At 45.5% G+C, this 109,958-nt stretch overlaps 2 protein-coding genes and 1 long non-coding RNA gene across 4 annotated transcripts; 2 read left to right on the top strand and 1 right to left on the bottom strand.

Annotated features, from left to right (window-relative positions):
- Positions 1-26,561: 26,561 nt before the first annotated feature.
- On the top strand, positions 26,562-61,467 carry PDZD11 (PDZ domain containing 11). Of its 2 annotated transcripts, XM_040405379.1 has the most exons (7): positions 26,566-26,728; positions 26,811-26,905; positions 39,727-39,810; positions 51,666-51,722; positions 54,306-54,404; positions 56,322-56,382; positions 61,098-61,467. In XM_040405379.1, the coding sequence occupies exons 2-7, from the start codon at positions 26,813-26,815 to the stop codon at positions 61,130-61,132; spliced, it is 429 nt and encodes a 142-aa protein (XP_040261313.1). In that variant the 5' UTR covers positions 26,566-26,728; positions 26,811-26,812; the 3' UTR covers positions 61,133-61,467. The 2 variants fall into 2 exon arrangements, with proteins under 2 accessions (XP_040261314.1, XP_040261313.1); XM_040405380.1 differs by lacking the exon at positions 51,666-51,722 and having other exon boundaries at positions 26,562-26,728.
- On the top strand, positions 27,017-28,489 carry LOC120977427. Its single transcript, XR_005773893.1, has 4 exons — positions 27,017-27,045; positions 27,308-27,621; positions 27,704-27,872; positions 27,998-28,489. It is a non-coding gene; the product is annotated as an uncharacterized LOC120977427 (long non-coding RNA).
- Positions 61,468-63,432: 1,965 nt separating the features above from the next.
- LOC120977524 (START domain-containing protein 10-like) lies at positions 63,433-83,448 on the bottom strand. Its single transcript, XM_040405515.1, has 6 exons — positions 83,028-83,448; positions 78,589-78,736; positions 78,145-78,248; positions 77,803-77,920; positions 64,662-64,714; positions 63,433-64,058 (listed from the first exon to the last, which is right to left on the bottom strand). The coding sequence occupies exons 1-6, from the start codon at positions 83,187-83,189 to the stop codon at positions 63,822-63,824; spliced, it is 822 nt and encodes a 273-aa protein (XP_040261449.1). The 5' UTR covers positions 83,190-83,448; the 3' UTR covers positions 63,433-63,821.
- Positions 83,449-109,958: the final 26,510 nt, after the last annotated feature.

Below are 109,958 nucleotides of genomic sequence, written 5' to 3'. Positions count from 1 at the left end.
ATAGTGGACTCACAAATTCTCTGTAGATCCCTTCAGTATCTCGTTCACTGGAAGGGTTACGGTCCACAGGAGAGAATATGGGTTCCAGCGGCCGACGTTAATGCTAGTCACCTTGTGAAAGCCTTTCACAGGGCTCATCCGGATAAGGTCGGTCCTAGGTGTCCGGAGGTCACCCGTAGAGGGGGAAGGGTACTGTCACGATCCCTCCCATGACAGAGGTTAGAAGATCTGAGAGACTGGCTGCATGTGATGTTATCTGACAATCTCTCTGTTTTCACTTGTTGCAGTGTTGTTGTTGGTAATGACCACAGGTGCAGCTTGTGGTCATTACTGCTCCTCTATTTAGTCTGGACTCACACTTCATACCATGCAGTTGATATTCTCTGCCTGGAGTTGGAAGAGCTGGTGTGTGGTCCTCATCTGATTTCCTGCTCATCCATTTTCTATTGAAGATAAGTGTACTTCTCTTTGTATTGTGTTGTTCCCATTTGCTTGTTGTTTACTAGGCCTCAGGGAGACGCTGGTTCGTTCATCTGTGAAGGAACCAGTAGTCTCAGACCCTGTCACTACTCCTAGGGATATTCAGGGTGACTAGGGCCTAGGTTTCCGGTGTATGAATTTTCCCACCTTCAGGGTCTATTCATACTGACAGGAATCAGGGCTAGGTTTAGGGTTTTCATAGGTAGTGTGGGGTTTTGCTCTGGTAGATATGGTAAGTGGACGCAGTACAGAGGCAAAATACAAGTTCTTAAGTAAAACTTCAGTGTTTATTCATTCTTGCGGCAGTAGCACAAAACAACATGTCACTTTGCAGTCTTTCATGTTAATTCACACACAAATGGAAAGTTCAATTTGCACAGAACAACATGTCCGGCACAAAACCTCATATCCCAACACAGAGACTCAGCTGCTGAGCCCAGCTGTCTATATAAGGACAGCCAGGTGATACCAAAACTCGGTCTGGCACTTAAACTCCGGTCCGGTATTTGACCTCACCTGGATGGAAACCAACCCAGCCGCACATGTTGGGAGGAAAATACCTGCCTTCCCAGACAAAACCCCTCGCTGTGTCACAGTGGTTATCGTTTCCCTTTGCCTTGCCTTGAGGCCTAGTTCCTGGTCATTTTCCTTCTGTTGTCATTCTGGTGTTCCTCCACTCCCCTTACACTGTGACAAGTGGTCATAATGGGAGATTTTAACCTCCCAAACATTGATTGGGGTCATAGTTTTGCCTCAACTGCAAAGGGGAGGAAATTTCTTGCTGCAGGACAACTTTATGGGCCAGTTTGTAGAAGCTCCCACTAGAGACAATGCTCTGTTGGATCTGGTAATTTCTAATGATGCAGAACTTGTTGGAAATGTTACTGTTCGAGAAACACTAGGTAAGAGTGACCACAATATAATTATATTCCCCCTAAATTATAAGAAGCAAACTCTGTCAGGCAGAGCAAAGACATATAATTTTAGGGCATAGACTGGCAGCAGCTACTGTCACATAATAATACTGAGGATAAAGGGGAGAGCTTTAAATCCACATTGAGTAATTGCACTAAAAAATGTATTCCTTTAGGTAACAAGCATAAATGGCTAAAATTAAACCCCCCCATCAGGGCTCCAGGTGGCGACCGAAATGGTCGCCAATGCGACTTAGAATTTCAAAATGGCGACATTTGCGTCTAGACCCTCCACTGCTCTGCATGTTTCACACATGAGTTGAACTGACATGGGACGCGCTGCTGTCAGTATTATAAAGCATAAACATTGGGGCGCAGTGCGCCCCCCCCCAACCCCAGTATTATAAAGTATAATCATTGGTGGCACAGTGCGCCCCCAACCCCCCCTAGTATTATAACTATTATAATCATTGGTGGCAGTGGTCACAGGATCCCCTCTCCCCTCCTCCTCATTGGTGGCAGTGGCCACAGGGTCCCCTCCTCCTCATTGGTGGCAGTGGCAGCTTCTGATCGGAGCCCCAGCAGTGTAATCCTGGGGCTCCGATTGGTTACCATGGCAGCCAGGACGCTACTGAAGCCCTGGCTGCCATGGTAAGCTCCCTGCTGCTGTATGCACAACGCACAGGGCAGCAGGGAGAGTGTGAGGTCCTATTCACCCTAATAGAGATCTATCAGGGTGAATAGGAAAAGGGATGAAAGGATCCCAGGTTAGTAGTAAAAAAAAACAAAAAAAACACCAAAATACTAAAAGTTTAAATCGCCCCCTTTCCCAATTTTACATATAAAATATATAAACAATAATAAAAAAAACATATGACATATCGCCACGCCCTAAAAAGTGCGAACTATTAAAATATTTAAAAATATCTCCTATGCGGTGAACGCCGTAACAGAAAAAAAAATAAAACGTGCAATTTGCCATTTTTTGGTTACCTTGTCCCGACAAAAATTAGGATTGAACTGTTCTATTATGGTCCAGACCTTCTATAAAATGCGGAATGCACGCGGCTTTTTTGGTGTTTTATTTTTTTCCCGTGGTATAGAGTATCGCAATACTTTTTTATGGTATCGAAATCGAATCAAAATTTTGGTATCGTGACAACCCTAGGTAAGACACGTCTTTTTTTATTTTTTATTATTATAACGTAATTATATGTATTTTAAATTTGGCGACTAAAAATTTCATTTGGCTCCTAAATTTTTCAGGTTAGGAGCCAATGGCAATAAATGACAAAAAAGGGCATTTTAAAAATACTAATCTGTGGGGTCAGATGTAGTCTTTGAAGTTTACAAAGGTCTTAATAAAATCTGTAAAAAGGAGGTAAAATCTGCGCAAAAAAAAATTTGAACAGCAGGTGGCAAAAGTTCAAGTTCCATGCATCGTTGAGGAAATCCCTCGCCTGCGCCGTTCACTTCTGTATTCGGCACAGGCACAATGAGTGAAGGCCGCGCTCCTGGTGCCGCCTTCCTCACTGTGACGTAGTCGACGCAGACGCAGTGAGGAAGCCGGTACCAGGAGCGCGGCCTTCACTCACTGCGCCTGCGCCGAATACAGAAGTGAACAGCGCAGGCACGGGATTTCCTCAACGATGCATGGAACTTGGACATCAATTAAGAGGAGCGGGGCGGCCTGAACGGTGGACCTGGGCGGGATAAAGGGTGAGTAGACCGAGCCTCTAGGTGCTGAATCTACGCCCACATAGCACCTAGAGGCTCATTAGCATATTGTAAAAGTGTGTATTTTAGCAGAACGGCTGCAGGGACAAATGTAAAAAACACACTGATATGTAGTGCTGACATTAGCGCATCGCTAATGTCAGTCAGCTACATAACAGTAATTCCCTAGCGAAGGGGTCCACAATATCAGCAAACCGAAACACCCCCCCGCTGAAACCATGGCCTCGTTGTGGACGTTATAAGACTAGCAGGGAGCGTGGGGTGATATAAGAAGGAGGTCATGGCGGAGTGAATGGACTCCAGAGGGAATCTGCTACTGCACTGCTGCCAGATGCGTCTGGTACAAGCCATGGGCCCTAGGAGATCCTTGGCTGGCAGAGTCCCAACCGGTCCAGACCATAGCATGGAGTTAGGATGTACAGGAGCCAGCAAAAGTCTTTCTATCTGCATCCAGACAGAATATGGGTGCAAGGAAGCACAGGCTGTGACAGAACGCAGCTGGGCCGCCCAGTAATATTTGGACAGATCCGGGACCCCTAGACCGCCCTGGTGCCTACTAGATAGGAGGACCGACCGTGGGATTCTGTGCCGCCTTCCCGCCCATATGAATCTAAGGAGGTGAGATTGAGTGGATCTCAGATCCTTAAGGGGGACTTTAATCGGTAAGGTCTCAAAAAGGTACAACAGCTTGGGCAAGATCGTCATTTTAGTCGCAGCAATACGCCCCATGAGAGAGAGTGGGAGAGGATGCCACCTCTCTAGAAGACCCCTAATCTCAGCATATATACGTGGGAAATTAGCTTTGTAAAGCTCTCCATATCGGGGAGTGAGGTCAACACCCAAATATCGCAGTGAGTCCGTCTTCCAATGGAAAGGAAAGTTAACCCTGAGAGAGCCCAGGGCCGTCTGAGAAATATTAAGAGGGAGGGCCTCAGTTTTATGGGTGTTGACCTTATACCCCGAGAGGCGACCAAACTCCCGTAGGATGGAGTGGAGGTTAGGTAGGTAAATGTGAAGCCTGGTAAGGGTAAGGAGGATATTGTCAGCATATAGCGATAGCTTAAACTCCCTGTCCTTGACCATAACACCTCTGATGTCCGGGCAGGCCCTGATCTTGGCCGACAGGGGTTCGATACACATGGCAAAGAGTAGGGGAGATAGGGGGCAACCCTGTCTCGTTCCATTAGCAATGCTTATGGGTCGAGATTGAGCATGAGGTAATCTGATCGTCGCTGTGGGGGAGGAGTATAGACTATGAATGGCTCTAACAAAGGGACCAGAAAGGCCGTAAGCCTGTAGGGTAGCAAAGAGGAAAGGCCAACCTAAACGGTCGAATGCCTTTTCTGCATCTAAACTAAGAAGTAATGCCTCCTCACCGGAGCGAGATAAGACATCTATCAAGTTAATATTTCTTCGTGTGTTGTCGGCCCCCTGACGGCCCGGGACAAATCCCACTTGGTCTTTATGAATCAGGGAGGGTAGGAAGACGTTTAGTCGGGTAGCTAGGGTTTTGGTGAAAATCTTAAGATCTGAGTTAGGTAGGGCAATGGGCCTATAGTTAGGGCATTCGTGCGGATCTTTCCCAGGTTTCGGAATCATCGTGAGATACGAGTGAGACATTGGGGGAGGTACCGCGTTACCAGCTAGAAAATGATTGAATAGGGTTACTAAGTGGGGAATTAGTTCAGTCTTAAAGAACTTATAATATTTGTACGAAAAGCCATCAGGCCCTGGGGATTTACCCTCAGGTAGATGATCCACCACCTCCCCATCTCCTCCGACGTAATCGGACTATTAAGGGCGGCAAGGTCGGAAGTCGATAGAGTAGGAAGGTGACAGGATGCCAAATAAGACTGGAGTGTACTATCTCTCAGTCTCTCATCTGTGGGAAGGTCGGAGGGTAAGTTATACAGGGAAGAGTAATAGGCCGAGAACCTCTCCGCTATCACCCGGGGGTCATAGTGGATTGTTCCGTCAGCCCCCTAATAGCACTCGGACCCGTTTGGGAGCTATGATTCCTGAGTTGTCTGGCCAGCAAAGTGTGGGGCTTGTTCCCCCAAGCATAATAACACAGTCGTGTGTAAAGTAATAACTTGCTGACACGACCTAAAGCTAGACTCTTCAATTGGGCCCTAGTATCTACGATTCGTCTCAGTGTGCAGCGTGAGGGATGAGCAGCCATCTTGTCTTCTAGTTATGACGTAAGGGTCTTGACTAAGGCAGTCGAGTCCTTCTTTAATTTTGAGCTTATACAATGACCCCTCATGACCGCTTTATGTGCTTCCCACAAAGGACGGACATCCCCTACTGATCACTCATTTAGGTCAAAATACGTTTTCAGATGTTCGCGGAGTTCCTCCCTAATGGTAGGTTGTTTCAGGAGGGAGTCATTAAGTCTCCAGTGGCAATGGCGAAGATGGCCCGAATCACTACTAATGTCAACGAGTACAGGAGCATGGTCTGACCAGGTGATTCGGCCCATGTCCGCTCCCTCCAATAATCTGAGGGTCGAAATGGTACCAAAGAGGTAATCAATACGGGTGTGTGAGCAATGGAGGGCAGAGTAAAAGGAGAAGGACCTATCAGTGGGATAAGTGAGACGCCATAGGTCATACAGGGAGTATTTCCGCACTAGTTTTCGAAAATCTCTGGCTAATAACACACACTCTCAGGAACTCCAACTGAGAGGTAGGAATTTATACCCTTATGCAGACTCCTGCTAATTAAAAGCACCTGGGCCGAATGGGGAGGAGTGCTGATACCAGTGGGGAAAAGAACATAGATATACAAAATGTAAAATACACTGCTCAAAAAAATATGCTAGATCTGAATTAATTAAATATTCTTCTGAAATACTTTGTTCTTTACATAGTTGAATATGCTGACAACAAAATTACACAAAAATTAAAAAATGGAAATCAAATTTTTCAACCCATGGAGGTCTGGATTTGGAGTCACACTCAAAATTAAAGTGGAAAAACACACTACAGGCTGATCCAACTTTGATGTAATGTCCTTAAAACAAGTCAAAATGAGGCTCAGTAGTGTGTGTGGCCTCCACGTGCCTGTATGACCTCCCTACAACGCCTGTGCATGCTCCTGATGAGGTGGCGGACGGTCTCCTGAGGAATCTCCTCCCAGACCTGGACTAAAGCATCTGCCAACTCCTGGACAGTCTGTGGTGCAACGTCACGTTGGTGGATAGAGCGAGACATGATGTCCCAGATGTGCTCAATTGGATTCAGGTCTGGGGAACAGGCGGGCCAGTCCATAGCATCAATGCCTTCGTCTTGCAGGAACTGCTGACACACTCCAGCCACATGATGTCTAGCAAGTCTAGCATTGTCTTGCATTAGGAGGAACCCAGGGCCAACCGCACCAGCATATGGTCTCACAAGGGGTCTGAGGATCTCATCTCGGTACCTAATGGCAGTCAGGCTACCTCTGGCGAGCACATGGAGGGCTGTGCGGCCCTCCAAAGAAATGCCACCCCACACCATTACTGACCCAATGCCAAACCGGTCATGCTGGAGGATGTTGCAGGCAGCAGAACGTTCTCCACGGCGTCTCCAGACTCTGTCACCTCTGTCACATGTGCTCAGTGTGAACCTGCTTTCATCTGTGAAGAGCACAGGGCGCCAGTGGCGAATTTGCCAATCTTGGTGTTCTCTGGCAAATGCCAAACGTCCTGCATGGTGTTGGGCTGTAAGCACAACCCCCACCTGTGGACGTCGGGCCCTCATATCACCCTCATGGAGTCTGTTTCTGACCGTTTGAGCAGACACATGCACATTTCTGGCCTGCTGGAGGTCATTTTGCAGGGCTCTGGCAGTGCTCCTCCTGTTCCTCCTTGCACAAAGGCAGAGGTAGCGGTCCTGCTGCTGGGTTGTTGCCCTCCTACGGCCTCCTCCACGTCTCCTGATGTACTGGCCTGTCTCCTGGTAGCGCCTCCATGCTCTGGACACTACGCTGACAGACACAGCAAACCTTCTTGCCACAGCTCGCATTGATGTGCCATCCTGGATAAGCTGCACTACCTGAGCCACTTGTGTGAGTTGTAGACTCCGTCTCATGCTACCACTAGAGTGAAAGCACCGCCAGCATTCAAAAGTGACCAAAACATCAGCCAGGAAGCATAGGAACTGAGAAGTGGCCTTGGTCACCACCTGCAGAACCACTCCTTTATTGGGGGTGTCTTGCTAATTGCCTATAATTTCCACCTGTTGTCTATCCCATTTGCACAACAGCATGTGAAATTGATTGTCACTCAGTGTTGCTTCCTAAGTGGACAGTTTGATTTCACAGAAGTGTGATTTACTTGGAGTTACATTGTGTTGTTTAAGTGTTCCCTTTATTTTTTTGAGCAGTGTATAAGAAAAAGACTTTATTGATTACAGTTTTTTTTTTACTTTTACTTTTAGCATTAAAGTACTTTCACACTAACGTTATTCTTTTCCGGCATTGAGTTCCGTCCTAGGGGCTCAATACCGGAAAAGAACTGATCAGGTATATCCTAATGCATTCTGAATGGAGAGCGATCCGTTCAGGATGCATCAGGATGTCTTCAGTTCAGTCTTTTTTACTTTTTAGGACAGAGATAATACTGCAGCATACGGAACACTTTCCCATTGAAATGCATTAATGCCGGATCCGGCCCTGAGTGTTCCGGCAAAACGGATCTGGCATTGCGGTCTGCGCATGCTCAGACCACAAAAAATGTGAAAAAAAAATAAATGCCGGATCCGTTTTTCCGGATGACACCGGAGAGACGGATCTGGCATTTCAATGCATTTGTCATACGGATCAGGATCCTGATCCGTCTGACAAATGCCATCAGTTTGCATACATTTTGACGGATCCGGCAGGCAGTTCCGGCGACGGAACTGCCTGCCCTAGTCCTCTGCCGCAAGTGTGAAAGTACCCTTAGAAGAAAAGCCCCAGTAAAGAATATCTAACCCTTTACAATTAAAGAATTTATTGTAGGAATATAAGCTCTGAAATGCAAAAATAAAACTCATATTTAGAAATGTACACAAGGTGCATTCTATTATATGGGACTGTACACATAACTACAATATATCCACATTCTTTATTTTATGGTTTTGATTAGTGCGTGTAATGTCTTCAATTCAGCATGATGATGAGTTTGCTTCTAATTGCTTCTACAGCCTCCTTTTCTCCAAGGAGATGCTTCCTGAAGGTGGCTGAGCCAGCAGCCTCTGGAATATGTACCCTACCCACCATTTAACACTTGAACAGATGCACCGTCACTTTATCTATCAGGATAATATATGTAATATTATATTTATTTCACTTGTATGTTTCATATTTATGTAATGTTATTTATGAAGTTAATATCCACAATATAGCACTTAGAATAGATTTTTGTTACAGGATATCTGCACATTGATATATTTTGTTATGGATTGACCATTTAGCAACCTTTCTGGACTGTTTCTTTCATAGACTAGATCAATTAGACCATGGGACACATTATACCATAAAAAACGCATTGTCCCCCCAAAAAAACCCATGGAAACCGCATATGCGTTTTTTGGTTCCAGACCAGATTTTGGTGTTCTAGAGCAGATCCCTCACTCCAGATCTGATCTTACATGTATCTTATCCACCATTCAACATTTGAATAGATGCACGGTCACCTTATTTATTAGTATACTATATGTAATATTATATTTATTTTACTTGTATGCTTCACACTTATGTAATGTTATTTAGGAAATTAATATCCACAGTATAGCACTTAGAATTGATTGTTGTTACAGGATATCCGCATATTGATATATTTTGTTATCAATTGACCATTTAGCAACCTTTCTGGACTATTTCCTTTATAGACTAGACTAATTAGACCATGGGGCACAATATACTGCAAAAAACGCATCATCCCCAAAAAAACACATGGAAACCCCATATGCGTTTTTTGGTTCCAGACCAGATTTTGGTGTTCCAGAGCATATCCCTTACTCCAGATCTGATCTTACATGCATCTTAAAAGGGATATAAAAGGAATCACAGTAAGTTGGGATGTCACCACTGAGGAAGGGGAAAGGAGATCCCCGAAACGCGTTTGGTGCTTTTCAAAGACATCCCCAACAAGAGACCCCTACTGGAAGTTCGTCTACTAATATCCGGAGATACACAAAGAAATTGGAGCGCTCCAAAGATAAAGACCCGGAATTTCAGCCATTCAAACTGGTCAGTACAAGTATAGGTTCACCTCTCGCGATATTACACCCTGATCGTATAACCGGATCTGAGATTTGTGGATAACGATCGAGAGAGACCAGAGACGAACGAACCAGGTGGGACGCCAATCACTGAGAACCACGTGAATAAATACTGTGAGTAAAAATCAAAAGGATTGAATATTGGGACTGCAGGATAATCGACATTCACCTGTGAGTAAAAACTTGGTGTCTGATTGGATACTTTATCGAATATTTATATCGGACAATTCAGAATATTTGAAAAGGTGCCTTGCATGGATTTTGCATGTTATATTGCATATAAGAAAGGAATGCCAATACTATTATAAGGAATAGACTGACACTTTTGGCTTGCGATATTTTTGCACATTCAGGACGTATGGTCCCCTTCTTCTTGGACTTTTTTTGAGTTTTTATTGAAGTTTTAGATTTTAGGTATTTTAAGGGACTGATATTGTCTCCGCTGCAGCGATTGTTATTTTAATATTGTACTGTAATGTTGTATTTTAATATATTTTGACAATTAAATATTGTGTAACAACACTATTACTATTGCTCTATTTCCATGCGAGGGAGTGCCAGTCTCATACTATGTTAAAGATGTGTGAATTTTATTCTATATTTTGTATCTCTAGGACTGTAATGAGTTAACTTTTTCTTTTCCAAGTGCCTTCCTCCGACCCCTCTCTTTGTTTCAAGACTGTAGAAGAGAGGGGGGCAAAGAGCTGTGCTGTGAGAAGTGTCTGATTTCTCATCTTTCTACAGGTGTCCCATAGAGTGTGGTGGAATGCGTAAGCCAATCATATGGCTTGATGATATGTATATATTATTCACTGCCTATAGAGAAGCACCTCTTTGAAGTGTCACATATGATGTATGCAGTATTATTGTTAGAATAGAAGCCATTAAAAAAAATGGCGATGGTAACCAGATGTTTACATTAGTTCACATTCCAAAGTAGGGCCCAGTGCGCAGATGCAGGTGTATTATCTTCTCTCTCTTATCTCTTCTTCCTTTTTGACCAATAAAAAAATGTTTAAGCCTCAGTGAGGACTGCCCTCTTCTGAAGATGTATATACGCTTACCCCATGTAATAAAAGTTAGAGATTGCATTGACCATCTATGTGTCAGCGTCTAGTCTCTCAGCCACGCATGTATATTAACCCCTGGGGGGGGGGGGGGGTACATTGATTTGGAACATTGGAACACCAGAGTGTATCTTAAATGCCCTTAAATGCCCCGTCTTTATCATTACATAATATATACTTTTTATTAAGCCTCTGGAATGTGCCGCCGTGCAACCACCTTGCCAACACCACGGACCGTGTGAGGGAACTACCCACCACTGGCCCAGGGAGGCATGGTGACGACCTCCAAGATTGCGGTACTTGGGGCCCAAGGAGTGGGGAAAAGTGCAATTGTGCGTCAGTTTATGTACAATGAATTCAGCGAGACTTGTGTTCCCACCAAATCTCGTCGTGTCTTCCTACCAGCTGTTGTCATGAATGGCCATGTCCACGAACTTCAAATCATGGACTTCCCACCCATATCGTCTTTTCCAGTCAACACCCTAAAAGTGAGTTTGGTTACATGGGTTGGTAACAGTTGGGCCTAATTTTTATTTTATTTTTTATTATTGTCATAAACACAAATGTAAATTACATTAGCCAAACACAGTGATCATTGTAATGAATAGTTCCATTGTTGCTGTTGCATTTTATATTTATATATTCATCCAATTTTGCTATTCACTCAGTTTATTATTTATTTAATCACTTATTTCTGCTTAATGTGGTTCCAGTCCGTCAAAAAAATATAACCTGTCCTATTCTTGTCCGCGGAAAACGGTCAATGGGACCGCTAAAAAACACAGAGGCACACAAGATTTATGTTTGGTGGTCCTCCAAAATAAAGGAAGACACATGGAAACAAAAACGGAAATGGATCACGGAACAATGGAAACCCATTTTGCGGAACGGAACACAACAACAGTCGTGTGCATGAGGCCTAAGAGCTGCTGCGTCGAGTGCATTCGTCTACCTGGGAGTGCCAGGCGATCCATTGATTCAGAGAACACTGCATTAAAATCCCCACCCAGGAGGACTAGGGGCTCTGAGGAGTCTGCTTCCTCAGCAAACACCTTGCGGAAGATTCCGCCGAGAAAACGTATCTGGGACGTGTTTGGTGCATAAATGTTACATAAGGTGATGGGTCTATCCGCCAAACGGCCACGGAGAATGATAGAACGGCCCTGTGGATCTATAATTGAAGATTCAATCCTGAGGGGACACTGTGCAGACACCAAGATGGCAACACCCGCCCTCCGACGGCTATGAGTAGCCGAATAGGCGGTAGGATACAGGTGAGAGATGAAACGGAAAGAGGAGCTGCCATCAAAGTGTGTTTCCTGTAAGGGATTTCAATTCCAAAAGCAAGAGTTTCCTCTTGGCGTTGGAGTTAAGGTTATGCACCGCATCATGTGAGTATGTGATGGTACACAATGTATGCAGGGTATTGCTCACCGAGGGAGTCCGTATATGTCAGTAGGTTCGCCCTGGTCGGGCAACGGATCAAAGGCAGAACTGAGGTACACAATCTCTGCAGGCAAGGAAGTTCAGGCACCTACAACAGGAGAGAGAACACAGGGGGAGGGGGAAAAGACAGGACGGGACAACACAAAGACAGACAAACCGATAGCAGTAAACAGCTATTCCCAGGGATGTAATCCCTGCTAGGGGCAAATAAGAAGCCCCTTTGGGAATGTAAATGTCGAAGACCAACAAATTAAGGCTGGCCAAGGAGCCAACTACAGTTATCTGAGAGAAACGAAAACAAGTTAAAACTACGTGGAGCCTTCAGACAGCCTGCACCGTGATGTAGCAACAAGAAAACAATAACTGGCTTAACAGAGGAGATAATTGATCAATATGGGGACCCTTCAGGGACCATCAATCCTGAGGGTGAAAAGGGTTAAGGGCAAGTTCTGGACAACCAAGTCTACCCAGCCGTTGGCGGTCAAGCAGATGGTCGATGTCCTGATAACGGTGGAGACCGCGGGGAAGAGGACGCCCTTGGACCAGGCCTTCTTTTCCTGGTTACAGGAGACCAAATGCGGGGCGGCGGAAGCGCTGGAGACTCAAATTCCCAGTCCGACATGTCAGGGATAGGAATTCCAAGTGATTCGCAGAAAGGGCGAAGATCCAAAAAGGAACGGAGAGTCTCTGTTCTTTCTTGATGACGGACCGTCAGGGCAAAAGGGAATCTGGCGATCTGGCGGTCCCTGAGTAATGTGAGGAGAGGCTGGAGATGTCTCCTTTTCTGGAGTGTGAACCAGGATAGGTCAGGAAACAATTGAACTGGAGCGCCATCAAAGTCAAAGTTGCGTAGAGATCTCGCCTTAGCCATGATGGATTCTTTAAGGGCAAAATTGTGGACACAACAAATTACGTCCCTAGGACGTGTAGCAGATCCCTTAGGCTTGAGTGCTCTATGAGCCCTGTCCAACTTGATCTTGTGCGAGGATGGTTGCCCCAGGATCATGGTAAAAATGGCTTCCAGCGTAGCAAAGAGATCTTCGTCACCGGTAGCCTCCGGAAGACCCCGTACTCGGATGTTATTCCGGCGCCCTCGGTTATCCAAGTCCTCTAAATTCCGTCCCATGCCCCTGAGTACCGCCGTTTGGGCAGAAATGGATTCATGAAGAGTAAAAATATATTGCCTGGTATCGTCATGGGCATTTCTGTATTGGAATGCATTGGCTGTATGAGTAATAAAGTGTGTATTACTCATACAGCTTCCTGCCTGTGAGATCCAGGGGGTTGGATCACACAGGCTCGTCACCGGAAGGCAGCGCCGATGCCTAAGGAAGGCATTGCGCTGCCTTCCATGCCATCGGGTTCCCCTACAGTCGCATGGGGACCCGATGGCATCGCCGCCCGCAACATGTAAAAGCCGCAAACCGCAGGTCTGAATTGACCTGCGGTTTGCGGCGATCGCCGACACGGGGGGGGGGGGGGTCACGGGAACCCCCGCGCATTGACCCAAGGTGCCTGCTCAATGATTTGAGCAGGCACCTTGTTCCGAACACCGCCCGCCGCGCGGCGGTGACCGGAAATACACAGGTCGTACTGGTACGCCCTGTGTCCTTATGAGGTTAAACCTCTATTTCAGTGTTGTTCTGACAGTTGGCCTAAACTGTCCTCAGGGTTTAAACTGGCGGTGCGGATGCCTAACGCTGTCTCCTACACCTGGTACAAAACGTGCCTAGTAAGCCTTCAAGTAATGGCTGTCTTGTTGATCCTTTGTCCTGAATACATTTTAGTAATCCCCTGGATACTTGGCTGACTGCAGCTTGGACACTGGTCACCCCGAGGAGCGATCTATAGGAGTGGATTGCTCACCTCTAGGTAGAATAGTTACAGGCTTAAAACCCTGGACTATGAAGCCAACAGGGACAGAGCAGAGAGGCTGTGAATAAACCTCCCTCTAGCTATATAGCTACATTTCTGCTGCTTTCTGACTAAGCTCATGAGTGAACTGGACTGCTCTCAGCTCTACTCTGCACTCAACTGGTCTGCTCTAGAATGAACTCTGAACTGAACTGCCTAACTAGGTCTGAGCTAAGCTATATATATATATAGTTTTAGAAAGACCGCAACAAGCGGTTGTAACGTCGCTACTTGACACTGGGTGAATAAACCACACTTGTTCCTTGATATTACTGGAGTGCTGCTGGCTTTTTTGTATTTTCTCTCTCTCTCTCTATATACAGTCAGGTCCATAAATATTGGGACGTTGACACAATTCGAACATTTTTGGCTCTATACACCACCACAATGGATTTGAAATGAAACGAACAAGATGTGCTTTAACTGCAGACTGTCAGCTTTAATTTGAGGGTATTTACATCCAAATCAGGAGAATGGTGTAGGAATTACAACAGTTTGCATATGTGCCTCCCACTTGTTAAGGGACCAAAAGTAATGGGACAATTGGCTTCTCAGCTGTTCCATGGCCAGGTGTGTGTTATTCCATCATTATCCCAATTACAATGAGCAGATAAAAGCTCCAGAGTTCATTTCAAGTGTGCTATTTGCATTTTGAATCTGTTGCTGTCAACTCTCAAGATGGGATCCAAAGAGCTGTCACTATCAGTAAAGCAAGCCATCATTAGGCTGAAAAAACACAACAAACCCATCAGAGAGATAGCAAAAACATTAGGCATGGCCAAAACAACTGTTTGGAACATCCTTAAAAAAAAGGAACGCACCGGTGAGCTCAGCAACACCAAAAGACACGGAAGACCACGGAAAACAACTGTGGTGGATGACTGAAGAATTCTTTCCCTGGTGAAGAAAACACCCTTCACAACAGTTGGCCAGATCAAGAACACTCTCCAGGAGGTAGGTGTATGTGTGTCAAAGTCAACAATCAAGAGAAGACTTCACCAGAGTGAATACAGAGGGTTCACCACAAGATGTAAACCATTGGTAAGCCTCAAAAACAGGAAGGCCAAATTAGAGTTTGCCAAACGACATCTAAAAAAGCCTAACAGAGCATCACCAGGGATGAAACCCAGCGTCTGGTGATGTCTATGCGTTCCAGACTTCAGGCTGTAATTGACTGCAAAGGATTTGCAACCAAGTATTAAAAAGTGAAAGTTTGATATATGATTATTATTATGTCCCATTACTTTTGGTCCCTTAACAAGTGGGAGGCACATATGCAAACTGTTGTAATTCCTACACTGTTCACCTGATTTGGATGTAAATACCCTCAAATTAAAGCTGACAGTCTGCAGTTAAAGCACATCTTGTTCGTTTCATTTTAAATCCATTGTGGTGGTGTATAGAGCCAAAAATGTTAGAATTGTGTCCATGACCCAATATTTTTGGACCTGACTTTATATATACAGTGGGATGCGAAAGTTTGGGCAACCTTGTTCCTGTATAAATCGTTGGTTGTTACGATAAAAAATGTCAGTTAAATATATCATATAGGAGACACACAGAGTGATATTTGAGAAGTGAAATGAAGTTTATTGGATTTGCAGAAAGTGTGCTATAATTGTTTAAACAAAATTAGGCAGGTGCATAAATTTGGGCACAACAAAAAAGAAATGAAATCAATATTTAGTAGATCCTCCTTTTTCAGCCTCTAAACGCTTTCTGTAGGTTCCAATGAGAGTCTGGATTCTGGTTGAAGGTATTTTGCACCATTCCTCTTTACAAAACATCTTTAGTTCATTCAGGTTTGATGGCTTCCGAGCATGGACAGCTCTCTTTAAGTCACACCACAGATTTTCAATTATATTCAGGTCTGGGGACTGAGATGGCCATTCCAGAACGTTGTACTTGTTCCTCTGCATAAAATGGCTTAGTGGATTTTGAGCAGTGTTTAGGGTCGTTGTCTTGTTGAAAGATCCAGCCCCGGTGCAGCTTCAGCTTTGTCACTGATTCCTGGACATTGGTCTCCAGAATCTGCTGATACTGAGTGGAATCCATGCGTCCCTCAACTTTGACAAGATTCCCAGTCCCTGCACTGGCCCCACAGCCCCACAGCATGATGGAACCACCACCATATTTTACTGTAGGCAGCAGGTGTTTTTCTTGGAATGCTGTGTTCTTTTTCCTCCATGCATAACGCCCCTTGTTATGGCCAAATAACTCAAATTTTAGTTTCATCAGTCCACAGCACCTTATTCCAAAATGAAGCTGGCTTGTCCAGATGTGCTTTAGCCCACCTCAAGCGGCACTTTTTGTGCTGTGGGCGGAGAAAAGGCTTCCTCTGCATCACTCTCGCATACAGCATCTCCTTGTGTAAAGTGCGCCGAATGGTTGAACGATGCTCAGTGACTCCATCTGCAGCAAGATGATGTTGTAGGTCTTTGGTGCTGGTCTGTGGGTTGACTCTGACTGTTCTCACCATTCGTTGCTTCTGTCTATCCGAGATTTTTCTTGGTCTGCCACTTTGAGCCTTAACTTGAACTGAGCCTGTGGTCTTCCATTTCCTCAATATGTTCCTAACTGTGGAAACAGACAGCTGAAATCTCTGAGACAGCTTTCTGTATCCTTCCCCTAAACCATGATGGTGAACAATCTTTGTCTTCAGGTCATTTGAGAGTTGTTTTGAGACGCTCATGTTGCTACTCTTCAGAGAAAATTAAAAGAGGAGGGAAACTTACAATTGACCCCCTTAAATATTCTTTCTCATAATTGGATTCACCTGTGTATGTAGGTCAGGGGTCACTGAGCTTACCAAGCCCATTTGAGTTCCAATAATTAGTTCTAAAGGTTTTGGAATCAATAAAATGACAACAGTGCCCAAATTTATGCACCTGCCAAATTTTGTTTAAACAATTATAGCACACTTTCTGTAAATCCAATAAACTTCATTTCACTTCTCAAATATCACTGTGTGTGTCTCCTATATGATATATTTAACTGACATTTTTTATCCTAACAACCAACGATTTATACAGGACAATCATGACGATTAACAAGGTTGCCCAAATTTTCGCATCCCACTGTATATACAGTACAGACCAAAAGTTTGGACACACCTTCTCATTCAAAGAGTTTTCTTTATTTTCATGACTATGAAAATTGTAGATTCACACTGAAGGCATCAAAATCTATGAATTAACACATGTGGAATTATATACATAACAAACAAGTGTGAAACAACTGAAAATATGTCATATTCTAGGTTCTTCAAAGTAGCCACCTTTTGCTTTGATTACTGCTTTGCACACTCTTGGCATTCTCTTGATGAGCTTCAAGAGGTAGTCCCCTGAAATGGTTTTCACTTCACAGGTGTGCCCTGTCAGGTTTAATAAGTGGGATTTCTTGCCTTATAAATAGGGTTGGGACCATCAGTTGCGTTGAGGAGAAGTCAGGTGGATACACAGCTGATAGTCCTACTGAATAGACTGTTAGAATTTGTATTATGGCAAGAAAAAAGCAGCTAAGTAAAGAAAAACGAGTGGCCATCATTACTTTATGAAATGAAGGTCAGTCAGTCAGCCGAAAAATTGGGAAAACGTTGAAAGTAAGGGCTATTTGACCATGAAGGAGAGTGATAAGGTGCTGCGCCTGATGACCTGGCCTCCACAGTCACCGGACCTGAACCCAATCGAGATGGTTTGGGGTGAGCTGGACCGCAGAGTGAAGGCAAAAGGGCCAACAAGTGCTAAGCATCTCTGGGAACTCCTTCAAGACTGTTGGAAGACCATTTCAGGGGACTACCTCTTGAAGCTCATCAAGAGAATGCCAAGAGTGTGCAAAGCAGTAATCAAAGCAAAAGGTGGCTACTTTGAAGAACCTAGAATATGACATATTTTCAGTTGTTTCACACTTGTTTGTTTTGTATATAATTCCACATGTGTTAATTCATAGTTTTGATGCCTTCATAGTCATGAAAATAAAGAAAACTCTTTGAATGAGAAGGTGTGTCCAAACTTTTGGTCTGTACTGTATATATATATATATATATATAAAAAAAAACTGAGCTCAGATGGATTTTTTGTCTGGACACTTTGAAACCCAAAGGGTTAAATGTCGAATTTAGGGTAACAGGGGGATGGTTAGCTATTATCCCTTCACAGTGCCTAGGCTCCGATGTATCCAGTATGCTGTATGGGGTGGATTTAATGGAATGTTACGCAGAATAATTATGTCACAACGTGATTTTATTTTAGTTGCATTATTTGCAAGCAGAATTAGGCTTTCACCTATGCTGGGTTGGTAATTGAAGTTAACAGGAAATAGTAGGAGTCAGAAAGGTGCTAGATATAGTCATTGCCCAAAAGATTGCCCTATTGTAAAATGGCGGAAAGAGCAGGTGAAGTGACGCTGGTGACTGTGATGACGCTGGCACGTGATGCGCGTGATGCGCGCCGACTCAGTATACCAGACGTCATGACGCCTGGTCTCAGCCGCTAGTGACGTATAGCGGTTATGTACCGCCTAACAGGAGGGGTAATGGGCTGACACATGCGCACTGACGAGGAATAGACGCGGAGGAACGGCGTGCATTTACAGAAGCTAAGACGCCATCTCCTTCTACTCCACAAACCCCCAGCAAGGTATTAGATGTTAAGGAGTTTTTATTGCACTAGGCACTTTATTATATGCACTTTAATATATGAATTATATTCATGAAAATTACGATTGATATTGGAGTTATAAATACACAGTATATATGTAAGACATTTGATATGTCTGTGTTCACGTTAACATTTGGTGTTAAGGAATGAATTGTAACATGTCCATAAAAGGGGAGTGCACTTTTTTTGTATTGGTTGATAAAATAATTGGTAACAACCTGATGATGTATTTATACTGGCACTATTGCACTTTATGTTTCACCTGACTTGAGAGACGTTCTGTGAGAGAACCGAAACGTTGTCAACATTGATATGTGTGAATAAAGAGCACATTTTATTTTTCAAGGACTGCTGCGGATTTCCTCATTGTGTTTCGTCCTGAATCGAGGGACCACCGCGGGCACCCTATATCAGTTTTGAAGGGAGTGCTGCCAGATTTTCTTCATGATATATACACTTCTCAAAAAAATAAAGGGAACACTTAAACAACACAATATAACTCCAAGTCAATCACACTTCTGTGAAATCAAACTGTCCACTTAAGAAGCAACACTGAGTGACAATCAATTTCACATGCTGTTGTGCAAATGGGATAGACAACAGGTGAAAATTATAGGCAATTAGCAAGACACCCCCAATAAAGGAGTGGTTCTGCAGGTGGTGACCACAGACAACTTCTCAGTTCCTATGCTTCCTGGCTAATGTTTTGGTCACTTTTGAATGCTGGCGGTGCTTTCACTCTAGTGGTAGCATGAGACGGAGTCTACAACCCACACAAGTGGCTCAGGTAGTGCAGCTTATCCAGGATGGCACATCAGTGCGAGCTGTGGCAAGAAGGTTTGCTGTGTCTGTCAGCGTAGTGTCCAGAGCATGGAGGCGCTACCAGGAGACAGGCCAGTACATCAGGAGACGTGGAGGAGGCCGTAGGAGGGCAACGACCCAGCAGCAGGACCGCTACCTCTGCCTTTCTGCAAGGAGGAACAGGAGGAGCACTGCCAGAGCCCTGCAAAATGACCTCCAGCAGGCCACAAATGTGCATGTGTCTGCTCAAACGGTCAGAAACAGACTCCATGAGGGTGATATGAGGGCCCGACGTCCACAGGTAGGGGTTGTGCTTACAGCCCAACACCGTGCAGGACGTTTGGCATTTTGACTTGTTTTAAGGACATTACTTTAAAGTTGGATCAGCCTGTAATGTGTTTTTCCACTTTAATTTTGAATGTGACTCCAAATCCAGACCTCCATGGGTTAAAAAATTTGATTTCCATTTTTTTATTTTTGTGTGATTTTGTTGTCAGCACATTCAACTATGTAAAGAACAAAGTATTTCAGAAGAATATTTAATTAATTCAGGTCTAGGATGTGTTATTTTTGTGTTCCCTTAATTTTTTTGAGCAGTGTATATATATATAGCGAGACATGATGTCCCAGATGTGCTCAATTGGATTCAGGTCTGGGGAACGGGCGGGCCAGTCCATAGCATCAATGCCTTCGTCTTGCAGGAACTGCTGACACACTCCAGCCACATGAGGTCTAGCATTGTCTTGCATTAGGAGGAACCCAGGGCCAACCGCACCAGCATATGGTCTCACAAGGGGTCTGAGGATCTCATCTCGGTACCCAATGGCAGTCAGGCTACCTCTGGCGAGCACATGGAGGGCTGTGCGGCCCTCCAAAGAAATGCCACCCCACACCATTACTGACCCAATGCCAAACCGGTCATGCTGGAGGATGTTGCAGGCAGCAGAACGTTCTCCACGGCGTCTCCAGACTCTGTCACGTCTGTCACATGTGCTCAGTGTGAACCTGTGAAGAGCACAGGGCGCCAGTGGCGAATTTGCCAATCTTGGTGTTCTCTGGCAAATGCCAAACGTCTGTCACGACCATGGTCATGGTTGTGACTCAGGATCCGCATGCAGTTGCCTGCGGTTTGGTTTTATTGTCAACCACATGGTGAGGGCTGCTGGTATGTTGCCTCATGTGTGGTTGCCGCTGGTAACATGGTTGTACTTGGCAGTATAGCAGCCTGAGCTGTTGCTGGGAAGCTTGCTGTCAAGTGCATGCGGTAACTCCTGGTTGTGTGTGTGTATGTTATGCACTTTGTATGTTAGGTGTGCACTGTGACACTTTCCTTCACTGTGGCTGCCCGTGGCAACGTTTGGTATGGTGTACATGTGGTGGCAGTGTCCCGGCCCTAAGGCTGACTCCTAGGACATGGTTGCCACGCATGTCGTTGCCTGCGGTAACAGCTGCAGTGTGATGTTCATTTGGACACTTTCCCCTTGGTGTTGGAAGGGTTAACTTCCTTCCTAGTGTGTGTGTGTGCACTGGGTGTGTCTGTGTGGGTGTGGCTACATGGGCTATTTAGCCTCAGTGGAGACCTGAAGCTGAGAGGTACTCCAGCCTTGTTTGTAAGCTGGAGGCACTCTCCTGGTTTATACCATCTGCCACTGAGAGCCACCCTTGTGGTCATAAATCTAGTTTGGTGTGATGAAGATGTGTCTGTTGTATGTTTCTTTTTGCAGCTTATGGTCCTGGGTTCCTGTGTGATGTGTGTTGTGTCCGTTTCTGTGTTAGGACAGCAGCACTTGCGCATGGGTTCCAGGCTTTGTGTCTGTGGCAGGTGGGTGTTGTGCTTATGGCATTTACCTGCCACTGCCATGTGTTATATATGTTCCCCTTTATTGTAGCCTGGCCTGTGAGACTCCTGTTCCTCCGTGTCTAGGAGGAACAGGTCGTCTTACCCTGCTCCTAGCTTTAGGGATCTGCGGAGGGTTACAAGGGATCCAAGGTTCCGGAGCATGAGCCCTCCTACCTTCAAGGTCGGCTCATGCAGCTAGGAGTCAGGGTCAGATTAGGGATGCGATAGGAGGTGACCTGCTCCCTAATTCTGTGCTCCTGGCTGAGGGTCCACCACCATCTTCCGTCATCGCACGGCTGAGGGTTTTCCCCATCCTCAGCCGTGACAATGTCCTGCACGGTGTTGGGCTGTAAGCACAACCCCCACCTGTGGACGTCGGGCCCTCATATCACCCTCATGGAGTCTGTTTCTGACCGTTTGAGCAGACACATGCACATTTCTGGCCTGCTGGAGGTCATTTTGCAGGGCTCTGGCAGTGCTCCTCCTGTTCCTCCTTGCACAAAGGTGGCGGTAGCGGTCCTGCTGCTGGGTTGTTGCCCTCCTACGGCCTCCTCCACGTCTCCTGATGTACTGGCCTGTCTCCTGGTAGTGCCTCCATGCTCTGGACACTACGCTGACAGACACAGCAAACCTTCTTGCCACAGCTCGCATTGATGTGCCATCCTGGATAAGCTGCACTACCTGAGCCACTTGTGTGGGTTGTAGACTCCGTCTCATGCTACCACTAGAGTGAAAGCACCGCCAGCATTCAAAAGTGACCAAAACATCAGCCAGGAAGCATAGGAACTGAGAAGTGGTCTATGGTAACCACCTGCAGAACCACTCCTTTATTGGGGGTGTCTTGCTAATTGCCTATAATTTCCACCTGTTGTCTATCCCATTTGCACAACAGCATGTGAAATTGATTGTCACTCAGTGTTGCTTCCTAAGTGGACAGTTTGATTTCACAGAAGTGTGATTGACTTGGAGTTACATTGTGTTGTTTAAGTGTTCCCTTTATTTTTTTGAGCAGTGTATATATATATATACTGACACTGCCCCATCTTGTGGAGAAACAAGTGTAGTGCATCCTAACTAGGCCTATGTAAAGGATCTTGCAGGTAAAAATGACAGTGAAATATGAGAATATGGCATGAGATAAAATACAAAATACAGGCATATTACATGACATTAAAACATAATAAAACTAGTTTGCGGTGCCCACGGTCACGTAGTGGGACACTGCATGTTCACAGTGAGAAGGTCACGGTGCTGCTGGAGCGCCTCTGCCTTCTCAAACAGCTGATCGGCGGGGGTCCCGGGTGTCGTACCCCCGTCGATCAGATGCTGATGATCTATCCAGAGGATAGATCATCAATTTAAACCAACTGCAGAACCCCTTTAAGAAGAGATGCTTTGAAAATTATTTTTCAGCTATTCAGTGTCAGTGAAACACGGATGCAACACGGACAGCAAAAAACAGACACACAAACCCAATACGGATCCTTCACGTACAGCTTCACGGATGCATCACTTACCACCTTCTCACAGATTTGAGCATGGACTTGTGATTTGAGTTTAACTCGTTGAAATCGCAGAGTGTGTCTGTGGAAGCATTGCCGGGGTCGTATAGCATTATATTGATTTATGATGCTATGTAGCCCTTACAGTTCTGGGATGTATTGTATAATACTAACAGCATTAGACCGGCCTTTTAGAGGCCGGTCTTAATAAGGTCTTGCGCTGGCGGTGGATCCACTGGAGTAATGTAGAGGAGCAGGCCTCTCCATAACTTTGGCAGATCCACTGCTGCTACTAAATGTAATCCAGCTTCCTAGCTGTCTGACAGACCATTTTCTACGACTAAAACAGGTTTAGAAAAAGATAAATGAGATAGGCGTCCCGGCCCGTTCCCTTCCCTGCCCACACCACGCCTACTGTTTTAGACCTGGTGTGGGAAAAAGTCGCAGATTGCGGTGCAAATGAATCTTCGCCAGAAATACGCCTAATATAGGCGGATTTATTTTTAATAAATTTACCCCTATGTGCGTTGAAGTTGCTTGTGTGAAAACAGCCTAGAGATAGCTGTCAGTCACTGATAACACCTCCGCCTGTACAGATAGCTGTCAGTCACTGATAACACCTCCACCTGTACAGATAGCTGTCAGTCACTGATAACACCTCCACCTGTACAGATAGCTGTCAGTCACTGATAACACCTCCACCTGTACAGATAGCTGTCAGTCACTGATAACACCTCCGCCTGTACAGATAGCTGTCAGTCACTGATAACACCTCCGCCTGTACAGATAGCTGTCAGTCACTGATAACACCTCCACCTGTACAGATAGCTGTCTGTCACTGATAACACCTCCGCCTGTACAGATAGCTGTCAGTCACTGATAACACCTCCGCCTGTACAGATAGCTGTCAGTCACTGATAACACCTCCGTCTGTACAGATAGCTGTCAGTCACTGATAACACCTCCGCCTGTACAGACAGCTGTCAGTCACTGATAACACCTCCGCCTGTACAGATAGCTGTCAGTCACTGATAACACCTCCGCCTGTAAACATAGCTGTCAGTCACTGTTAACACCTCCGCCTGTACAGATAGCTGTCAGTCACTGATAACACCTCCGCCTGTACAGATAGCTGTCAGTCACTGATAACACCTCCACCTGTACAGATAGCTGTCAGTCACTGATAACACCTCCGCCTGTACAGATAGCTGTCAGTCACTGATAACACCTCCGCCTGTACAGACAGCTGTCAGTCACTGATAACACCTCCGCCTGTACAGACAGCTGTCAGTCACTGATAACACCTCCACCTGTACAGATAGCTGTCAGTCACTGATAACACCTCCGCCTGTACAGATAGCTGTCAGTCACTGATAACACCTCCGCCTGTACAGATAGCTGTCTGTCACTGATAACACCTCCGCCTGTACAGATAGCTGTCAGTCACTGATAACACCTCCGCCTGTACAGATAGCTGTCAGTCACTAATAACACCTTTGCCTGTACAGATAGCTGTCAGTCACTGATAACACCTCCGCCTGTACAGATAGCTGTCAGTCACTGATAACACCTCCGCCTGTACAGATAGCTGTCAGTCACTGATAACACCTCCGCCTGTACAGATAGCTGTCAGTCACTAATAACACCTCCGCCTGAACAGATAGCTGTCAGTCACTGATAACACCTCCGCCTGTACAGATAGCTGTCAGTCACTGATAACACCTCCGTCTGTACAGATAGCTGTCAGTCACTGATAACACCTCCGCCTGTACAGATAGCTGTCAGTCACTGATAACACCTCCACCTGTACAGACAACTGTCAGTCACTGATAACACCTCCGCCTGTAAAGATAGCTGTCAGTCACTGATAACACCTCCGCCTGTACAGATAGCTGTCAGTCACTGATAACACCTCCGCCTGTACAGATAGCTGTCAGTCACTGATAACACCTCCGCCTGTACAGATAGCTGTCAGTCACTGATAACACCTCCGCCTGTACAGACAGCTGTCAGTCACTGATAACACCTCCGCCTGTAAAGACAGCTGTCAGTCACTGATAACACCTCCGCCTGTAAACATAGCTGTCAGTCACTGTTAACACCTCCGCCTGTACAGATAGCTGTCAGTCACTGATAACACCTCCGCCTGTAAAGATAGCTGTCAGTCACTGATAACACCTCCGCCTGTACAGATAGCTGTCAGTCACTGATAACACCTCCGCCTGTACAGATAGCTGTCAGTCACTGATAACACCTCCGCCTGTACAGACAGCTGTCAGTCACTGATAACACCTCCGCCTGTAAAGATAGCTGTCAGTCACTGATAACACCTCCACCTGTACAGATAGCTGTCAGTCACTGATAACACCTCCGCCTGTAAAGATAGCTGTCAGTCACTGATAACACCTCCGCCTGTACAGATAGCTGTCAGTCACTGATAACACCTCCGCCTGTACAGATAGCTGTCAGTCACTGATAACACCTCCGCCTGTACAGATAGCTGTCAGTCACTGATAACACCTCCGCCTGTAAAGATAGCTGTTCACAGGGCTGCAGATATAAAGGTATAAATTACAGGTATTACTACAGTCCTGATCAAAAGTTTAAGACCACTTGAAAAATGGCAAAAAATCATATTTAGCATGGCTGGATCTTAACAAGGTTCCAAGTAAAGCTTCAACATGCAACAAGAAGAAATGGGAGTGAGACAAAACATTTTTTGAGCATTCAATTTAATGAAAACAACGAATAAACTGAAACAGGCTGTTTTTCAGCTGATCAAAAGTTTAGGACCACACCTCTGTGAGAGACCCTGCTTATGCAGTTCAACAACCCGACCACGTTCAAAAAGGGAGAGTTTTTTTGCCTTTGCCATCACAACGTGTGACTACCTGACAGAAAATGACAATGAATCCACATCTTTGCACAGATTTGGCCTTTTAAAGGCATGTGGTCCTAAACTTTTGATCAGCTGAAAAACAGCCTGTTTCAGTTTATTATTGAATGCTCAAAAAATGTTTTGTCTCACTCCCATTTCTTCTTGTTGCATGTTGAAGCTCTACTTGGAACCTTGTTAAGATCCAACAATGCTAAATATGATTTTTTGCCATTTTTCAAGTGGTCTTAAACTTTTGATCAGGACTGTATATATCATCTGCTCAGTTCCTCCTGCTCTATACATGCTGCTGTCAGATTGCACTGCATTTTTTGGTGACAGGTCCTCTTTATTTTAGATGGCTTCAGGGTTGGTAAGAGATGGCGGCCGTTCTCATCACTGCCCACCTAGTAACAGCACTGAGGATGATAGATCTGCAGCATGTCACTTTATGTTGTGTGTATCTGCAGAGGGTGAATCTGAGGCAGATCTGCTACATTTTCACAAAGAAATCCACAGTTTAAATGCTCATGCACACGAACGTATTTTCTTTCCATTTCCGTTTTTTTTACAGGTCCGTTTTATTCACTTCAATGGGTCTGCAAAAAAAAAAAGACTCTGCATGCATTCCGTTTTCGGATGTCCGCATGTCCGTTCCCCGAAAAATAGAACATGTCCTATTCTTGTCCGTTTTGTACAGGCATTGTTACAATGGATCTGTAAAAAAAAAATAAAAAAACGGATGCATTACGGATGTCATCTGCTTTTTTGGAGGGTGGATCCGTGATTTGTGGACCTCAAAATACATACGGTCGTGTGCATGAGCCCTAACCCACATGATTTTACTGCTGAGGATTCGGCCAGGTACGCTGCGGATTTGCTGCTGTGTGTGTGTGGCTGTATCCTAATTGTGTGGAGGCTGACCACTGAGCACCAGTGTATCTGACGTCTGCTGATACTGGAAATATTCCTATTGCTAACGATCTGATGTCGTGTTGTAGCGCCATCAAGTGGTCAAGTGGATAACTGAGCATGAACAGGTCCATCAGCCCGTTAGCGCGCCCTCTAGCGGCACTGGTGACGCCTCGTTGAGGCCTCGGAATCCTGGAGGCGGAACCTTCAGCAAGGTGATTCCGGAAACCGAAAAGATGCCGGAGCGCCCAAGGATGAGCCAGTGTGACAACCGGAAGCAGGAAGAGAGCTGAACGTTCTGGATTACGGGTGTTATTGCTTTGCCCCAGAACGGGTGAGTACGCCGTCATGTATGTGTCATGTATGTGTCAATGCTGTTCTATTCGTCATTGTGAGAGCTGTCCTTTCCCTTTCAGGGATGGAGGGGCGCACAGCATACGAGGAGTACCCCTACCCTGTAGTCTTCTTGCCCCCCTACGAGAACCCCCCGGCATGGATCCCCCTCCAGGAGGTAATGATCTGCCAGGGCCTGCACTTGGGGTAATTATCTGCCAGGGCCTGCACTTGGGGTAATTATCTGCCAGGGCCTGCACTTGGGGTAATGATCTGCCAGGGCCAGGAGGTAATGATCTGCCAGGGCCTGCACTTGGGGTAATGATCTGCCAGGGCCAGGAGGTAATGATCTGCCAGGGCCAGGAGGTAATGATCTGCCAGGGCCTGCACTTGGGGTAATGATCTGCCAGGGCCTGCACTTGGGGTAATGATCTGCCAGGGCCAGGAGGTAATGATCTGCCAGGGCCTGCACTTGGGGGTAATGATCTGCCAGGGCCAGGAGGTAATGATCTGCCAGGGCCTGCACTTGGGGGTAATGATCTGCCAGGGCCAGGAGGTAATGATCTGCCAGGGCCAGGAGGTAATGATCTGCCAGGGCCTGCACTTGGGGTAATGATCTGCCAGGGCCTGCACTTGGGGTAATGATCTGCCAGGGCCTGCACTTGGGGTAATGATCTGCCAGGGCCTGCACTTGGGGTAATGATCTGCCAGGGCCTGCACTTGGGGTAATGATCTGCCAGGGCCAGGAGGTAATGATCTGCCAGGGCCTGCACTTGGGGTAATGATCTGCCAGGGCCTGCACTTGGGGTAATGATCTGCCAGGGCCTGCACTTGGGGTAATGATCTGCCAGGGCCTGCACTTGGGGTAATGATCTGCCAGGGCCTGCACTTGGGGTAATGATCTGCCAGGGCCTGCACTTGGGGTAATGATCTGCCAGGGCCTGCACTTGGGGTAATGATCTGCCAGGGCCAGGAGGTAATGATCTGCCAGGGCCTGCACTTGGGGTAATGATCTGCCAGGGCCTGCACTTGGGGTAATGATCTGCCAGGGCCTGCACTTGGGGTAATGATCTGCCAGGGCCTGCACTTGGGGTAATGATCTGCCAGGGCCAGGAGGTAATGATCTGCCAGGGCCTGCACTTGGGGTAATGATCTGCCAGGGCCAGGAGGTAATGATCTGCCAGGGCCTACACTTGGGGTAATGATCTGCCAGGGCCAGGAGGTAATGATCTGCCAGGGCCTGCACTTGGGGGTAATGATCTGCCAGGAGGTAATGATCTGCCAGGGCCTGCACTTGGGGTAATGATCTGCCAGGGCCTGCACTTGGGGTAATGATCTGCCAGGGCCTGCACTTGGGGTAATGATCTGCCAGGGCCAGGAGGTAATGATCTGCCAGGGCCTGCACTTGGGGTAATGATCTGCCAGGGCCAGGAGGTAATGATCTGCCAGGGCCTGCACTTGCGGTGTTCTTAGGGGCACCCTGATGACCCCCCAGCTGCCTGAGTGCGGGGCTCACAGCACTGCTCCCTGCAGCCTTTTGCCCATAGATCTTTGGATCTTGAGTTGTGTCAATGAGTGTCCCCATGGGAAACAATGAGAAGTGATAGGTCTGGTAGGGGCAGGTGCACCCCCTGGGATCCACTCCTATGCAGAGAACAGGACCTGTGGCGCAGTGTGGAGAGGTGACAGCACATGCCCAGCTTTCTCCATTCATTCCATTTAAGCTCAGCCATTTTCACAGCTCCCATAGAAGTGAATAGAGAAAGCCATTTATGTTTGGCACCTCTCCGTTCACGGTGACCCCATTGTCTAAGTAGGAGTGAGTCACAGAGGTGGGATCCACAAAAATCGGACCCGTGGATCAGCGTCACTTAAACAATGCTGTGCGATCTCTTTAAAATTCGTAGTTGAGTATCAGCTGTATGAAACAGAAGAAATAGAGAGATATGGGGCACTGCACACGGTAAGGCTTTAATTATATAAGTCATTTATTTAGCCCCAAAATTCCTTGGTCCAGAAGCCAGTGGCTCCTAGGTAGGTCTTCCAGTCCTGGTTCCGGGGGCGTATCTATAGGGGGTAGCAGTCGCTACCGGGCCCAGGAGCCTGAGGGGGCCCAAAGACCCTTGTGCCACATAAGAATACACCGGTATTACAGAAAGTCCATGCTGGTCAAGTTACAACTCTGGCTGGAGGGATGGGGTTTGGTCAAGAATGTGGCATGGGGGAGGGGGTGCCATTTAAATTTTTGCAATGTGCTTCCCTGCCCCTGGCCACAAAGCAATAAGGGAAGGGGGGCCCAAGATGAACTCTCGCCCCAGGGCCCATGAGCCTTTAGCTACGCCCGTGCCTTGTTCTGTCATTTGATGGAAACGCTTCCATTATTTTCATTGTTCTGCTCTTTTAGGCCTCTTTCACACTTGCGTTGTCCGGATCCGGCGTGTACTCCATTTGCCGGAATTACACGCCGCATCCGGAAAAACGCAAGTGAACTGAAAGCATTTGAAGACGGATCCGTCTTCAAAATGCGTTCAGTGTTACTATGGCACCCAGGACGCTATTAAAGTCCTGGCTGCCATAGTAGTAGTGGGGAGCGGGGGAGCAGTATACTTACAGTGCGTGCGGCTCCCGGGGCGCTCCAGAATGACGTCAGAGCGCTCCATGCGATCACGTCATCCATGCGCGTGGGGCGCCCTGACGTCATTCTGGAGCGCCCCAGGAGCCACACGGACGGTAAGAATACTGCTCCCCCGCTCCCCACTACACTTTACCATGGCTGCCAGGACTTTAGCGTCCTGGCAGCCATGGTAACCATTCAGAAAAAGCTAAACGTCGGATCCGGCAATGCGCCGAAACGACGTTTAGCTTAAGGCCGGATCCGGATTAATGCCTTTTAATGGGCATTAATTCCGGATCCGGCCTTGCGGCAAGTGTTAAGGATTTTTGGCCGGAGCAAAAAGCGCAGCATGCTGCAGTATTTTCTCCGGCCAAAAAACGTTCCGGTCCGGAACTGAAGACATCCTGATGCATCCTGAACGGATTTCTCTCCATTCAGAATGCATGGGGATAATCCTGATCAGGATTCTTCCGGCATAGAGCCCCGACGACGGAACTCTATGCCGGAAGACAAGAACGCAGGTGTGAAAGAGCCTATAATGAGGCAGAACAACAGAAATAAAAATGCCAATGTGAACCCGACCTTCCACGGATTTCTGAACTTGCATCAGCGCTAATGGTTTTTGCAGTTCTGTTCCGTTAAAGGGGTTGTCCGGGTTCAGAGCTGAACTCGGACATACCCATAATTTCACCCAGGCAGCCCCCCTGATGTCAGCATCAGGATTTCACAGGGCAAGGGTTCTTTTATTTACAACTAGCAGAAGGACCCGGCTTCGCACGGGTATATTTCATCTATTTAATGTGTCTGTGTGTCGCTAAAGGATATAGACAGTATCCCCCATAACAGTGACCTCTACAGCACCCCGCCCCTTTAACAGTGAACTCCACAGTCCCCCACCCCATAACACTGATCCCCCCACAGTGCCCCGCCACTTTAAAATGGGACCTCTACAGCAGCCCATCCCCTTAACTTTTAGTTTCACAGTACCCCGCTGCCTTAACAGTGACCTCACAGTACCCCGCTGCCTTAACAGTGACCTCACAGTACCCCGCTGCCTTAACAGTGACCTCACAGTACCCCGCTGCCTTAACAGTGACCTCACAGTACCCCGCTGCCTTAACAGTGACCTCACAGTACCCCGCTGCCTTAACAGTGACCTCACAGTACCCCGCTGCCTTAACAGTGACCTCACAGTACCCCGCTGCCTTAACAGTGACCTCACAGTACCCCGCTGCCTTAACAGTGACCTCACAGTACCCCGCTGCCTTAACAGTGACCTCACAGTACCCCGCTGCCTTAACAGTGACCTCACAGTACCCCGCTGCCTTAACAGTGACCTCACAGTACCCCGCTGCCTTAACAGTGACCTCACAGTACCCCGCTGCCTTAACAGTGACCTCACAGTACCCCGCTGCCTTAACAGTGACCTCACAGTACCCCGCTGCCTTAACAGTGACCTCACAGTACCCCGCTGCCTTAACAGTGACCTCACAGTACCCCGCTGCCTTAACAGTGACCTCACAGTACCCCGCTGCCTTAACAGTGACCTCACAGTACCCCGCTGCCTTAACAGTGACCTCACAGTACCCCGCTGCCTTAACAGTGACCTCACAGTACCCCGCTGCCTTAACAGTGACCTCACAGTACCCCGCTGCCTTAACAGTGACCTCACAGTACCCCGCTGCCTTAACAGTGACCTCACAGTACCCCGCTGCCTTAACAGTGACCTCACAGTACCCCGCTGCCTTAACAGTGACCTCACAGTACCCCGCTGCCTTAACAGTGACCTCACAGTACCCCGCTGCCTTAACAGTGACCTCACAGTACCCCGCTGCCTTAACAGTGACCTCACAGTACCCCGCTGCCTTAACAGTGACCTCACAGTACCCCGCTGCCTTAACAGTGACCTCACAGTACCCCGCTGCCTTAACAGTGACCTCACAGTACCCCGCTGCCTTAACAGTGACCTCACAGTACCCCGCTGCCTTAACAGTGACCTCACAGTACCCCGCTGCCTTAACAGTGACCTCACAGTACCCCGCTGCCTTAACAGTGACCTCACAGTACCCCGCTGCCTTAACAGTGACCTCACAGTACCCCGCTGCCTTAACAGTGACCTCACAGTACCCCGCTGCCTTAACAGTGACCTCACAGTACCCCGCTGCCTTAACAGTGACCTCACAGTACCCCGCTGCCTTAACAGTGACCTCACAGTACCCCGCTGCCTTAACAGTGACCTCACAGTACCCCGCTGCCTTAACAGTGACCTCACAGTACCCCGCTGCCTTAACAGTGACCTCACAGTACCCCGCTGCCTTAACAGTGACCTCACAGTACCCCGCTGCCTTAACAGTGACCTCACAGTACCCCGCTGCCTTAACAGTGACCTCACAGTACCCCGCTGCCTTAACAGTGACCTCACAGTACCCCGCTGCCTTAACAGTGACCTCACAGTACCCCGCTGCCTTAACAGTGACCTCACAGTACCCCGCTGCCTTAACAGTGACCTCACAGTACCCCGCTGCCTTAACAGTGACCTCACAGTACCCCGCTGCCTTAACAGTGACCTCACAGTACCCCGCTGCCTTAACAGTGACCTCACAGTACCCCGCTGCCTTAACAGTGACCTCACAGTACCCCGCTGCCTTAACAGTGACCTCACAGTACCCCGCTGCCTTAACAGTGACCTCACAGTACCCCGCTGCCTTAACAGTGACCTCACAGTACCCCGCTGCCTTAACAGTGACCTCACAGTACCCCGCTGCCTTAACAGTGACCTCACAGTACCCCGCTGCCTTAACAGTGACCTCACAGTACCCCGCTGCCTTAACAGTGACCTCACAGTACCCCGCTGCCTTAACAGTGACCTCACAGTACCCCGCTGCCTTAACAGTGACCTCACAGTACCCCGCTGCCTTAACAGTGACCTCACAGTACCCCGCTGCCTTAACAGTGACCTTACAGTACCCCGCTGCCTTAACAGTGACCTCACAGTACCCCGCTGCCTTAACAGTGACCTTACAGTACCCCGCTGCCTTAAAGGGGTTATCGCACTTTGCGTTTTTATACTTACCTGCTGCCACCGCGCGTTCACTTCCTGGATTCTGGCTGGGGGCGGGCTTCATCTTGATTGAAGTCTTCTCCCGGCCGGGCCGCGCGCTGGACTGAACGCGCACGCTGCCGCGCATGCGCAATGTGACTTATTTCTGGCCAGTATAGTACAGAGCCGGCGTGCGCGTTCGCAGCTCTGTACTATTCTGGCCGGGAAGAAGTCACCGTCGCGCATGCGTGGCAGCGTGCGCGTTCAGGACAGCGAGTGGCCCGGCCGGGAGAAAAGAAGGAGTCTTCTGGGCAAGCGCGACCATAGGGATTTTGCAGAAGAGCGGTGGTCGTAACCAGGGGAGACCGAGTCACAACAATAAGGTAAGTGGGGATGAATTTTATCCTAATCGGTGGGAATTTGTTAATAAAGTATATTTACAAAAATGATCACTGTCAAATCATTAACAGATTTAACAGTGATCATTATGATGGGATAACCCCTTTAACAGTGACCTCACAGTACCCCGCTGCCTTAACAGTGACCTCACAGTACCCCGCTGCCTTAACAGTGACCTCACAGTACCCCGCTGCCTTAACAGTGACCTCACAGTACCCCGCTGCCTTAACAGTGACCTCACAGTACCCCGCTGCCTTAACAGTGACCTCACAGTACCCCGCTGCCTTAACAGTGACCTCACAGTACCCCGCTGCCTTAACAGTGACCTCACAGTACCCCGCTGCCTTAACAGTGACCTCACAGTACCCCGCTGCCTTAACAGTGACCTCACAGTACCCCGCTGCCTTAACAGTGACCTCACAGTACCCCGCTGCCTTAACAGTGACCTCACAGTACCCCGCTGCCTTAACAGTGACCTCCACAGCAGTTGCCCCTTTAATAGTGGCCCCTACCCCCTTAACAGTGACCTCCACAGCACCCTGCCCCTTTAATGCTAGGGTGACATGTGTCGCACAACGTTTTGTCTGAACAATTTTTCTAATGATAGCCTATAGTGTCGCACTGCGACATGTGACATACTGCAACTCGACAGTTGCAAAAAAATACATCCAAGATGGAGTTTTCTGCGACTGTCGCGTCGCAGTATGTCACATGTCGCAGTGCGACACTATAGGCTATCATTAGAAAAATTGTCGTGCGACACATGTAGCAGTGTAGTTGTACCCCATGTGTCGTGAGACACATGTCGTCGTGTAGCCCTAGCCTAAAGCTGACCTGCAGCAGTGAAGAAAAATGGCTGGGTTGTTATGGAAACCTGGAGTAAAACTGTGTGTATGTGGAGACTAAGGACCTGCGAGCTTCTATTGGCTGATAAGGGACATGTGACTGGCAGTTGGGGGCTTGTATTGGCTAATGCAAGTAATTTTTTGGGAATGTTTCAGTAACGACACTTCCTAGAGAGCTGAGACCCACACGAGATTTCTTTCCAGGTAGCAAGGGATGTGTATACCAAGTTTCGTTGAAATCGATGGTTGCGTATTTGAGTGATCACGGAACATACATACATACGTCCTTCTTTTTATATATATATATATATATACACTCACCTAAAGAATTATTAGGAACACCATACTAATACGGTGTTGGACCCCCTTTTGCCTTCAGAACTGCCTTAATTCTACGTGGCATTGATTCCACAAGGTGCTGATAGCATTCTTTAGAAATGTTGGCCCATATTGATAGGATAGCATCTTGCAGTTGATAGAGATTTGAGGGATGCACATCCAGGGCCCGAAGCTCCCGTTCGACCACATCCCAAAGATGCTCTATTGGGTTGAGATCTGGTGACTGTGGGGGCCATTTTAGTACAGTGAACTCATTGTCATGTTCAAGAAACCAATTTGAAATGATTTGAGCTTTGTGACATGGTGCATTATCCTGCTGGAAGTAGCCATCAAAGGATGGATACATGTTCTCATTCTGTTTACGCCAAATTCGGACTCTACCATTTGAATGTCTCAACAGAAATCGAGACTCATCAGACCAGGCAACATTTTTCCAGTCTTCAACAGTCCAATTTTGGTGAGCTCGTGCAAATTGTAGCCTCTTTTACTATTTGTAGTGGAGATGAGTGGTACCCGGTGGGGTCTTCTGCTGTTGTAGCCCATCCATCTCAAGGTTGTGTGTGTTGTGGCTTCACAAATGCTTTGCTGCATACCTCGGTTGTAACGAGTGGTTATTTCAGTCAACGTTGCTCTTCTATCAGCTTGAATCAGTCGGCCCATTCTCCTCTGACCTCTAGCATCCACAAGGCATTTTTGCCCACAGGACTGCCGCATACTGGATGTTTTTCCCTTTTCACACCATTCTTTGTAAACCCTAGAAATGATTGTGCGTGAAAATCCCAGTAACTGAGCAGATTGTGAAATACTCAGATCGGCCCGTCTGGTACCAACAACCATGCCACGCTCAAAATTGCTTAAATCACCTTTCTTTCCCATTCTGACATTCAGTTTGGAGTTCAGGAGATTGTCTTGACCAGGACCACCCCCCTAAATGCATTGAAGCAACTGCCATGTGATTGGTTGACTAGATAATTGCATTAATGGGAAATAGAACAGGTGTTCCTAATAATTCTTTAGGTGTGTGTATGTATGTATGTATATATATATGTGTGTATATAATATATATATATATATATATATATATATATATATATACACTGCTCAAAAAAATAAAGGGAACACTTAAACAACACAATGTAACTCCAAGTCAATCACACTTCTGTGAAATCAAACTGTCCACTTAGGAAGCAACACTGAGTGACAATCAATTTCACATGCTGTTGTGCAAATGGGATAGACAACAGGTGGAAATTATAGGCAATTAGCAAGACACCCCCAATAAAGGAGTGGTTCTGCAGGTGGTGATCACAGACCACTTCTCAGTTCCTATGCTTCCTGGCTGATGTTTTGGTCACTTTTGAATGCTGGCGGTGCTTTCACTCTAGTGGTAGCATGAGACGGAGTCTACAACCCACACAAGTGGCTCAGGTAGTGCAGCTTATCCAGGATGGCACATCAATGCGAGCTGTGGCAAGAAGGTTTGCTGTGTCTGTCAGCGTAGTGTCCAGAGCATGGAGGCGCTACCAGGAGACAGGCCAGTACATCAGGAGACGTGGAGGAGGCCGTAGGAGGGCAACAACCCAGCAGCAGGACTGCTACCTCCGCCTTTGTGCAAGGAGGAACAGGAGGAGCACTGCCAGAGCCCTGCAAAATGACCTCCAGCAGGCCACAAATGTGCATGTGTCTGCTCAAACGGTCAGAAACAGACTCCATGAGGGTGATATGAGGGCCCAACGTCCACAGGTGGGGGTTGTGCTTACAGCCCAACACCGTGCAGGACGTTTGGCATTTGCCAGAGAACACCAAGATTGGCAAATTCGCCACTGGCGCCCTGTGCTCTTCACAGATGAAAGCAGGTTCACACTGAGCACATGTGACAGAGTCTGGAGACGCCGTGGAGAACGTTCTGCTGCCTGCAACATCCTCCAGCATGACCGGTTTGGCATTGGGTCAGTAATAGTGTGGGGTGGCATTTCTTTGGAGGGCCGCACAGCCCTCCATGTGCTCGCCAGAGGTAGCCTGACTGCCATTAGGTACCGAGATGAGATCCTCAGACCCCTTGTGAGACCATATGCTGGTGCGGTTGGCCCTGGGTTCCTCCTAATGCAAAACAATGCTAGACCTCATGTGGCTGGAGTGTGTCAGCAGTTCCTGCAAGACGAAGGCATTGATGCTATGGACTAGCCCGCCCGTTCCCCAGACCTGAATCCAATTGAGCACATCTGGGACATCATGTCTCGCTCTATCCACCAACGTCACGTTGCACCACAGACTGTCCAGGAGTTGGCAGATGCTTTGGTCCAGGTCTGGGAGGAGATCCCTCAGGAGACCGTCCGCCACCTCATCAGGAGCATGCACAGGCGTTGTAGGGAGGTCATACAGGCACGTGGAGGCCACACACACTACTGAGCCTCATTTTGACTTGTTTTAAGGACATTACATCAAAGTTGGATCAGCCTGTAGTGTGTTTTTCCACTTTAATTTTGAGTGTGGCTCCAAATCCAGACCTCCATGGGTAGAAAAATTGGATTTCCATTTTTGAATTTTTGTGTGATTTTGTTGTCAGCACAGTCAACTATGTAAAGAACAAAGTATTTCAGAAGAATATTTAACTCAAATCTAGGATGTGTTATTTTTGTGTTCCCTTTATTTTTTTGAGCAGTGTATATATATATATATATCAATGAAAAATGGCGGCACAGGTCAATGAGCAAATCTGGGTGCACGTTCCTGAGGGAATAGGTTTCTTACCCCAATTATAGTCCAGATAAATGAACAGCACTCCAATGTATAGTGAAAAAGTAAGAACTCCTTTAATCACCCATGCAGTGCAACGTTTCGGCTCAGTAGTAGAGCCTTTTTCAAAGCTTGAAAAAGGCTCTAGTACTGAGCTGAAACGTTGCACCGCATGGGTGATTAAAGGAGTTCTTACTTTTTCACTATACATTGGAGTGCTGTTCATTTTTCTGGACTATATATAAAATGGCTCACTGCTGGGTGGAAGCCTCCTCTTGGCAGCCCGAAGGAGAGCCCGGTACGTCACCAGAACGCCATAAAATGCCTTTGCTCTGCCCGATTCAGCACAGCGCAAAGGAGAGCATCGGAGCATGAACTGTTCCGATGCTCTTGTCAGGGGGGCTGCCGGGGGAAGGCCGGGTTTAGCTCTGAACCTGGACAACCCCTTTAAAGAACAGATAACCAGAAAAGGTTTCCGCCTTTATTGCCATTGATTTCCCTGGTGTAATATTAGTATCGGTGATGTGCAGTTTGCGCCTTAATGTTCCTGTTATTTCTCATAGGAGACGAGCACTGTCTGCACGGCCTTTTTTCCATACAAAATGGCGGAAGGAGCTTTCTGTTTTATTTCTAACACTGAAGTAAATGAGTGAGAGAAATGATGTTCCATTTGTATCCGTTATCCAGACTGTTTAACAGATCCAGTCTTTTCAGATTTTTTGAAATTGGCGCAGTCCTCGCTCTGTTAGATATTTGGGGTTGAGAAGCGTTCGCCCATTTAATACTTTCTGCATATAATTAGGGCATTTTATTGAAGCCACGACATTTACCAGCGTCCGGGTCACAGAGCGAACACACAAACATCGGGACCGTTTCCACCTGACACTGGATCCTTAGGCCTCTTTCACACGTGCGTTGCGGGAAAATGTTACGGGAACACCCGCGATTTTTCCGCGCGAGTGCAAAACATTGTAATGCGTTTTGCACTCGCATGAGAAAAATCGCGCATGTTTGGTACCCAAACCTCTTCACAGAAGATCGGGCTTGGGATCGGGGTTGTGTAGATTGTATTATTTTCCCTTATAACATGGTTATAAGGGAAAATAATAGCATTCTGAATACAGAATGCATAGTAAAATAGCGCTGGAGGGGTTAAAAAATAAATAAATAAAAATTTAACTCTCCTTAGTCCGCTTGATCACGAAGTACGGCATCTCCTTCTGTCTCCTTTGCTGAACAGGACCTGTGGTGAGCATTCATTACAGGTAAAGGACCTATGGTGACGTCACTCCGGTCATCACATGATCCATCACTATGGTAAAAGATCATGTGATGACCGGAGTGACGTCACCACAGGTCCGTTACCTGTAATGAATGCTCACCACTAGTGTTGAGCGAACTTCTGTTTTAAGTTCGGCGTCTAAAGTTCGGCTTCCGGTTAGCGGAGAATCCCGATATGAATTCCGTTGTGGTCCGTGGTAGCGGAATCAATAATCGGCCATTATTGATTCCGCTACCACGGATCACAACGGAATTCGGAATCCATATTGGGATTCTCCGCTAACCGGAAGCCGAACTTAAAACAGAAGTTCGCTCAACACTACTCACCACAGGTCCTATTCAGCAAAGGAGACAGAAGGAGATGCCGTACTTCGCGATCAAGTGAACTAAGGTGAGTTAAATTTTTTTACATATTTTTTTAACCCCTCCAGCGCTATTTTACTATGCATTCTGTATTCAGAATGCTATTATTTTCCCTTATAACCATGTTATAAGGGAAAATAATAATGATCGGGTCTCCATCCCGATCGTCTCCTAGCAACTGTGCGTGAAAATCGCATCCGCACTTGCTTGCGATTTTCACGCAACCCCATTCACTTCTATGGGGCCTGCGTTACGTGAAAAACGCAGAATATAGAGCATGCTGCGATTTTCACGCAACTCACAAGTGATGCGTGAAAATCAGCGCTCATGTGAACAGCCCCATAGAAATGAATGGGTCAGGATTCAGTGCGGTTGCAATGTGTTCACCTCACGCATCGCATCTGCGCGGAATACTCACCCGTGTGAAAGGGGCCTTACAGTTCATCTCTGAACAGGTGGCGGGGATGGATTTGTCCTGGCCTTGTGGCTATTTGCTTCTCCACAAGAGCTCACTCCCTTACAGCTGTTCACATATGAAGCGTTTGCATTATTTTGTCTGCATTTTATATGAAAACTAGTTGTGTTTTTTTTTAAATGCTGCAAGAGACTCAAAATATGATCAAATCATTGGCGTGAAGTAGCACTGTTAAGCCACGCCCTCTTTTATCGGTATAAACTTGACCAGCGTCATTTTGTTGGGAAAGGTGGCAACCCTGGATATGCCGTAAATGTCCAGCTGGGATGTCCCTTTAACTTCCCATGGGAAAACTCATTGACCCAACACAAGATCCAAAGATCTGTCATCTAGTGGGGTGGGGACACAGGACAGAGATGACATTGACCTTGGGTCTATATCGTTTTCTATGAGTATTTTTATGTTGAAAGGTGTTAAAATGCTGCCTAGCCTAATAGAGAATGCCTAAGGATCCTGCTTCCTTCTCAGTGATGGGGAGCTTGTTCTTTATCCGTTTGAGGGCAGGGGAGCAGCACATTGAAAACAATGTATATCTGAGGGCAATGTCTCCCCTGCCTCCTATACTACCCCCAATAGGGCAGCCATGACAGAGCCTCTTTAACCATCTGGTATCTAATAGGTCCTGAGAAGAAGACGGTAGCCGTTACCTTCACAGCACTTAATGAGCGCTGGATAGTGATAAGCGGCAGCAGTAATGCCACTGCCTCTATTGGATTGGCGATGAGATGATCCCAGTGCCCCCTCTGCATGGCAGCACTGCTGGCTTCTTAGCAGATATCAGCAGAAAAACGTCAAAATAAAAACGAAATTCGATTGTCCCCTAGAGGTCAAATTACTGACCACTTTAGACCAAAACACTAAATGCCTGCCCGTTGTTAATTAGTGTTTTTGTCTGTTGCTGTCACAGCGCATCTACAACTCAGATTACAACAATGAGCTGACTCATTTTCTACCTCGCTCCATCCTCCTGAAGAAGCCACCAGGAGCACAGGTTGGTCTTGTTAAAGGGTTCTCCCGGAATTAAGAAAATGAAAATACTTAACATGTTATAAATAAACTCTTAAATGTCTTTAGTTATTTATAATGGCTCATTTTGTCTAGGGGACAATCAGTGGATGAGTTAAAATGGCTGCTGTCAGATATATGAGCATGAAATTCGTCCTCCTGGCACTGCAGGACGGTCTGTGTGAGACAGCAGAGCCCTATGTAAACTCTGCTCTCTGTCCATATTATGTGCAGATGACTGCTCTGCTGTGTCCCTGTACCTCGGAGTTCACCTCTCTCCTATTCACAAGCGGAGGTGTAGGAATGAGGACCAGAGGTGCTGCTGTGGGGGGAGGAACCCAGCTTGTGATTTGGATGTGAGGGGAACTCCTTTCAGTTCTCAGCTGTACCGAGGTACCAGCCGGCACCAAACCCCACATTTCTGATTCCGAATTTTAAATGTTTTGCTGAATTAATTCACCGAAGTCTTGGGCGAAATGAAGTTTGGCTCCACGGAGACAAAGCAAGTGTTTGACCGAATCGACTTCAGATCAATGATCCGAAGCTCAATTCACCAACACTATTCTTTATTATTCACTCCCAAAAAAATGCTATAAAAAATTTATAAAAAAAATCATACACACCCCAATGGTATCAATGACCATTACAGATCGCCCTGCGAAAACTGATCCCTCATACAGCTCTGTAAACATAGTCAGGTCCATAAATATTGGGACATCGACACAATTCTAACATTTTTGGCTCTATACACCACCACAATGGATTTGAAATGAATCAAACAAGATGTGCTTTAACTGCAGACTGTCAGCTTTAATTTGAGGGTATTGACATCCAAATCAGGTGAACGGTGTAGGAATTAGGCCGACTTCACACTAACGTGTGTGAGCCGTGCCTGTGCTGCGGCCGCAAATAGCGGGCCGCAATGCACGATCGCCGGCCGTAGGTCAGCCGCATCGGACCGCGGACCCCTTCACTTTAATGGGTCCGCGATCCGCCCGTTCCGCTAATAGATGGGACATGTTCTATCTTTTTGCGGAACGGAAGTACGGGACGTAACCCCACGGAAGCACTCCGTAGTGCTTCCGAGGGGTCCTGTCCCGTGCGGCCGTTCCGCGATTCTGGATTTGCGGATGGAATGCACACGGAACTGTGGCCGTGTATTGCGGCCCGCGATTTGCGGGCCGCAATACGGCCACGGATCACTCACGTTCGTGTAAACTTAGCCTTACAACAGTTTGCATATGTGCCTCCCACTTGTTAAGGGACCAAAAGTAACGAGACAGAATAATAATCATAAATCAAACTTTCACTTTTTAATACTTGGTTGCAAATCCTTTGCAGTCAATTACAGCCTGAAGTCTGGAACGCATAGACATCACCAGACGCTGGGTTTCATCCCTGGTGATGCTCTGCCAGGCTTCTACTGCAACTGTCTTCAGTTCCTGCTTGTTCTTGGAGCATTTTCCCTTCAGTTTTGTCTTCAGCAAGTGAAATGCATGCTCAATCGGATTCAGGTCAGGTGATTGACTTGGCCATTGCATAACATTCCACTTCTTTCCCTTAAAAAACTCTTTGGTTGCTTTTGCAGTATGCTTTGGGTCATTATCCATCCACACTGTTAAGCGCCGTCCAATGAGTTCTGAAGCATTTGGCTGAATATTAGCAGATAATATTGCCTGAAACACTTCAGAATTCATCCTGGTGCTTTTGTCAGCAGTCACATCATCAATAAATACAAGAGAACCAGTTCCATTGGCAGCCATACATGCCCACACCATGACACTACCACCACCATGCTTCACTGATGAGGTGGTATGCTTAGGATCATGAGCAGTTCCTTTCCTTCTCCATACTCTTCTCTTCCCATCACTCTGGTACAAGTTGATCTTGGTCTCATCTGTCCATAGGATGTTGTTCCAGAACTGTGAAGGCTTTTTTAGATGTCGTTTGGCAAACTCTAATCTGGCCTTCCTGTTTTTGAGGCTCACCAATGGTTTACATCTTGTGGTGAACCCTCTGTATTTACTCTGGTTAAGTCTTCTTCTCTTGATTGTTGACTTTGACACACATACACCTACCTCCTGGAGAGTGTTCTTGATCTGACCAACTGTTGACTGTTGTGAAGGGTGTTTTCTTCGGTCATCCACCACAGTTGTTTTCCGTGGTCTTCCGGTGTTGCTGAGCTCATCAGTGCGTTACTTCTTTTTAAAGGGCTTCTGTCACCCCACAAAACTCTCTTTTTTTTTTTTTTTTGGATAGTTACATTCCTTATAGCGCGATATAGGAGAATATAATCTTATCACTTACTTTCATGCGGCCGTTTCTTTAGAAAACGAAGTTTTATAATAAGTAAATCCGGTCTCTACCAGCAAGTAGGGCGTCTACTTGCTGGTAGCCGCAGCAGAAAACCGCCCCCTCGCCGTGTTGATTGACAGGGCCAGCCGTGATCTCCTCCTCCGGCCGGCCCTGTCAGTATTTCAAAAATCGCGCGCCTCTGTTCATTCGGCGCAGGCGCTCTGAGATGAGGAGGCTCGTCTCCTCAGAACTCCCTCAGTGCGCCTGCGCCGATGACGTCTTCTCTTTCGGTGATGTCATCGGCGCAGGCGCACAGAGGGAGTTCTGAGGAGACGAGCCTCCTCATCTCAGAGCGCCTGCGCCGAATGAACAGAGGCGCGCGATTTTTGAAATACTGACAGGGCCGGCCGGAGGAGAAGATCACGGCTGGCCCTGTCAATCAACACGGCGAGGGGGCGGTTTTCTGCTGCAGCTACCAGCAAGTAGACGCCCTACTTGCTGGTAGAGACCGGATTTACATATTATAAAACTTTGTTTTCTAAAGAAACGGCCGCATGAAAGTAAGTGATAAGATTATATTCTCCTATATCGCGCTATAAGGAATGTAACTATCCAAAAAAAAAAAAATGACTTTTGTGGGGTGACAGAAGCCCTTTAACCACCTCAGCCCCCAGTGCTTAAACACCCTGAAAGACCAGGCCACTTTTTACACTTCTGACCTACACTACTTTCACCGTTTATTGCTCGGTCATGCAACTTACCACCCAAATGAATTTTACCTCCTTTTCTTCTCACTAATAGAGCTTTCATTTGGTGGTATTTCATTGCTGCTGACATTTTTACTTTTTTTGTTATTAATCGAAATTTAACAATTTTTTTGCAAAAAAATGACATTTTTCACTTTCAGTTGTCAAATTTTGCAGAAAAAACGAGATCCATATATAAATTTTGCTCTAAATTTATTGTTCTACATGTCTTTGATAAAAAAAAAAATGTTTGGGTAAAAAAAAAATGGTTTGGGTAAAAGTTATAGCGTTTACAAACTATGGTACAAAAATGTGAATTTCCGCTTTTTGAAGCAGCTCTGACTTTCTGAGCACCTGTCATGTTTCCTGAGGTTCTACAATGGCCAGACAGTACAAACACCCCACAAATGACCCCATTTCGGAAAGTACACACCCTAAGGTATTCGCTGATGGGCATAGTGAGTTCATAGAACTTTTTATTTTTTGTCACAAGTTAGCGGAAAATGATGATTTTTTATTTTTTTTTTTCTTTTCTTACAAAGTCTCATATTCCACTAACTTGTGACAAAAAATAAAAAGTTCTATGAACCTTGGGGTCTCTTCTTTCCAAAATGGGGTCACTTGTGGGGTAGTTATACTGCCCTGGCATTCTAGGGGCCCAAATGTGTGGTAAGGAGTTTGAAATCAAATTCTGTAAAAAATGACCTGTGAAATCCGAAAGGTGCTCTTTGGAATATGGGCCCCTTTGCCCACCTAGGCTGCAAAAAAGTGTCACACATCTGGTATCCCCGTACTCAGGAGAAGTTGAGGAATGTGTTTTGGGGTGTCCTTTTACATATACCCATGCTGGGTGAGATAAATATCTTGGTCAAATGCCAACTTTGTATAAAAAAATGGGAAAAGTTGTCTTTTGCCAAGATATTTCTCTCACCCAGCATGGGTATATATAAAATGACACCCCAAAACACATTCCCCACCTTCTCCTGAGTACGGAGATACCAGATGTGTGACACTTTTTTGCAGCCTAGGTGGGCAAAGGGGCCCATATTCCAAAGAGCACCTTTCGGATTTCACAGGTCATTTTTTACAGAATTTGATTTCAAACTCCTTACCACACATTTGGGCCCCTAGAATGCCAGGGCAGTATAACTACCCCACAAGTGACCCCATTTTGGAAAGAAGACACCCCAAGGTATTCCGTGAGGGGCATGGCGAGTTCCTAGAATTTTTTTATTTTTTGTCACAAGTTAGTGGAAAATGATGATTTTTTTTTTTTATTTTTTTTCATACAAAGTCTCATATTCCACTAACTTGTGACAAAAAATAAAAACTTCCATGAACTCACTATGCCCATCAGCGAATACCTTGGGGTCTCTTCTTTCCAAAATGGGGTCACTTGTGGGGTAGTTATACTGCCCTGGCATTCTAGGGGCCCAAATGTGTGGTAAGGAGTTTGAAATCAAATTCAGTAAAAAATGACCTGTGAAATCCGAAAGGTGCTCTTTGGAATGTGGGCCCCTTTGCCCACCTAGGCTGCAAAAAAGTGTCACACATCTGGTATCCCCGTACTCAGGAGAAGGTGGGGAATGTGTTTTGGGGTGTCTTTTTACATATACCCATGCTGGGTGAGATAAATATCTTGGTCAAATGCCAACTTTGTATAAAAAAATGGGAAAAGTTGTCTTTTGCCAAGATATTTCTCTCACCCAGCATGGGTATATATAAAATGACACCCCAAAACACATTCCCCACCTTCTCCTGAGTACGGAGATACCAGATGTGTGACACTTTTTTGCAGCCTAGGTGGGCAAAGGGGCCCATATTCCAAAGAGCACCTTTCGGATTTCACAGGTCATTTTTTACAGAATTTGATTTCAAACTCCTTACCACACATTTGGGCCCCTAGAATGCCAGGGCAGTATAACTACCCCACAAGTGACCCCATTTTGGAAAGAAGAGACCCCAAGGTATTCGCTGATGGGCATAGTGAGTTCATGGAAGTTTTTATTTTTTGTCACAAGTTAGTGTAATATGAGACTTTGTATGGAAAAAAAAAAAAATAAAAAAAAAAATCATCATTTTCCACTAACTTGTGACAAAAAATAAAAGATTCTAGGAACTTGCCATGCCCCTCACGGAATACCTTGGGGTGTCTTCTTTCCAAAATGGGGTCACTTGTGGGGTAGTTATACTGCCCTGGCATTTTCCAGGGGCCCTAATGTGTGGTAAGTAGGTAAATGACCTGTGAAATCCGAAAGGTGCTCTTTGGAATGTGGGCCCCTTTGCCCACCTAGGCTGCAAAAAAGTGTCACACATCTGGTATCTCCGTACTCAGGAGAAGGTGGGGAATGTGTTTTGTGGTGTCATTTTACATATACCCATGCTGGGTGAGAGAAATATCTTGGCAAAAGACAACTTTTCCCATTTTTTTATACAAAGTTGGCATTTGACCAAGATATTTATCTCACCCAGCATGGGTATATGTAAAAAGACACCCCAAAACACATTCCTCAACTTCTCCTGAATACAGAGATACCAGATGTGTGACACTTTTTTGCAGCCTAGGTGGGCAAAGGGGCCCAAATTCCTTTTAGGAGGGCATTTTTAGACATTTGGATACCAGACTTCTTCTCACGCTTTGCGGCCCCTAAAATGCCAGGGCAGTATAAATACCCCACATGTGACCCCATTTTGGAAAGAAGACACCCCAAGGTATTCAATGAGGGGCATGGCGAGTTCATTGAAAAAAAAAATTTTTGGCACAAGTTAGCGGAAATTGATTTTTTTGATTTTGTTCTCACAAAGTCTCCCTTTCCGCTAACTTGGGACAAAAATTTCAATCTTTCATGGACTCAATATGCCCCTCAGCGAATACCTTGGGGTGTCTTCTTTCCAAAATGGTGTTATTTGTGGGGTGTTTGTACTGCCCTGGCATTTGAGGGTCTCCGCAATCATTACATGTATGCCCAGCATTAGGAGTTTCTGCTATTCTCCTTATATTGAGCATACGGGTAATGAGATTTTTTTTTTCCGTTCAGCCTCTGGGCTGAAAGAAAAAAATGAACGGCACAGATTTCTTCATTCGCATCGATCAATGTGGATGAAAAAATCTCTGCCAAAAAAAGAAAAAGGAGGGGAAAGGCGTCTGCCAGGACATAGGAGCTCCGCCCAACATCCATACCCACTTCAGCTCGTATGCCCTGGCAAACCAGATTTCTCCATTCACATCAATCGAGTGGATGAATAAATCATTGCCGGGATTTTTTTTTATATATATACAAAGTGTTTGCCAAAGTATATGAACACCGCCACCTCCTCAGCTCATATGCCTCGGCAAACGTATCTTTTACTGCAGAGGAGAAATCTCGTCTTGCAGCGCCGCATACACCGACTTGCGTGTAATCTGACAGCAGCGCAATGCTTCTGTCCGAATGCACATCAGTGCTGCAGCTGGTCGATCGGTTGGTCCACCTGGAAGGTAAAAAAAACAAAACAAAAAAGAAAAAACCAGGCCGCAAAGCAATAACTTTATTAACTTTAGAACAGAACATATTAACTTTTTTTTAACTTTTTAAACTTTTTTACTTACCGGTAATTTTTTTTTTTGTTTAGTTTTTTTTACTTTTATAGAACAAACCTCTCCTTCCCCATGGGACAATGTGCAAAGCGCAAATCGCCCAAAGATGTGGCGAAGTACGTTATGCACTTTATCCCAGGTGAAAGGAGAGGTTTGCAGCAGCTGTGAGAGAAAGGGCCCTAATAGCCCTGTGTGCCTGTCCTGGTGAGATGTGATCCCTATGCTAGGTGTACCTGTGTGTGGTACTTCCGGAAACACTCACCATAGCATAGGGCAGGGTGGTCCGGACAGTCAGGACAGAAATAGCGGGTGTCACGCCTTATTCCACTCCTGCTACAGACACGACATTTTTTTCGGGGTGGCGGTTGGGTTGAGGTACCAGCAACGACACTGGGGAAATGTCGCTCGTGTAGACGGCTAACTACACTGGTGGATGGGGCCACGGAACCTCCCGGATAAATGAGGTTCTCGATGATCTCTTCCTGGAATTTGAGGAAGGATCCTGTTCTCCCAGCCTTACTGTAGAGAACAAAACTATTATAGGCAGCCAATTGAATTAAATATACAGACACCTTCTTATACCAGCGTCTGGTTCTGCGGGAAACTAAATAGGGAGCCAACATCTGGTCATTGAAGTCCACCCCTCCCATGAGCGCATTATAGTCGTGGACTGAGAGGGGCTTTTCAATGACACGGGTTGCCCTTTCAATTTGGATTGTCGTGTCTGCGTGAATGGAGGAGAGCATGTAAACGTCACGCTTGTCTCTCCATTTCACCGCGAGCAGTTCTTCGTTACACAAGGCAGCCCTCTCCCCCCTTGCAAGACGGGTGGTTACAAGCCGTTGGGGGAAGCCCACGCGACTAGTTCGCGCGGTGCCACAGGCGCAAATCCGTTCTAGAAACAAATGCCTAAAGAGGGCCACACTTGTGTAAAAATTGTCCACATAAAGATGGTACCCCTTGCCGAATAAGGGTGACACCAAGTCCCAGACTGTCTTCCCACTGCTCCCCAGGTAGTCAGGGCAACCGACCGGCTCCAGGGTCTGATCTTTTCCCTCATAGATCCGAAATTTGTGGGTATAGCCTGTGGCCCTTTCACAGAGCTTATACAATTTGACCCCATACCGGGCACGCTTGCTTGGGATGTATTGTTTGAAGCCAAGGCGCCCGGTAAAATGTATTAGGGACTCGTCTACGCAGATGTTTTGCTCGGAGGTATACAAATCTGCAAATTTCTGGTTGAAATGGTCTATGAGGGGCCGAATTTTGTGGAGCCGGTCAAAAGCTGGGTGGCCTCTGGGACGGGAGGTGGTGTTGTCGCTAAAGTGCAGGAAACGCAGGATGGTCTCAAATCGTGTCCTGGACATAGCAGCAGAGAACATGGGCATGTGATGAATCGGGTTCGTGGACCAATATGACCGCAATTCATGCTTTTTAGTTAGACCCATGTTGAGGAGAAGGCCCAGAAAAATTTTAAGTTCGGAAACTTGGACTGGTTTCCACCGGAAAGACTGGGCATAAGAGCTTCCCGGGTTGGCGGATATAAATTGTGTGGCATATTGGTTGGTCTCTGCCACGACTAAGTCCAAGAGCTCCGCAGTCAAGAACAGCTCAAAAAATCCCAGGGCCGAACCGATTTGAGCCGTCTCAACCCGAACTCCAGACTGGGCGGTGAAAGGGGGAACTACAGGTGCGGCTGAAGTTGGTGACTGCCAATCAGGGTTTGCCAGCACCTCAGGGATTCTAGGGGCTCTACGGGCCTGTCTGTGCGGTGGCTGCGACGGGGTAACTAGTGCACGTGCCACCGTACCAGCTTCAACTGCCCTTCTGGTGCTCGCCACGTCACCATGTTGTACGGCAGTGCTGGTACTAGGTCCAGGAAGGGCTGCGCTGCTGGTGTATGCCTCACCACGTGATCCGGCAGCGACAGCCCCACTCTGCTGCTCTTGAAGCGGATCCTGCATAACCTGTGGTCTAGCGACACAGGGCCGGGTACGCCTGGTGCTGCCAGGGACCTCCACCTCCTCGTCCGAACTTTGGGTCAGAGAGCCACTGCTTTCTACAGGTTCATATTCTGACCCGCTAGATTCGTCAGATGAGGGTTCCCACTCCTCATCCGACTGGGTCAGAATCCTGTAGGCCTCTTCAGAAGAATACCCCCTGTTTGACATTTTGGACTACTAAATTTAGGGGTATTCCCTGAGACTACCCAAGAAAAAAAGCAAGCCTGTCTTACAAAGGGGAGGCTAGCGAAGTACCGGAGGCCGCTGCGGTTGATAAAAAATATCAAAACTGATTTTTTTATCGCCGCAGTGCGTGTAAAGTGATTGTGCAGTGATCAAAAAACAAATTTTTTTTTTTGTCACTGCGGTGGGGCGGGCGTGGGTGAACGCACGTGTGGGCGACCGATCAGGCCTGATCGGGCAAACACTGCGTTTTGAGTGGAGGGCGAACTAAAGTGACACTAATACTATTATAGATCTGACCGTGATCAGTTTTGATCACTTACAGATACTATAAAAGTACAAATGCTGATTAGCGATACGCTAAACAGCGAATAAAAGTGACTGCGGTGCGGTGGGGTGGGCGCTAACTGACGCTAACTACCTAACCAAGGGGCCTAAACTATCCCTAAAACCTAACAGCCAATACCAGTGAAAAAAAAATAGTGACAGTTTACACTGATCACTTTTTGTCTTTCACTAAGTGATTGACAGGGGCGATCAAGGGGTTAATTAGGATGATGGGGGTGATGGAAGGTGATCAGGGGCTAAGGGCAGTGTTTGGTGTGTACTCACAGTGAAGTCTGCTCCTCTGCTGGATCCAACCGACGAAAAGGACCAGCAGAGGAGCAGAGAAGCCATATAACAGATCATATTTACTAATATGATCTGTTATCTGGCTTCTGATTTGATTTTTTGAAAATCGCCAGCCTGCCAGCCAATGATCGTGGCTGGCAGGCTGGTGACGAAATACTTCTTTAACTTTTGCCGGCCCGCGATGCGCATGCGCGGGCCGGCAATGCACGAAATCTCGCGTCTCGCGAGAGGACGCACCGGCGCGTCCACCCAGAACAACAGGACCGCCGCAAAGACGCAATCCTGCGTACGGCGGTCCTGAGGAGGTTAAGAATGATCCAAACAGTTGTTTTGGCCACGCCTAATGTTTTTGTTATCTCTCTGATGGGTTTGTTTTGTTTTTTCAGCCTAATGATGGCTTTCTTCACTGATAGTGACAGCTCTTTGGATCTCATCTTGAGAGTTGACAGCAACAGATTCCAAATGCAAATAGCACACTTAAAATGAACTCTGGAGCTTTTATCTGCTCATTGTAATTGGGATAATGTTAGAATAACACACACCTGGCCATGGAACAGCTGAGGAGCCAATTGTCCCATTAGTTTAGGTTCCTTAACAAGTGGGAGGCACATATGCAAACTGTTGTAATTCCTACACCGTTCACCTGATTTGGATGTAAATACCCTCAAATTAAAGCTGACAGTCTGCAGGTAAAGCACATCTTGTTCGTTTCATTTCAAATCCATTGTGGTGGTGTATAGAGCCAAATATGTTAGAAAGTATTAAAACACAAGTATAACTATAAAAATAAGATATCGCTGTAATCGTACTGACCCGCAGAATGAAGTTAACAGGTCATTTGTACTGCATAGGAAAGCTGTAAAAATGAAACCCATAAAACAAAGGTGGAATTGTGTTATTTTTTCCCCTAAGGCTACTTTCACACTAGCGTTTTCAATTCCGCTGTTGAGATCAGTCATGACAATGAATGGGGACAAAACTGAACGAAATGGAATGCACTAAAATGCATTCTGTTCCGTTTGGTTGCGCTCCCATCGCGGACAGAATAATGCTGCAAGCAGCGTTTTTCTGTCCAGGATGTGGTGAGGAGCAAGACGTTTTATCTGACACAATAGAAAACGGATCCGTCTCCCATTGACTTTCCGTGGAGTTCATGACGGATCCATCGTGGCTATATAAGACATAATACAACTGGATCCATTCATAACGGATGCATGCGGTTGTATTATTGTAACAGAAGCGTTTTTGCAGATCCATGATGGAATCGCAAAAAACACTAGTCTAAAAGAAGCCTAATTCAACCCATTTAGAATTTTTTTTCCAACTTGTACTACATAGTAAAGAATATTTAATGGTGCCAAAGTACAACTTGTCCTGCAAAAAAAAGCCCTCATAGATCTATGTAAACAGAAAAGTTATGGCTCCTGGAAGGCAGGTTATGAAAAATCTGTGTCAGGAAGGGGTTAATGTTTTTTGTGTTGACTCCTGTATTTATGAAATCGACAATAAAATTTAGTATACTTTTTTTAATCCATGCCTGAAGTGCAGTTTTTTGTGCATTATTTTTCTTTCTTGTTTCGAAAACTAGTTTTCCAACCACATCTTGAATGTTTGTCATATCTATACATCTAATATGCTCGGCCATCTTAAAGGGGTTGTGCAGCTTTAAATGTCACTCCGAGCCTTCTGTACTCCCTGGCACACTTTATTGGTCCCCGTCCTGTAAACTTCCAGATGGATGGGGTCACATGTGCCACTGCAGCGAATGGCTGGCCTCAGTGCTGATGTGTCCCCAAGTGGCATGTCACTGTTGGTTCCAGTGCTGCTTGTGGACGTGTCATGGAGTCCAGGTGCGCACATGATCCCATCTGTCGTCAGTGAAGGGAGCCAGAGAACAGGAACAGAGCGGGGCAGAGCAGATGAGTGTTCTTTCCTCAGGTACAGCAGACTGCAGCTGAAACTCCAGGGAGGGGATGGTAAATAGTTGTAGAGAAGCCAACTATGAAGACTAAGGCTACTTTCACACTCGCGTTTTGCCTTTCCGTTTGTGAGATCTGTTCAGGGCTCTCACAAGCGGTCCAAAACGGATCAGTTTGCATTCTAATGCCTTCTTAATGGGAAAGGATCCGCCCAGAATGCATCAGTTCAGTCTCCATTCCGCTTTGGAGAAGGACACCAAAACGCTGCTTGCAGCGGCTCCTGGCTCCATTCACTGTATAATCCACTGAAGATAGGTCATCAATATAAGACCTGGAAAACCCCTTTATAGTTCTGTTTAAAATACAGTGTAAGTGGTTAGAGGCCGTATGTCTCATACAGGGCTCTGAATCCTATGTCCGTGACCAATCACCCTTTGCTAGAGAGCACACAAGACAGTTATGCTGACTCCATTTTGTCTCTACAGCTTGGGTTTAACATCAGAGGTGGAAAAGCATCCCAGCTTGGTATCTTCATTTCAAAGGTATGGCTCTAGTACATCATGATAGACATCATATTGTGCTCCCAAAATCCTGTAAAATTTTGAATCCCATAAAAATAAATAGGAAATGCATACTTAAAGGGACACTAAAGCCTGAAAAAAAAAAAAATAACCTGCAATTTTTTTGGGGGGGGATAATTGATTAAAACCAGCGTTTTAGACGCCAGTCTTAATACCCATGCGCTGGCTCTTCATGTGCCTAGGTTATATAGAGGCGCCGGCGCATCCACTGCCAGTGTCATAAATCTAGGCTAGCTCCCTTGCTGGCATAGATTTAGATAATTTTCTACGCCAAAAACTGGCCTGGCCTACTTTTTTTTTTTTTTTAAGATCTGGCGTACAGAAAGCAGTTTTTGGAGATGTCCTCCTGCAGTCAGACAGGTCCCTCATTCCTCTCTGCCTCTCCATCTTCGGCTGGAGACAGGCTGTTATCAGTGTATGTGCACTAACATGACCTCACAGTCACACAGGAAGTTCAGGAAAGGGGTGGGGCTTAACTTCAATGGATAGTCAGCGTGAAAGTACTGGAAACTGCAAAACCTCCTATGCGGGTGCAGGTACACTAGACGCTACCAGTGCACTGACACTAAAGTGCTGCCCAGGTGCCTGAATGTCAAGTTTGTCCTTTTATAGGCAGGAAGGATTTCTCTGTTTAGGCAAATCGACATTCATCAGTGTGGGAAAGCTGGATTACACATTTTGTGGATCTCTACACACTATACAGATGATGTTACCCTTACATTATGCAAGTAGCCCAGTTTTCCCAGGACCCTGAAAGGCAAATCTGCCTACCTATGGCACTATTTAGGAGTGAGACGGGGGATTTGTATTGGTAGATTTAGTATTTTGCAGTCTATTAGTTCCATATTGTGGTAACCCATCATTCACAGGATCCTGAAAAGTAAATCTGCCAAGCTATGGCACTATTTAGGAGTGAGGTTGATTTGTCTTCGTAGATTTAGTATTTTGTGGTCTATTACAGTTCCATATAGTGGTAACCCAACATTCCCAGGATCCTGAAAGGCAAATCTACCAAGCTATGGCACTGTTTTGGAGTAAAGGATGATTTGTCTTGGTAGATTTAGTATTCCGCATTCTCTCTTACAGTTCCAGATAGTAGTAAATTTGCTTTCCCAGGACCCTGAAAAAGCAAATGTGCCTATTGTATGGCACTATTTAGGAATGGGAGGTGGATTTATCTTGGTAGATTTGGTATTCTGTAGTCTATAGTTCCAAAATTATGCAGTGAAAGGCGGAATTATCACCTCATAACCAGACAGTTTAGCTAATCAGCTGTATGTTTTATGGCTGGTACTATGTATACTATAGCTGGCCCTGTTACTAGATCTATTTTGCACTATTAGTAACTAGTAGATTTCTTAAAACAAAATGGCCACTCTCACCGTGTAGACAAATATTATCTGGACTAAACCCAGCCCTCTCCTCCTAAACTTCCTGGCTCATGTGCACTAGCATGACATTCCCAGGAAGCCCTTGCTGTGTGTGGGCTAGCATTATCCTGTTGTAAAATGCCAGTTGGAAGCCCTGCCATGAGATGCGACACATGGTCGCAGGATCCTCCTGCACATACTTCTGAGGTGTTAGTGTCCTTCATATCACTACTAAGAGTGATTGACTGTAGTATGCGATGGCTCCCCACATCATCACACCAGCAGATGGAGCAGCGTGTCTCTTCATACCAAAGGCAGGATTGAAGCGCTCACCACCAGGCCTCTATATTCAAACCTGTCTGTCGTCGGATCCCAAACAGAACCTGCATTTGTCACTAAAGATGATACGGTTCCAGTCCGTAGAACACCAGGTTTCTTGTTCACAATGCCACTGAAAATTAATGCAACGGTTTCTGGCTGTGAATGGCAGGACACATAATCGCATTGTGAGACTAAATCTTATTCTGCTAAGTGCCTGGTCCATGGTCCAGGCAGTGACAGTTGTGTGTAATAAGGGTGCCACCTGTGCCCAGATGGTGGACAACAAAACTGTCGGAGCTGCTTGTGCTTGTCTGCAGATCAAGTGATCCTGTTTACTGGTGGTCTGTCTGGGCTGGCCGGAGCCTGTGCCCCATGTGTGTGCCCTTCTGTAACCACTGCTCCCAACAAGCTAGGTCAGAATGGCCTACGGCGGCCAGTTTGTTGAAACCATCCTGCTTCTCCCAGTCTAATGATTCGCCCCCTCCCCTCTCAAAGTTTGTCAGTTGGACAAAATGTCTTTCAGTGCATCGTAGAGGCATGTCTGGCAGTCATCGATTTCTCTCCAAGAGGTGCACTACCCAAAAGTAGCCTCTGAGAGCATTTTTACAGGGCAGTGGGGGGAAGCATATTTTTCCGCCCTCTTGTGGCAAAACCCAGTGTCTAATCAGACCACACCAGTAATCATTTACATATCTGCCTGAGACATCACTGCAGCAATCCGACATTTCTATTTGGGGGCATGATTTTTATGGTCCATGAGTGTAACTATAGATATCATGTTCATTGTGAATTTGGGCTGCTGGTCTAAGGTATTTGTGGCACTTTATAGCTTTTGTACTCCTTGTTTGTGTAGGTCATCCCGGACTCAGATGCTCATCGCGCTGGCCTACAGGAAGGAGACCAGGTGCTTACTGTTAACAATGTGGACTTCCAGGATATTGAACACAGCAAGGTACTAGAAAAGGCACTGGCGCTCACCAGTCACTGTTAGGCCTCTTTCACACGGGCGTTGCGGGAAAAGGTGCAGGTGTGTTGCGGGAACATGCGCGATTTTTCAGCGCGAGTGCAAAACATTGTAATGCGTTTTTCACACGCGTGAGAAAAATCGGCATGTTTGGTACCCAAACCCGAACTTCTTCACAGAAGTTCGGGCTTCGGATCGGTGTTCTGTAGATTGTATTATTTTCCCTTATAACATGGTTATAAGGGAAAATAATAGCATTCTGAATACAGAATGCATAGTACAATAGCGCTGGAGGGGTTAAAATAATAAAAAAAAAAAATTGAACTCACCTTAATCCACTTGATCGCGCAGCCCGGCTTCTCTTCTGTCTTTTTCTTAGCTGTGTGCAGGAAAAGGACCTGTGGTGACGTCACCACAGGTCCTTTTCCTGCACACAGCAAAGAAGACAGCCGGGCTGTGCGATCAAGTGGATTAAGGTGAGTTACATTTTTTTTAACCCCTCCAGCGCTATTGTACTATGCATTCTGTATTCAGAATGCTATTATTTTCCCTTATAACTATGTTATAAGGGAAAATAATAATGATCGGGTCTCCATCCCGATCGTCTCCTAGCAACCGTGCGTGAATATCGCACCGCATCCGCACTTGCTTGCGGATGCTTGCGATTTTCACGGAACCCCATTCATTTCTAAGGGGCCTGTGTTACGTGAAAAACGCACAAAGAGTAGCATGCTGCGATTTTCACGCAACGCACAAGTGATGTGTGAAAATCACCGCTCGTGTGCACAGCCCCATAGAAATGAATGGGTCATGATTCAGTGCGGGTGCAATGCGTTCAACTCGCGCATCGCATCCACGCGGAATACTCGCCCATGTGAAAGGGGCCTTAGTATTGGGTTTACCTGTATACGGAACAGTTTTTGCTGTGGAAACAATGAATGCCTATTATTAATCTGTATTCACATGTGTAGGTTGTGGTGTGGCAGGAAGGAGCAGTTTTCACCATTGTCACCACAGTTTTGTGACATTACCTAAAGGGTTATTCCCTTCTGGACAGTTATGGCATTTCCATGCATGGCTGTTTTCTAAACTCCCATAGAAATGAATGAACAGACCTGTACATACCCCCATTCTTGAGATACTGTTGATGTGGGACCCGCACCTACTGATATTTATGGCTTATCATCTGGAAAGGTCAAAAATGTCCACATGGGAGTAACCTTTTAAATAGCTGCTTGGAAAGATCAGGCATCCAGGAACTGATCCTTTCATCCATTGATTTGGTGGAAAATTATAAAGGTATAGATATCGGTCCCGGTCTGCTCTATCAACCCATGCAGATATTTTGTACAGCACAGGAGGTGGGATGCTGCTGCTACAGCGGCCTTTGTACGGTTCTGGTGCCGATCTGAAATGACCATACTTGCTGTAGGTTCCAGTACGGGTACCATCGGCATAGCTCTACGTTTGACTATCATCTACGGCACAAACACTTTAATTATAATGTAACTGAAGATTAGTACAAGATCTGACATATACACACACAGGGCTGCATTCAGGAATCTGCTTGGGGGTATCTGGTTTGGAGCCCCCCAAAGTGGTGGCTGGAGGACTCCGGTCCGGCCACCGCCAATCACTCTCCCATAGAAGCGCACCGTGCATGACCGGCTGCCGCTCCAATTTGTGTCTATGGGTCCGATGGAAATAGCAGCCAGTGCTCGGCTAATTTCGGTGCCCTCATAGAAAATGAATGGAGGGCGGCTGCGCATGCACAGTGCACCCTTCACTGCTTTCGGGGCTCCATTCTCGATATAGGTGCACATCCTAGAGACATATCCCCATTGTCTGAGATGAGACAGCCCCTTTGATAGACTATGGTATCATTCATATTTGTTTCTTCTTTAGGCAGTGGAAATCTTGAAAAGTGCCAGGGAAATCTATATGCAAGTCCGGTACTTTCCATACAGTGAGTATCCTGCTTGTACGTACAGTGTGAAGCTCTATATAAATGGATCCTATATCAAATACATTGCTTTACTTACCTGAGGAACAGTCTGTGTTACAGTCCAGAGCCTCATTCACTCTTACTGGCTTCAGAGGTGAAATCCCTTTCTGTCTCTGTACAGAATGTACTCAGGACATTAACATTCTGAGAAGTGTAGTTTTTACAGCTGGTACTTTACCAAAATGAGACGTAGAAATAAAAACCTTAGTGCTTATAGGGATCACTAAGTGAGAGTATCTGCTGCCAGGCTTGCTGACTGCATGCAGGTTCACCTGTAGTACCCGAGAACAAGCACAGTGGATAGAGCTGTGGTGTGTTGGCTCTGTACACACGCACGTGTAGCCCTATCCAATGTGTGGGAGTTCAGCCCTCCCTTAGATGTGAATGTTGAGAACAGCCCATGCACTACCACCTCTCTATTTCCGTGGAGTGAGACAGGTCAGCGTTGTGAAGGTAGGCGTGGACCCCAGAAGGGGTTATGCTATAAATGTCTAAATGGGAATAACAACAAACACTTGTAATACAGGGAGTGCAGAATTATTAGGCAAGTTGTATTTTTGAGGATTCATTTTATTATTGAACAACAACCATGTTCTCAATGAACCCAGAAAACTCATTAATATCAAAGCTGAATATTTTTGGAAGTAGTTTTTAGTTTTAGATATTTTAGGGGGATATCTGTGTGTGCAGGTGACTATTACTGTGCATAATTATTAGGCAACTTAACAAAAAACAAATATATACCCATTTTAATTATTTATTTTTACCAGTGAAACCAATATAACATCTCAACATTCACAAATATACATTTCTGACATTCAAAAACAAAACAAAAACAGATCAGTGACCAATATAGCCACCTTTCTTTGCAAGGACACTCAAAAGCCTGCCATCCATGGATTCTGTCAGTGTTTTGATCTGTTCACCATCAACATTGCGTGCAGCAGCAACCACAGCCTCCCAGACACTGTTCAGAGAGGTGTACTGTTTTCCCTCCTTGTAAATCTCACATTTGATGATGGACCACAGGTTCTCAATGGGGTTCAGATCAGGTGAACAAGGAGGCCATGTCATTAGATTTTCTTCTTTTATACCCTTTCTTGCCAGCCACGCTGTGGAGTACTTGGACACGTGTGATGGAGCATTGTCCTGCATGAAAATCATGTTTTTCTTGAAGGATGCAGACTTCTTCCTGTACCACTGCTTGAAGAAGGTGTCTTTCAGAAGCTGGCAGTAGGACTGGGAGTTGAGCTTGACTCCATCCTCAACCCGAAAAGGCCCCATCTTTGATGATACCAGCCCAAACCAGTACTCCACCTCCACCTTGCTGGCGTCTGAGTCGGACTGGAGCTCTCTGCCCTTTACCAATCCAGCCACGGGCCCATCCATCTGGCCCATCAAGACTCACTCTCATTTCATCAGTCCATAAAACCTTATAAAAATCAGTCTTGAGATATTTCTTGGCCCAGTCTTGACGTTTCAGCTTGTGTGTCTTGTTCAGTGGTGGTCGTCTTTCAGCCTTTCTTACCTTGGCCATGTCTCTGAGTATTGCACACCTTGTGCTTTTGGGCACTCCAGTGATGTTGCAGCTCTGAAATATGGCCAAACTGGTGGCAAGTGGCATCTTGGCAGCTGCACGCTTGACTTTTCTCAGTTCATGGGCAGTTATTTTGCGCCTTGGTTTTTCCACACGCTTCTTGCGACCCTGTTGACTATTTTGAATGAAACGCTTGATTGTTCGATGATCACGCTTCAGAAGCTTTGCAATTTTAAGAGTGCTGCATCCCTCTGCAAGATATCTCACTATTTTTGATTTTTCTGAGCCTGTCAAGTCCTTCTTTTGACCCATTTTGCCAAAGGAAAGGAAGTTGCCTAATAATTATGCACACCTAATATAGGGTGTTGATGTCATTAGACCACACCCCTTCTCATTACAGAGATGCACATCACCTAATATGCTTAATTGGTAGTAGGCTTTCGAGCCTATACAGCTTGGAGTAAGACAACATGCATAAAGAGGATGATGTGGTCAAAATACTCATTTGCCTAATAATTCTGCACGCAGTGTACACTCTTCTCACAAAAGAAACGGCTGTGGAGCAGGGGAGTCAATTTACCACATCATAATAATGATTTATAGTACTGTGTGTTCCTGCCCAACTTCTGCGTTCGGGCAGGGGGACACAGCATTATAAATCGTTATTAAGCTGTGAGCTCCTGTTACAATGAGTCCACAATGGGAAACCATGCTCCCAATATAATAACACTAGGGGATCCTGTATTAATGGTGTGATGCTCCCTGCTCAGTATTAGCCAGAGTGGCTACACCAAGCATCTCACTCAGTGGTCACCATGTGACACTTCCCTTGTTGGGCTAGAGAACACTTGCTGCCAGGTTACCCCGCAGATTAGTTATTGGATGGGAGGCTTTTGGCTGATGCACATGGCCATTGCCGTTTTTTACGGTTTGAAAATTGCGGATCTGCAAAATATGGATACCGGCCGTGTGCAATTCCGCATTTTGCGGAACAGCTGGCCCCTAATAGAACAGTCCTATCCTTTATCCGTAATGAGGACAGTAATAGGACATGTTCTAATTTTTGCAGAACAGCCATGCGGACATGGAATGCACACTGAGTCATTTCCATTTTTTGTGGCCCCCGTAGAAGTGAATGGTTCCGCATATGGGCCGCAAAAAAAAACAGAACTGACATGGGGGAAAAAAAAAATAAGTTTGTGTGCATGAGCCCTTAGGATGAGTTCATAGCACTGCTTGATATTTGGTGTTCTGCTCCGCAAGTGCCGGATTCAGCACATAACCAAGACGGACTCTATAAACTACAATGGAGGCCATTCGGGAACCAGCTTTTGTTTTTTTTAAACTGATAAAGTCCTGCATACCAGAAATTTTTTATCCAGTCTTTTTGATGGAATTCCTTAATAGAGCCTCCAGCTGAGATGTGAACAAGCCCTCAGTAGCAGGATACTCTGATCAGTTTATGATTTGGAGACCCTTCTAACCAGGGTGGATTTGATTTAAATCACTAGTCAGTAAGGCTTGATTTAAATCATAGTTTTCTACATAAAGACTAATTCTTGCTGGTATAACTTATAATATGCAAGTAGATAAAGATTTTTAGAATAACAACTTTTCATATTAGGTTGATTCTGCATTCATAGGTTTGTAGACGTTAGGATTAAGGTATTTTTCTCAACCCTGTTCATGTTATAACATTTTTGCTGTGAAGAAGAGGCATGTGATCTCTGCTGAGTCAAATTCAGTTTTGAGAACTGCAAAAGTAAACCAAGAATCTGTGATAATATCTTGTAGGCAGAGAAACTGCCCAATAATCTTACAAAAACCTCTGGAAGAGCATGACATTGTGAATGGATTAATGGAATTTATTTACCAAAAAATGTACACATATAGAAACATAGAATGTGTCGGCAGATAAGAACCATTTGGTCCATCTAGTCTGCCCAATATACTGAGTACTATGGATAGCCCCTGGCCCTATCTTATATGAAGGATGGCCTTGTGCCTATCCCATGCATGCTTAAACTCCTCCACTGTATTTGCAGCTACCACTTCTGCAGGAAGGCTATTCCCTGCATCCACTACTCTCTCAGTAAAGTGTTACTTCCTGATATTACTTTTAAACCTTTGCCCCTCTAATTTAAAACTATGTCCTCTTGTAGCAGTTTTTCTTCTTTTAAATATTCTCTCCTCTTTTCTGGAGATATGGTCTCCAGTACTTAGCACAATACTCCAGATGAGGTCTCACTAGTGCTCTGTAGAGCGGCATGAGCACCTCCCTCTTTCTACTGGTAATGCCTCTCCCTATACATCCAAGCATTCTGCTAGCATTTCCTGCTGCTCTATGACATTGTCTGCCTACCTTTAAGTCTTCTGAAATAATGACCCCTAAATCCCTTTCCTCAGATACTGAGGTTAGGACTGTATCACTGATTTTATATTCTGCTCTTGGGTTTTTACGCCCCAGGTGCATTATCTTGCACTTATCAACATTAAATTTTAGTTGCCAGATTTGACCATTCCTCTAGTTTTCCCAAGTCCTTTTCCATTTGGTGTATCCCTCCAGGAACATCAACCCTGTTACAAATCTTTGTGTCATCAGCAAAAAGACACACCTTACCATCGAGGCCTTCTGCAATTTTGCTGATAAAGATATTAAACAATATTGGTCCCAGAACAGATCCCTGAGGTACCCCACTGGTAACAAGACCATGGTCTGAATATACTCTATTGACTACAACCCTCTGTTGTCTGTCCCTCAGCCACTGCCTAATCCATTCAACAATATGGGAGTCTACGTACAGCCTTATTCTACATAATTAAAAAACTAATCTTTATTTCATGATGGAATAACCTTTGGATGGTAATATATTTTCCTCAAAAAGCATTTTATATAAAAAAAAAATATTTTTATTTTTAGCCACCCTGCTTCTAACAAACTTGTCTGTGCTAGCCTACAGGAAGATTTCGATGTAACGCAGCATGCAATAACGGGTCAATGGGGACCTGCCGTGTTTCAGATAGATAAAACGAGTGTACAGGCATCCATGAACCAAGAAATAAAGTGATCTGCATAGTGAAATAATTTGGAGTGCTGAACGAAAATAACTTTATTATTATGGTGTTTGTGTTCTTCCAGATTACCAGAGACAGAAAGAACGAACTGTCCACTAGCATCTGATCGTCCTCATTCTGCAGGAGTGCTAGGGAGAAGCATTTAACACCAGATTCCCCCCCCACTGTGCCCGCCGGGGCTGCCTCACTAGGCCCATGCTTTTATTTTTTATCTAATGCTGTTTAACACTATATTTGATGAGATACAACTGAAACGGACACTACAACCTACTAGTAAAGCATGAGGGAGGCCATCTACACTGGCACTTTGTAAATGGTTTGATGTCTGAAGTGTATTTTTCTACCCATCAGTTTGGATTATAAGTAACGTCTTGCTACAATGTTATGTTATTAATGTCCTGCCAGAATAAAGTATTTTACCACCATTCACAACATGGGAACATAAGGCAAGATGGCTGCTTTATGGCAATTTTTAATTCTAACAAATAAAAACAAATACATATTAAAAGTTCTATGGCAATAAGTCAAGAATACAAGGTTATTTTATGGCTACCAAAAATGATCATAAACAAATATAAGCATATCTTCATTTTTAGGCACTTCACCTCTGCTTCATACAGATGCTGCTCAATGAGAGGACGTCTGACGTCTAGTTGTTCTCAGAGTAGACATTGCCATGTTCACAAGTAGCAGAAAGCGTCATTGACTCAGGCCTTTATTCATAATTATCTGTTGCCAAAGAGAAACCTGGTAGAATATTTGTATTTAGTTTTAAAGGGGTTCTGCTGTTTTTTTAAACTGAGGATCTATCCTCTGGATAGATTATCGGCGGGGGTCCGACACCCAGGACCCGCGCCGATCAGCTGTTTGAGAAGGCAGCGGCGATGGCAGTAGTGCTGCGCCCTTCTCGCTGTTTACCGCAGGCCCAGTGACATCACGACTAGTAATCACTGGCCTGGGTGGAGCTAAGAGAAGGGCGCAGCACTGCTGCCAGCGCTGCTGCTTTCTCAAACAGCTGATCGGCAGGGGTCCCGGGTGTCGGACCCCTGCCGATCAAATGCTAAAAAAACTGCAGAACCCCTTTAAGGCAATATTCAGGAATGAAACATGAAGAAAAGGCACAGAGCCAGTGTTTACTTGCTGCAGGACACTGATCCTTCAAGTGGTTGTCTAGCTTTTTTGGACATTTTTTTTTAAGAAGCACTCCCACAAAAAAGTTTATTCTCTGACTTGTCAGGGTACTTTCACACTTGCTGCAGGGTGATCCAGCAAGCAGTTCCGTTGCCGGAACTGCCTGCCGGATCCGTCAAGACGTATGCCAACTGATGGCATTTGTAAGACGGATCCTGATCCGTCTTACAAATGCATTGAAATGCCAGATCCGTCTTTCCGGTGTCATCCGGAAAAACTGATCTGGCATTTATTTTTTCCCCCATTTTTTTTAATTTATTTTTGGTCTGCACATGCGCAGACCAGAAGGACAGATCCGGCATTGCAGTATTTTGAATGCCAGATCCGGCACTAATACATTCCAATGGGGAGAAAATGACGGCAAGTCTTCAGTTTTTTTGGGCCGGAGATAAAACCGTAGCATGCTGCGGTTTTATCTTTTGCCTGATCAGTCAAAGACTGAACTGAAGACATCCTGAACGGATTTCTCTCCATTCAGAATGCATGGGGATAAAACTGATCAGTTATTTTCCGATATAGAGCTCCTAGGATGGAACTCTATGCCGAAAAGAAAACAGCTAGTGTGAAAGTACCCTTAGAAAGGTACATGATGTAAACTGTAGTAAAGGTAATCTTACCAGTGACTGTATTTGTGTTATAACCTCCCTTCTGACCTTCAGCTAGCCTTGTCATGTCACCAGCACTCTGACTCTCCAACTGACACAGTATCTTTCATGTGGACAGGAAGTCAATTTCTCTATGTATTCCTATGGGAGCCTCAGTCTCATAGGAATGAATAGAGAAGTAACTGACTTCCTGTCCTGCGTCAGTTGGAAATCAGAGTGTTGGTCACATGACACAGCGAGGGATTAGAAGGGAGGTTATAACTAGGGATGAGTGAATGTCATATTTTGAAGTTTGTGTGCGGGTTCGTGTTGTGGTATTTACTGAATTGCATTATGGATTCCTGTTTCCACGGACTCCAGCATAACCTAAACCAGACGGATCCGTTATGCAGCCCATAGACTTCTGTTATGACTGAATACCTCTGAAGGCATTCTGTTATGGAATTGCGTTATGGTCCATGGTAACGGAATCCATAATGCAATTCAGTAAATACCACAACACGAACTTCAAAATAGGATATTCGCTCATCCTTAGTTATAACTCACAAATACAGTCACCAGTCAGAAAAATTACCTTTACTACAGTTTACATCATGTACTTTTTTATTCTCTGACCTGTTACAAATGTTCATGGGAGTGCTTCTTTAACTTTTGGGGAGCCAGTATGGAGAGATGGGAAGCAGGGGAGTATGAGTAGTGTGGAGTATTTGTCAACATAATGCAAGCTGTCAAGTTAAAAAGGCCAAAAAGCTGGACCACCCCTTTAATTATTTTGGAAGACTTAACTGTATTAACGCGTGGCAGATCAGTTATTCGGTCACGTGAGACGTTGGTTGTTTTTTCTTTTTGTGAAGGGGGGGGGGCAGCATTTGTCTGTTCCTCTCTGATGTAAAGCCTTACTTTTGGTACATAAAGGCCTGCTTGTGTGCCAAGCAGGAAGAGAGCTGGAAACACTTCATTATGGTGCACTCACAGCAGTCTGTGCTTGTTGATCATCTTTTGGCACTTTTCCTCTCCTCGTCATCGCTGTCTGCTCGGTCGTCTTTATCCTCGCACACCTGACTTTCATCCACATGTTCTAGGGACTCTGCTCTTTGCAGGGACAGCTCATTAAGGGATATTCGAGGTAATGCATTCTGCTCTGGGTTTAGCCACGGCTTGAACTCCGGGTTGTTCTTCTTCTTCCAGGCTGGATATTGCAGACATGCCTTGTGCAGTTTCCGCAGAATCTGGATTAACAGGGGTCAGCAGGAGGGGTAGAGTAAAGTTGAGATCAGTAGATTTGAACTAGTATAAAAATGATTCAGACTACTTCAGATGACAGGGCTGCACCATACTGCCCAGAAAATACCACAACCTCATTGTCAGTGCCTAGATAACATTCCTAGATGTTTCTATACAGGCCTGCAGGTTCATCAAACGTGGTGTAGTAATGGTGAGATCTGCTGCTGCTCCTTCACCTCCTCTGAATGAACACGACAGTGTGCCGCCCGGGCCTGTGGACAGCAAATAGAGGTCCGCAATGCAGGGCACCAGCTGCCGCATGCGGATACAGACCTATTCACTTGAATGGGGTCTGTGATCCGCACCGTGAAAAAGTAGTGCATGCAGAAGCAGACAGAAACCCCACGGAAGCACTCCGTAGTACTTCCATTTCGCACCAGCCCTTCCAGATTGTGGACCCATTCAAGTGGTGGTGCAAAAACGACCAGGGACCATATATTACGGGCCAGGCCGGCACAGTCTTGTACATGAGTACTTTCAGAGTAGCAGGGGTGAAATCACAGCGGAAAATATCCAACAAATCCTGTCGCCACACAAAGCATTCTCACCTTTGGTGCCAGGTACTGGGAGGATTTATTTACTACCCATTTTGGTAAGGAACCTAGAGGAGAAAATGAAACAAGCAGACAGGGTCGTGACCTTTTAACATTAAGAAAACGTATTACTGATGCAATGTGAGGAGCCTGCTCATTTGTAAATTACACTGGCTAATCTGCTTTACATGACTTACTGGATTAGATCATTCGTTTTAACCCCTTAAAAGGGTTTCTGTCACCAGAATTAACCCTATTAAACTAGCCAAACCTAGTCTATTCCTACTTGTATCTATGCCTGTTACTGCAGAAATAAAACTTTTATAATATGCTAATTAGCCTCTAGGCGCAGGGGAGGGCATAACGGAAACAGGATGGATCTGTTTTGCAGCCCATAGACTTCTATTATGACGGAATGAATAACGAATGCGTCTAAAGGCATTCCGTCATAGAATTGCGTTATGGTCCGTGGTAATGGAATCCATAATGCAATTCACCCTTTACCAACAAAGTATGAATGAATTTCATAAGCGGAAAAACGCTCATCTCTACAGAGGACTGGCATAATTGAGTGCAATGGCAATACATAAAATTAGGGTGATTAGATATTTAGGAGTCTAATATTTTACTATATACCATCTACAATAGATGATATAGATAGTATGAGAACATATTCAGGCCCTCGCAGTATGCCAGACACCCGATTCTCATATGTGAGGTGTTAGATGCAGATCTCTTTGGTGCACTCTAGGGCTGTACAGCTTAGGTATGATGAAGCTATGCTAGGCTGGATCACATAGCATATGATTTATCAGTATAGATATGTCACGTCTCTTAAAAGGGTTTTCCGGAGGATAGGTCATCAATATCAGATTGGCATGGTGCTGGCACCTGGCATCCCCGCCGATCAGTTGTTTGCAAGCACTGCCTTCTCTGCTCTGTTTACCTGCTTGCCGTCAACATTGCAGTGGTGAGCAGGTCTAATTACAAGACTTCAATGGAATGGCTCCTTCCTAGTCAAGTGTATAATGGTCCAGGTTGCGGTGTAGGTCTGCATTACAATGTAATATTGTTATACTCTAGCTAAGATGGTTGATCACGGAGCTTCCCTTTCAGCTCAGTCAATGCCTGGGTGATATATAGTTATCTCAAACTCCTCAGTCCTGTCAGGATACTGGTAACTAATCACATACATAAATGGGGTATTGCAATTAGATTAAGTTATCTTCTATCCACAGGATAGGGGATAACTATTAGATCAGTGGCGCTCCCATACCCCCTACAGCATCCCTGAACGAACAGAGCGGCTGGTTGCACATGCTGGAGGCTGCTCCATTTATTTCTATGGTAGTTCTGGAGATAGCGGAGTACAGCGCTCACCTATCTCCAAATCCTGTGAATAGGGGATGAATTAACACCCAGAATACACCTTAGTGTTAGGCTACTTTTACACTGCCATTTCTGGGTCCGCCTGTGAGATCCGTTTCAAGGCTCTCACAAGCGGCCCAAAACGGATCAGTTCAGCCCCAATGCATGCTGAATGGATAAGGATCCGCTCAGAATGCATGAGTTTGGCTCCGTTCCGCCCCCATTCTGCTCTGGAGGCGGACACCAAAACGCTGCTTGCAGCATTTTGGTGTCCGCCTGGCGATGCGAAGCCAAACGGATCCGTCCTGACTTACAATGTAAGTCAATGGGGACGGATCCGTTTACATTGACACAATATGGTGCAATTGTAAACGGATCCGTCCCCCATTGACTTTCAATGTAAGTCAGGACGGATCCGTTTGACTTACACTTACTTTTTTTTGACAGAGTTATGCAGACGGAGCCGAACTGAATGGATACCAGCGTTTGCATTATAGGTGCGTATCCGTCTGTGCAGATACCAGGCGGATCCGCACCTAAACGCAGGTGTGAAAGTAGCCTTAGCTATCAAAATAAAACAGATAACATAGGATAACAAAAAAAGTCATATTAAAAGGGGTTAACTGCTTCTTACTATCTATTACTATCTATCATACAAGCGCTGCTTTGTCTTCAAACCGCTGATTGGCGGGGTCGAATATATATATATATATATATATATATATATATATATATATATATATAAAAAAAAGGCCAAGGCAGCACTCAAATATCCATGAAAAAAAAGGGTAATTTTATTCACCCATGTGGTAACAGCAACGTTTCAGCTCACTCCATGGAGCCTTTGTCAAACACTCCGTAGTGTTCCGTTCCGCATCTCTGGATTGAAATGAATGGGTCCGCATCCATGATGTGGAATGGCCACGGAATGGTGCCCATGTATTGCGGATCAGCAATACGGCAACGGGCATTACATGTTCGTGTGAACGAGCCCTTAGGCTGGGTTTACATCATCTTTTTATCTTACACCTCTGACGGATGCCATACAGTGGAATCGGTCACCATAGAGTTCCATGGATGAAAAAGCATGGTGTACTAGGCTTTTGTATCCTTTTTAAACCCCCAACATATACATTTAACTTACGGCAAAAACATGACGTGAACCCAGCCTTAAAAAGGGGTATTCCAATTATAGCAAAGGATCCCCTATCCACAGATTAGGATAATCATTAGTGTCCGATTACTGGGATCTCCGTACCTCAAAATGAATGGAGCAGATGAGCGGACACGCGCAATTCCGCTCCACTCACTCTCTATGCGACTACAGCTCTCCGTGTATGAAAACGTTCTTAGCTGAAATTGCACGAGACATTGGTAAATGACGTCAGTATTCCTATCTGCGTATTTGAAAACAGGAATCCGAAGTTGGGTTCGGTACTGGCTGGTACCTCGGTACCAAAGCCCACTTCAGATTCCCATTTTAAAATGTTTTTAAATACACAGATAGGAATAGCAAAGTCCTTTACCGAAGTTTTGCACAACTTCGGCAGAGAACGTTTTCCCACATGCAGCACATACATTTTAAACGCTGTACAGAAACAGCATTACAGATGAAGTTCTTTAACTGATCGACTTCAGATCTATGATCTGAAGCTCAATTTGCTCAACCCAAATTACACTGCATGCTTGACTTTTCGATCCATTCATTTTAGGGTACAGGGATTTCGTTCTTGTGATTAGTGGAGGTCCCAGCAGTCAGACCTCCAATCTAATAGTTATCCCCTACGATATGTATAGGGGGTAACTTGTTTGAACTGGAATATCCCCCTGAACTGCACAGTCACACAAACAGTATAACAAACTCACAATTTGATCTAGCCTTACGGGAGGCTCTGTGTCCTACCAACTCCTGTGTGAAGGTGCAGAAAAACTAGACCACTATACAGCGAGCTCAATCTCTTACCCAGCCCCACAATGGCAGAGATATAGCTGGGCTGTGACTATAATAGTGGTGAGCCATATCTGACTGATCCACTATCTGCTGTAACATCCAGCCTAGTATAGCTCTGCATCTAACACCACACATATGAGAATCCGGTGGCTGGCATACTGCGAGGGCCTGTGGCCGCGTCTGAATAGCCTCCTGAACAAGTTCTCATATCTACAGTAGATTATTGATATTGCTTTTTAGTTCACGGTTTTATTACTGATATTAGATAATAGGATGGTTTTATTACTGATAGTAATTTATTAATTCATTCATTCTAGCAGTTTGCAATGAAGGTCCAGTGAGTGTTACCACTTGCAGGGTGTCCCTGCGCAATCTAACTGCTAGCATGCATTGGTGTCAGACAGCAGGGATGACCCCATTGGTAACACCCATCTGGACCTTCACTGCAAACTGCTAGTAATTCATTCATAGCTTCTAGCGGGAATAAAGGAATATCACATCATAGAGTCATAAGATTAGGTGCTCCAGAATTGTTAGTAACTACTGGCATCCCCCTTGTAATAAGACAGAGGTTACGGGTCCTCTTAAATATCCTCAAGACAGGTCCATCAATATTCAAGCCCTAGACAACCCTTTAAGGGTATGTTCATATGTTAGATTTTGGTGCAGAATCAGTGTCAAAATCCAGAAGCAATCTGCATCCCGTTCCAGCATGTGTATGAGCTTTTCACAGTTCCGTTAACCTGCATCCAAAAATTAGCTTGCATTTACAGAAAAAAAATTTGCTGGGGAAATAGCATATCAATTATTTTGGATGGAAACACAGGGGATTAGGCCCCATTAAGAAGTGTAACTGTCATTTTTTTATTTAAAGCCTGTAACATAAACAGGCATAAATTAACTGCAAATGAGTTGTGCAGTTCAATTCCAGTATTCTTATTAAATCATCAACAGTGTATGCCCGATTCCAGGACAGTCTGCATGTTTGTGCTGATTGCTAATGGATCATGCATAGATAGACCATCGTACTGTCTGCATGACCGTCACGGTCAATAAAAACCTAGATCGCTGCCAACACTTTATACAGACTTTAGTACATTAGGGATACGCAATACCCATATTAATCGTAGCAACAATCCAATCACACACTATCTGACTTGTCCCCAAATACAGTGTACAGAGCACTTTATTGTGCCTACATTAGTTACCAAAGGTGACATTAATCCCCCAGTTGCCGCTAGCAACCAGTAGCTACTAGGTTATCAGGTATTAAATCCTACGGTGGACTGACATTTTTAACAATTTTCTCTTCCTCACACTTAGTGTTTTTAATGATGAAATAAAGATATCTTTTTAACACAATACTTATTTGGTAGAGACCCCCTAAAGGGATATTTTTGGTCCAATGACCGTTGAGTGTATTTATCTACATCCCGAGGGTCTCTATGAGGGCTTTTGAGTAGATTGTTCAAAGAATGGAGCAGGTTTAGCACGCTGAGACCACCATTCCCCAGCAGATTTTATTTTTAGTATGGCTCATGGGGTCATGTTTGTCTGTGCCTAGGTGTCTAAGGAGTCTTCCAGGAAGACCTCCAGAGCTAAAGAAAGGGGGTGTGCTGTCTGTAAAAAGAAGCTACCCTCTGCGTGGGCTAAACCCCTTTGTCAAGGATGTGTCAGCAAGTTAATGGAGGAGGAAGCTCCATCTTTGTTGAGCAGCATTAAGCAGATGATCCAGGATGAGGTCAGAGAGTCGGTAAGCGGATTGATTAAATGCCGCCCCAGTACTTCTGCTACTGCATCTAAAGATTCCCCCTCCAGTGACCGCGATATCCTTTCTGGTTTGGTAGAAGGAGGAGAGTGTTTGTCATCTGAGGAGGAGGCCACAGGAAGAGTTGACTTTTTTTTATTGGTACCATTTTTGGGTACATATGCTTTTTTGATCATTCGCTATTACACTTTATGGGGCAAGGTGACCAAAAATATTGGATTACACCCCTGGAGAGACAGCCTCCTCCTCCGGACAGGAACCAGAACCGCCTTTTAAAAGAGGGATCCTCCCCTCTACCTGCAGTCCTCTCAAGAACTAAGAACATCTCAAATAATATAATTCTCAATCTATGTATATATAAATCCCCTTTTTTTAACCATTCTGTATTATTTATTTATTTTTTGGGGGATTGGAATTACCGGGTGCTGTCATAGGCTCAAAAAAATAAATAAAAATAATATTACCGGTAAGTGTAATCCAATATTTCTCTTTCGCCTATGACAGCACCCCTGGAGAATAGGCAAGAATCCTATCTAGGGCGGGACTACAGCCTGCAGCACCTTACGGCCAAAGGAAAGACTTTCATTAGAAGGTAGCTGTAGTCTAGTCTATAGTGCCTAAAAAAAAAGTATGAGGAAAACTCCAGGTAGCTACCCTACAAATCTGCTCAAATTGAAGCTGAAGCTCTTTCTGCCCAAGATGTGGAGACTGATCTTGTAGAGCGAGCCCCAAACCCTGAGGGCGGAACTACTCCCTTAGAAGAGTAAGCTAAGGCTGATCCACCTAGCAATAGTCTAAGAAGAGGCAGCAGAACCCTTCCTAGCTACCTGAAATAAAAGCAGCAGACGAGAGAAGGCCCTCCAAGGCTGAGTAACCTTCAGATACTGTAAAATACACCTCCTAACATCTAGGCAATGGAACTCTGATTCTCTCTCATTCTTAGGGGAGGCACAGAAAGAAGGTAACACTATCTCCTGAGAACGGTGAAAATGAGAAGAGACTCTTGGTAAAAAAGAAGGATCAGGAGAAATCACTACCCGATTCTCCAAAATAACCAAATGGGGAGGGGTTCAGCAGAGAGCGCAATGATCTCACTAACCCTTCTAGCCAAGGTAATGGCAAGCAGGAAAGCAAGCTTTAGGGAGAGCATCTTTGGGGAGATATCAATCGGCTCAAAAGAGAGAGCAGAGAGGACTAAATTTAAATCCCAAGGAGGGGTTTTAACTTTTGAGACCGGGGATAACTTGGACACAGCTGTAACAAACCTCTTGGCCCGGGGATGTTCTGCTAGTCTAAACTCAAATTAGGCACTTAAAGCAGATATCTGGACCTTTAAAGTACTAGGCCTGAGTTTTTTCTTCCAACCTTCCTGTAAGAATTCTAGCATGAGCGGAATGTCATGAACCTCTAACACATCCACAGGTCTACTGGCGAATCCGAAAAAGGCCTTCCAAACTTTCAGATAGATTTTAGAAGTAACCCTCTTTTGACTGGCCAACAGAGTGTTAACCACCTCTTCAGAAAGATGTCTTTTTAAAATCTCCCTCTCAAGAGCCAAGCAGTCAGCTGTAGATTTCTTACTTCTGGGTGAAAGATTAGACCCTGAGACAAAAGCTCTCGAGACTCCGGAAGCAGCCATGGGGTTGCTATTGACATCCTGCGGAGCCAGCAGAACCAAACTCTTATCGGCCAGAAGGGGGCTATAACTATCAGTGGCTTCCTTCTCTCTGATCTTTTTGAGAACCCTCGGTAACATTTTTAAGGGGGGGGGGGGGGCATAGAGAAGGTCCTGCCTCCAAGATTAAGCCAATGCGTCCACTGCTCTCGGATATTGCCCCGGAGATAGGGAATAGAAAACCTCTACCTTTCTGTTCGATCTGGTGGCAAAGAGATCTATCTCCGGAATCCCCCATAATGCTGTGACCTTGTTGAAAACCTTTTGATCTAGGGACCACTCTCCCTGGCTTAGATAATGACTGAGGAAGTCCGCTTTCACATTGTCCGAGCTCTTTAGATGCACCGCAGAAAGAGATGATAGAGAAGCTTCTGCCAGACTGAATATCTGATGGGTGAGAGAAATAAGGCCCTGAGCCCTTGTACATCCCTGCCGATTGATATAGGCTACAGCTGTTGTGTTGTCCGAGTAGATCTTTACATGTCTGACCCTGATAATGGGAAGACTCTGTACCAAGGCTAACCTGATTGCATTTAACTCCCTGAAATTGTGAGACTGGAATAAAGCTCTGCTGTCCCAGCTTCCCTGCAACAGAAGGGACTCCACATGGTCTCCCCAACCGGATGGACTCGCATACGTCGTTAAAGGAAGAACTGCTTCTCTGATCCACGGGACTCCCTGAAGATGTAGAACTTCTTGCCCTAATTGGACTGCTACCCTCAGAAACATCTGATGGCTGGGATGGATAGGGACATGGTAATATGCATCCACTGTTGCCATAAAGCAGTCCGGGGAAAGATTGCTTACTGCTGACCTAATGGACTCCATACGAAACCTCTTGTACACCAGATACTGGTTTAGGCATTTTAAGTTTATTATGGTCTGAAACGAGCCATTTGGTTTCTTGACGAGAAACAGGGGAGAGTAAAACCCTTTTGTCACCTCCTGCCCTGGGACTTTTATCAACACTCTCTTCTCTATTAGGGAAAAGACTTCTGCAATGATAGCTGACTGCTTTGTGGGATCTGACCGGTAATCTGTGACCACAAATCTCCTCTCTGGAAAGCTTTGAAAGTTTACCTGGGGCCTTCCCTTATTACCAAGTTTATCCATGTGCTGTCGGAGATCTCCTGCCACTGATGGGCAAAAAGAGACAGACGACCTCCGACAAGGGGCCTGGTGTCATTGGGACTGTTTCTTTGAGGCATATGGCCCGGAAAAAAGAAACTCCTTATATTAGTGACACCAGCAAACTGCTTTGCTCTCTCCTTTCCCTTAAATCCTTCTTTATTAAATCTAGGACGGAAAGACCTCCTGAGGGGTTGACTAGAGGAGGGAAAGCCTTTTTTCTTGTCAAAGGCCTTTTCTAGAAGGTCGTCAAGGGTGGGGCCAAACAAAAACTCACCCTGACACGGAATAGCGCAAAGCTTTGCCTTAGAGGAAGCGCCCCATTCCAGCCCTTTAACCAAATAGCCCTACGGGCAGAGTTAGATAAGGCCGAAGCCCTGAAAGGAAGGACCTGTGCTGGAAATGTTCGTCAGAAAATGCGGAGTTAAGTCACCTACTATGGGATTATCCGGAAGTGTGGTGGTATTGGACTAGCATTTATGAGGAACTATATAAAAGATATAAGATCAAATTGAAGCGAAGTTTTACGCAGGCAATATTGGGTCTTTTCCCCCGCTCTGAACTGACCCCCTACCAACTACGAGTTAGCATGGAAAGTTTTATGGTCGCAAAGGCCTTGATAATTAAATATTGGGGTACGAAGAATAGTCCTAGCTTTAATGAATGGAGGGCTCGGCTAGACACTATTGAGGCCTATAGAAGAATGACAAGGAAATTGGAGTGATGGCTCCTGCGGGGGCAGGCTCCCTTACTCGCTTCAGGCCCCCAGGATCCCTTATATTTGGAATTTCTGGAAACAGAAGTTAAGGTAGTTATTAAAATGCGGATGGACCCTGCAGCAGGGAAGCAAAAGAGATGGGGTGAGTTAAAAGGAACAAGTGTATTAACTTGTATAAAGTATATTTGTAAATTTTAACTGGTTGATATGAAAATTTGTATATTTGTTCCAGAAAATAATAAAGGATTGGAAAAAAAAAAAAAAAAAAAATGATAAGGCCGAAGCCCTAGCGGAGAACCTTAAGAAGTCCGCAGAGGCATAAGCCAAGAAATCTAGGGCATTGTTTATAATGGGGAAGGAGGTAAGCAACTGTTCCCTAGGGGTACCTCCTTTAATGTGGGCCTCTAACTCCCCCATCCACACCTTTAAAGGACCTAGCAACAATAGTGGGTTTAGAAGTTGCTGCAGAGGCCTCCCAATTTATCTTTAAATAAACCTCTGCCCATTGGGTCCTTAAGGGAACCCATATCTTCAGTGGGGAGTGCATTTTTCCTGGACATCTTAGCCACAGGAGCATCTATTTTTGGGGCCCTATCCCAGGGGGCTGAGTTTTCTTCATCAAACTGATATTTCCGTTTAACAGAGGAAGGAACGAAAAACTTCCTATTAGGTCTTTTCCATTCTCTGGCGAGTACCACCTGAATGTTCTTATGTATATCAAACACTTTTCCTCTTCCTAGGACCTAGGCCCTCAAACAGAGTCTTGCACCGATTGCTGAGGTCTTTGATTATCCAACCCCATAGTAGCTCTAACCGCCTTGACTAGGGAGTTAGTGTTCTCAGCATGAAACAGCGGTTTCCCTGCGGCCTCCTCCTCAGAAGAATCGTCAGATAACAAACACTCTCCTCCTTCCTCCAAACCAGAAAGGATATCGCTGTCACTGGAGGGGGAATCTTTAGATGCAGCAGCAGAAGTACCGGGGCGACATTTAATTAATCCGCTTACCGACTCTCTGACCTCATCCTGCATCATCTGCTTAATGCTGCTCAACAAAGATGGAGCTTTCTCCTCCATTTACTTGTTGACACATCCTTGACAAAGGGGTTTAGCCCACGCAGAGGGTAGTTTCTCTTTACAGACAGCACACCCCCTTTCTTTAGCTTTGGAGGTCTTCCTGGAAGACTCCTTAGACACCTAGGTACAAACAAACATACATGAGCCCATGAGCAATACTAGAAATAAAATCTGCCGGGGAATGACCCCTCTTACCACACCCTGGTACCGATGTATCATTGGTGGTCTCAGCGCGCTGAACCTGCTCCATTCTTTCACACAGCACAATCAGCCAGAATGGGAAACTGCCAGCTCTTCCGTCGGCATGGCAGTGAGCTGGCTGGGCTTTTTCTCCTCGGCGCGCACTGCCGGCTCCCTCCCCTTCCGGTCGGCAGCGATGGCTTTCTCCCACTGCTTGAACCCGGAAGTAGATGCACACGCGGGCCGGAGGCCGAACATGCGAACACGGCCGCAGAGGTTTGCAGGAATCCCAGAGAGGTCAGAATTCCCCAGGCTCTGGGAAGGGGAGCGGAAAGTGAGGGACAGAGACTGGAGACCAGACTTTAGCAGCGGCTCCGCCCAGGGTAACCCTCCTCACCGCATCAATTTCCGGGGCCCCCGCAGCTCTAGAACAACTGCATACGGCGGTTCCAATTTTCTACTGCCTCCTAGGACAGGAAACAAAACTGGAGGTAAAAGGGGAGGATCCCTCTTTTAAAAGGCGGTCCTGGTTCCCGTTTCCTATACGGAGGAGGAGGCGATCTCTCCAGGGGTACTGTCAAAGGGGAAAGAGAAAATCGTTTTTTTTTTGGCACAGTTTTTATTTATTTATTTTTTACAGAGTTTACCTGAGGGGTTAGGTCATGTGACATTTTTATAGAGCAGATCGTTACGAATGTGGCAATACCTAATTATGTATGCTTTTTCTTATTTAAGTTTTACACAATAATAGCATTTTTTTAAACCAATAAAAATTATGTTTTAGTGTCTCCATATTCTGAGAGCCATAGCTTTTTTATTTTTTGACCGATTGTCTAAGGTAAGGTCTAAGTTTTTGCGGGATAAGGTGACGGTTTGATTAGTACTATTTTGGGGGACATATGCCTTTTTGATTGCTTGGGGTTGCACTTTGTGATGTTAGATGACAAAAAAAAAAAAAGCTTTTTTTGGCACAGTTTTTATTTTTTTTGTGTTCACCTGAGGGGTTAGGTAAGGTGATATTTTTATAGAGCAGGTTGTTACGGATGCAGAGATACCCAATTGATTTCACTTTAACACAATGGCATATTTGAAACAAAAACATTGTGTTTTAATGTCTACATGTTCTGAGAGCTATCGTTTTTTTTTATATTTTGAGTGATTTTCGTATGTAGGGGCTCATTTTTTGCAGGATGAGGTGACAGTTTTATCGGTACCATTTTGTGGGACATATGCCTTTTTTGATCGCTTGGTGTTTTTTTGTGATGTAAGGTGACAAAAATGGCTTTTTTTTGACAGTTTTTATTTTTTTATGGTGTTTATAAATATCACATGATCCACCCCATCTGATAGAGCCAGTCATTACAGACGCAGTGATACCTAATATGTGCGTTTTTTCCTTTTTATTATAAAATCAGGGAAAAGGGGTGTTTTTTTTTTTTTTTACTTGAAACTAGTAATACACTAACAGGTTGCCTAGGAGACGCAGCCTGAGGCTGGATCTCCTCGGCCCTCGTAGAAGGCAGGTCCCGATGCCGTGCAAGACATTGGGCAGTGTGTGCATGGCACCGGGCTGCCTTGTCACCCATCGGGGTGATGGGCTCCCTCACCCGCCGCATGCACCTTGTCTGCAGCGGATACAAGAGGGGCCCGGTTATCAGGGACTGCCGGGCCCCTACCGCTCCAGTGCCTGCCCGATCACCATGACGTAATAGTACGTCAAAATGCGGCAAGTCACGTGTCGCCATGACGTACTATTACGTCATATGTCGGGAAGGGGTTAAGAGTGGGTAAAACCTCAGACTTCCATTGCAAAAATACACATAGGATTTAAATCCGCTAAGCATCTCCATAGAGTACAAGTTATGGCTTAGGCTGCCCGTTTACTGGTAGATGGCACGTTGTGTGTCTGGTGTTGGGACTTATCGCCTATATACTCAATTAGCGATAGCAGCATTGTCGTTCCCGGGGTATCCGTTATACTCAATTGTAGCCTGAGTGGGGGGCGAGTATGAGACTGCACTGTGGAATAGTGTTTACCCGTTCTATTCCCACCCACGTCATGGTGGTGGAGAGCTGCCTTCCATGACAAGTATCATACCATAGTACTGAAGCATTTTTCTGAGGTAAAGTAAATGCAATGTACATACAATACGGCTTGACATTTTAGCAGTATTCACACAATAATAATCATTAATAATGTTCTTTTCCAGGCAGATCACAGTAACTGTTGCTATTTGGCCTTTCATGATTAAAGGGGTTGTGACCAAGCTTAAAAGGGTTTTCAGAGATTTTTTGACTCATCACCTATCCTCTGGATAGGTCCTCAGTATCTGATTGGTGGAGGTCCAAAAACCAGGATCCCTGCTGATCAGGTGTTTGAGTAGGCACTAATGCTCCTGTGAGCACCGATGTCTTCTCACAGTGCCGTACATAGTATAGCGGCTGTGTCGGTATCACTTCTATGAAGATGAGCTGCTCCTGAGCTACATGAAGGATGAACATGTCATCACTGGTCTAAGGAAAGCCAAGAAAAGGCTGCGGCGCTTACAGGAGCACTGGTGCCTTCTCAGACAGCTGATCGGTGGGGGTACTGCCTGCGATGAGGCGAAGTCAGTTATTCACGAAGTTGCGCAAGACTTTGTTGAATAACTTTTGTAATTAATTATTACAGTGAAAAACCTTGGAACCTAACTCGGATTCGGATCCAAGGTACCACTCGGAACAAAACCAGAGCTCGGCTCTATGTTTTGAAGTGGTTTTTCACTGTAATAATCAATTACTGAAGTTATTCAAGAAAGCTTTGCGTGACTTCGTGAATAACGGACTTCGCCTCAGAGGCAGTACATTCTACCGCTGTATGGAGAAGGATCTCTATACAGCATTTTAACACATTTTTTAGCAAGGTGGCTTCGGATGTAGGAGCTGAAGCTCGCTTCGCTCATCTTTAGTTTAAAATCGCAGAAAAACCCTTTAAGTTATCTAGCTGATCACTGGGGATCCAACCACTGGAATCCCCACTGATCACAAGAACAGGGGTCCCATTCCCTCGTTCTGGTGGAGAGGCAGGTCAAGCATGAGCACTGCTGCTCCAGTCATTCTCTATGGATGCCCCGGAGAATGAATGGAACGTTCTCGTGAGGGTCCCAGCAGTTGGACCTCCAGCAATCAGCTAGCTATTCCCTTTGACTTCACTATAACTTTACTGGTCTGTATGATGGTAGTTTCTGGAGATTAGATGCTGTTGTACCCAATGTTTTTGGTGAGTCTAGTGACAAGTTGGGATTTAATCTTACCTCGGGGATCTACCTGTGCCAGATAGGTAAGTGTACAGCTTGTAGGACTGTTGACTTTAATAAGGTATCCCGCAATAAAGGACACCGCTCGGACCAAGTCTCGTCGGGGGGGATACATCTGCAACAGAAATTCTGGGGTTAATTGTGAAGTTTATACATTTAAAATTTACCAGTAGTGTTACATTTAGTTTCATAATAACCAAACTTGCCAAAACACCAATAAGCAGCAATATGTAATAGCAATTTCAAGCACATCCCTAAAATCCCACCAGTTTGTAGCACAAGTCATGTGGTAATCTACCCAATAAGGATTTTCCAGCGATCACAGGTTGTCAGACTTACGCTGTGCTTAACAGAGAAATTGATGATCATATAACAATCCGGCAACACAAGCCATGAGCGCAGCGTGACCACGTCTCGATTCTTCACAGGATTAGGACACTTCCCTAGGGAGAAAAACAATGCTTGCTGTAGGAGGACCTGGAGCATCTTTTCCCATAACTCTGCATTGTGCTGTTCCTTTGTTATTCCTCCTACATTGACAACTGGCCATTATCATTCCCCTAGTCAGCGAGGAGAACAAGCCCATGACTGGTCCAGACAAGGTTATTCAGACATTTTATATGATTAATAACAGAGGAACAGGACAATGTGGAGTTCTAAGAAAACCATGCTACTATGAAGAAATATTGTGTCAGCAGAACCTTAAATCATAAAAGGTCACCAGCTGTGATGACTATGGAAACAGTGATTATATGAATCCATTTCTTGTTGATCTGAACTCACAGGAGTAGTATCCCACATCTGCGTTCACAGAGAGCTGAGCGATATCCCGGGTTTCGATCATGGTTAGGTCCCACTTCTTGCGATAGTCTGCATCGTGTAAAACATCATATACGGTTTCAGCCGGGACATCTGGGAAGGTCATGCATCCCTGAAGAAGAAAGACCATTAAATACAGACTGGATCCAAAAACAGCCTTCGGTCTGTACATCTGTATGGAAGGAGGGCTCCGTCCTGTGACACAAAGTTCCTATAACGGATGTGAGCCACGTTCTGCCCCTGGACACCTCCTCATTAACATTTCTGACACTACAACTGAGTCTTCTGATATGACAGCTACACTTTAAAGGGAATGTGTCATCAGAAATTGGCCTAGAGTTTTTTTTTTTTTACATTTTGCCTTGATTTAATAAAAATGTATATAATCTTGCAATTTCCACACTGGCCACTAGGCCTAATGGATCATGATTTACTCTCCTGTTTGGGTAACTTTACTAGTAGCCATCACTATCACAATGACAAGTAACACCTCTATATAGATAAGACAGGAACCAAGATTCACAATAGGCGATATCACAGCTTATCTGCTCCCTCCTGGCCTCTGCACAGGTCAGATCCTGACCACTGTCTATGGGCCATGTGGTGCTAAACGTCAACTTGCTATGGGGATGTTTTTCCCACTTGGCCGTACTGTAAACCATACTGTGGATGTGCCGCCCACAAATCCACAGCGTCTCAGTCTGATGTGGACCTACACTAAGGGGACGTTCACACTGCAGCTTTTTAGGCATCTCAATGGGAGGCAGCGCTGAGGATCGTAGCGCGGCGGCTTAAAGCCGTGGTGTGAAGGGACATGTCCTTCCTCTGGGCGGCTTCATGATCTTCAGCGCTGCCTCCCATTGAGATGTATGGGAGGCAGAGAGGACTCGGCCATCGGCAGGTTTTCTGAGAAATTTCGAAGCAGCTGTACGCACAATTCAGCTTAAAATGCCGCTGTGTGAACGCCCCCTTAGGGTAGATTGATAACCTGCAGATACTGGACGTCTGCAAGTGAAAATGTCTACGACTAATGACTTCAGGGTAACACGCTGGCCCTTCACGGTACAGACAGGACGGCCGCTCTGCCCATTTCTTCTTTACGTGGCCTTAATCAGCAGAACTTCCTCAATCTGCCTGCAAAGTTTCCTGTGTAAAACAAGTACAAGTCTCAAATACATCACATTTCTTGTCAGGCGGGTTGTGTTTTGGGGTCAGTGGCTTTTTTGGAGCATTTTCCTGTGGACTTCCCTTTGAGATTTAAAAAAAATAAAAATGTTACAAATCTAACAAAAAAAATAAAAATAAAAACCTGTAGTAAGAAGAGATGAGGAAAGTGCAGGCCGACTTCCTGATAATGACTTCTGTGTATATGACCCTCACAGACGGGTGGAGGGTGTGCCCCCTGAGCCTGGCAGGTGTGAAGAGTGGTCATCACTGGTAGCAGCAGCTAAAAAGTAAGGCTTCAAAGGGGTTCTCCAGACTATTTACAAAATCCGTGCTCAGCTGCGTAATAGTAAATGAGGGTGATGAAGAAGAATCGGGAACACGGGCAGCCTGGGCGAATACAGCGCGAGGGATGGGAAAGTACTAACTAAACTTTCTTCCACAGGACACAGCTTTGTAAAAAGCCTGGAGAACCCCTTTAACAAAGTGTCAGCAGGGCCGGGCACACATCACTATACAGGGATCTGTACATTGTACCTTGTGGGGGAGGGGCACCAAGGCGGCTTCAGACTTCTCCGTTTTTACACCACAATAGTGACTATAATTTGTGACTTTTTTAGGAAGTGATGCAGAAAGGGGTGAGGGTCAGCACAGGGCGCGGCCCAACCACAAACTGCGCCAAGAAGCCTCTTCACACATTTGGCGAGGGGGGATTTAGTAAGTGCAGGAAGTTGAGACTGGGGGTTCTGTTTGCGGGGTCCTGCTGAACAAATAAGTTCACACAGGGGAGTATTTTTCTGTGTATTTTCCAGAGCAGAACATTTGCAATTCATTGACCCACGTGAGGATGAGCCCCCTGCCAGTCAACATGGCTCACCCTGGGTTCTGACGCCACTTATTTCCGTATGGCATTTTTCTCATGGCCCAAGTTCCCCTGCAGAAAAGTCCCGCTTGCACAGGAGGCTGCGGGATCGCCATGCGCAGGATGAAGACTGAACGTAGATTTCGGCAAGCCAACCTTCTGCCCTGAATGAAGGGATTCCTGTACTCAGCGAACGTCCGGGCCCTTCAGCTCCGATTTGCACTGATGTAAGTGTGGCACCAGAGGTCCTGGCTCCAGGGAAATCAATGGGCTTCAGAATCCGGCCATATACTGGGATCAACGGAAAGCTGACGACACGAAGTGCGTCTGTGCAGTCCAACAGTTAAAGGGGGATTCCGGTTTTGCAGTTCTGAGCAACCATTGACAGGAAACAACACTTTCTAATAGTGATTGGGCATTACAGATAAACAATTTTCCTGCACTTGTCATATTCCACCACGTTGGTCCCCTCTCCCCATGCGGCGTGTCAAAGCTTGTAAGGCTCTGCCCTGTAGACACATCATCAATGACCTGGCATCTGAAGGGGTGTTCAGCTCATTCTCCTGGACCCTGCCCTGTAGACGTGATGTCAGTAACGATGCCGTGTCTCAGGGCTTCAAGCAGGCTTGGATCTGTGAGGCTGGAGCTGGGAGTCAGATCTAATGCCCAGGGAGGATAGGGCTCCCCTGGTAGAAAAGCTGGACTTCAGCTTCCACTGGTATTAATGGCTTTCTGGGCCTGACCACTCTCAGACGCAGACTAGGGGTGTCTGCGGCTTGTCCCAAGATTCACACTGTCCATAGGCCATCTGCCGCTCCAATCTATGGGGCGGTCTGTGATTGGCTACTTCTCATAGTCCCATGGGACAGCGATGCACGTGTTCAACTGCCATTCCATTCACACAGGTCCCCGATTCTCGTGATGGACCACACACCACAGACTCAGTCTAGGGTCACCCCTTTAAGGCCTCTTTCACACTTGCGTTGTTGGGATCCGGCATGCACTTCCGTTGCCGGAGGTGCCTGCCGGATCCGTAACAACGCAAGTGTACTGAAAGCATTTGAAGACGGAACCGTCTTCCAAATGCTTTCAGTGTTACTATGGCACCCAGGACGCTATTAAAGTCCTGGTTGCCATAGTAGGAGCGGGGAGCGGGGGAGCGGTATACTTACAGTCCGTGCGGCTCCCCGGGCGCTCCAGAATGACGTCAGAGCGCCCCATGCGCATGGATGACGTGATCCATGTGATCACGTGATCCATGCGCTTGGGGCGCCCTGACGTCACTCTGGAGCGCCCGGGGACCCGCACGGACGGTAAGTACACTGCTCCCCCGCTCCCCACTACACTTACCATGGCTGTCAGGACTTTAGCGTCCCGGCAGCCATGGTAACTATTCAGAAAAAGCTAAATGTCGGATGCGGCAATGCGCCGAAACGACGTTTAGCTTAAGGCCGGATCCGGATCAATGCCTTTCAATGGGCATTGATCCCGGATCCGGCCTTGCGGCAAGTCTTCAGGATTTTTGGCCGGAGCAAAAAGCGCAGCATGCTGCGGTATTTTCTCCGGCCAAAAAACGTTCCGTACCGGAACTGAAGACATCCTGATGCATCCTGAACGGATTACTCTCCATTCAGAATGCATTAGGATAATCCTGATCAGTATTCTTCCGGCATAGAGTCCCGACGACGGAACTCTATGCCGGAAGACAATAACGCAAGTGTGAAAGAGCCCTTAGGGTACTTTCACACTAGCGGTTTTCTTTTCCGCTATTGAGTTCCATCCTAGGAGCTCAATACCGGAAAAGAACTGACCAGTTTTATCCTAATGCATTCTGAATGGAGAGCATGCTGCAGTTTTATCTCCGGCCAAATATACTGATCACTTGCCGGAAGGCCGGATCCGGCATTACTTTACATTGAAGTGTATTAGTGCCGGATCCGGCATTAAGTGTTCCAGCAAAACGGATCCGGCTTTCCCGTCTGTGCATGCGCAGACCTTTAAAAATGCAACAAAAATAATAATACTGGATCAGTTTTTTCCGGACGGATCCGGTATTGCAATGCATTTGTCAGACGGATCTGCATCTGGATCCGTCTGACAAATGCCATCCGTTTGCGTCCGGATTGCCGGAATCCTCTGCCGCAAGTGTGAAAGTACCCTAAGCTGGCCACACACATTTAATTTCAGCCAGACCCACGGAGCAGCCATCTAATGTGCAAGGGCCTCCCATGTGTCACCGTGCCCAGTCCTTCCATCTTCAGGGGACATAGACTGCCCCCAGTGCAGCCGAGCGTGCATGTGTGGTTGTCGGGACCCATGTCTGTGCCAGTCAGGTATTTATAGCTCCGCAGAGAGGCCTGACACACACTCAGCTCACCTTGACGGTGTGCACCGGGCACGTCTTCCCGCTCGGGGGCTTCATCCACACCCCGATGCCCGGCTTGTTGTAGTAACAGGTCCAGCCCTCATTGGACTCGCACTGCGCCTGGAAAGACAGGAACGAGGAGTCGTCGGGGATGTCGGGCACCTCCCCGGCCATGGGGCTGCTGACTGCTACTGAGGGGAAAGTTCGTCCTTGGAGAACGGCGCTTCCAGTGCGTGACCCACAGGAGAAGCGTCCACTGCAGCCGCCCGGGAGAGGTCTTTACCGGAACCGCATGAAGGCCCCTCCGCTCGGTCTCCTGACGCCCGGGGTCAGCGCTCGGTGCACCGGCTGTTCGCGCGGCTCTCGGGAGGAGGACAGGTAACAGGTGTCCGGCCACCACGACGTCACTGCCCTAGCAGCAGGTGGCCACGCCCAGTACAGGCGACCTGCATCCTGATTGGTCGCTCGCTTAACTGGCTTCCCCTCCCTTGTCTCTGAAGTGATGAAGTTTTCATTGTGCGAAATGGCGCCCGGCCCAGTGACTACAGACGTGCTCCGTGTGCACAGCAGAAGCGTCTCCTGCTGCGTATGCTGGAGGCTTCAAGCAATGGCTGATGAAACCCTGTTCACTTGAATGATACAGTCGCGGAAATTTCTGCAACAAGGCTGCTCGTTGTGAACATGGCCTAAGGCTGACTATATCCAGTCTTTTTTTTTTTTTTTCCCTCAGGAAAACAGAAATATGTTACAGGCTGATATTGTTACGACTTCCCCACAGATTTTACTCTGTACGTTATCGGAAGAGAACAAAGCCTCATTCCCCTACATTGTACTGTAAATTACCAAACGTCTGCAGTGTGAATAGGAATCGCAGAGACTACAGAAATATAATGGCCCATTTACACAGGCTGACATGGGCGGACTGAACTTAGAGCGGCCTCATGTTGTAGGTGGGACAACAGACGTAGGCAGGGCCAGCAATGTCAGAGTGCAGAACGATATCCCGCCCCAGCAGAACCAAATGCCGTCAGGAGGACTCAGGCGGCCCTCCCAAAGCATCACCCCACCGGGAAATTTCCCTGTAGGGTCTATGACCGGTCCGCCCCTGCAAGCCGACTAAGCAGTCAATTACAGTCGTGGCCAAAAGTTTTGAGAATTACATAAATATTGGAAAAAGTTGCTGCTTAAGTTTTTATAATAGCAATTTGCATATACTACAGAATGTTATGAAGAGTGATCAGATGAATTGCATAGTCCTTCTTTGCCATGAAAATTAACTTAATCCCAAAAAAACCTTTCCACTGCATTTCATTGCTGTCATTAAAGGACCTGCTGAGATCATTTCAGTAATCGTCTTGTTAACTCAGGTGAGAATGTTGACGAGCACAAGGCTGGAGATCATTATGTCAGGCTGATTGGGTTAAAATGGCAGACTTGACATGTTAAAAGGAGGGTGATGCTTGAAATCATTGTTCTTCCATTGTTAACCATGGTGACCTGCAAAGAAACGCGTGCAGCCATCATTGCGTTGCATAAAAATTGCTTCACAGGCAAGGATATTGTGGCTACTAAGATTGCACCTCAATCAACAATTTATAGGATCTTCAAGGAAAGAGGTTCAATTCTTGTTAAGAAGGCTTCAGGGCGTCCAAGAAAGTCCAGCAAGCGCCAGGATCGTCTCCTAAAGAGGATTCAGCTGCGGGATCGGAGTGCCACCAGTGCAGAGCTTGCTCAGGAATGGCAGCAGGCAGGTGTGAGCGCATCTGCACGCACAGTGAGGCGAAGACTTTTGGAAGATGGCCTGGTGTTAAGAAGGGCAGCAAAGAAGCCACTTCTCTCCAAAAAAACATCAGGGACAGATTGATCTTCTGCAGAAAGTATGGTGAATGGACTGCTGAGGACTGGGGCAAAGTCATATTCTCCGATGAAGCCTCTTTCCGATTGTTTGGGGCATCTGGAAAAAGGCTTGTCCGGAGAAGAAAAGGTGAGTGCTACCATCAGTCCTGTGTCATGCCAACAGTAAAGCATCCTGAGACCATTCATGTGTGGGGTTGCTTCTCATCCAAGGGAGTGGGCTCACTCACAATTTTGCCCAAAAACACAGCCATGAATAAAGAATGGTACCAAAACACCCTCCAACAGCAACTTCTTCCAACACTCCAACAACAGTTTGGTGAAGAACAATGCATTTTCCAGCTCGATGGAGCACCGTGCCATAAGGCAAAAATGATAACTAAGTGGCTCGGGGACCAAAACGTTGACATTTTGGGTCCATGGCCTGGAAACTCCCCAGATCTTAATCCCATTGAGAACTTGTGGTCAATCCTCAAGAGGCGGGTGGACAAACAAAAACCCACTAATTCTGACAAACTCCAAGAAGGGATTATGAAAGAATGGGTTGCTATCAGTCAGGAATTGGCCCAGAAGTTGATTGAGAGCATGCCCAGTCGAATTGCAGAGGTCCTGAAAAAGAAGGGCCAACACTGCAAATACTTGCCCCCATTTTACCAACTGAAATGTTGGTAAGTATGTTTTAACTGTCTGCAATGCCGGATTACAATAAGGGTGTTCAGGTTGGCAGACCCTGGCCCAGCACAGACCCGAACGCCCACATACTGCAGCGGGGCACAGGAGCGCATAGTTCCCTGCCCCGCCGCCACTCACCGCCATAGGCTTCAGGCCTGAGTCCTATGCGGTAGTGAGATCTCGGCACAAGCAGGTGTGATGACGTCATTGCACGTCTGTGCTGGGACGCAGCACAGTGACGTGTGCGCGCCTAGACATAGGTGAGTATTTCGCTTTTAGTTAGTCTTTGTTTTTTTTATGTGCCAACTATATGGGGGGGGGGGGGGTTGACACACAGGACATATTAGTTAGAGACAGTACATCGGGGGGAAATTACTGTATTGGGGCAAATTATTATGGGAGGAATTACTATCTGGGGGCAAATTATGGGAGGGATTACTATCTGGGGGCAAATTATGGGAGGGAGTACTATGTGGGGGCAAATTATGGGAGGGATTACTATGTGGGGGCAAATTACTATGGGGGGAAGTGGGGGGATTACTATGTGGGGGCAAATTACTATAGGTCATTGGGGGGATTACTGTGGGGGGAAATTTCTATTTGGGGCAAATTATAGGAGTGATTACTATGTGGCGGCAAATTACTATAGGGGGCAGTGTGGGTGGAATTACTGTGTGGGGGCTAGTGTGGTGAAAATTAATATATGGGGGCGTTTCTATTGGGGAGGCACTGTAGGGGCAATTTTATTATTTTTGAGGACACTATACAGGGATTATTACCTGGAGCACGATATAGGCTGTTATTTTTACTGGGTGCACTCTAGGGGGCATTATAACTGCTGTAGACACTATAGGGACATTTGGGGTACTTTATCAAAGTGATGTAAAGTAGAACTGGCTTAGTTGCCCATAGCAATCAGATTCCACCTTTTATTTTTGACAGCTCTTTTGGAAATCGAGTTCAATGGGTGGAAATTACTATGTGGGGGAAATTACTGTGTGGGGGAAACTACTTGTCATGACCATGGTCATGGTCGTGACTCCTGATCCGCATGCAGTTGCCTGTGGTCTGGAGTTGTTGTCAATCACAGGTGAGGGCTGAAGTATTTTGCCTCACCTGTTGTTGCCGCTGGCAACATTGGGTTTGTGGCAGTGGAGGAGCTGGTTGCTAGGCTGCTCGCTGTCATTGCATGCGGTTGCACCTGGCAACCGGTCTATTAGGTGTGCCTTGTGTTTGTTTGTTGTGCACAAGGTTTTTGTATGTGTGCACGTCCCCTTTAAGTGGCTGTCTTCCCTTCCCTGGTGTGGGAGGGTTAATTCCCTTCCTAGTGTGTGCACTGGGTGTATCTGTGTGGGTGTGGCTACATGGGCTATTTAGCCTCAGTTGAGAGCAGATGTCTGAGGGGTACTTCAGCCATGGTTAGCTGGAGTCTTCCTCCTGGTTTATATTCCATCTGCCAGTGAGGGCCACCCTTGTGGTCATATGTTATGTTACACGGTGTTATGAAGGTGTGTGTTTGGTCTTTCTGTTATTGCAGCTTATGGTCCTGGGTTCCTGAGTGAGGTGTGCTGTGTCCGTTTGAGTTCTTGTGGACAGCAGCACTTGTACATGGGTTCCAGGCTCTGTGTCTGTGGCAGGTAGGTGTTGTCTTGTTGCATTTACCTGCCATTGCCATAAGCTGTCCATGTTCCCCTTTCTTTGTAGTTTGGCCAGTGAGACTCCTGTTCCTCCACATCTAGCAGGAACAGGACGTCTTACCCTGCTCCTTGTTCCAGGGTAATCCTGAGGGCTAGCAGGGATTATTAGGTTCCGGTGTATGAGCCCTCCCACCATCAGGGTTGGCTCATATGGTTAGGAGTCAGGGTCAGATTAGGGATGCGATAGGAGGTGACCTGCTCCCTAATTCTGTTGTCCTGGCCGAGCAGCCACTACATCTTCTGAAATCGCACGGCTGAGGGTTTCCCCCATCCTCAGCCTTGACACTACTGTGCTGGGGCAGTGTGGGGGACATTTCTATATGGGGCAGTGTGGGGGCAAATTACTATATGGGGGCAGTGTGGGGGCAAATTACTATATGGGGGCAGTGTGGGGGCAAATTACTATATGGGGAGGCACTGTAGGGACAATTCTATTATTTTTGAGGGCACTATACAGGGATTATTACCTGGAGCACAATATAGGGTGTTATTACTGGGGGCACTCTAGGGGACATTATAACTGCTGTGGACACTATAGGGACATTTGGGGTAATTTATCAAAGTGGTGTAAAGTAGAGCTGGCTTAGTAGCCCATAGCAGCCAATCAGATTCCACCTTTAATTTTTGACAGCTCTTTTGGAAATCCAGTTCAATGGGTGGAAATTACTATATGGGTGAAATTACTGTGTGGGGGGAATTACTATATGGGGGTAGTGTGGGGGAAATTACTGTATGGGGGGTGTTGCTATTGGGGAGGCACTGTAGGGACAATTCTATTATTTCTGGGGACACTATACAGGGATTATTACCTGGAGCACAGTATAGGGTGTTATTACTTGGGGGATTCTAGGGGACATTATAACTGCTGTGGACACTATAGGGACATCTGGGGTAATTTATCAAACTGGTGTAAAGTAGAACTAGCTTAGTTGCCGATAGTAGCCAATCAGATTCCACCTTTCATTTTTGACAGCTCTTTTGGAAATCCAGTTCAACTTAACACCAGTTTGATAAATGACCACAATAATGTCTATTAGGGTCACTATTTTTTCAGCAGAGCACAACGGGCACAGTATTGGGGGTGGCAGCAGGATGACAATGTGGGGACACCAAGATGGGGAGGTTGATGGAAAAATTGAGAAATCTAATAAACTCTGTAGAGACGAGAAGCGGCTGAAAGAATATGTCATGGCGGTCTGGAGGAGAAGAGGAAAGAGAAGGTCTACATGACAGGAGATGTCCCTGGATGTAAGAGGTATGTGGTCAAGTATTCTCCTTTAAGTCTATTTTATTATAATTATATCTCTGTACAGGGGCGTGCAATCACTCAAACTCATATGGATTAATTGCTTTTTTGCAGCAGCAGGGAGATTTATCACACTGGTGGACAGTAGAACTGGCTTAGGTGCCCGTAGCAACCAATCAGATTCCACCTTTCATTTTCCAAAGGAGCTGTGAAACTGGCAACTAAGCCAGTTCTACTGTACACCAGTTTTAATTAATTTCTACCAAGGTTTCTACCCTGCTCAATGCAAACTGAATATGGGCTGAATGATCATTACTACGATCTTCCATCCCCACACAGTTTGGCCTTATGCACACAACTGTTTTTCGGGTCCGCATCCGAGCCGCATTTTTTTTTTTAACAGCTCGGGTGCAGACCCATTCACTTAAATTGGGCCACAAAAGATTCAGACAGCAGTCCGTGTGCTGTCCGCATCCGTTGCTCCGTTCCAAGGCCCCGCAAAAAAATATAGCATGTCCTATTCTTGTCCGTTTTGCGGACAAGAATGATAGGGGCATGGCCTGAATGGGCTTTGCCCCCCATGGTGCCATTGAAACATGTATTTTTTGGTTCTGTGGTGTTTTCTACCCCCCCCCCCCCCTTTTTCTCCTGTTATTTCTCCTCAGATTAAGTGAGCCGGTGTTATGCTGAACAGCTTCAGGATTGGTCATTTGGATGGCTGGTCAGCGTTGCTATTGGATAAATCGGTTGCTGTCCAGTTGCTGGGCCTGTTTCTATTTTTAGCTAGTTTTCTGATTGGTTTTCGGAGATGTGTGGCGGGAGTATCCCCTATTTATTGAGGCGCCGTGTCAAGATCAAAGAAGAAGCTCGTCCCACCCGCCCTCCCTGCATTTTTGTCGCGGTCTTTGTTTTATTTTGGGGGGTTAGTCGCTCAGAATTCTGGGTGGACTTAAATTAATTCAGTAATGGACTTTATTTATTCAGAATGGTATTTATATCGGTATTTTAAAGTTGGTTGATTTATGTAACCCCCAAGATTTTAATAAAGACCGCGGCCTGAAGTTTGTGTCGATTTATTTTTTAGTTAATTATTGTTGAATATGGCACCATAGGCATGTCTACAATGGGCCGCCCGTTCCGTAAATTGCGGAAGGCACACGGGCAGCTTCTGTTTTTTGCGGATCCGCGGTTTGCGGTCGTGTGCATGAGGCCTTTATCTGTAAAAATGTGCTGCCAACAATCAATAGAAGGCCTGAGCACTTTTGGTAGATGTGAGATGCTGTGGATATCGGAGTGCCTGAAGTGTTATTTAACAGTTGTAGATATATTCCACGCAGGGGCGGATTAAGTGCACGATAGGCCCGGGGCTGTCTACCCAACTTGGGCCCCTCCCTCCATTTTAGTTTAAGTTTTAGTTTTTTTCTGTATGAAGAGGCTGCGGTTCTTTGTGAGTGCCACAGTCTCTTCCTAGGCCATAGGACATCACATTCATCGTCCACATGGCCTAGCTGCAGCTCTGTCCCATCTGGGTGATTGGGGCTGAGCTGCAAAACCAAGCACAGTGCTATCAAATGGACAGCGCTGTGCTTGGTAAGGAGCAGTCTCCTCAAACAGCTGACTGGCGGGGGTGCCAGGAATCATACCCCCACCATCCCATAACTCTGTCAGTACAGATGTCATAGATGTTACCTGCAGTCCTGTGTAACACCCCACATAACACAGTGAACTATTGTGTTATCTGGGCTGTTACATAGGACTGCAGGTTACAAATAAAAATTTTAGTTGCCAAATTTTAAATACATATGATTATAATAAAAAAGACTTGGAGGAGAAGATGAGACTCCGGTCACAGTAGTGAGCCAGCTCTACATATAGGGGAATACAGCACCACATACCTCTTACATCCAGTGACATCTCCTGTCATTTAGATCTTCTCTTTCCTCTTCTCCTTCGTTTGACCCAGACCGCCATGACATTCTTTCAGCCGCATCTCATCTCTACAGAGTTTGTTACCAAGACACGTTAGATTTCTCATAATTGGGGTCCTTTATCAAACTGGTGTAAAGTACAAAGGGCTTAGTTGCCCATAGCAACCAATCAGTTTCCACCTTTCATTTTCCAAAGGGGCTGTCAAAAATGAAAGATGGAATCTGTTGCTATGGGCTACTAAGCCAGTTCTACTTTACACCACTTTGATAAATTATCCCAAAGGTCCCTATAGTGTCTACAGTAGTTATAATGTCCCCTAGAGTGCCCCCAGTAATAATAACACCCTATATTGTGCTCCAGGTAATAATGCTTGTATAGTGTCCCCTAATAGCAACGCCCCCACACTGTCCCCATATAGTAATTTCCCCCACACTGCCCCAATATAGTAATTTCCCCCACACTGCCCCAATATAGTAATTTCCCCCACACTGCCCCAATATAGTAATTTCCCCCACACTGCCCCAATATAGTAATTTCCCCCACACTGCCCCAATATAGTAATTTCCCCCACACTGCCCCAATATAGTAATTTCCCCCACACTGCCCCAATATAGTAATTTCCCCCACACTGCCCCAATATAGTAATTTCCCCCACACTGCCCCAATATAGTAATTTCCCCCACACTGCTCCCATATAGTAATTTCCCCCACACTGCTCCCATATAGTAATTTCCCCCACACTGCCCCAATATAGTAATTTCCCCCACACTGCTCCCATATAGTAATTTCCCCCACACTGCTCCCATATAGTAATTTCCCCCACACTGCTCCCATATAGTAATTTCCCCCACACTGCTCCCATATAGTAATTTCCCCCACACTGCTCCCATATAGTAATTTCCCCCACACTGCTCCCATATAGTAATTTCCCCCACACTGCTCCCATATAGTAATTTCCCCCACACTGCTCCCATATAGTAATTTCCCCCACACTGCTCCCATATAGTAATTTCCCCCACACTGCTCCCATATAGTAATTTCCCCCACACTGCTCCCATATAGTAATTTCCCCCACACTGCTCCCATATAGTAATTTCCCCCACACTGCTCCCATATAGTAATTTCCCCCACACTGCTCCCATATAGTAATTTCCCCCACACTGCTCCCATATAGTAATTTCCCCCACACCCCTACACTGCCCTCTATGAAGTAATTTGCCCCCACCCTGCCCCCATATAGTAATTTCCTCCACACTGCCCCCATATAGTAATTTCCTCCACACTGCCCCCATATAGTAATTTCCTCCACACTGCCCCCATATAGTAATTTCCCCCCACACTGCTCCCATATAGTAATTTCCCCCACACTGCTCCCATATAGTAATTTCTCCCACACTGCTCCCATATAGTAATTTCCCCCACACTGCTCCCATATAGTAATTTCCTCCACACTGCCCCCATATAGTAATTTTCCCCCACACTGCCCCCATCAAATAATATGCCCCCACACTGCCCTCCCATCAAATAATTTGCCCCTACACTGCCCTCTATGAAGTAATTTGCCCCCACCCTGCCCTCTCTTGAAATAATTTGCCCCCAACCTGTCCCCGCTATGAAGTAATTTGTCCCATGTAATAGTCTGCCCCCAATGAAGTGATTTGCCCCATGTAATAATCTCCCCCCCATGAAATGATTTGCCCCCATGTCCTCCTCTGCCCCCCAAAGTTAGCACACACAGAAGAAAAAAAAACTTAAAAGCTAATACTTACCTGTGTCCGGGATGGTGAGGACGGCAGCAGGCGCCCAATCTTTATTGTCCTGCGTCCCGACGCAGGCGCACGATAATGTCATTCCGCACTCCTACACTGGGATTATACTACCACATAGGCCTGAAGCCTATGGCGGTGATCGGCGGCAGGGCAGGAAACTATGCGCTCCCGTGCCCTGTTGCAGTATGTTACGGACGTAGCGATACCTAATATGTGTTTTTTTTTTTTTTTTTTTTTTTTTTTTTTAATCCATCCACAAAAATGAGACTTAAGGCCAACGTTTCGGTCTCATCCCGAGACCTTGTTCACGGCCTGAAAATAAGACAATAATTGTAATACATATTTTATAATACATATTTTGTACATTTTATATACAAGGATATAAAGGGAAGTTGTATTGGAGTAAATTAGTATAGAGGTCCACATAACATATAGTGAAGCAAAATAATATATAGAGCAGATGTAATGAGTAATAATGCTTGAACAACATATACCAGAGGGGACCAGTAGAGCTAGAGGTCAATTGCAGAGTAACACAAAGGTCAGGAGATGTCTAGGTTATGGTAGGAACCTGTAAAGGAATGTATCTCTGTATTAGTATAGGTTAGTCTTAAGGGGGACACTATATCTATGTCTATATATATATATAAATATATATGGGTATATATAGATATATCCACACTCGCATGCAGTTCCCTCGTTGCAGCCACCGCACAGATAGGCCCGTAGAGTCCCTGATGTGCTGGCAAACCCTGATTGGCAGCCCCCATCTTCAGCCGCACCAGTAGTTCCCCCTTTCACCGCCCAGTCTGGAGTTCGGGTTGAGACAGCTCAGATCGGATCGGCACTGGGTTTTTTTGAGCTGTTCTTGACTGCGGAGCTCTTGGACTTAGTCATGGCAGAAACAAATCGGTATGCCACTTAATCTATAGCTGCCAACCCGGGAAGCTTTTATGCCCAGTCTTTCCGGTGGAAACCCGTCCAAGTTTCCGAATTTAAAACTTTTCTGGGCCTTCTCCTCAACATAGGCCTGACAAAAAAGCATGAATTGCGGTCATATTGGTCCACGAACCCAATTCATCACATGCCCAAGTTCTCTGCTGCCATGTCCAGGACACGATTTGAGACCATCCTGCGTTTCCTGCACTTTAGTGAGAACAGCACCTCTCGTCCCAGAGGCCACCCAGCTTTTGACCGGCTCCACAAAATTCGGCCCCTCATAGACCACTTTAACACCAAATTTGTAGATTTGTATACCCCTGAGCAAAACATCTGCATAGACGAGTCCCTGATACATTTTACCGGGCGCCTTGGCTTCAAACAATACATCCCAATCAAGCACGCCCGGTATGGGGTCAAATTGTATAAGCTCTGTGAAAGGGCCACAGGCTATACGCACAAATTTCGAGTCTATGAGGTTAAAGATCAGACCCTGGAGCCGGTCGGTTGCCCTGACTACCTGGGGAGCAGTGGGAAGATGCTGGTGTCACCCTTATTTGGCAAGGGGTACCATCTTTATGTGGACAATTTCTACACAAGTGTGCCCCTCTTCAGGCATTTGTTTCTAGAACAGATTGGCTGCTGTGGCACCGCGCGACCTAGTCGCCGGGGCTTCCCCCAACGGCTCGTTACCACCCGTCTTGCAAGGGGGGAGAGGGCCACCTTGTGTAACGAAGAACTGCTCGCGGTGAAATGGAGAGACAAGCGTGACGTTTACATGCTCTCCATTCACGCAGACACGACAATTGAAATTGAACGAGCAACTGGAGTCATTGAAAAGCCCCTCTGTGTCCACAACTATAATTCGCTCATGGGAGGAGTGGACTTCAATGACCAGATGTTGGCTCCTTATTTACTTTCCCGCAGGACCAGACGCTGGTATAAGAAGGTGTCTGTATACCTAATTCAATTGGCTATGTACAATAGTTTTGTTCTCTACAGTAAGGCTGGGAGAACAAGATCCTTCCTCAAATTTCAGAAAGAGATCATCGAGAACCTCCTGTATCCAGGAGGTCCCGTGGCCCCAACCACCAGTGTAGTGAGCCGTCTACACGAGCGACATTTCCCCAATGTCGTTGCTGGTACCTCAACCCAAGCTCTACCCCGAAAAAAATGTTGTGTCTGTAGCAGGAGTGGAATAAGGCGTGACACCCACTATTTCTGTCCTGACTGCCCTGACCACCCTGCTCTATGCTTAGGGGAGTGTTTCCGGAAGTACCACACACAAGTACACTTATTATAGGGATTGCATCTCACAGGACAGGCACACAGGGCTATTAGGGCCCTTACACTCACAGCTGCTGCAAACCTCTCCTTTCACCTGGGACAAAGTGCATAATGTACTTCGCCACATCTCTGGGTGATTTGCGCTTTGCACATTGTCCCATGGGGAAGGAGAGGTTTGTCCTATAAAGGTAAAAAAAAAAAGCAAAAAAGTTAATGTTCCAAATTTCAATAAAGTTTATAAAAGTTAATGTTCTGTTTCAAATGTTATATAAAGTTAATGTTAATAAATTAATTGCGTTGCGGCCTGTTTGTTTTTTTACCTTCTAGGTGGACCAACCGATCGACCAGCTGCAGCACTGATGTGCATTCTGACAGAAGCATTGCGCTGCTGTCAGATTACACAAAAGTCGGTGTATGCGGCGCTGCAAGACGAGATTTCTCCTCTGCAGTAAAAAATATACGTTTGCCGAGGCTTATGAGCTGAGGAGGCGGCGGTGTGCTTTGGCAAACACTTTGTATATAAAAAAAAATAAAAAATAAATTCCGGCAATGATTTATTCATCCACATCGATTGATGTGAATGGAAAAATCTGGTTTGCCAGGGCATACGAGCTGAGTGGGTTTGGATGTTGGGCGGAGCTCCTATGTCCTGGCAGACGCCTTTCCCCTTCTTTTTTTTTGGCAGAGATTTTTTCATCCACATTGATCGATGCGAATGAAGAAATCTGTGCCGTTCATTTTTTCTATCAGCCCAGAGGCTGAACGGAAAAAAAATATCTCATTACCCGTAAGCTCAATATAAGGAGAATAGCAGAAACTCCTAATGCTGGCCATACATGTAATGATTGCGGAGACCCTCAAATGCCAGGGCAGTACAAACACCCCACAAATGACCCCATTTTGGAAAGAAGACACCCCAAGGTATTCGCTGAGTGGCATATTGAGTCCATGAAAGATTGAACTTTTTGTCCCAAGTTAGCGGGAAAGGGAGACTTTGTGAGAAAAAAATAAAATAAAAAATCTATTTCCGCTAACTTGTGGCAAAAAAAAAATCTTCTATGCCATGCCCCTCACGGAATACCTTGGGGTGTCTTCTTTCCGAAATGGGGTCACATGTGGGGTATTTATACTGCCCTGGCATTTTAGGGGCCCTAAAGCGTGAGAAGAAGTCTGGAATCCAAATGCCTAAAAATGCCCTCCTAAAAGATACTCATTGGAATTTGGGCCCCTTTGCGCACCTAGGCTGCAAAAAAGTGTCACACATGTGGTATCGCCGTACTGAGGAGAAGTAGGGCAATGTGTTTTGGGGTGTCTCTTTACATATACCCATACTGTGTGAGACACCCCAAGGTATTCCGTAAGGGGCATGGCGAGTTCCTAGAATTTTTTTTTTTTTGCCACAAGTTAGCGGAAAATGATTTATTTATTTTTTCTTACAAAGTCTCATTTTTCGCTAACTTGTGCCAAAAAAATTCTAGGAACTCACCATGCCCCTCACGTGTCTTCTTTACAAATTGGGGTCACTTGTGGGGTATTTATACTGCCCTGGCATTTTAGGGGACCTAAAGAGTGAGAAGTAATTTGGAATCCAAATGCGTAAAAAATGCCCTGTGAAATCCTAAAGGTGCTTTTTAGAATTTGGGCCCCTTTGCGCACCTAGGCTGCAAAAAAGTGTCAGACATGTGGTATCGCCGTACTCAGGAGAAGTTGGGCAATGTGTTTTGTGGTGTATTTTTACATATACCCATGCTGGGTGAGAGAAATATCTCTCTAAAATGACATCTTTGTATAATAAAATGGGAAAAGTTGACTTTTACAGAGATATTTTTCTCACCCAGCATGGGTATATGTAAAAATACACCCCAAAACACATTGCCCTAGTTCTTCTGAGTACGGCGATACCACATGTGTGACAATTTTTTGCAGCCTATGGCCCAAATTCCAAAGAGTATCTTTACGATTTCACAAGGCATTTTTTATGCATTTGGATTCCAGACTTCTTCTCACGCTTTAGGGCCCCTAAAATGCCAGGGCAGTATAAATACCCCACAAGTGACCCCATTTTGGAAAGAAGACACCCCAAGGTATTCCGTGAGGGGTATGGTGAGTTCATGTAAAATTTTATTTTTTGTCACAAGTTAGTGGAATATGAGACTTTGTAGGAAAAAATAAATAAATAAATCATTTTCCGCTAACTTGTGACAAAAAATAAAAACTTCCATGAACTCACTATGCCCATCAGCGAATACCTTAGGGTGTCTACTTTCCGAAATGGGGTCATTTGTGGGGTGTTTCTACTGTCTGGGCATTGTAGAACCTCAGGAAACGTGACAGGTGCTCAGAAAGTCAGAGCTGCTTCAAAATGCGGAAATTCACATTTTTGTACCATAGTTTGTAAACGCTATAACTTTTGCGCAAACCAATAAATATACACTTATTGCATTTTTTTTTTATCAAAGACATGTAGAACAATAAATTTAGAGAAAAATGTATATAGAAATGTAGTTTTATTTGAAAGATTTTACAACAGAAAGTGAAAAATTTCTTTTTTTGCAAAAATTTCGGTCAATTTTGAATAATATCAAAAAAAGTAAAAATGTCAGCAGCAATGAAATACCACCAAATAAAAGCTCTATTAGTGAGAAGATAAAGAGGTAAAATTCATTTGGGTGGTAAGTTGTATGACCGAGCAATAAACGGTGAAAGTAGTGTAGTGCAGAATTGTAAAAAGTGGTCTGGTCATTAAGGGGGTTTAAGCTAGGGGAGCTGAGGTGGTTAAGTGCGCCCCTGCTTGTATTTAACCACCAAAATGTTCTTATTGAGGAGAGCTCTGTTATCGCCCTCTGCGAGTGGTTGCTCGAGCAGGGATCTAGGGAGGCCTCTCTCATTTTTGCATTCTATGCCACAAGCCTCTGGAACTTAGGGAGTTAAAAAGGGTTACGATAGTGTAGTAGTTATCCATATAGAGGCGATATCCCTGATCTAGTAGTGGGTGCACTAAGTCTCACAATATTTTCCCACCAACTCCAAGGATGGGGAGGGGGGCATTCTGGGGGTTCAATCCGGTTGTCCCTCCCTTTGTAAACCCAGAACCTATGGTTGTACCCAGAGATACTCTCGCACAGCTTATACATTTTAATACCATACCTTGCCCCTTGCAGAATTTTAACCTCCCTTTAGGCTGCTTTCAGACGAGCATGTTGAAATCCGTGAGTATTCTGGCTCAGGATCCTGATGATATACTATCAGTATTGCTTCAGGATTTTAAATCCGCACAAAACTCAGACATGCTGTGGATTTCAAATACTGACGGAAATTATATGGCCATGTGAATAGCTAAATTCATTAACATTAGCAGCGGATTCTGGTACATTAGATCCGGACTATATATGCATTGCAAATATGCTTGTCTGAAAGCGGCCTTAGGGTGTATTCACAGGGCCGTGTCATCTGCAAACAGTGGAAACGAAAAACACAGACACCGGCATTGTGCACCCCGCATCATGGTGCGGACCCATTGGTGATTGAAGTATAGCATAGCAGCCAATCACAGCGCTAACAGAGGACGCCAAGCATTGTTGTCCCCTGTCTAACCTTGTAGGTGATTGGTGCTGTCCATTTTAGCACCAATCACCCCCATCAGAGCCCACCTGCAGCTCCCTCACTGCTGATGCAGGGCAAGGTAAAACCTCCCTGGGTAAGATGGCTGGCGATCAGGGACAGCCACCGTGCGCTCAGGCCTCTGATCGTTTTCTGTTGTGCTGTACGGTGGTGGAGGGCTTGTTTTGCAGCCACAGATCCTGGCCATCGTTGAGTCAACCATAGACTCCTCTGTATACCAAAGTATTCTAGAGTCAAATGTGAGGCCATCTATCCAACAGCTAACGCTGGTCCAAAAGTGGCAGGACCTTAAGAAATGCTGTGGCAGGACCTTAAAAGAGTTCACAAACCTCAATGAACTGAAGCAACGTTCCTCCAGATACTGATCGTCAAACAGAACTTCAAGGTATTGCTGATAAAGGTTCTACAAGCTAATGATTAACGGGGTGCACTTATTTCTTTATACATGGCTTTTCCATTTTTGTTTTATTTTTGTTAAATAATTAAAGGGGTTATCCGAGTTATGGGAAAAAAAATAAAACCTAACAAAATTAATCAGGATATACATATACATTAGTCAAGCTTGATTTAAAAAAAAAAAAAACGATCTTTACACCTTTTCTAGGTTCTGTTATTGCTGTGTTTACATGCAGCAGTAACAACAATGACTCATCTCTCCCTCATGAATATTTGTGGGAGGGGATCTGTGGATGGCACTGTTTAGGGGGGAGATCTGTGTGGATGGCACTGTTTAGGGGGGAGATCTGTGTGGATGGCACTGTTTAGGGGAGGGGGGATCTGTGGATGGCACTGTAGGGGGATCTGTGGATGGCACTGCCTGCCATCCACAGACCACAGATCCCCCTACAGTGCCATCCACAGATCCCCCTCCCCGACGCTCACAGCAGCAGTACTAATCAGTCCCTTCATTTCTCAATGCAGAGCTATTTTCTTATTATTTTGAAATCTCTGAGTCTCTGACTCTTACTTTGGCTGAGCTCTGGTAACAACAGCAGGCAGTGCAGGCAGCGTTCATTCACTGACGTCACGCGCCTGCTCCGCCTAGTGGGAGGAGCAGGCGCGTGACGTCAGTGACAGTGAGTGAGCGCCGCCCCCCGAACTGCCTGCTCTGCTATTACCGGAGTACAGAGCTAAGAATGCAAGTAAAGAGCTCACTACAGCGCCCTGTATATTCTAACCCCCAGGCAAGCGTCCCTGTCACCATGGGAACGCTTGGGGGTTAGAATATACCATCGGATTTGAGTTTTTTTATGATCTCACTGAGCTCGAAAAACTCAGATCCGATGGTATATTCTAACCAGGCAAGCGTCCCCGTCACCATGGGAACGCCTGGGGGATAGAATATTTTATACCATTGGATCTTCTGACTTTTACTCTGCTTGGCCAGCTCGGGGCCCCAACCAGTTCGGGGCCCCAAGCTATTGCTGGTTTTGCCTGGCCTGATGATCGCGCATATGCGATCACCTATTAGCCGCAGGGAGGAACTTTGAGGTAGCCGCGGCACAAGTGAGGATCGCGCATGCGCGATCAACTCACAGCCGCACGGACTGTAATCCAGAGAGGTGGGGGCGTGGCCAAGGCTGATGACGTTCCGTTTACATGGCTTAGTCACTCCGACAAGCAGAGAGCTCCATGTAAACGGAACGTCACAGCTGATGACGTGGGCAGTCACATGACTGTTTAGTGTAGCAGAGAAACGGCACAAGATAGGTACTGCAAGTTATTTAGGAAAACTAATGTATAGGGGAAATAAAGCCATAGAGAGAAATTAAGTTAAGTCGGATAACCCCTTTAATGACATGGTGGAATCTGTTGTGGTGTTCCTCTGAGGTCGTATTCACCTTAAGGCTACTTTCACACTCTCGTTTGGTGCGGATCCATCATGGATCTGCACAAACGCATCCGCAAAAATGCCAGTGTGAAAGTAGCCTAAGACCTTCTAAGGACCAGATATTTTTTTTTATTGAGTCCTGATTAGGGATGAGCGAATCGACTTTGGATGAAACATTCAAAGTCGATTTGCATAAAACGTTCTAATACTGTAAGAAGCAGGAGCTCCGTACAGTATTAGAATGTATTGGTTCTGATGAGCCAAAGTTATTGCTTGGTACCAAACTCGAGTTTTTTTTTACAGTGCAAATTAATTTATGAAGTTATTACCTGAAGTCTCGCGAGACTTCGGCTCATCGGAGCCAATACATTGTAATACTGTAGGGAGCTCCTGCTCCATACAGTATTGGAACAAAGTTTCATCCGAAGTCGATTCGCTCATCCCTAGTCCTGATACATAAACCACAATAGAGTCAAAGACAATGTACTTTGTTTTCTCCTGACGATCAGGGGCGTAGCTATAGGGGATGCAGAGGTAGCAGTCTCTACTGGGCCCAGGAGCCTGAGGGGGCCCAAAGACCCTTGTGCCACATAAGAATACACCGGTATTACAGAAAGTGCAAGCTGGTCAAGTTACACCACTGACTACATAGAAGGGGTTAGGTCAAGAATTGGGCATGTGGGGAGGGGGTGCAGTTTCAATTTTGCCCCAGGCAGCCAAGGCTATGTGCTTCCCTGCCCCTGACCACAAAGCACTGAGGGAAGGGGGCCCAAACTCAACTCTTGCACCAGAGCCCATGAGCCTTTAGCTATTCCCCTGCTGACGATATATAATTATTTATGTGGACAAACACTTATCTCCATGTCAGTTGCTAGTGAAAGAGCTAAACACCACGTCACTGTTCTATCTGGACTTGAGGGACAGACAAAAAAAGGCGTTGTCACCAACAGCATTTGTCATTCTCAAGCATCTTTCAACTGTAGATAAACTCTTCTGTTAGCTGTATAACAACTACCGGTATTCCCATCCTCCTCCTAATGGGTACATCCTTCTCAGTTTATGTGAACAAGGACAACAATAGATGGCTCTTCATATCAGCCAAGTGCAACCCATCCCCCCGAGCAGTAGTAACATCACTGAACAAAACCCTTTAGTGAATGATGTTAAAGGGGTAAACCGGGGGGGGGGGGGGGGGGGGGGGGGGAGTTCCCCCACTGCGGCCCGGCATCAGGACAGCTTTCACCTTCATTGTAATGACAGGGAACCATTGAACATGGTGTCTGAGCTGGAGGCAGCAAGTTATAGAGCAGGAGGAGCTGAGCAGATTACTGTTCTGGGAAGATATACAGAATAAGGCTACATGCACACTAACGTTGTTTGTTTCCGTGTCCGTTCCATTTTTTTTGCGGATAGGATGCGGACCCATTAATTTCAATGGGTCCGCAAAAAATGCGGACAGCACACAGTGTGCTGTCCGCATCAGTATGTCCGTTCCGTTGCCCCGCTAAAAAAATAGTGCATGTCCTATTTTTTTCTAGTTTGCAGACAAGGATAGGCATTATTACAACGCATCTGCAAAAAAAGTCATCAGTTTTTTTTTGTGGATCAGCAATTTGCGGACCGCAAAACACATACGGTCGTGTGCATGTAGCCTAAGGGCTCATGCACATGACCACTGCCTGTTTTGCGGTCCACAAAACACAGAAACCGGCTGTGTGTGTTCCACATTTTGTGAAATGGAAAGTCCTGCCCTCTAGAGAAATGTCCTATCCTTGTTCGTTTTGTGGACACGTTCTATTTTTTGCGGGCCGCTGAACGGACATACAGATTCACTGAGGTGATTGGGCCCTAATCTGACCCACAAAAAATGCGCATCGGATGTGGACAAAAAAATAAGTTCATGTGCATGAGCCCTAAGGGAGAGTTCACATCTCCGTCTAATTTTCAATTCTTCTGATCAGAAGAACAAGAAAAACAAAACTAATGTATGTACCTTTTTCCATCTAAAAAAAAAAAAAAAAAACACAATCTCAGAAACAGAGTCAAAACTGATGCACAGGATTTATATATTTTTTTTATTACAAGATCCATATTTTTTTAAAGGATCCGTTGTTTTTTTTTTTTTTCCTTTCTGTTCTTCTGACGGATCAGAATGGAAAATGAAATGGAGATGTGAACTTGTAATCATTTAACTTTCTGCTCATTCTGGGCTTTAAGGACAAGGAGGCGGTGCTCTCAGTGATTGACAGCTCTCTCTGTATACACAGTCATAGAGGGAAGGCTGTCCGTCACTGAAGTCTAAATTGAGCAGGAATCTAAAGGAATAAAATACACGTTATACTGAATCTTTTCCCACAAAACTATACATCAATCTGCTCTATTACATGATGCCTTCAGCTCAGACACAATAGTCAACCTGATAGGTTTCCTTTAAGACTGGTCTAACAGTTTTTTTTGTTGTGACCTTTTCCTTGAATCATCAGGAAGGAGAAGCATAGGACTTCTTCCTGATGGATTCATTTCTTTCTTTGGCTCAAAAAAATACTGCAAAAAAGCTGTGCGTGACACGAGCCCTAGGGGCTAGTTCACATGGTGATTTTGCTAATTCCCCAGCAAAAAAACCTCCAGTTTCTGCTGCAGTATTGCAGCTTTTTTTTTTTTACTGACCTTTTGAAATTATACAACATGAATACCAATGAGGAATGCAGTATAACACCGCATGTGATCAATGTTAGGATCATTCACCAAAATGATAGAATAACAGAATCAGGCTACTTTCACACTTGCGTTCGGGGCTCCGCTTGTGAGTTCCGTTTGAAGGCTCTCACAAGCGGCCCCGAACGCATCCGTCCAGCCCTAATGCATTCTGAGTGGATGCGGATCCGCTCAGAATGCCTCAGTCTGGCACCGTTTGTCCTCCGCTCCGCTCAGCAGGCGGACACCCGAACGCAGCTTGCAGCGTTCGGGTGTCCGCCTGGCCGTGCGGAGCCAAACGGATCCGTCCAGACTTACAATGTAAGTCAATGGGGACGGATCCATTTGAAGGTGACACAATATGGTGCAATTTCAAACGGATCCGTCCCCCATTGACTTTCAATGCAAAGTCTGGATGGATCCGTCTGACTAACTTTCACACTTAGATTTTTTTCTGAAATATAATGCAGACGGATCCGTTCTGAACGGATACCATAGTTTGCATTATAGGAGCGGATCCGTCTGTGCAGACAGCAGACGGATCCGCTCTGAACGCAAGTGTGAAAGTAGCCTCAACAGCTGAACAGCAAAGAAGTCCATTATTACAAAGCCAGAAATATAGGACGGAGATTTATCAAAGCTGGTGTAAAGGAAACCTGGCCTAGTTGTCCATAGCAACCACCTTTCATTTTTCAGAGCTCCTATGGAAAATGAAAGGGGGAACCTGATTAGTTGCTATGGGCAACTAAGCCAGTTCTACTTTACACCAGTTTTTATTAAATCTCTCCCGTAGTGTCTTGTCATTCTGCCAAAATCCACGAGACACTCACAGACCCCTAAGAATATCCCTCCAAACACACACCGAAGGTTCACCCACCGTCCTGACTCCCACGGAGCCTCCCTGACATCTTGAGCAATTTTATCAAATGTCTCTGTCCAGGTTTGGCAGGACACAATAAAGAAGTACGATGGGGAGGGATGGGGCATCCCAGTTATGAGAAAACAAGAGAGCCGTATACCACAGTATTAGAACTATCCGTCAGGACTGGCGAGTCCATGTAGGCAGAACCCTTGACAGTCAGGACCACAACGGGGGCGCTCAGGCACACAACCCAACATAAAGAACCAACACTTCTGTGGGAGCTGGGTTCTAGAAGAGGCTTAAATTGGGAGGTCCAGTTTTTGTGTGTTACAAGTTGCAGTACGTCTCTGACCTAGCCAGAGGATTGGAGGTAATGAAAAAGCGGTAGATATCTGAGAGGGATAAAGGACATTTTAGTGAGAAGTTTAGGAAGGTGCGATGGCGGTTACACCTCTTTTTACCTCCGACCTGGAAATACTTGGTGTGGGGTTCCCTGCTGGAATTGGGGATTTCATGTCAGCGAGAGAGGTGAAGTACAGGGGGTTAAGTAATTTGAGGGTACGTATTTTGTGTCGAGCCCGCCTATTTGTTATTATTAGAGGGTTAGACCTAACTTCTTCTGACAGGGAGCCATATGGCATGTGTAACAGGTAAGGGTACTTTTACATTAGCGTTTTTCTTTTCCGGCATAGAGTTCCGTCACAGGGGCTCTATACCGGAAAAGAACTGATCAGGCATATTCCCATGCATTCTGAATGGAGAGCAATCCGTTCAGGATGTCTTCAGTTCAGTCATTTTGACTGATCAGGCAAAATAGAAAACCGTAGCATGCTACGGTTTTATCTCCGGCGATAAAAACTTAAGACTTGCCTGAATGCCGGATCCGTCATTTTTTTCCATAGGAATGTATCATTGCCGGATCCGGCATTCAAAATACCGGAATGCCGGATCCGTCTATCCGGTCTGCGCATGCGCAGACCTTTAAAAATGAGAAAAAAAAATAATACTGGATCCGTTTTGCTTGATGACACCGGAAAAACGGATCCGGTATTGCAATGCATTTTTCTGACTGATCAGGCATTTTTCAGACTGATCAGAATCCTGATCAGTCTAAAAAATGCCTGATCAGTCAGAAAAAATTACATGCGTTTGCATACAGTTTGCCTGATCAGGCAGGCAGTTCAGGCAACGGAACTGCCTGCCGGAATCAAACAACGCAAGTGTGAAAGTACCCTTAGCCAAAGAAACATTAGGTATAGTAACATAGTACATAAGGCCGAAAAAAGACATTTGTCCATCCAGTTCGGCCTGTCATCCTGCAAGTTGATCCAGAGGAAGGCAAAAAAAAAAACTTGTGAGGTAGAAGCCAATTTTCCCCACTTTAGGCCTCATGCACACGACCGTTGTGTGTATCCGTGTCCGTTGTTCAGTTTCCCGTGATTTTCTGCGGACCCATTGACTTTCAATGGGTCCGTGGAAAACTCGGAAAATGTACTGTTTGTCATCCGCGTCCGTGATTCCAGTCCGTCAAAATAATATGACCTGTCCTATATTTTTGACGGACAACGGTTCGAGGACCCATTCAAGTCAATGGGTCCGTGAAAAACACGGAGGCACACAAGATTGTCATCCACGTCCGTGATCAGTGTCTGTTTTTTTCCTATCATTTTCAAGGCAAACTTGACTTAGATTTTTTTTTCACTTTTCTTGTCTGGTGATCCTCCAAAAATCAAGGAAGACACACGGAAAAAAAAACGGACACGGATCACGGAACAACGGAACCCCGTTTTGCGGAGCGTGAAAAAATACTGTCGTGTGCATGAGGCCTTAGGGGAATAAAAAATTCCTTCCCGACTCCAATCAGCCAATCAGAATAACTCCCTGGATCAACGACCCCTCTCTAGTAGCTATAGCCTGTAATATTATTACACTCCAGAAATACATCCAGGCCCCTCTTGAATTCCTTTATTGTACTCACCATCACCACCTCCTCAGGCAGAGAGTTCCATAGTCTCACTGCTCTTACCGTAAAGAATCCTCTTCTATGTTTGTGTACAAACCTTCTTTCCTCCAGACGCAGAGGATGTCCCCTCATTACAGCCACAGTCCTGGGGATAAATAGATGATGGGATAGATCTCTGTACTGACCCCTGATATATTTATACATATTAATTAAATCTCCCCTTATTCGTCTTTTTTCTAAGGTGAATAACCCTAATTTTGATAATCTTTCAGGGTACTGTAGTTGCCCCATTCCAGTTATTACTTTAGTTGCTCTTCTCTGAACCCTCTCCAGCTCTGCTATGTCTGCCTTGTTCACTGGAGCCCAGAACTGTACACAGTACTCCATGTGTGGTCTGACCAGTGATTTGTAAAGTGGCAGGACTATGTTCTCATCACGGGCATCTATGCCCCTTTTGATGCAACCCATTATCTTATTGGCCTTGGCAGCAGCTGCCTGACACTGTTTTTTGCAGCTTAGTTTGCTGTTTATTAAAATTCCTAGATCCTTTTCCATGTCAGTGTTACCGAGTGTTTTACCATTTAGTATGTACGGGTGACTTGCATTATTCCTTCCCATGTGCATAACTTTACATTTGTCAGTGTTAAACCTCATCTGCCACTTATCTGCCCAAGCCTCCAATCTATCCAGATCCCTCTGTAGTATACTGTCCTCTTCAGTGTTAATTACTTTACACAGTTTAGTGTCATCTGCGAAAATTGATACTTTACTATGCAAGCCTTCTACAAGATCATTAATAAATGTATTGAAGAGAATAGGGCCCAATACTGACCCCTGAGGTACCCCACTAGTGACAGTGACCCAATCTGAGTGTGTACCACTAATAACCACCCTCTGTTTTCTATCCCTCAGCCAGTTACTTACCCACTTACAGACGTTTTCTCCCAGTCCGAGCATTCTCATTTTATATACTAACCTTTTATGTGGTACAGTGTCAAATGCTTTGGAGAAGTCCAGATATACGACATCCATTGATTCACCACTGTCAAGTCTAGAACTTACCTCCTCATAGAAACTGATTAAATTAGTTTGACATGACCGATCCCTCACGAAGCCATGCTGATATGGCGTTATTTGCTTATTTCCGTTGAGATGCTCGAATATAGCATCTCTCAGAAAACCTTCAAACAGTTTACCCACAACAGATGTTAAACTTACCGGCCTATAGTTTCCAGGCTCTGTATAAATACTTGTTCTATGTCTGTGTCAAAATGATATGCTGTACCAGCCAAGGCAGCCAGATCATAACATTGGGGGCCAGGACCGGCTCTCTGGAGTCTGGCCGCAATAGAAGTCACAGTAGCAGCCTGCTACTAGCAGTGGTGTTGCGAGGGGGGTGCGGGCCACACCGGGTGTCATGTCTGATGGAGTGATCCCGGTCCAAACACAACATGCATGCCTGCGCAGCCAGCCCCGCCCCTTTAAACTTACACTGTCCCAGCATCCTGGCTGCGGCGGCCCCGGCGCTGCACTATCCTCCTGATCGCATCAGGACGTAGTGCGCGCACTATGACATGACGCTGTCAGGTGACAGTGCAGCGCCAGCGAGAAGACGGGAGCGCGAGGAAGGGGAGCCGCAGCATTCTAGGAACTTATCATTCTATACTGTTTTAATATTTCTATTGTAATTTTTATGTTAGGTTTGGAAATCCTGTTGGCACTTGATATATGTGCAATGCTGCTATTTTATGTTTTGCATGTGAGAAAATATTTACAATTAAATGTTCTACTTTACTATTTTTATTATTTGGTTGAAAGGCTGATTGGGGGAGGGGGATTGTAATGGGACTGCTGTAGAATATCTAAAATTAGCTGGTCAAGTAAAATGTTGCATGAAACAATCAGTAAATAGGTGGCAGACAAAAAAGGGGTGGGTCAAAGGATGGCCTCAAGGGGGGGAGGGGGGGGCAGCAAAATTAGCTTTTGCCTAGAGTGGCAAAAATCCTTGCACCAGCCCTGCCGCATTGTCACATCGCTCTATTTCAAGGGGCCACAAATAAAATAAAAAAATGTTGATCGGCGCTCATTTGCATCGGCCAATGCAAAATGAATGGGAGGAATGATCACTACCAGTGTCATACCACCTTCATTCAGTTCTATTGATTATTGGTAGCCCATCCCCGATTACAGAGAGATGAGCGGACGATAACTGAACATCTTTAATCCTGATAAAATATGCAAAACAGCCGACAAACAAGTGATTGGTTGTTTATCAGCTGCACGATTATACCGGACAGATATAAGATATGAGCATTACTATGAACACTTGTTCCCAGTAATTATCCCGAATATCGTGCTGCAGCATAGCTCCTGAAACGGCAGAGTTCTACTTACCTGCTCCCCGCTGCTGTGGTCCTCCGCACTGACCCCATCTTCCCCGCGATCTTTACACCTGGCAGTGCATGAACCTCTCCAGCCAATGACTGGCTTCAGCAGTGATGTGGCCACAAGCAGCATGTTACCACTGAAAACAGTCATTGACTGGAGCGGTGTATGTGACCATGCACTGACAGGTATAAACAGCGCAGAAACTGGAAGATGGCAGTGCGGAGGACCAGAGCGTCAGGAAGCAGCTAAGTATGCATCTTTTGTTTCAGAGGCCATGCTGCAGCAACTTGTTAAAAATCATTTTTACCGGAAAAGTGGCGACATTTCCTTCCATTCTGCCTCCTATTCATAAATCATCGCTTTCCTTTACTGCAGAGGATGGCACTCACTGGTTATTACCACCTCCTGCCAATCCAGTTATAGGCGCCATGCAATAACCAGAAAGCCCTTTACCTTACTAGCGGGGAAAGCATTCATTGGTTAACAGTTTAATGACCGGTCTGAAAAGGCCTTAATGACCAGACACTTTTGTGATTTAGCGCACACAGCGGTTCATACGGTTGTAACTTTCTTATTTGTTGGACTACCAAAATAATTTTTTGCAGTAATTTTTTACATGACACAAAGGACTTTATAAATCTATTTTTTTGTAGTTTTATTTGAGGGAAGCTGTACAAAAAACATTTTTAAAAAGTATTTTTTTTTCAAACTATAGCGCCTTATTCTTTAAATATGCAAACTAACACTAAAATAAATAATTAGTTCCCTATTTTGTCTCGGCCGTTTTGTGATATAGGTATAGTTTCACATGAATGGGGTGGTGACGGTTTTGGCTGGTGTGGGTGTTTTTTCTTATGTATTTTATTATTTAATATCTTTTTTATTTTTATTTTATTTTAAATATATTTCTGCTAATGTCCCCCAAGAGGTCATAAAAAGACCTTTGGGGGACACTGACCATTTTTTTATTTTGCACTTTTCCTTTTTATTTTATTGTATTATTTTTTTATATTATATTTATAATTATTTTTTAAATATATTTTTGCCACATAATATGTCCCCCAAGAGGTCATAAAAATACTTTTGGGGGACAATGAACACTATTATTTTGCACATTTAAATTTTTTCTTTTTATTTGTATTTTATTACTTAAAAAAAAAAAGTTTAGAATTTTTTTTTTTTTTATAAGCTTCTTCTTTATGTTTTGTTATAAATAGTAATTTATGTATGCACTATAACATGCAGTATCTTTTTTACTTTAAAGGACTTTATCGATCAGTATGGACTTTGTGATTATATGTTCTTTTGACCATGAGTCATTTATGTATGCACTATAATGTGCAGTATTTTTGAGAATGAAACATAAAGAAGCTTATTTGGTTTTTGGTGCGTTTTTTACTCTGAATCAGAATTGGAGTCGAGTTGAGATTGAGACGTTTTTGCACCATTGTGGTCTTGTTGTGAGATTAATGTTTATGCCACCAATGATTTGATTTCAATATATTTGTGCCACATAATATGTCCTCCAAGGGGTCATAAAAACGACTGTTGGGGGACAATGCATTTTTTCCTTTTTATGGTATGTTATTTTTATTTTATAATTTACTATTATTTTGCCACTTTTTTTTTTATTTGTATTTTATTATATTTTTTGTTTATTTAAAAAAAAAAAAAAAATTCCACATAATTTGTTCCCAAGAAATTACTGAAAGACCTTTGGGAGACAATGAGATACTTTTATTTGTACTATTTCCACTGTAACTGGGGCATCCAAAGAAGCCCCAGTTACAGTGGAAACCAGCCTCCTGTGGGGGCTTTATAAAAGGCAGAGCTGATCAGGGTCTACTGACTCAAACTCCTCTGCCCCAAGCCAGGTCCAAACTGCACAGCGCGCCGCTCACCTATCTGAGGAGATGGCAGAAGCACTGATGAACCTCTTCTGCCTTCTCCTCGGCTCTCCCTCTGTCACTGACAGCCGGGGACTCATCCTGCTCCACCATTTTCAGGATATTCGCTCTGCCCATAAAAGATAAGGAAAATGTTTCCAAGTCTTCAGTGTGTCCTGAAGGGAAGCATTATAGTGGGAAATATTATAGCTATATAGATTAATTGGTGAGCATGTTATCGCCACCCCTAGATATTTAACCACTTGCATACCGCTACACGACTTTATGCGTAAGGGCAGTAGCCT

Source organism: Bufo bufo, chromosome 8, assembly GCF_905171765.1.
Source record: "Bufo bufo chromosome 8, aBufBuf1.1, whole genome shotgun sequence".
Classification (NCBI taxonomy): Eukaryota; Metazoa; Chordata; class Amphibia; order Anura; family Bufonidae; genus Bufo; species Bufo bufo.
The sequence above is the reverse complement of the archived record's forward strand: the minus strand, read 5'-3'. Positions and strand labels throughout refer to the sequence as shown.

Bases quoted from the DNA above. Each gene is read 5' to 3' on its own strand.
- PDZD11 (XM_040405379.1), top strand. From the start codon at position 26,813: ATGGAGGGGCGCACAGCATACGAGGAGTACCCCTACCCTGTAGTCTTC. The intron at 39,811-51,665 runs GTTGGTCTTGTT...TTGTCTCTACAG, and splicing joins AGAAGCCACCAGGAGCACAG to CTTGGGTTTAACATCAGAGG. The intron at 56,383-61,097 runs GTGAGTATCCTG...GTGTTCTTCCAG, and splicing joins AGTCCGGTACTTTCCATACA to ATTACCAGAGACAGAAAGAA.
- LOC120977524 (XM_040405515.1), bottom strand. From the start codon at position 83,189: ATGGCCGGGGAGGTGCCCGACATCCCCGACGACTCCTCGTTCCTGTCT. The intron at 78,249-78,588 runs GTGAGTTCAGAT...TTTTCTCCCTAG, and splicing joins AGATGTGGGATACTACTCCT to GGAAGTGTCCTAATCCTGTG. The intron at 64,059-64,661 runs GTGAGAATGCTT...CTGTTAATCCAG, and splicing joins CCCAGTACCTGGCACCAAAG to ATTCTGCGGAAACTGCACAA.